This window comes from Rhinopithecus roxellana, chromosome 8 (assembly GCF_007565055.1).
Source record: "Rhinopithecus roxellana isolate Shanxi Qingling chromosome 8, ASM756505v1, whole genome shotgun sequence".
Classification (NCBI taxonomy): domain Eukaryota; kingdom Metazoa; phylum Chordata; class Mammalia; order Primates; family Cercopithecidae; genus Rhinopithecus; species Rhinopithecus roxellana.
The window spans coordinates 55,210,763-55,325,955 of NC_044556.1; the positions used below are offsets into that span (position 1 = coordinate 55,210,763).

At 43.9% G+C, this 115,193-nt stretch overlaps 3 protein-coding genes across 8 annotated transcripts; 2 read left to right on the forward strand and 1 right to left on the reverse strand.

The window, feature by feature from the left end:
• The first annotated feature begins 15,223 nt into the window (after positions 1-15,223).
• Positions 15,224-36,380, forward strand: CFAP126 (cilia and flagella associated protein 126). 3 transcript variants are annotated; one of them, XM_030936581.1, is made up of 7 exons: positions 15,224-15,325; positions 17,171-17,268; positions 31,575-32,962; positions 34,305-34,367; positions 34,528-34,608; positions 35,415-35,591; positions 35,962-36,380. In XM_030936581.1, exons 3-7 carry the CDS (start codon positions 32,936-32,938, stop codon positions 36,145-36,147), a joined length of 534 nt encoding a protein of 177 aa, XP_030792441.1. In that variant the 5' UTR covers positions 15,224-15,325; positions 17,171-17,268; positions 31,575-32,935; the 3' UTR covers positions 36,148-36,380. The 3 variants fall into 3 exon arrangements, with proteins under 3 accessions (XP_030792441.1, XP_030792442.1, XP_030792443.1); XM_030936582.1 differs by having other exon boundaries at positions 32,788-32,962; XM_030936583.1 differs by lacking the exons at positions 15,224-15,325; positions 17,171-17,268 and having other exon boundaries at positions 30,659-32,962.
• SDHC (succinate dehydrogenase complex subunit C) lies at positions 36,365-88,318 on the reverse strand. 4 transcript variants are annotated; one of them, XM_010367140.2, is made up of 6 exons: positions 88,208-88,267; positions 79,975-80,031; positions 74,737-74,838; positions 62,401-62,462; positions 44,962-45,125; positions 36,365-38,761 (listed from the first exon to the last, which is right to left on the reverse strand). In XM_010367140.2, exons 1-6 carry the CDS (start codon positions 88,225-88,227, stop codon positions 38,657-38,659), a joined length of 510 nt encoding a protein of 169 aa, XP_010365442.1. In that variant the 5' UTR covers positions 88,228-88,267; the 3' UTR covers positions 36,365-38,656. The 4 variants fall into 4 exon arrangements, with proteins under 4 accessions (XP_010365442.1, XP_010365444.2, XP_010365445.2 ...); XM_010367142.2 differs by lacking the exon at positions 44,962-45,125 and having other exon boundaries at positions 37,911-38,761; XM_010367141.2 differs by lacking the exon at positions 74,737-74,838 and having other exon boundaries at positions 38,485-38,761; positions 88,208-88,258.
• A 5,016-nt stretch (positions 88,319-93,334) lies between these two features.
• Positions 93,335-98,537, forward strand: MPZ (myelin protein zero). The gene is made up of 6 exons (XM_030937118.1): positions 93,335-93,462; positions 95,873-96,039; positions 96,366-96,579; positions 96,823-96,958; positions 97,119-97,179; positions 97,310-98,537. Exons 1-6 carry the CDS (start codon positions 93,366-93,368, stop codon positions 97,409-97,411), a joined length of 777 nt encoding a protein of 258 aa, XP_030792978.1. The 5' UTR covers positions 93,335-93,365; the 3' UTR covers positions 97,412-98,537.
• Positions 98,538-115,193: the final 16,656 nt, after the last annotated feature.

Below are 115,193 nucleotides of genomic sequence, written 5' to 3' on the forward strand. Positions count from 1 at the left end.
CCATCTCAAAAAAAAAAAAAAAAAAAAAAAAAAAAGCCGCTCCCGGCGGGCGCGCGGTGCGAACTTCCTCGGCCCCTCCTCGTGCACGGGACCCAGGAACCTCGCCCGAGAACGCCGGAGTGACTTCGTCGGCCTCCACCACCGGAGACCGGTGAATCTCGCCCCTCCCTCACATTGGCTTGTAAATAAAGTTTTTTTTTGCCTTGCCTACTTGCCTTTTCTCTGGCATTTGCTCTGGGGTCGCATTAAAGCAAATCAGCTGGTGCCAAAATCCGGGAGGAGACCCCTCCTCAGGGCCCCCCAAGGTCCGAGGAGCCTCCTCCTTTCACGCCCCAGACGGACCAGGACCTGGACATCGCTTTCCCCACCTCCAAGTCTCCTAGGGGTGAGTACCTTCTGCCTCCCTCTCATATCCCTTGGCCAGAAGTCCTGCGCAGGCCCAAGGCTTTTTTTTTCCGGTCACCAGGTGACGCAGGGAAGTTCCCAAAGGCAGAGACGTCTGCCCAAAGGAACTCCATTCCGTTCCGTGGGAGACCCGTCCAGGACGGAGACGTCCGCCTGGAGGTAATCTCCATTCCGTTCCGTGGGAGACCCGTCCAGGATGGAGATGTCCGCCTGGAGGTAATCTCCATTCCGTTCCGTGGGAGACCCGTCCAGGACGGAGACGTCCGCCTGGAGGTAATCTCCATTCCAGCTCCAGGAGCCTCTCACCGGTCTCTGGTGGCTCCAAAGGACGCTTTGTAGCCAGGTAGAGTTCGGTTTCCGTTTCTGCCTATTGGCGAGAGGAAGGCAATGGGAAACCCCCAATCCAAAATACCTAGAGACTCCCCTTCAGGGTGTCTTCTAAAAAAACCTCAAAACTTTGCAATTAGAACAGGATCTCAGGCGAAAGCGACTGGTGTTCCTCTCCACTGTGGCGTGGCCACAATATAAATTAGACAATCAGTCTCAATGGCCACCTGAGGGCACTCTAGACCATAACATTTTGACCGACCTCAGTAGTTTTTGTCAACGCTTAGGCAAGTGGTCCGAAATTAATTATATACAAGGATTTTGGGCCTTGCGTTCTCGTCCAGACCTGTGTGGCCGGTGTTCCTTGGCTCAAGTCATGTTGGCTAGGGACGCAAGCCTAACAAAGTCCGAAAAAGAGGAGTCATCTTTCCTGTCTGAGTTGTCCGGGGACCTTACTTCCCCTCCCTCCCTTCCACTCCTGCCGTATACCGCACCTCCCCCTCCCGCTTCAGCCCCACCTCCTCTTTCGGCTCCACCTCCCCCTCCCGCTCTCGCGGTTGTCCCGCCTCCCTCCTCAGCCCCTCCCACCATTGTTGAGGCTACACTTCCCTCCGACCCCTCGGCACTTCCGCCTGGTCATCTTAGTTCGCCTATCTCTGCCCATACCCACTCTAAAGATTGCCTAACTGCCCCCGCTCCTACTCCCACCCTATCCAACCCCCCTGCGGTCTTAGCACCCTTGCGTGAGGTGGCTGGAGCAGAGGGCGTAGTTAGAGTTCACGTTCCCTTTTCATTAGCAGATCTTTCAAAGATTGAGGGGCGCCTAGGAGATTTTTCTGCCAACCCTACAATTTATACCAAAGAATTTAGATACCTTTGCCAGGCCTACGATTTAGCCTGGCATGATCTCCAGGTTATTCTTACCTCTACTCTAAACCCTGAGGAGCAAGACCGCATCCTAGTGGCCGCCAGGCAGCATGCCAACCAATTACACTTAACAGACCCTGCGTTCCCACTAGGGGAACAAGCAGTCCCCTCTATAGACCCAGACTGGAACTATCAAGTAGGCCAGCCAGGCCGCCGAAGACGAGATATGATGACTCATTGTCTTCTGGCTGGTATGCAGGCGGCCTCAAATAAGGTAGTAAATTTTAATAAACTAAAAGAAATTATTCAAGGTCCAGATGAGAACCCGGCCACATTTTTAAACAGGCTAACTGAGGCTTTAATTCAATACACTCGGTTAGACATGGCTTCCCCAGCCGGGGCCACTATTCTAGCATCATATTTTATTTCACAATCGGCCTCGGATATTCGGAAAAAACTCCAAAAGGCAGAGGATGGACCTCAAACTCCTATTCAAGACCTAGTCAAGTCGGCCTTCAAGGTCTATAATTCAAGGGAGGAAACGGCTGAGGCCCAACGACAGGCTCGCCTAAAGCAGAAGGTACAGCTCCAGGCTCAAGCCTTAGTTGCTGCTTTGCAGCCTAGCCGTAACCCAAAACTGGAGAGCAAAACCCCCGGAGGCTCAAAGACAATAAAAGGGGCTTGCTATAAATGCGGTAACCCAGGGCATTGGGCTAATAGATGTCCCCAGAGTTCCCAACTGCCTGAGCCAGTGCGGCCGTGCTACAAGTGCGGAGTAGCTGGACACTGGGCTAAAAAGTGTCCTAACCCTCGTCTGCCAACAACTCCTTGTCCAGCATGCCATGAAGAAGGGCACTGGAAGTCTGACTGCCCCACCCTGAAAACGGGCATGGCGCCTCAACGTGATGTCCCTTCTCAGGACCCTGGGAGCTCCTTCCAGCTCTTACATCTGGATGACGACTGAAGGTGCCGGGACTCGGGGACCCCCATCACCCTCGCCGAGCCGCGGGTAACTCTCCTGGTAGCGGGTAAGACAATTAATTTTTTAATTGACAGCGGGGCTACTACTCTGTTTTGCCATCTTTCGAAGGGCCTAGCCTTCCCTCCAATATTTCTGTTGTAGGAGTCAATGGCTCCCCGTCCAGCCCTCAAAAAACCCCACCCCTTAATTGCTGCCTGGCCAACAACTATTTTGCACACTCGTTCCTCATCATCCCCTCATGCCCCACTCCCCTACTGGGCCGAGATGTTTTAAGTCAACTGAAAGCCTGTATCTCCATCCCTACTAGCGCCCCCCACCCTACCCGCCATCTGCTTCTAGTATTGACTAACTCAAATGACTCCAACAATCCTACTAACCCTTTCCCCGATTTCCCCAATCCTATCGACCCCCAAGTGTGGGACACCTCCACTCCTGTCATGGCGGACCATCATCCACCAATACTTATAAAACTTAAGAAACCATCTCAGTTTCCAACCCGCCCACAGTTCTCTCTCTCTCCACAGCACTTACGAGGACTAAAACCAATCATTACTAGGTTACTCAGCCAACACATCCTCATCCCCATTCATTCTCCCTGTAACACCCCAATCCTACCTGTAAAGAAGGCAGATGGAACTTTTCGGTTAGTGCAGGATCTTCGTCTTATCAACGAAGCTGTTTGTCCCACCCATCTGGTAGTTCCCAACCCCTATACTCTTCTTTCTCTCATTCCACCTAATACAACACACTTTACTGTACTGGATCTAAAAGATGCATTTTTCACTATTCCCCTGCACCCAGATTGTCAGTTTCTTTTTGCTTTTACATGGGAAGACCCAGACACCCATACCTCCACCCAACTGACATGGACAGTGCTTCCGCAAGGGTTCCGAGACAGCCCCCATTTCTTTGGGCAGGCCCTGGCAAAAGACTTAGCCTCCTGTCCTCTTACCAAGAGTAAAATTCTCCAATATGTAGATGACCTTTTACTCTGTATTCCCACGGGACAGGACTCTCTTTTAGACACTGCGATCCTCCTTAATCATCTAGGATCCAAAGGTTACCGAATATCCAAACACAAAGCTCAACTCGCACAACAATGTGTCATATATTTAGGTATTGAGATCACTCCTACGACGCGCTCATTTACTACATACCGCTTAACTCTAATACAAAATCTTTCTCCTCCTCAAGACGCTAAGGAAATTCAATCCTTCCTAGGCCTAGTAGGATTTTTCAGACACTGGATTCCTAATTTCGGAATCTTGGCTAAGCCTCTATATGCAGCTGTCAAGGAGACTCCCCAAGGACCTTTGTCTAACCCAAAGTTAATCTATAAACATTTCACTCACCTGAAAAACTGACTTCTCTCACATCCTACTCTCTCACTCCCAGACTTCCAACGCCCCTTCCAGCTTTTCACAGATGAAAGACAAAAAGTTGCAGTGGGTCTTTTAGCCCAATCTATAGGCGCCACCTACCGCCCCATGGCATATCTATCTAAACAATTAGACCCCACCGTACAAGGGTGGCAGCCCTATCTTCGGGCCCTAGCAGCAGCAGCCTGTCTAACCCAAGAACCAAAGAAACTCATTAGGGGTGGTAACCTAACAGTCTTCTCTACTCACCGCCTTCAAGATCTTATTGCCCACAGAAGTATTAGCCATCTAACCCCATCCAGACTCCAACTCTTTCACCTCTTATTCATAGAAGACTCCACCATTGCCCTAGGAGTCTGTTCCTCTCTGAATCCAGCAACCCTACTTCCTGACCCTCTCAAGCAACCTAGTACTGAACACTCCTGTCCAGAACTTTTAGAGGCCCAACCACCTAGTCACTTACATTTACATGACCACCGATTGGAAGGCTCACAGTTAACCCTATTTGTAGATGGCAGTTCTTTTATAAATTCTCTAGGAAACAGACAGGCAGGATACGCAGTAGTTACATCTTCTGCTGTCCTAGAAGCTAAGCCTTTACCACAAGGAACAACATCACAGCAGGCAGAACTTATCGCACTAACTAGGGCTCTCCTCCTATCCAGAGGAAAAACGGTAAACATATACACAGACTCCAAGTATGCCTTCTTGATTGCACACACCCACTCTGTCATCTGGAAAGAGAGAGGGTTCCTAACCACCAGTGGTATCCCTGTAGTCAACACAAAACAGATACTCAAACTGCTAGACGCTTTATCAGCGCCTTCCAGAGCAGCCTTCATACACTGTAAAGGTCATCAGACTCCATCTAACTCGGTGGCGGCTGGCAATAACTTTGCCGACACCACTGCCAAGTCGGCAGCCGGATTCTCCACTCCCACGCTTCCCTCTATTTGTTTTCTCTCTCCTCAATATACCCCTACTTATACCCAAGAGGAAAAGACCAAACTATTACAAGATTCAACAGCCAAACTAGCCGCAGACAATTGGATTTACCTCAATAATAAATTAGTTATTCCTGAAACTCAACTCCACACCATTCTAAAAGACATACATAATTCCCTACACATAGGACCCAAAGCTTTATATAACCTCCTAAGCCCCCTCATTCACTGCCCCACACTCATGAAACACCTAATTATAATCAACTGACAGTGTTCCACATGTCTCAAGTCAAACCCTCAAGGTGCATTGCGCAACCCCCATCCGAGCCATCAGCTCAGAGGGCACCAACCAGGCGAAGATTGGCAAATTGACTTTACCCACATTCCAAGGCATAAAAAATTCAAATATCTCTTAACCCTCGTTGATACTTTTTCAGGATGGATAGAAGCCTATCCTACTACAGGAGAAACTGCCAATATAGTTGCCTCCATACTCACTGAACACATTATTCCTAGGTTTGGCCTCCCGCTCACTCTTCAGTCTGACAACGGCCCAGCATTCATCTCCAAGGTAGTCCAACAGGTGGCAGCCCTCCTACACATCACCTGGAAACTCCACATCCCTTATAGACCTCAGTCTTCTGGTAAAGTAGAGAAGGCCAACGGGCTCATTAAGCAGCAACTCACCAAACTCTCCCTCGAGACTCGACAATCGTGGGTAACTCTCCTTCCCCTGGCCCTAACCCGGCTGCGAGCAGCCCCATGGAGTCCAACAGGCCTCAGTCTGTTTGAATTAGTTTACGGCTGGCCCCTCACCCTCCAGCAGTTACCCACCCTTTCTTCCCCGCTGGCAATTTATCTCCCATACCTCACCCTCTTGAGACAACTCCTGAGACAACATGCAGAACTAGCACACCCCTCTCCAACAGACACCTATAGCCCACATCTCTCTCTCAGCCCAGGAGACCAAGTATACTTAAAAGATATCCAAGCCAAAGATCTTCAGCCTAGGTGGAAAGGCCCCTATACTGTCCTCCTATCCACATACACAGCTTCCTTTCCCTAGTCATCGGAGTCTCCCTGGCCGCCTCCTTAGTGGCGTCAGGGCTTGGAACTGGGGCACTTGCCCACTCAGTACAGTCTACCCAATCTCTAGCAGCTCAAATCCGAGAGGCCATAGAGGCTTCAGCTGAAAGCCTGGCCTCTCTGCAGTATCAAATTACCTCAGTGGCCCAGGTAGCAGCACAAAATAGGCGAGCATTAGATTTACTTACTGCTGAAAAAGGAGGAACATGTCTCTTCTTAGGAGAAGAATGCTGCTATTACATAAACGAGTCAGGCCTAGTAGACACTAACATCCAAACCCTAAACAGGATTAAAGCAGAATTAAAAACCTACAATACCCCCTTCACCCCCGGACCACCAGTATGGCTGCTGCCCATAATACAGCAGATGTTCCCGTTCCTAATTCCCATACTAATCCTCTGTTTTGTCCTATGTCTCGCTCCTGTTTTAATCAAATTTCTCCGAGCCAAAGTTCAAGAGATCACGCGCGTCACCTTCAACCAGATGCTTCTTCATCCGTACGTCCAAATACCAACCATAGACCCCAACCTTAACGACGTCCCTTAACAGCAGGAAGTAGCCAGACAGACCACGCCGCCCCTTATCACTATTATCAATAAAAGGTTGGACTGTTTGGACAAACGGAGGCAAGATGGCACAGTTCCGGGTTCTTCACCGTCAACTTTCCCGCGCCCAGGAAAGACACGGGTCGACTGCAAAGGCGCAACCCGACCTCTGACCGAGAAGAACCAGAACCCGCCTAGCCACGCCTATCGCCCCCGCTCCCCGACCCGCCTATGTCCCGCCCACTGCCTTCCCACTCCCGGGCCCAGGACATAAAAGCCGCTCCCGGTGGGCGCGCGGTGCGAACTTCCTCGGCCCCTCCTCGTGCGCGGGACCCAGGAACCTCATTGGAGAACCCCAGAGCAAACTTCCTCGGCCCCTCCTCGTGCGCGGGACCCAGGAACCTCGCCCGAGAACGCCAGAGCGACTTCGTCGGCCTCCACCGCCGGAGACTGGTGAACCTCGCCCCTCCCTCAAATTGGCTTGTAAATAAAGTCTTTTTTGCCTTGCCTACTTGCCTTTTCTCTGGCATTTGCTCTGGGGTCGCATTAAAGCAAATCACACACACGTTCATAGCAGCTCTATTTGTAATAGCCCCAAACTGTAGACAATCCGAATGTCAATTAACAAGTTAAAGACCAATTCATACAATGGAATGTTAGCCAAAAAACAGACGGAACTACTCATATATACAAAAACATGAATCTCAAGTATGCTGAGTAAAAAAAGCCACTGTACCCAGCCTCCATTACAGCATTTTGAATTTAAAACATTTTTTGGCCAGGCAAGGTGTTTCACGCCTTTAATCCCAGCAGTTTGGGAGGCTGAGGTGAGCGGATCACTTGAGCCCAGGAATTTGAGACCAGCCTGGCCAACATGGCGAAACTAAAGATATAACTATTAGCCTGTAATCCCAGCTACTCCGGAGGCTGAGGCTTCAGACTCGCTTGAGCCTCAGAGGCAAAGGTTGTAGTGAGCGGAGATCCAGACTGGGCAACAGAGATAATTTATCTCAAAAAAAAAGTAGGCCCTATGAACTGTGCCTAACGTGTACATCAGACCTGAATTGTGGTGATAATTTCCCAGGTGTATACACATGTCAAAACTTGTACATTTCAAATATGTTCAGTTTATTGTATGTCAGTTAAGCCTTAACATAGCTATTATTGTAGCAGGAGGAGCTGCAGACAAGAACCCTTCAGACACCGAGTTGCAGAAGGAAAGGGCTTTATTCAGCTGGGAGCATCGGTGGACTCACGTCTCCAAAATCCGAGCTCCCTGAGTAGCAATTCCTATCCTTTTTAAGGGCTTACAACTCTAAGGGGGTCCATGTGAGAGGGTCATGATTGAGCAAGCAGGGGGTACATGACTGGGGGCTGCATGCACCGGTAATCAGAACGGAACAGAACAGGACAGGGATTTTCATGATGCTTTTCCATACAGTGTCTGAAATCTATAGATAAAACAAGCAGTGAGGTCAGGGGCTGATTTTTTAACTACCAGGCCCAGGGCGCAGAGTTGGGCTATCTGCCTGTAGATTCCATTTCTGCTTTTAGTTTTTATGGCTTCTTTCTGTAGAGGCAGAAATTGGGCATAAGACAATATAAGGGGTGGTCTCCTCCCTTATTATAATTTTTTAGTATTTCCCAGAAAAAAATAAAAAAGCCCACATATTTGAAGGCTGTTTGGAATATTCATATAAAATACATGTTGAACATCCCAAATCTGAAAATCTGAAATTCAAAACATTCCAAAATCCTAAATGTTTTGGGTGCTGACAGGATGATCAAAGGAAATGCTCACTGGAGCATTTTGGATTACAGATTTTCAGATTTGAGATACTCAACTAGGGTGGGTATAATGCAAATATTCCAAAATCTGAAAAAAATCAAAATTTGAAACAATTCTGGTCCCAAGTATTTTAGATAAAGGATACTCAACCTGTACTTTTTTTTTTTTTGAGACAGAGTTTTGCTCTTGTCATCCAGGCTAGAATGCAAGGTGCGATCTCAGCTCACTGCAACCTCTGCCTCCCAAGTTCAAGCGATTCTCCTGCCTCAGCGTCCCAAGTAGCTGGGATTACAGGTGCCCATCACCACACCTGGCTAATTTTTGTATTTTTAGTAGAGACAGGGTTTTGCCATATTGGCCAGGCTAGTCTTGAACTCCTGACCTCACCTGCGGAGGAGATCCACCTGCCTCCACCTCCCAAAGTGCTGGGGATTACAGGCGTGAGGCTTTTTGTTTTTTGTTTGTTTGTTTGTTTGTTTTTACAGGGTCTTGCTCTGTCACCCAGGCTGGAGTGCCTAAATAATTTCTTTCTACCTCCTGTATCAGGACTACAGGCATGCATCACCAGAGCCTACTATATATACATACATATATACACACACACATATATATATACACACACTCATATATATACACATATATACACACACACACACACACACACATATATATATATATATATTTTTTTTTTTTTGATACAGAGTCTTGCTCTGTCACCCAGGCTGGAGTGCCATTGATCTCGGCTCACTGCAACCTCTGCCTCCTAGGATTACAGTGCCTGCCACCTCGCCTGGCTATTTTTTGCATTTTTAGTAGAGATAAGATTTTGCCATGTTGGCCAGGCTAGTCTCAAACTCCTGACCTCAGGTGATCAACCCACCTTGGCCTCCCAAAGTGCTAGGATTATAGGTGTGGGCCACCACATCTGGCCAGGCCTGCTAATTTTTAATTTCTAAAAATTAAAAATTAATTTAAACTGCTAAAGTTTAATTTTTAAACTTTTTTTGGTAGAAAGTGAGTCTCACTAAATTGCCTAGCTGGCTTTGAACTCCTGACCTCAAGAGATCCTCGGGCTTTGACCTCCCAAAGTGTTGAGATTATAAATATGAACCACCACACCCAGCCTTAAATTTTTCTTTAATCAAAAATTTTATATGGCCAGGCGCTGTGGCTCATGCCTGTAATCCCAGCTACTCAGCAGGCTAAGGCAGGAGAATCGCTTGAACCTGGGAGGCAGAGGTTGCAGTGAGCTGCGATCGTGCCACTGCACTGCAGCCTAGGCAACAGACCAAGACTACATCTCAAAAAAAAAAAAAAAAGTTTTTTTGTATGGACAGGTGTGGTGGCTTATTCCTGTCATTCTAGCACTTTGAGAGGCTGAGGCAGGAGGATGGCTTGAGCCCAGGCAGTCTGATCACTTGAGCCTAGGAGTTCAAGACTATCCTGGGCAACATGGCAAAACCCAGGCTCTACCTAAACACAAAAATTATCCAGACATAGTGGTTCATACCTGTGGTCCTAGCTACTTGGGAGGCTGAGATGGGAGGATCGCTTGAGCCTGGGGGCAGAAGTTGCAGTGAGCCATGATTGTGCTGATACAGGAGACAGAAATTATTTAGGCAGATAGTGAGTGCAGAAAAGTCCTCAGTAGAATTTCTTTGCTAACAAAAAAGCAGCCCCCAAAATCATTTCTAAGAAAGAGCAGCCTGAAAAATTGAACTGCAAACATGGGTAAGCAAGCTGGAAGCTTGCACAGGGGAATGCTGGCAGCTATGCCAATAGAAAAGGGGTACCCGGGGGGTCAGGCATGTCCACCATGGAGGCTCCATCTTCCCTTTTTTTTGTTACCATATGTATAGTAATAAAGAAATGGGCAACACAGTGCAGCTCAGGTAGTGAACCTGCCTGCATAATCAAAGATTGGGGTGGAGGAAGCCAGAGATTCCCATCCTATGCAAATAGCACACCTGGTCAGACCAGTTTTTTGCACGCTATGTAGATCAGACTCTGCCTCCTCACCAGCTCATCTACAAAACCCCCTGCATTTCACTGCAGATCTGGCAACCCATTTTTCCAGGACCTCTCTCTGCAGCAGAGAGCTATTCTCTTTCTTTCGTCTATTAAAATTCCACTCTCAACCTCACTCTTTGTGTGTCTGCATCCTTATTCTTGGTGGTTGTGAGACAACGAACCTCAGATGTTACTCCAGGTAACGAGGCCATTTCAGTGCCAGTGCACTCCAGCCTGGGCAACAGAGTGAGACCCTGTCTCAAACAAAAAAAAAATCCCTGTCCTCATGGAGTTTACATCCTAGTTTGTGAGGCAGATAATAAAATATGTGGTTTGTGTGATATTGTGAAGAAGTATACTTTTGGTCTTTGTCCTTAGTTCCTAACACAGATCTAAAACACTTGTAATTTCCTAATAGGGGTGAGAGGAGTGTCTTTTGTTATTCATAATAAGCCCCTTCCAAGCATACCTGAGTTTATACTAATGAGGTGATTCCTGGAAGAAGGGGTCCAGTTTCTAGAGAAACCAACCAAATGATCAGAGGGTTGGAACTTTCAGCTCCATCGCCAACCTCTGGGGAGGAGAAAAGGGCTGGAGATTGACTCCAATGGTCAATTATTTCATCCATTCTGTCTAAGTAATAGAATCTACATCCAAACTCTAAACAACAGGGTTCCAAGAGTTTCTGGCTTAGTGAACACATCACGGTGCTACGAAGGTGGCAAGCCTAAATAGAGCATGGATGCTCGAAGCCCTCACCTATACTTGCCCTCGGTGCATCTTCCATTTGGCTGTCCATCTGTAAACTTTGTCATATTCTTTATTTTGTTATTATTATTATTATTATTGCAGACAGAGTCTCACTCTGTTTTCTAGGCTGGAGTGCAGTGGTGCGATCTCAGCTCACTGCAACCTCTGTCTCCTGAATTCAAGCGATTCTCTCAGCCTCCTGAGTAGCTGGGATTACAGGCGCCCACCACTACACCCAGCCAATTTTTGTATTTTTAATAGAGATGGAGTTTCATCATGTTGGCCAGGCTGGTCTTGAACTCCTGACCTCTCAGGTGATCTGCCCACCTCAGCCTCCCAAAGTGCTGGGATTACAAGCATACGCCACCACACCCAGACTTGTCATATTCTTTATAATAAACTGGTAAATGTAAGTAAATGTCTCCCTGAGTTTTGTGAGCAATTATGGTAAATTATCAAAGAGGAGGAGGGTGTTTGGAAAGCCCCAGTTGATAGCCAATTGGTGAGAAGTACAGATGACAATCTGGAACTTGTGATTGGCATCTGAAGTGAGGAGCAGTCTTGTGAGCCTGAGTCCTTAACTTGTGGGAACTTCATTAATTCCAGGTAGTGTCTGACTTGAGTTAGACACTCAACCCACACATTTGGTGTCAAAAGTGTGTGGGCCGAGGAAACAGTTTTTATTTAGTATGTCAGATGTGATAAGTGCTAAAGAGAAATAAAGAGGGAAACAGGATATGAAATATCTGGGTGTGTTCGTACGTGAAATTTTAGATAGTGTGGCTAAGGCAGGCCCCCTGAGAAGTGACTTTTGTGTTAAGACCTGAAGGAAGTGAGGGAAGTAGCCATGTAGAATATCTAGAGGACAAGCTTCCAGGCTGAGGGGCCACAAAGTGCAAAGGTTCTATGGTAGCAGCAAACTGTTGTGTCCCAGAAATAGCAAAAACCAGTGTAGCCAGATCAGAGTGAGCTAGGAGGAGGTGAAGGGTCTTGTGGAACACAGCAAGGATTTTGGCTTTCACTTTGCATGATGAGATCCTGGGGAAATGCATTTCCCTGCAAGTACAACAGGGAGAGTTAGGGCAGAGAATGGATCTCAGAGCAAAAAATATAAATGTGGTACATGTGGTTTCACTGGGGCTTCTTGATAGTATGGGAGAGGGAAACTACAGCCAAACAGCAGCAAGAAAGGAGTAACTACAGTTGCCCTGGTGGCTCTGCTTTCTTCTCTGTTCTGATCCCAAAGTGGTTGATTCCTTCCCCTCACCCTTGTCTCAGACCAACCACTCTAGTACTCCTAGTTTACCCATTCCATTAGCTCCTTTCTAAGCAGATACCAGCAACGTGAGGCAGGGGGGGAAGAAGAGGATAGGACAAATTCCTCAGAGCTCTATGGATCTTGAAAAGAGTCCATCCCTGTTGGTCAGAATATTTCAGGACTTTACAGAGAGTACAGTGAAATAGTAGAGTGATGGGCCTGTGCCATCCAGTCGGGCCAGAATCTTCTAAAGTCTGATCCTAGTCAGGTGCACTGGCACATACCTGTAGTCCCAAAGACTTGGGAGAATGAAATGGGAGGATCGCTTGACCCCAGGAGTTTGAAGCTGCTGTGAGCTATGATAGCAGCACTGCATTCATCCATGGGTGACAGAGTGAGACTCCATATCAAAAAATATACACAAAAAACAAAGTCTGATCTTTGCTAGGATACAAGAGGGAAATCCAGGGGCAGACAGACAGGCCTTGTTTATGAAAAGAAACAAGACTGTGGCTTCCCGTGGAATTTCTAAGGTACATTTTATAACCAGGCCCCTTGAGATTTTACCACACCAGCATTTTTAGTGACTGAAAGGATGAAAATTCCGATCAGGCCCTTGCTTGCTTGCACTTGTGTTTTGCCCAATATTCCTTCTACAATATAATTATAAACTGCTGATGTACTGTTTTCTTTGCCAAGCAGAAGAATATAACTTCAGGGTCTTGAAAAAAAAAAATTGCAGAAGGACCAGGCATGGTGGCTCACACCTGTAATCCCAGCACTTTGGGAGGCGGAGGCGGGCAGATCACTTGAGGTCAGGAGTTTGAGACCACCTTGGTTAACATAGTGAAACTTCATCTCTACCAGAAAAAAAACAAAAAACAAAAATTAGCTGGGTGATATGTGCCTGTAGTCCCAGTTATTCAGGAGGCTGAGGTGGGAGAATCGCTTGAACCCGGGAGACGGAGGTTACAGTGAGCCGAGATTGTGTCACTGCAGTCCAGCCTGGGTGACAGAGTGAGATCCTGTCTCAAAAAAAAAAAAAAAAAAAAAAAAAAAAAGCAGAAGATTCGAGGGAATGCCTTTAAGGATGTTATGCTCAACTGCTGATGCCCAGAAGTCTGGTTGTTCAAGACATTATCTGAGACTGAAGAAACACAGACTTTTCCCCTCGAGTCTCTGAAACTCCCCCTCTTTACTCTCCAGCTGCATAAAAACTCCTCACTTTGGGCCAGGCACAGTGGCTCAAGCCTGTAATCCCAGCACTTTGGGAGACCGAGGCGGGCAGATCACCTGAGGTCAGGAGTCTGAGAAGAGCCTGGTCAACATGGTGAAACCCTGTCTGTACTAAATATACAAAAATTAGCCAGGCGTGGTGGTGCACGCTGCAATCCCAGCTCCTAGGGAGGCTGAGGCAGGAGAATCACTTGAAATTGCAGCCTCGACTTTCCAGGCTCAAGCGATTCTCCCACCTCAGCCTCCTGAGTAGCTGCAACCACAGGAGGCTGCCACCACACCCAGCTAATTTTATTTTATTTTGAAGAGACAAGTCTTATTATATGCCCAGGCTAGAAATGCATCTTTTAATTCCCATAGGTGAGCCCTCTGCCAAAATAGTAGTAAAAAGCTGGAAGTACTTTAAATCCCAGCTGTAGAAAGAGTTTTAAATCACTCATTTTGCATGTCATCCTGCTCTTGGACAGGTTCAAGACTTACTGCTAACTGAAAAGACTCGGGTGAAGAGTAGTGTGTATAGTGTGGGGGTTTTTGAGTAAGGGGAAAATGGAAGAAATATATTTACACATATTAATATAGATACATGTATAGATCTAGTTGGCCTCCCACATCAGCGGATTCCCAAAATATTAGGGAAAATAACAATAAAAATAATGCAAATACAAACAATACAGTATAACTACATTGTATTAGGTATTACAAGTAATCCATAGCTGATTTAAAGTGTGTGGGAGGATGTGCGTAGTTGTATGTAAATACTATGCCATTTTATAGGAGGGACTTGAGCATTGCAGATTTTAGTACGGGGTGCTGTCCTGGAGCTAATCTGCCTGCGGATACCAAGGGACGACTGGAGATCATCTAGGAAGGTCACGCAAAAACTGTAACAGTGGTTGCTTCCGGGAAAGAGAATGGGGAACTCAGGGTAGGGATGGTAGAAGAGACCTGGCGCCGCGAATCACGCCGAGGTGCCCCGCATCCAGCCCTGTGCTCCGGCGCCCGCTCAGGCGCGCTACCAGGCAGAGTCCCTTGCCCAGCCCCACGGAAGGCAGCCCATCTCCGGGGCACCGATCCTGAAAGTCGGCCAACCTCGCAGGCCTAGCGAAGACCCCAAATTCGACGCGGCAGGCCTGAGGCCTGGGGAAAAAGTGACCCGAATTTCCCGCAAGCTCAAGGACACCCAGGGGCGCTCCAGCCCCTCCCGGCCCTCCTCCCTCAGTCACTCTCACGCCTCGCCTCGCCTCCGGCTCGGGTCTCTGGGAACCCAGTCACTCCCACGCCCCGTCACTCCCACACCCGTCACTCCCACGCCCCGCCCCTCCTCTCACCCGCGTAGTGCTCAGTCGCTCTTGCGCCCCGCCCTTCTGCCTAGGTCACTCGTACGCCCCTCCTCTCGTCCCGTCCCTCCTTTAGTCCCGCCCCTCCTCTCTTCCGTCGCTTCCGCTGGTCCCTCCCCTCCTCACGTCCCGCCCCGCCCTTCTGCTTCCGTCACTGTGAGCCCCGCCCCTCCTCCCGTCGCACACCTCCTCTCGCCCCGCCCCTACCCGCCCTTCTGTCCTCCATCATCGTGAGCCCCGCCCCTACTCTCGCCGCGCCCCGCCCCTACTCTCGCCGCGCCCCGCCCCGCTTCTCTCCCCGCGTCTCGCAAGAGTGTCCGGAGCTTTCCCGTCATTAGTGAGTCGAAACCGGAAGTCTGGGAAAGGCTGTTCTCAGTTCCCGACAGCGGGAGCTGGACAAGATGGAGACGGTACTGGCAATACGCAGGTCGAAGGGAAGCGGAGCGGAGCACGCGCGGGCTGTGACGAGGGAGCGGAGAAACAGCTGTCCCATTAGCCTCGTGTAGACGTCCCGGGTTCAGCCCCAGGAGGACGAAAAGACTGCCGTGTCCTCCCGAGGGGAGTGGCGTTCCCATTGACCTGAACACCTCACCTCATACTCGTGCGTGGACGTGTTCCAGCCGAGTCCTGTTCACTCCAGCTCCTCCGTCTCCACCCTAATCCTAATTATTGGTGTTTCATTTGAAAGGGTTCTGTGAATTTATCAAGCAGGAAAATTTGGAATACGGCAGAATTAAGCAATTCCCTTTGATTAAATAGCTTTTGGAGTCTTTAATTTGCTGATATGCATTTTCTAATCGTAACTAACTTTTGCTTTACTTTTACTTTTTTTTTTTTGAGACGGAGTTTGGCTCTTGTTGCCCAGCCTGGAGTGCAATGGCGCGATCTCGGCTCACTGCAACTTCCGCCTTCCAGGTTCAAGCGATTCTCCTGGCTCAGCCTCCCGAGTAGCTAGGATTACAGGCATGTGCCACCACACCCAGCTAATTTTGTATTTTTAGTAGAGACGGGGGCGGGGTTGCTCCATGTTGGTCAGGCTGATCTCGAACTCCCAACCTTAGGTGATCCACCCGCCTCTGCCTCCCAAAGTGCTGGGATTAAGGCGTGAGCCACCGTGCCTGGACTGCTTTACATTTACTTTCTAATCTTTTTAATAATCTTATGAAGTAGCCATTATCAAGGTATTACAGAAGAAGAAATAAAATTGTAGAGACATGCCTGAGATCCCCTTATATTAAGTGACAGAGCTAGATCCAAACCCAAATAATTTATACTGATTGCCCGCAAATCCCTTTTTACACTGATGCATCACTTGAAACCAGTCCTACATAGAATGTGCTTCCCGGCCAGGAATGGATTTTAAAACCCTGAGGAGGCCGGGAGCGGTGGCTCACACCTGTAATCCCAGCACTTTGGGAGACTGAGGCGGGCAGATCACGAGGTCAGGAAATCGAGACCATCCTGGCTAACACAGTGAAACCCCATCTCTACTAAAAATATAAAAAATTAGCCAGGCATGGTGGCGGGCGCCTGTAGTCCCAGCTGTTCGGGAGGCTGAGGCAGGAGAATGGTGTGAACCCAGGAGGCACAGCTGGCAGTGAGCTGAGATCACACCACTGTACTCAAACGTGGGTGCGAGACTCTGTCTCAAAAAAAATAAAAATATAAAAATAAATAAAACCCTTAGGAGTAGGTGGTGAGAACTTCACCCAGCCCTATCAGGAGTTGGGGGTGTGGAGAGAGGAATGGATTTTGAACAGATTTGACTCCCATCTCCTTCCAAGGGAAGATACCTAGACAAGAATAAATGTCTTTTGTAGAAGTCTGGGAATAAGACAAGGAAGCCCACTGGGCAGGGACTAGAGGCAAATAGAATGGTATGAGACCATGAACTTGAGAGGTTCATGTTAGGCTGATACTCCAAAAGGCCCAGCAGAAAAAAGCTGCACCTTGCTCAGCACAAAGTACCCAGGGACAAGGCCAGCCCAACACATCTGAGAGCGTTAGGGTGCCAGAGTCCAGCCACAGAGACCTGAAGTTGCCTCCTTTTTCTGCTACCTCTAGGTCATTGGTTGCTCCACCTTCACCAAGATGCTACCTTGGGGAAGATAAGGGAGTGTTCCAATTGCCTGTTGCTGTGTAACAAACCACTCCAAACTTACTGGTATAAAACAGCAACCAGTTTATTATGTCATGGATTCTGTGGGTCAAAAATTTGGAAAGGGTATAGTGGGGATGACTTGTTTCTGCTTCAGAATCACTGACACTTCAGCTGAGAAGACTTGGAAGCGTGAGATGACTTGAAAGCTTGGGGCTGGAATCATTTGGAATTGCTCATTCACCTATGTAAAAGGTAAACTAAGGCACAAAAAAAGTTTTAAGAGTTTATTCGAGTAGGAAGCAATTAATGAATCGGGAAATACCAAACCGAAAGAAGTTTAATTTTTCTCATGACAAATCATCAGGGGCAAGTATTTATGGAGTAAATGTGGAAGCAAAATAAATAATTTGATTGATTGCAATTATATAGTTGCCTTATTCATTCATTCACCTTGTTGGAAAGTCCCTAGTTATCTAAGTTTTTGGCTGTTTCCAACTGGTTGAGCTTAAGTTTTATTTTTCTTTAATACAGGCATTTACAAGAAATGGCTCAACATAAGTTTCCCTTGTGTTTGTAAATCAAGGTTGAGGTCAATTATGAGGCCTAACTGGTTTTGTCTGCTCAGAGATTCTTCAGGCCTGGTCTCCATTTTATTTTACTTCAACATATGTCTGAAGTTATGCTGGCTGTTGACTGGGATCTCAGCTAGGATTGTCAGTAGGAACACCTATGCGGTTTCTCCATGAGGTTGCTCTGCTTCCTTATATCCAAGGTGGCTGGATTCTGAGTCACTCCTAAGACAATCAAGTGGAAGATGTATAACCTTTTTTGAACTTGCCTCACTTCCACCTTACAGGCCCACCCAAATTCAAGAGGAGGGAATATAGACTCCACCTCTTAATGGGAGGAGTGTCACATTTAAGAAGAGCATGTGGTATGGAATATCTTGTTACAACCCTCTTGAAAAGTACAACCTGGCTGGGCGCCGTGGCTCACGCCTATAATCCCAGCACTTTGGGAGGTTGAGGCGAGCGGATCACCTGAGGTTGGGAGGTCGAGACCAGCCTGACCAGCATGGTAAAACCCCATCTCTCCTAAAAATACAAAATTAGCTGGGTGTGGTGGTGCAGCTAACGTGGCTCCTAGCTACTTGGGAGGCTGAGGCAGGAGAATCGCTTGAACCCAGGAGGTGGAGGTTGCAGTGAGCCAAGATTGCGCCATTGCACTTCAGCCTGGGCAACAAGAGGGAAACTCCCTCTCAAAAAAAAAAAAAAAAAGAAAGAAAGAAAGAAGGAAAGAAAAATACAACCTGCCACAGCCATTAAATTTTGAAGTGGTTATAGAGAAATAGATAACAAAGACTTACTGTCATGGGGTTTACTTAATTCACCTAGGTAACTGCTTGGTATTGTGTGATTTGCTAGAATGAAATCTGCTAGTATTCCTTCTATAATTAAAAAAATAACTTCAGGCTGGGAGTGGTGGCTCATGCCTGTAATCCCAGCACTTTGGGAGGCTGAGTCAAGCAGATCACTTGAGCCCAGAGTTCGAGACAAGTCTGGGCAACATGGTGAAACCCTGTCTTTATAAAAAATACAAAAATTAACCAGGCATGGTGGTGTGAGCCTGTAGGCCTAGCTGCTCGGGAGGCTGAGATTGGAGGAGCACCTGAGCCTGGGGAGGTCAAGGCTATAGTGAGCTTCGATCGTGCCACTGCACTCCACCCTGGGTGACAGAGTGAGATCCTGTATCAAAAAAAAAAAAAAAAAGTTTAAAAATAAATAACTTTAAAAGAAGACACCTGAAATTGTGGCCAGACCTAGATTCTAATTCTGACTCCAGTATTAACTGATTATGATCTTGGGCAAATCAAGTTCTCAATATCTTAATTTAAAAATTTTTCTAAATGAGATAAAATAAAAATTCTCTTAAAGTAGCTGGAAAAGGTGAACAAAAGCAACATTGTATATTACATGCAGTTTTGCAAAATTTGGGCTCAAGTTCCTTGAGATGCTTACAAAAAATAAATTCAGTGGCTAAATAAACTGAGGAATGCTGTATATTGTATCCCTCTCCCACTCGAAGAGTCTCAGTAAACATTAGGAAATTAAATAGGCTGGGCGTGGTGGCTCACGCCTGTAATCCCAGCACTTTGGGAGGCTGAGGTAGGTGGATCACCTGAGGTCAGGAGTTCGAGACCAGCCTGACCAACATGGAGAACATCTCTACCAACATCTCTACTAAAAATACAAAATTAGCTGGGTGTCGTGGTACATGCCTGTAATCCCAGCTACTAGGGAGGCTGAGGCAGGAGAATCGCTTAAACCTGGAAGGCGGAGGTTGCAGTGAGCCAAGATGGCGCCATTGCACTCCAGCCTGGGTAACAAGAGCAAAATTCCATCTCAAAAAAAAAAAAAAAAAAAAAAAGGAAATTAAACATCTGAGCATTCCCATAGGAAATAAATTTATTCAATTTGTTTAAGCAATCAAATTAGATGAAGGCTAGAGATTTCAGATTTTAGGGTCTGGGCTTTTGGGAACAGGCTGGTGTGGGGGTTTGCCAGACTACCTGAGTTTAGTAACTGGTTCTACAACTTACTGTGTGTTCTTGGAGAAATTGTTTAACTTTCCTAAGCTTCAATTTTTTCATATGCAAAATGTGCTATTATTATTCTAATTTTACATTTGGTTGTTGCAAAAATAAGTTAAAACATTTTTGGTTACATTTTAATTTAATCACATATGCTGATGATGCGACTAATAACACTGATCTAGATAGGCTGTAGTCTAGCTTCTTTTTTTAGTTTTTTAATTTGATCTAGACTTTTTAGGAAATTAGTCTGGGCAAAATTTCTGACAAAAGACAAGGGAGAGGGTAAAATTTAGGAGTAGTTTGGGAGGTCGAGGAGGGCAGATCACTTGAGGTCAGGAGTTCGAGAGCAGCCTGGCCAATGTGGTGAAACCCCATCTCTACTAAATTACAGAAATTAGCTGGGCATGGTGGTGCACACCTGTAATCTCAGCTACTCGGCAGGTTGAGGCATGAGAATTGCTTGAACCCAGGAGGCAGAGGTTGCAGTGACCTGAGATTGTGGCACTGCACTCCAGCCTGGGCAACAGAGCAAAACTCTGTCTCAAAAAAAAAAAAAAAAGGAGACACAAGATCTCATCCTGGCATCAGTCACTGGTATCTCCTTTCATTACTCCTTGGCAGTCCTCAGTAAGTGTCATATTGCTTTTTTTCCCCAATTTATTTTATTGTGGTAACATTACATAACATACAATTTATCTTCCTAACCATTTGTGAGTGTACAGCTCAATGGTATTAAATACATTTATATTGTTTTGCAACCATCACCATTATCCATTTCCAGAACTCTTTTGTAATTCTGTACTCATTAAGCAATAACTCCTGATCACCCCTCCCCTCAGCTCCTGGCAGCCACTCTTCTAATTTCTGTTCTATGATTTTGGCTACTCAAAGTACCTCATATCAGTGGAATCATACAGCATTTGTCCTTTCATGACTAGCGTATTTCACTGAGCATAATGTCCTCAAGTTTCATCCATGTTCTGCCATGTATCAGAATTTTCTGCCTTTTCAAGGCTGAATAACATTCCATTATATAAGGTTCACATTACCTTTTGTTACTTTAGGAATTATGGTCTGGGGGCTGGCCTTTAGCAACCAATATGTTTGGGGACAGAGATATCTTCCTCAATGGCCTATCTTCTTTGTTGATGGATTCATAGAGAATTATGCTACATTTAGCATCCAGGAAGGGTCACCACACCTAATTAGCCCACTTTTTTCCTCCAGAATTTTAATGTGTCTGGAAATTCACCTCTTAAAGAAGGAAGTGAAGGCAAGAGAAAGAAAGATGTGAGAATTGGCAGAAATAATTCTTCAAATGAGTCCCTTCCTGGACAGCATTCTCAAGCTAGATATGCAAAAGAGCAGGACCACAGAGCTGCATTAAGGAATTAGATTTTATAGGACCAGAAAACGATCTTAGGAAACTGGGCCATTTTTAGTCTTCATTTCTTTTTGTGTTCTAATCAAAAATTGTAAAGGTGGTGGAAGATATATGCTGAGGTGGCAACCAACAAACATTCTCTGCAGAGGGTAAGACCACAGTGCTACAGAGAGTGGAGAAGAATGGCATATACTTCCACAAACCGGAGTCAATATTAGGAAAGATTTCACTCTAACGGCTTCCCTGCTAAGGGAGTTCTCCCATGAGTAGCTTTCACTATGCAAGATCAGATGAGACCTAGGGTAGCCCAGGACACAAGGATCCACCCATCATCCCCCAAGGGGCCACTTTCAATGTGGGCTAGTCTCTGCTCCTCCGTGCCAGGAGCTGAAGAGGCTGTGCCAGTACCTTTTCCCCTGATCAGTCTCTGGGAAGGCAAAGCTTTTATGCATCTGGCCTCAGTGGTCAGTGAGACTGTGGGATCGTCCTGAGGGACAGGAGGTCCTGGAGTTCACCTTCAGGACATCATATCTGGCTTAGGACAATCACTCTTCATGCCCTGCTCATCACTGTTCCTCACCATAGTTTCTCCCTAATGCAATGCCTTGTAGGGAGCTATTTCCCTGAGTACACAGTGATATCAGGATGTGAATCACCCTTTTCTGGGCAGAGGTGGTGGAATTTTTTACCATCATGAAGCTGAGGTTCCTTCCCCATTCTGAGTTGAATAACCCAAATCTTGGCTCCTAGAGCTTCTCATATCTCTAATTCCTCATAAAACTTAACTCTGTCCCCAACTCTTTACTATCCCATTGCTCAGTATCTTCTACCACGTCCTTCTTCTCAAGACTCTGATACCTAAAATATATAATTTTACAGCAGCAGGAGGAAATAGGCAAAGGATTTTTTCCCTTGAAGTGCTGGATGTTGGGGACTAGTTGTAAAACTAATTTCCACTAGAGGGAGACTTAATCTCAAGAAAGAAAACAATATGCTCTGTGTCAAGTTGAGAGGAAGTACAGGTATTGTTTATATAGCTTTTCTAGCTTTTCTACTATAGCCAAGGATCTCTTCTTTTTTTTTTTTTTTTTTTTTTTTGGATACGGAGTCTCGCTCTGTCGCCCGGGCTGGAGTGCAGTGGCCGGATCTCAGCTCACTGCAAGCTCCGCCTCCCGGGTTTACGCCATTCTCCTGCCTCAGCCTCCCGAGTAGCTGGGACTACAGGCGCCCGCCACCTCGCCCGGCTAGTTTTTTGTATTTTTTAGTAGAGACGGGGTTTCACGGTGTTAGCCAGGATGGTCTCGATCTCCTGACCTTGTGATCCGCCCGTCTCGGCCTCCCAAAGTGCTGGGATTACAGGCTTGAGCCACCGCGCCCGGCCAGGATCTCTTCTTTAAAAAACTTTTTGTTGTAAAAATGAAGAGAATTTATGTATTTATTTATTTTAGAATTTTTTTAAAATTTAATTTTGTTTTATAACTATGTAAAATACATGGGTTTCAAAATAAAAGCTATAAAACCAGGCATATTTAAATAAGTTTATCATCTACCCCCACACCTTCCATATTACCCCTTTTCTCTCCCTAAAGGTAATCACTTGATTTTTAGTAGTGATGAGGTCTCATTTATGTTGCCCAGCTGGCCTAGAAGTTCTGGCCTCAAGTGATCCCCCCGAAGTGCTGGGATTACAGGCATGAGCACCACAGCTGGCTGTTGGTATTTCCTTCTCTGTGAAATGTTTGTTTAATCTGTAGCTCAGCTTCCTTTTTCTTTTTTTTTTTTTTTTTGTTTTTTTTTGTTTTTTTGTTTTTTGTTTTTTGTTTTTTTTTTTGAGACAGAGTCTCGCTCTGTCGCCCAGGCTGGAGCGCAGTGGCCAGATCTCAGCTCACTGCAAGCTCCGCCTCCTGGGTTTACACCATTCTCCTGCCTCAGCCTCCCGAGTAGCTGGGACTACAGGCGCCTGCCACCTCGCCCGGCTAGTTTTTTTGTATTTTTTAGTAGAGACGGGGTTTCACTGTATTAGCCAGGATGGTCTCGATCTCCTGACCTCATGATCCGCCCGTCTCGGCCTCCCAAAGTGCTGGGATTACAGGCTTGAGCCACCGCGCCCGGCCCCTTTTTCTTTTATTTTATATATATATATTTTTTTGAGATGGTCACTGCTCTGGAGCGCAGTGGCTCGATCTCGGCTCACTGCAACTTCCGCCTCCCGGGTTCAAGTGATTCTCCTGCCTCAGCCTCCCCAGTAGCTGGGATTACAGGCGTGCGCCACTATGCCCAGCTAGTTTTTTGTAGTTTTAGTAGAGACGAGGTTTCTCCATGTTGGTCAGGCTGGTCTCAAACTCCTGACTTCAGGTGATCCATTCGCCTTGGCTTCCCACAGTGCTGGGATTACAGGTGTGAGCCACCATGCCTGGCCCCTTTTTCTTTTTGTAATGAAAAACAAACAAAAAAGCACACTAGGCCAGGCCCAGCATTTTGGGAGGCCGAGGCAGGCGGATCAGGAGGTTAAGAGATGGAGACCATCCTGGCCTACCTGGTGAAACCCCGTCTCTACTAAAAATACAAAAATTAGCTGGGCGTGGTGGTGTGCATCTATAGTCCCAGCTGCTTGCATTGTCAGAAAAACAAAACAAAACAAAAAAACCCTGCAATTTATTTTGCATTTCCCCAGGAGTGGTTTAACACGTTCTGAAATTTCCTTTAGGGGAAATGTATGGGAGAGTGAGTGTGAGTGTGTGCAAATATAATTCCCTTTGGAAGAGGCCTTTTGGTTTTATTGTTTGATTTGTCTAATTGTATTAGGTTTTGGCCAGAGAATACTATTTGAATTATTGTTTCTTCACTTTGGATATATTGAGATTTTCTTTGTAGCTTAGGATGTGAATGTGCCACATTTTTGTGAATGCTTTATGCATTTTTTTTTTTTCTTTTTGGATACGGAGTCTCACTCTGTCGCCCAGGTTGGAGTCCAGTGGCACGATTTCGGCTCACTGCAACCTTTGCCTCCTGGGTTCAAGCAATTCTGCCTCAGCCCCCTGAGCAGCTGGGATTACAGGCGTCTACCACCATCCTCAGCTAATTTTGTGTATTTTTAGTAGAAACGGAGTTTCACCATGTTGGCCAGGCTGGTCTCGAACTCCTGACCTCATGATCCGCCTGCCTCGGCCTCCCAAAGTGCTGAGATTACAGGCGTGAGCCACCGCACCCAGCCCTTTATGCATTTTTTTTTAAAAGATGTATTCTCTATTGTTAAGGTTCAGAGTTCAATATTATTAAATCTACTTAAATAATCTATTTATTATGTTGTTTAGGTCTTCTGTATCCTAATTTATTGTTCACTTGATCTTTCTAGATCTGAGGGATTTGTTAGTCCTCCCATTACAGTGTGCTTCTATTTCTCCTTGTATAAAATGTCATTATCTTTTTTATAAAAATTGTGGCTAAAATTTCTTTCTCTTTTAATGCTTTTTAGTCAGAATTCTACTTTGATGGATAATTACAACTGCAACCCCTGCTTACATTTAGGAATAAATTCTAGTACATCTCTTAGTCATTTATTTAGGCTTCCTGAAACTCTTCTTAGATGTAGTTCTTTTATACAGCACAGTGTTGGATTTTGCTTTGTTAACGTGAAAACTATTTTCTTTCAATAGGTAGGTAAACCCATTCTTTCTTTCTTTCTTTAAACCCTTTCTTTCTTTCTTTTTGATACGGAGTCTCGCCCTGTTGCCCAGGCTGGAGTAAAGTGGCATGATCTCGGCTCACTGCAACCTCCGCCTCCCGGGTTCAAGTGATTCTCCTGCCTCAGCCGCCTGAGTAGCTGGGACTACAGGCACCTACCACCACGCCCGGCTAATTTTTGTATTTTTAGTAGAGACGAGGTTTCACCATATTAGCCAGGCTGGTCACAAACTCCTGACCTTGTGATCCGCCAGCCTCAGCCTCCCAAAGTGCTGGGATTACAGGAGTGAGCCACTGCGCCCGGCCCCATATCTATTGATATTATCAGTATGTGTGGCCGCAGATATGCCTTACAAATTTTGTTTTATATATGTAAGTCTTTCACCATGTTTCACTTGCTTCCTCCTCCCCTGTTTCACCTGTTTCACTTGCTTCCTCCTCCCCTGTCCCGCCATCCCTCCCAGTCTGAAACATGTCTTTGGTGTTTGTTTAGGAAGAGTTTGTATTTTTGTTCTCATGGATACCTTTATCCTAATAGTTCTGTACAATACATAAGTTCTCTCTTTTTGGCTATTGTTTATATGAGCAACATTGAAATTATCTAGTAATCTGTTATTCTCCTTAGCACCTACCTTGAGGAAAAATCGTTTTACTCCTGGTTAATGTCTGTGTCTGACAGACAGCTTATTCTATTTCTCACGTACTGTCCCTAATCTACTTTTTTTTTTTTTTTTTTTGAGATGGAGTCTTGCTCTGTCGCCCAGGCTGGAGTGCAGTGGTGAGGTCTCGGCTCACTGCAACCTCTGCCTCTGGGGTTCAAGCGATTCTCGTGCCTCAGCCTCCCGAGCAGCTGGGACTACAGGCATGTACCACCACACCTGGCTAATTTTTGTATTTTTAGTAGAGATGGGGTTTCACCATGCAGGCTGGTCTTGAACTCCTAAGCTCAAGTGATCCGCCGCCTCAGCCTCCCAAAGTGCTGGGATTACAGGTGTGAGCCTCCTTGCCCAGCCCCCTAATCTCTCTTCATTGATAGTTGTACTATATTTACAAGATTGCAAAGAAATGTGGAAAAGTTAATGAATACATATGAATGGTTTATTGATATATTTAAAATCCATGATAAAATAATAGTATCTATTTCCAGACTTCATGGTCAACCTGTATATTGTCAAAACACACAGCCATGATATCCTATACTGGTGCCATTATAACCACCATTTATTCTTAGTTATGCAAGTAAACAAATTTAATTCACACCACTAGTGAGAGATATTGATGTCTCTTCAGTCATTTTGGTTGTTTAAAGCTTGTTCTTTGGTCTTTTTGCTTTAAGAAATAGTGTTAAAGGCTGGGCACAGTGGCTTCCACCTGTAATCCCAGGACTTTGGGAGGCCAAGGCAGGTGGATCACCCGACGTCAGGAGTTCGAGACCAGCCTGGCCAATATGGCAAAACCCTGTCTCTACTAAAAATACTAAAATTAGCAGGGCACGCTGGTGTGTGCCTGTAATCCCAGCTATGAGGGGGGCTGAAGGAGGAGGAACACTTGAACCTGGGAGGCGGAGATTGCAGTGAGCTGAGATCGTGCCACTGCACTCTAGCCTGGGCAACAGAGCAAGACTCTATCTCAAAAAAAAAAAACAAAAACAAAAGAAAAGAAAAGAAAAGAAAAAGAAATAGTGTTACAGGTCTATGAATGCTGCAGAGAGGGCTACCCCATAGGCAGTATGTGGGGAGTATACAAAGCTTCTTCTTTGGCTCCTCAGGAAGGTGATCTTATCAAGATTATTCTTTTGTGGTATTGTTGGTGGAAAGGAGAGATGTAACAGCAGTCTCCAACAGAGGGAGCCTTAGTCTCAGGAAAGAAAACTGGATCAGCTATTTTAACTCTATAGAGAAGTTTTGAAACTATAGCTTTTACATTTGTAGCCATGCATCTTTTCAGCGATTAGAACTAGGCCTTCATTTCCTATAAGGAAATCTACAAAAGCCAGGGTGTTTGAATAGTTCAAAATTTGGCCAGTAGCTTGGTTGGATGAAATCCTGTTAGCCCAGGAAATGGGGCAAAAGCCAAGTCTCCTATCCAAGACCCATTAACACCTGACCTAGTGAGGTGACATGCAGGGGACCTTGGAACTACTTAGAAGAAACCTTAGAGAGCTGATGGTATAACTAGAGAGAGTGATGCAGGTGGTTAAATTGTGTAATAGATGAGATAAATGCCCCATTTTTACTATGAAGGGGTTACTAATAATTTTTTCTGGTTTTAAAAATTGCCATGGGAGGCCAGGCGCAGTGGCTCATGCCTGTAATCCCAGCACTTTGGGAGGCCGAGGTGGGCGGATCAACTGAGGTCAGGCATTCGAGACCAGCCTGACCAACATAGAGAAACCCTGTCTCTAGCTGGGCGTGGTGGTGCGTGCCTAAAATCTTAGCTACTCAGGGGGCTGAGGCAAGAGAATCGCTCGCTTGAACCCGGCAGGCGGAGGTTGTGGTGAGCTGAGATCGTGCATTGCACTCCAGCCTGGGCAACAAGAGCGAAACTCCATCTCAAAAAAAAAAAAAAAAAAAGAATAAAGGCAGTGAGAAACAGATGATAAAGAAGAAACAGAAAATCTTTCTGATCATGTTCTATCTTCCAGATTCTAGTATCCTTTGAGGCCCAAACTATATTTCCTGCCTTTGGAATCTGTTAAATACTCCTATTAATTATAATTTCCCCATTTCCCCTTTTTTGTTTAAGGTAACCTGAATATATACTTCTTGGCAGTCTTAGGCCAATAATAATGCTAAAATAATTGAGCATTCATTATGCATCTGGCACCCTATTAGCATGTTACATAAATTTAATGCTCAAAACTAAGATTATCCCCATTTTACAGATAAGGGTACTAAGACCCAGAAAGATTAACTTGTGTAAGGCCATACATTTAGGCAGAGCCAGAATTTAACCCAGGCAATCCGACTCTAGTACTCATGCTGGTGGTTACCTTCACTTAGGTCCAATGTATGCATCACCTATAGATTACAGGTTAAACTTGTACTTCAATAGCAGATAATCTCCATCCAAATAAAAGATTTCTTAATGGTTTAGTTTCAGTCATCAAAGAACTTAAGTGAACGGAAAAAAATATCTTAAGGCATATATAAAGGCCTTTAAAGAGCCCTTCCAACTTTGGAAGAAGTAAATCTGGTCCTAGTAAAAGACCATCTGCTGTACCTGAAGTCAACCAGTTCATCTGAAGAAAGGCTAAAATTCAATACACTTTTATTAGAAGCTTAAAATTGCCTGTTACTACTGATATTACAATTTCCTAGTGAAATCTTCTGTTTTTTTTTTTTTTTTTTTTTTTTTTTTTTTTTTTTTTGAGAGGGAGTCTCGCTCTGTCGCCCAGGCTGGAGTGCAGTGATGCGATCTCGGCTCACTGCCAGCTCCACCTGCCGGGTTCACGCCATTCTCCTGCCTCAGTCTCCCGAGTAGCTAGGACTACAGGCGCCCCACCACCACCACGCCCGGCTAATTTTTTGTATTTTTAGTAGAGATGGGGTTTCACCGTGTTAGCCAGGATGGTCTCAATCTCCTAACCTTGTGATTCGCCCGCCTCCGCCTCCCAAAGCGCTGGGATTACAGGCGTGAGCCACTGCACCCGGCCTGAAATCTTAAATGGAAGAATTCACATAGGATCAAGCCAGGATTGTACCTTGGATTTTTTTTTTTTTTTTTTTTTTTGAAACCGAGTCTCACTCTGTCACCAGGCTGGAGCACAGTGGCGCAGTCTTGGTTCACTGCAACCTCCGCCTCGCGGGTTCAAGCGATTCTCCTGCCTCAGCCTGTCAAGTAGCTGGAACTACAGGCGCGCGCCACTACGCCCGGTTAATTTTTGTATTTTTAGTAGAGACGGGGGTTTCATCATGTTGGCCAGGATTGTCTCGATCTCTTGACCTCGTGATCCTCCTGTCTCGGCCTCCCAAAGTGCTGGAATTACAGGCGCGAGTTACCGCGCACGGCCCTTTTTTTTTTTTTTTTTTTTTTTTTTTTTTTTGAGATGGAGTCTCACTGTCGCCTGGAATGGGTTGCAGTGGCGGGATCTCGGCTCACTGCAACCTCCACCTCCCGGGTTCAAGCGATTCTCTTGCCTCAGCCTCCCCAGTAGCTGGGAGTACAGGCAAGTGTCACCATGCCCCGCTAATTTTTGTATTTTTAGTAGAAATGGGGTTTCGCCGTGTTGGTTAGGCTGGTCTCGAACTTCTTACCTCAACTGATCTGCCTGCCTCAGCCTCCGAAAGTGCTAGGATTACACGCGTGAGCCACTGTGCCCAGCGTGTACCTTGGATTTTAGGTATCAGAGAGACAAATAATCTAAAACAATCACCTTTCTCTCTAGAACAATGGGTTACAGGATCCAGAAACAGACACAAATATGTTAGGGAATACATTAAAAGTGGCATTTCAAATCAGTAGGGGAAAAGAAAACTTATTAATAAATGATGCCAAGGCAACTAGTTAAGGCAACTGAAGCATAACCTTGTCCACATTCACTAAAATTCCAGAAGGAACAAAAATTTAAATGTAAAAACTGAAGCGAGGGGTCAATTATTTTTAAACTATTGGAATTTACAAAAAGCCATTCAAAGCATAAGATCCAGAGCATAGAAAAAATGAGTAATACATCTGACTACTACGTAAGTACTAAAATCATGTCCATGGCAAAAAAAAAAAAAAAAACACAACCCCCAGAAAAACAAAAACAAAAACAAAACAGAAAAACCACCAACAAAACGAAATTAAGTGACAAACTGGAGGGAATGTTTGCAACATATTTGACAAAGGACTAATTTCCTTAATATATGGAGTTCAAACAGATTAATGAACATGGTCAACAGGCTGAGTGCAGTGGCTCAAGCCTGTAATCCCAGCATTTTGGGAAGCTGAGGTGGGCAGATGGCTTGAGCCCAGGAGTTCAAGACCAGCCTGGGCAACATGGCAAAATCCCTTCTCTACAAAAAAATTTAAAAATCAGCTGGGTGTGGTGGTGCGTCCCTGTAGTTCCAGTTATTTGGGAGGCTGAGGTGGGAGGATTGCTTGGACATGAGAGGCAGAAGTTACAGTGAACCAAGATGATGCCACTGCACTCTAGCCTGGGTGACAGAGGGAGGCCTGGTTTCAAAAAAAAAGAAAAAAAAGTCAACAGCCCAATAGTAAGTGGCAAAAAACATTAAAGGCCATTATCAGGGGGAAAAAAATTAAAAAGGGTTTATACACACATAAAAACACCCTAATTAAAGAAATGCAAATTTAAAACAATGATATACCATGTTGAGTGGGCGTGGTGGTTGGTGCCTGTAATCTCAACACTTTGGGAGGTCAAAGGGGAAGAATCACTTGAGGCCATGAGTTCAAGAGAAGACGAACTTAATTTTTTTTTTTTTTTTTTTTATAATTAGCTGGGCATGGTAGCTCATGCCTATACTCCCAACTACTTGGGAGGCTGAGGTGGGAGGATTGCTTGAGCTCAGGATATTGATGGCACCACTGCACTCCAGAGCTTAGGCGACAGGGAGACCCTGTCTCAAAACAAAAACAAAAAATAAAATTATACACCTTGTTCAACCTACAGCTTAACAAGCAATATTAATGGTTAAAACTGCTGGCTCTAGAGTCAGAATACTTGGGATTAAATCCTGGCTCTACTCCTCACTGTGTATTCTCCAGTTTCCTTGGTTGGGTTGAGAACTAAATGAGAAAATGTAATAAAGCAATTAGAACTGTTCCTGGCATGTACATAGTAACTGCTCAGTTAACTAGTTCTACTAGTTCAATCAATTAGTTCTATTAGTTCAATTCTATTAGTTCAATTAAAATTAGTTTAGACTAAAAAAAAAAACAGAAAAAACGATAATGATGTTGAAAAGAAAGGAGAGAACTAGGCACTCACACGCCATCATACACCATTGGTAGAAGTACAAACTGGTGCAATGTATTTCAATGGTAATTTGACATTATCTACTTATTTTAAACGCACAAACCCATTTGACTTTGCAATGTACTTTTAAAAATTTATCCTACAGATCACATATGTACATAAAAATTCATACATAAATGTTCATAAAGATACACAGGGATTTTTCATTACAGCAATGTCCTTAATAGCAAAAGACTATAAATAACCTAAATGGTCATCCATATGGGTCTGAATAAACTATGGTGCATCCCAAAATGGAATACTATATTATGATAAAAATATAATCCCCAAGATAGTCAAAAAAGCAAATCAAAAAGCAATGTGGACAGCTCTCTCATTAGTGTTTGTATGCATAGGATATTTCTGGAAGGAGATACAAGAAATGAATAACAGTAGCTGCCCTGAGGAGCAAGACTGAGAGTTGAAATCAAATGGAGATTTACTTTTCACTGACCATCCTGTAAACATGAAACTTTTTTCCATGTATGTTACTTTTGCAATTGAACAAAAACTAGTTAACTTTTAAAAATGAGTATAGTCATCATTTATCATTACATCCCTATCAGAAAAGCAGGAGGAGGCATACCAACTGAAAATTCTAAGAGAAATAATGCTAGCCTATCACTGCAGCTTAAAGGGCCAAAATGGATATCCTAGAGCAAAGATAGTCCTTGGTCCTTAAAGAACTCTTCTCTCTTCCACCACGCTAGACAGAGATAAGAACCACAGGGACTAAGCACATGAGTTATCTTTCGAGATCTCACATTATCCAGGTATTAACTCCAGAGCCTCTAAAACAAGAGCTGTTCTTCCCTCCATCTGCAGAAGCATAAGAGTGCACTTATACTTGGTGTGTTGGTTTAAGATGAAGATTTTGGGTGAAGAATGAAGAGAAGGGACTGATGGACATACTTTTTTTTTTTTTTTTTGAGACGGAGTCTCGCACTGTCACCCAGGCTGGAGTGCAGTGGTGTGATCTCTGCTCATTGCCACATCCGCCTCCCGAGTTCAAGCAATTCTCCTGCCTCAGCCTCCCAAGTAGCTGGGATTAGAGGTATGTGCCACCGTACCTGCCTGATTTTTGTATTTTTAGTAGAGACAGGGTTTCTCCATGTTGGCCAGGCTGGTCTCGAACTCCTGATCTCGTGATCCACCTGCCTTGGCCTCCCAAAGTGCTGGGATTGTAGGCATGAGCCACTATGTCCGGCCTGGATCTACTGTATAATGCTCTCCTGGTCCTAATGATATCTTTGGGCAACTTATTTCTTTGTTTTTCCCTTTCATCTTGACACCTTATATATAAATTCACTTTACAATTCACAAAGCACAGTTCTGCTTACTCATTAATTCTCCTAGCCACGTCGTAGATTGGTATTACAATACCATTTCAGATGAGTTTCAGAGGGGTTTCCTCGTCCCACAAATATTAGGCTCATGTCCTGGCACCCCCCGTTGAAGTCTCCAAACCTGATACTTTCCACTCTGTGACTTTCTCTCTTCATTCCTGCTCAATCTCCCTGCACCAGTACCCGATTCCATTTTATTCCAGTCAACACTAAACACCTGTGTTCTTAGGTGCTGTGATTCTAAGACAGTGACAGAGGAAATTATTTAAGGACCAAGGACAGGATATGTTTTTCCTTCTGGGGACAGATTTGAGCTAGTTGCTTTTTAAATATTGTTCCTTTGTTATTCTGCCTGATAAAGTAGTGAGCCTTATAAACAGGATCTCACTAGTATTGAATACCTACTATGCTATGATATTGTCAAGACACTTTATTCATTTTATCTCACTTACCCTGTAAAAGCAGGCTCTATAATCTCCACAATACAAACAAGTTGATAGAAATTTAGTGAAGACAAGTCAGTTGTTTACTGTCATATAGCTCCTATGTTCCCATGTTGAATAAGGATTCAAACCCCAGTATCTGGCTCTGCATCCTGTGGTACGTTACACCATGTTGTCCAACAAACATAGCTCTCAGGGTTATATCGTTTGTTAAAGTGGTTAAAAACCCCAATCAAAGGCCACGTGGAAGTTCTTAAGCAGGGGTAAGTTATGCCAGAAAAAGAGTAGCTACTATTCAGCTAATTTTCTCACATTTACCCAGTCTTTCCCGTCTCTAAAATAAAAATGAATCTAAGTTCCAGAGAAAACAAATGGGGGCAGTGTGAGCCAAGGAAATGAATAATAATAACCAGAAGGGAAAGGCAGCCTCTGCTGATTGGGAGGTAGTCCCAGGAGGTCGGCCCTCTGCAGTTGCCAAGCAACGAGTGTAAACAGCACAAGATCATGGCCACTAACTACAGTGCCAACCAGGTAAGTTCCCATTCTCCATTTCTTTAAAGTTTACTTTTGTTTTTCAGATTCTATCTTTGGACTGTCTCCTCTCATAGGATTCTGATCTTTGAACAGATAGCTGAGAGTGGAGTGAGATAATATTTTACCTCCTCAGGGATAGAGCCCAGGGGCGAACCAAAGGTATCTCTGGGTTAAATTTGTAGGGTGTAAACCAGAAGTTGGCATTTTTTTTTCTTCTGTAAAAGGGTGGAGCGTAAAAATTTTAGGCTTAGGCCAAGTGGCAAAGTCAAAAATATTCTATAGCTACTTACATAACTAAAGAAAAACATTTTTCCATAAAATTTTTGACAAATTCAAAATATAACTGAGTACAATTTTTTTGTACCACTAATGAAAATAATGGAATTTTGGGAGTTGAGAAAACATTTCACTTAACTGGGATTCAAAGTTAGTGTTCCATTTTACTGAATCAATTGTAAATGTTCATCTATAAAAATCGTCCTTACTCTCTGGCCATCCCCAAACAGGCAGCAATACGGATATGGCCCATAGGCCATAGTTTACCAACTCCTGATCTAGACCAGTGCTGCCCAACAAAAAGAGTGTGAGCCACAAATGTAATTTTAAATTTTCTAGTAGCTACATGAAAAACTTAAAACATAAAATTTAAATATATTGAATTTAACCTGATAAATCTAAATATTATTTCAACATTTAATCAATATTTTAAAAATTATAATCAGACATTCTTTTTTTGTACTAAATCTTCAAAACCTGCTGGATGTTGTAGCTCGCGTCTGTAATCCCAACACTTTGGGAGACTGAGGCAGAAGGATCACTTGAGGCCAGAAGTTTGAGACCACCCTGGGCAATATGGTGAAACCTCATCTCTACAAGTAAATTAAAAAATTAGCTGGGCATGGTGACATGCATCTGTAGTCCCAGCTACTTGTGAGTCTGAGGGAGGAGGATCACTTGAACTCAGGTGTCCAAGGCTGCAGTGAGCTAGGATCGTGCCACTGACGCCAACCCAGGTGGCAGACCAAGATCCTGTCTCAAAAAAAAAAAAAAGAAAAGAAAGAAAAAGACAAAACCTCAAAATTCAGCACATTTCATACTTATAAAACACCTCAATTTGAACTAGTCATATTTCAGGTGTTCAACAGCTCCATGTGGCTACTGGCTCCATGCTGGACAGCACACATCTAGACCAAACAAATTACACCCTTGTCATAGTGACTTAAAGCCTACATGGTTGGTCAGGCCTTTGGTCTTCAAATCTAAAGAATTGTGCCTAGTCATCATTTCCTGGATTTGGGGCCTTGAAGTCTCACAGGGATACTTATCTTTCTCTCCACAGTATGAAAAGGCTTTCTCATCCAACTATCTGCAGAACTGGTCTCCGGCTAAGCCAACAAAAGAGGTATTCCATGTTCAGTGCACCTACAAGACAGCCTCATGCTCTCCCTGTCAATTAACTCCTTTTAGCCTTCTCTAAACTCCCATATCCTTCTCTGACCAAGCTCCCCAAATACTCCTTTTTTCCCACTCAGAAACATTTCTCTCTCCCACTTGTACCCCAGAGCATCTCTTCTCATGAAGGCTACACTCAAATTATTGCCAATGATCGTGGTCATCTACTGCCTTCTGTGCCCCGTTCCAAGGTGAGATACTATCTTCATTCCTATCAAGAAAGGCAAATAATTGAGGCATAGAACTGGGAGATGTGCAGTCTCTCACAGCCATTATCAGGAAAATTAAAGTTTAATCTAATTCATGTTGTAATGTAAGAGCCCTTGAACTTCCGGCCAGCTTACCCAACAGGATAGAGTTGTGTTTAGCACCCTTCAGTTCTTAAATTGATCAATGATCTGTATAAAAGAAAGCCTTCAGGTGATGACATTTGTGCAGTGGGTACTCCTTTGCCACACTCAGCCTAAGGATGCAGAATTTAAGTTGGCAGAGTAAAGGGGATGAAAAAATAAGGCCTGCGGCCGGGCGCGGTGGCTCAAGCCTGTAATCCCAGCACTTTGGGAGGCCGAGATGGGCGGATCACGAGGTCAGGAGATCGAGACCATCCTGGCTAACACGGTGAAACCCCGTCTCTACTAAAAACTACAAAAAACTAGCCGGGCGACGTGGCGGCGCCTGTAGTCCCAGCTACTCGGGAGGCTGAGGCAGGAGAATGGCGTGAACCTGGGAGGCGGAGCTTGCAGTGAGCTGAGATCTGGCCACAGCACTCCAGCCTGGGTGACAGAGCGAGACTCCGTCTCAAAAAAAAAAAAAAAAAAAAAAAAATAAGGCCTGCAAAGCCGAAATGAGGGAGGGGGATAAGGAAGGGTGGGAAGATTATGCTTTCAGTCTTCTTTCATAACCATGCATTCCTAAAGAATGGAAATAAGACTAACAGAGGTCTAAGTCAGTTACCAGGAGTGAGAAGGCCTATTGAGGAATCCCTTTTCATTTTCAGGCAAATCCTTGGGGTTCCTTCATGGGCACCTGGCAAATGCCTCTGAAGATACCCCCTGCTCGGGTGACCCTGACCTCCCGTACAACTGCTGGTGCTGCCTCCCTCACCAAATGGATACAGAAAAATTCTGATCTACTCAAGGCCTCCAATGGGCTGCGTCCTGAAATCTTAGGCAAGGTATCTATTCTTCCCATCTAATCCAAAACCCTGTTGTCTCAATTTCTTTTCAACTTCAAAAAATGTCTGCTGTTATGCCACCACTAACCCAGCAGGGGGAACCTCTAACCAATTCGTCTTATCCTGACTAGTCCTAATCACCTGAGGCCTGAAGGGATGGGCTAAGGACATCTCACCCCCAACAGTAGAAAATTATCTAATCTCAAGGTGGGGGAGGGTGGTTAGAGAAATCAAATTTAACTTTCCTTATTTGAAGCTTGATCTACTGCCCATGGTATGGGCAGAAAGGGAGTTAGAATCCTGAGGTGCACTGGGAATGATCTGGGCCCGACCAGAGACATGACTGTCTCTTCCACTCTATCACTGACAGCCCCATGATCCAGACAGTCAGAAGAAACTCAGGAAGAAGTCTATCACAAAGACTGTACAACAAGCACTAAGTCCAACCATAATTCCAAGCTCCCCAGCTGCCAACCTCAATTCCCCAGATGAACTCCGAAGCTCACACCCCTCTGCAGGTCATACTCCAGGTCCCCAAAGCCCAGCCAGATCCTAAGAGCCCACCTGGAAGTCCACGTATGCTAGAACTCTGGGCAGGGCCTAATCTAGCTGAGGTCCAGAAATACAAACCTGGAATTTCATATGGACCAAGTGGCCACACATGGAAAAACCTGTATAGCGACCGAGTGAAATAAACAAGAGCTCCCAGTCAGAACTGTGAAACAGGGAAATTTTGGGGTTGGAGTAAAAACAAATTTGGAAAATAAACTTTGTTTGTTGAATCTTTTACTGATCTGGATTTTCCACTCTTGCTATGGCTGCCTCTTGTAACCCAATTAGGAGAAGGAAGGTGGGGGAAAATAAAGTAGGAAAAGAACATACAGTGGTTTGGGTGGAACACATTTTTACAAGAATTGAGTCAGTTATACTCCAGAAATTACCAAGAGAAAGTTGGTCTGATTCATGGAAAAAGGGTAGAACCTCAAAGAACCAGTCCCTCAACCCTACCCACTTGTTTTTTATCCTGAGCATGCACAACTAACAACTACAAAATCAGAAGTAGAATTGTTGAGTAGAGTATGTATATGTGTGTTTGGAGAAGGTGGGGAAGAAAACGTAGGGAAAACCAAAGTAGAAGATACTATGCTTTTGTAAGACTTCCTATCTAAGCCCAAGTACAAATATAGTTTGAAAATTGAAGATATTAAAGTGATTAGAAGACAGAGAAGACAAACAAAGATGGTAAGTAGAAATTTAAGGCAGAATAACAAACATGATGCTCTGTCACACCACCCACCCACCCACTACCATGCTTCAATCACCCAAATGGTAGGAAACCACCAAAAAATTCAACTGCCCTACCCATTTTCCAGCCTCCAACATCTGTTCATCATTGACCCCATTTTACATTTTCCTGGTACTGGCTGTTAAATTCAATGCCCTTGCCAAACCTTTCCCCATCCCAATGACAAAGTGTTCTCTCATGATCACTTGTCCCTCATTCCAAGGATAAAGTAGAGAACAGCTGGTTTAAAATGGAGGAAAGGCACAAGGACTTCCCAGGACCCCTCTAGTAAAAAGGGAAAATCAATCATTACTTAAAGCCAAATACTATTTGGGACCCTGAATGAAGACTGTTAAAAGAGCAGGTCCCCACCTTAACTATGGTCTTCCTATCCAATTGACACCAGACAGTTACCATTTCCCCTCTTCGACCCATGGCTTTAACTGGCTGGCCAGCAACTCAAAAGTGACACACGAGATAGGTCTCTTATTCCAGAGTTCCCAAAAACTATCAAAACAGTATGCCTGGTAAAGCCTGGCCTATCTGCATTTTTAAAAGCATCAAGTTTTCTCATTAAATTATACACTTTTGCCAGGTTTTCAACAATCCCTTCTTTTTTAAAAAATCTCTATTCTTCATCCACCCTAAGCCTATAACTTCAGGTCACCATCCCTTAGCTGTCACCAACACTGGTCCTCTGTGCCCCTCACTGAATCATAATTTGCTGAACTGTCCCATGAAGCTTATAATCAGTCCTTAATGGGATTTTGGTGCCTATAACCCAAAAGCACTTTACATGCATCACTTCTTTTCTTTCCCTCCTTCCTTCTCTGAGGCTTCTGTGTGATATTTAAATATCTGGCTAAGTTTTATCTGATTCCCTGAAAACTTCTCCAATGATGAGATGTAGGAAAACTGTTTCCCTCCTGGGAAAGGTCAGATTGCAGGGAGAGGGAGGATGTAAATGCCTGAGACCCGAGGGAAGAGGAGGAAATTGGTTCCCTCCCAACAGCCATTTTCTTGGTTTCTCTAGATTTCAAGGAGAGTCAAAGATAAAATGAGTATTTTAATTCGGTTTCAGAAAAAAAGGGTACATGACTTCGATGAGAAAGCATAAAATTAAGAGGCTTTTCTGGAAATCCAAGAAAAAGAAATAACCATTAATATGTTCAATAATTTTCTGGATCTTCTTCTTGTGTCAAAAGCTATATATTTTCTCCTCAAAAGCAGCTGCTCCAAGAACTAACTAGCCCTCTTTATCTCCCTCTAACTGGGACAGACTAATTCCCCTCCACCCCCACCTCTCTTCTTTCAATAACACTGCGTAGGTGTTAATGGCCTGGGCTCTCACCAATGAACAGAATTGTCCTTTAAGCCAGCAACCCACAGGCAGTGGCACCCAAAGCCTCACCCCCAGTCCCCAGGGCAGAAGCCACAGAGCTGGCATTGTTTCCACTGTCTCAGGAAGGAGCCAAAAGCTGACCCTCAGCACAAATCAAAGCCCAATATGGAGACAGAATAACTGCTTCCAGAGTTGGCAAGCTGTGGGCAAAAAAGGGGAGTTTTTGCAGCCACCCCATCTTTAGAAACAAGGGGAAAATTAGACCCTTTTCCACTATTATGGTCTACAAGGTATTCTACTGCTCCAAGGGGATCTGAAAATACAAAAGGATCTAAACAAATAAGGAGAACTTTTCCCAGGCTGGAGATAAGAATGAAAAACAGAAAGATGGATAAATGTAATAAGGTGTAGGAAGATGATGCTGGGAACCTCCGTTCTTCACATGGCTGCCAGCCCCATAGAAGACAACACAGTAAGAACCAGGACAACCACTCCAGACTGGTAGAGCTGGGGAATCTTCAGGCCTTTTCCTAGATCCCACATCTGTGGACAAAGCAAAAAAAAAAAAAAAAAAGGAATTTCAGTAAACAGGACATTAACAGTTCCTGTGTCAGAAAGTAATTCCACCTAAAGGAATGGACACCTCCTCTCAGCATGATTCTAGAGAAAAGCGCTTCTACCCTTATGCCCCATCTTTACCCTTCTCAAAACCCACAGTATGGAACCTGTTTTCCAATTATTCCAGTGACAGAAAATCAGATTCTATTGTGTGGTGATGGTAGGAGTAATGTTCAATGTTCTCTAGAATGCCACAGGCCCCATACCGTATACAAAAGCTTCCAGAATGAATAGATACAACTTTTCCTCAGGACCACACATCTAGATTAATGTTTCTCAAAGAGTATTCTTCCAAACACTTGTTCCTCAGAATGTTGAAAGCCATTATATGGGCCAAAAAAAAGTTCTGTGGTCATACAAAGTTCGTAAACATTTAACTGCAAGGCTTTCTAAACAGTTGTTTTTTTGTTTGAGACGGACTCTCGCTCTGTCGCCCAGGCTGGAGTGCAGTGGCGCTGCCACCAGCGCAATCTCGGCTCATTGCAAGCTCCACCTCCCAGGTTCACGCCATTCTCCCGCCTCAGCCTCCCGAGTAGCTGGGACTAGAGGCGCCTGCCACCACGCCCAGCTCATTTTTTTTTTTTTTTTTTTGTATTTTATTTATTTACTTATCTATTTAAGACGGAGTCTTGCTCTGTCGCCCAGGCTGGAGTGCAGTGGCAGGATCTCGGCTCACTGCAAGCTCCACCTCCCGGGTTCACGCCATTCTCCTGCCTCAGCCTCCCGAGTAGCTGGGACTACAGGCGCCCGCCACCACGCCTGGCTAATTTTTTGTATTTTTAGTAGAGACGGGGTTTCACCGTGTTAGCCAGGATGGTCTAAATCTCCTGACTTCGTGATCCCCCGTTTCGGCCTCCCAAAGTGCTGGGATTACAGGCGTGAGCCACCGCGCCCAGCCTCTTTTTGTATTTTAAGTAGAGATGGGGTTTCACCGTGTTAGCCAGGATGGTCTGGATCTCCTGACCTCGTGATCCACCCGCCTCGGCCTCCCAGAATGCTGCGATTACAGGCATGAGCCACTGCGCCTGGCCTCTAAACAGTTCACTAATGTACACTGTGAATCTCCAAAAGAGAGATATAATATGTATTATTTCCTAGATGTAGTCAATCTCAGAATCTTTTTATAGAGGGAAACTCTGTTTATCAGAGGACTAGTATTCTAAAGGATACTCTGAGATCTAGAACACTATTTCTCAATTTTGTTTTGACTGTGACCCCACTAAGAAATACCTTTAGGGCCGGGCACGGTGGCTCAAGCCTGTAATCCCAGCACTTTGGGAGGCCGAGACGGGTGGATCACGAGGTCAGGAGATCGAGACCATCCTGGCTAACACAGTGAAACCCCATCTCTACTAAAAAATACAAAAAACTAGCCGGGCGAGGTGGCGGGCGCCTGTAGTCCCAGCTACTCGGGAGGCTGAGGCAGGAGAATGGCTTAAACCCGGGAGGCGGAGCTTGCAGTGAGCTGAGATCCAGCCACTGCACTCCAGCCTGGGTGACAGAGCGAGACTCCGTCTCAAAAAAAAAAAAAAAAAAAAAAAAAAGAAATACCTTTAAAATTGGAGCCCAGTAGATATGTATATATAATATAGCAAAAGTTGATAAAACAATATTTACCATTACTGAGTGGTACCACATATATACAAATACATATATATTTATATATAAACAAATTTCATTTAAAAAATACATTTTTTTTCCTTTTTGTGGAGACAGGAGTCTCATTTTATTGTTCAGGCAGGTCTTGAACTCCTGGGCTCAAGCTATTCTCCTGCCTCTGCTTCCCTAAGAGCTGGCATTACGGGCGTGAACTTCTGCACCCAGCTTCTCCAGTGGCACCATCTTGACTCACAGCAACGTCAGCCTCCTAGGTTCACTGCCTCAGTCCCGCCAGTGGCTGGGACTACAGGCACATGCCACCATGCCCAGCTAATTTTTGTATTTTTAGTAGAGACGGGGTTTCACCACATTGGCCAGGCTGGTCTCGAACTCTTGACCTCAAGTGATAACACCCTCCTCAGCCTATCAAAGTGCTGGGATTATAGGTGTGAGCCACCATGCCCAGCCCCTGCCTATATTTTCTATTGTATTTAAATTTCTTTTTTTGTTGGTAGCATGCCACTAAATTAGTTTTCTACCAATTGAGTTAAAACCCACATTTCTTTTTAATATTAAAAAATAGAGACAGAGTCTCGTTATGTCTCGCCCAGGCTGGTATTGAACTCCTGGGCTCAAGCAATCCTCCCGCCTCAGCCTCCCAAAGTGCTGGGATTACAGGTGTGAGCTATCTCACCCAGCCTCCACTGCACAACCCCCCACTTTTTAAAAAAGTTTTGAGACAGGGTCTCACTTTGTCACATAGGCTGGAGTACAGTGGCACAATTTCAGCTCACTAAGGCCTTGACCTCCCAGGTTCAAGCAATCCTCCTGCCTCAGCCCCCCAAGTAGGCTGGGACTACAGGCACCTGTCACCATGCCTGGCTAATTTTTTGTATTTTTGGTAGAGATGGAGTTTTGCCATGTTGCCCAGGCTAGTTTCGAACTCCTGAGCTCAAGCAATCCACCCACCTCGGCCTCCCAAAGTGCTAGGATTACATGCGTGAGCTACCACGCCCCCGGCCCCACATTTAACAAAACACTAATTTTGACTCTCTTGTGTCTTAGGGATATTAACATATTAATATTATATTATAAGTCACTAAATGAGCCCCTGGGGCAAATGTAGTCTTCATTTTCCACACTTCCCACATACATGGCACCTTAACACACACATACACACATACGCCTACAGTCTGAATGTACAACTGCCTAAATTAGGAGTCAGTTTGGAGAAAAGATGGAGAGAGTCCAAGAAAAAAAAAAAAAAAATCAAGATGAGAAGATGCCTTCACCTCAACCCTCAAATAGCTTCTAACTAGGAGATCAGGAGTCAAGCAGATTCCACAAAAGAGTTGTTTTGCTTAAATAAGGACAGTGTTTCTATTATAGAGAGTTGAGTCCTACTGGGTAGTGGTAGTAGGCAGGGATATTCCGTAGAATGCCACAGACCCTACAACCTCCTACTCTTTCACTCCTCACTCCCCCATTAGATCTTCTGGCAAGTCAACGATCAAGTTCAGAGACCAAAAACTACAGAGTGTCACAGAAAACACAAAATCCTGTCCCACACTCACAGCCAGTACTTGCTAGAAGAAAAAATAAAAGCAGACTTAAGGACCTTTAAGTTCTTCACTTCCCTCAACAAAAAGATTACCATCACAGGCAAGAACCAGGGCAGAAAAGCTCTAAGTTCTGCGATTTTATAAAACCTCCCCTCTCTTCCCCCCATATTGAGACAAAGACAAATATAGGGCAAGTCTCTGCCTGAGCCAAAATATGAACAGAGGAAGCTGATCAGCTGATTTTCTTTACAGAGCTTTGTTCTGTGGAATAGGAAGTCATTAATGGAAATGTCCTCCCTCTCTACCGCCTCCCCCTCAGGGAAGTGAAAAGTCATTTTAAATCAAACTGAACACTGCCCCAGGGAACAGTTGATACAGACACTTAATTTAATAAGTCATTTAGTCTCTCATCTTTTTTATTCCATTAAACTTGCTATTGGACCAGACTGAAATCCAGAAAGTGCTTGTCTCTAAGGCTATGATTTGAAAGTAATAAAAAGTCAAATTAAGGCAAAAGCATCCATCTGACAGTTGGTTCAGGTTCAGAAGTAATGAAAATACAGAAAGAACTGAATTTTAATTGTCTTTTTGGAAGCAAAACTAGGGAGACTACAAAATATAAAATACCTCTTTTTTTGTTTTGTTTTGAGACGGAGTTTTACTTTGGTCACCCAGGCTGGAGTGCATGGCATGATCTTGGCTCACAGAAACCTCTGCTGCCTAGATTCTCCTGCCTCAGCCTCCCAAGTAGCTGGGATTACAGGCACACACTACCACCTCTGGCTAATTTTTGTATATTTTATATTTTATTTATTTATTTTATTTTATTTTATTTTATTTATTTATTTTATTTATTTTATTTTATTTATTTATATATATATATATATATATATATATTTTTTTTTTTTTTTTTTTTTGAGACAGAATTTTGCTCTTGCTGCCCAGTCTGGATGGAGTGCAATGGCGTGATCTCGGCTCACTGCAACCTCTGCCTCCCAGGTTCAAGCGATTCTCCTGCCTCAGCCTCCCGAGTAGCTGGGATTACAGGCATGCACCACTATGCCCAGCTAATTTTGTTTTTTTAGTAGAGACGGGGTTTCTCCATGTTGGTCAGGCTGGTCTCTAGCTCCCGACCTCAGATGATCCGCCCACCTCGGCCTCTCAAAGTGCTGGGATTACAGGCATGAACCACCACGCCCGCCTATGTTTTTTTTTTCTTAGATGGGGTCACTCTGTCACCCAGACTGAAGTGCAGTGGCACAATCTCAGCTCACTGCAACCTCCGCCTCCCGGGCTCAATCGATCCTCCTACCTCAGCCTTAAGGGTAGCTGGGACCACAAGTGCACACCACCATTTCTAATTGTAGAAACCAGTTTTGAGCAGACCATGAGGTCACACAGGAGGCAACACAGACAGTTTTCACTCTATTAAATGATTCCTGCCGTGGGCGGTGGCTCGTGCCTGTAATCCCAGCACTTTGGGAAGCCAAGAGTTCAAGACCAGGCTGGCCAACATGGCGAAACCCCATCTCTACTAAAAATACAAAAAAAAAAAATTAGCTGGGTGTGGTGGCGGGCACCTATAAGGCTGGCCAACACGGCAAAATAAGGTCTCTACTGAGATTGCACCATTGCACTGCAGCCTGGGCAACGGAGCAAGACTTTGTCTCAAAAAAAAAAAAGAAGATTCCTAAACTCAATGTTAAAACCTGGGATTCTTGGCACCCAGTTTCTATTAAAGTTGGACCCATTCTGTCCAACAGCTCAAAACAAAAATGCAATATAATGTGTAGATAAGAAAAGGTAAATCTATTTGTGTCCCATCAGAAGCATTACTCTGGGTCAACAGGAACATAAGAATGAAAGCAGCAACAATGTTTATCTAGCTCATAACTGAATCCCCAGTGTCTACAACAGTACCTGACACATAAATAGGTACCAATTAATATTTATCTCATAAACATGTATTCTATGCCTTCAGGGATCTCTTTTAATAATATACCTCTCAAAAATGAAGACTTCAGCAGGACACAGTGGCTCACGTCTATAATCCCAGCACTTTGGGAAGCTGAGAGGGGTGGATCACAAGGTCAGAAGTTTGAGACCAGCCTGGCTAACATGGGGAACTCCGTCTCTACTAAAAATACAAAAAATTAGCCAGGGGTGGTGGCACGTGCCTGTAGTCCCAGCTGCTCGGGAGGTCGAGGCAGGAGAATCTCTTGAACCCAAGAGGTGGAGTTTACAGTGACCCGAGATCGCACCAACTGCACTCCTGGGAGTGCAGAGCCTGGGAGACAGAGCAAGACTTTGTCTCAAAAAATAACATAACATAACATAACATAACATAACATAACATAACATAACATAACATAACATAACATAACATAAGGAAGAGTTCACAATGAGACCCTGCAAGTATCTGTGAGGCCTATACCATTGCTCAGCTACACCACCAGCAGGACTGCCAGAAAATACACAGGGGAACTTGTTTGGCTTTCCCCAAGAGGGCTTTGAGTCACAATTAACCTTAAGAACAGCACTAGTTGGGCGTGGTGGCTCACGCCTGTAATCCTAGCACTTCAAGAAGCTGAGGCAGGTGGATCACCTGAGGCTGAGGCAGGAGGATCACCTAAGGCCAGGAGTTCGAAACCAGCCTGGCCAACATGGTGAAACCCCATCTCTACTAAAAATACAAAAATTAACCAGGAGTGGTGGCACATGTCTATAACGCCAACTACTTAAGAGGCTGAGGCACGGGAATCTCTTGAACCCAGGAGGCAGAAGTTGTAGTGAACTGAGATCGCACCACTGCATTCCAGCCTGGGCAACAGAGCGAGACTCCAATCTTGGGAACAACAACAACAACAAAAAAGAACAGCACTAAACCCAGTAATGAAGGAGAGAATCCTCCCAGTCTCCCCACTCCCTTCACAGAGAAAATGTGCAAATCCCCAATTAACTTACCAAGTGTCGGATCCCATTCCAGGTATGATACATGAGAGGGAAGACGAGTGCAAACTTAGCTGTGTGAATCAGTGCTGGCCCCAGACACAGGGACTTCACGAGTTCCAAATAAGACTCAAAGTTCCCAGGGAGTAACAGGGCCGACATGCCAAAAAGAGAGACCCCTGAGGAGAAAACCAAGTAGCTCGTCACGGCTGCTCACAAGTTACAACTAATATGACACAAAAAACTGGGACCCCTGGCACCTCATACAATTCTAAACCATTTTGAAATGGAGAAGATTTTTGTTTTGTTTTTTTCTTGAGACAGAGTCTCATTCTGTCACCCAGGCTGGAGTGCAGTAATGCAATTTTGGCTCACTGCAACCTCCACCTCCCAAGTTCAAGCGATTCTCCTGCTTCGGCCTCCTGAGTAGCAAGGATGACAGGCGCCCACCAAAACACCCAGCTAATTTTTGTATTTTTATATACGGGGTTTCACCAAGTTGGCCAGGCTGGTCTCGAACTCCTGACCTCAAGTGATCTGCCCACCTTTGCCTCCCAAAGTGCTGAGATTACAGGTATGAGCCACTGCGCCTGGCCTTGAAAAGGAGAAGATTTAAACTCATGTTCAAGTTTATAGTGGGAGACAGACTACTTGGGATCTGATCATAAACTAAATGTGCCATATGTTTTAGTACATTATTCCTCCTTTCAACATCCCTCTCATTAAAAACTTCACCTGTGGCCGGGCGTGGTGGCTCAAGCCTATAATCCCAGCACTTTGGGAGGCCAAGACGGGCGGATCACGAGGTCAGGAGATCCAGACCATCCTGGCTAACACGGTGAAACCCCATCACTACTAAAAAATACAAAAAATTAGCCGGGCGAGGTGGCGGGCGCCTGTAGTCCCAGCTACTCAGGAGGCTGAGGCAGGAGAATGGCATGAACCCGGGAGGCGGAGCTTGCAGTGAGCTGAGATCTGGCCACAGCACTCCAGCCTGTGCGGCAGAGCGAGACTCCGTCTCAAAAAAAAAAAAAAAAAAAACTTCACCTGCCAGTTCAGAAGTCATGCCTTGCTATATCATCTAGTTCATCATCTAAGTAAGAAAAGGTAAAAACAGTGTACTCAGTTCAGAGAAGAGTGAGAAAAAAAATTAAGTTCTCTTTTTTTTTTTTTTGAGACAGAGTCTTGCTCTGTTGCCCAGGCTAGAGTACCGTGGTGTGATCTCGGCTCACTGCAACCTCTGCCTCCTGGGTTCAAGCGATTCTTGTGCCTCAGCCTCCCAAGTAGCTGGCCTTAGAGATGCATGCCACCACACCTCGCTAATTTTTGTATTTTTAGTAGACACAGGGTTTTGCCATGTTGTCTAGGCTGGTTCGAACTCCTGGCCTCAAGTGATTTACTCACCTTGGCCTCCCAAAGTGCTGGGATTAGCAGCATGAGCCACTGCGTCTGGCCCATTTTTTATCTTTATTTTCTAGTGTTGCTACCTCTGAAGAGAGAAAAAATTTAAAATCATTCAAATCTCTATTACACAAAAATTTAAATTAAAATGAATTAGAGACCTAAATGCTAGAGCTAAAACTATAAAACTCTCAGTAGAAAGCACAGAAACAAATCTTCATGATCTTGGATTAGGCAGTGGTTTCACAGATGACACCAAAGTCATAAATGACAAAAGAAAAAACAGATGAATTGGATTTCATCAAAATTACTAACTTCTGTGCTGCAAATAATACCATCAAGAAAGTAAAAGGACAACCCAAAGGAATGGGAGAAAATATTTGCAAATCACGGAGGACTTTTATACAGAATACATAAAGAACTCTTACAACTCAATTAATAAAATGACAAATGGATCTGAATAGACATCTTTCCAAGGAAGATAAATAAACGGCCAATCAGTGCATGAACAGATGCTTAACATCATTAGCCATTAGACAAATGCAAATCAAAACCATAGTGATATAATATAAATACTATGTGTATATATTTGGAAGATTATTTCCCTATGTGAAAGAAAAAGTATGAATACTTTAATGTCTGACAGGGCTACATTATTTGTTGGAGCTCAGTGACTATCAACCACCAATGACTGACAAATCAAGTATAACAAATATGAAACTCAAATTAGAAATAATATGTTATCTCGGCTGGTGCGGTAGCTCATGCCTGTAATCCCAACACTTTGGGAGGCCGAGGTGGGCAGATTATTTGAGGTGAGGAGTTCAAGCAGCCTGGGCAACATGGTGAAACCCCATCTCTACTAAAAATACAAAAATTAGCCAGTTGTGGTGGCACATGCCTGTAGTCCCAGCTACTCGGGAGGCTGAGGCAGGAGAAACCCTTGAACCCAGGAGGCGGAGGTTGCAGTGAGCTGAGATCGCACCACTGCACTCCAGCCTGGGCAATAGAGTGAGGCTCCATCTCAAAAAAACACAAACACACACACACACACACACACACACAAAGAAATAAGACGTCATCTGTAAAATGGGAATAAAATTTAAAAAAAAAAGAAAAAGAAAAAAATAAGAGGCCAGTTGTTTCCTATAATCACCAAAAAATATTTTGGGGAAGCAAAAAAGAGTAACCACACCACAACTCCCAGAGACCCTGATTTGACAGTTTAGGATCATTGCTAGAACTGTGGTTTCCAAACTGTACACCAAGCTGCCCTGGGGTACCACAGCAAACTCACAGGTCCTACAGGATACTTTACATATTCAAATGAACCACAGTGATACTTAACATCTGTTGGTCATCATGTGAACCACTACGAGCTCAAGGTAGTTCAGGTTTCAACATTAGATGTTAGATTTCTTACAATGATCACATCTTTGCAAAGCTGGGTTTTCAACAAAAATGAAGCACTGTGTGAAAATCAGTATGGAACAAGAAATGAGGCTAGTAGTGTCCAATCTGATTTCTAAGGTTGGAGGAGTTGTATAATATCCAACAGCATATATATCCCATTAGTAAGTAATTATAATTGGCTGGGTATGGTGGTTCTAACTATCTTTTGAATTTCAGTGCCAACACAAAGCTCTGAAACTTCAATAGCCAAACATATGCCTTAGATATCTGGGCAAACTCATCCCTGATCTAGGCACCAAATGGGACAGCAGGCTCATAGCTGAGTCCTAGGGATGGCCACATACCAACATTAACCAACAGAAGACCAGACCCTGATATGGTGTTACCCTAGGATAACACCACCTACTCTCAAACGACCTACGAGAGTTAAAACTCATGGAAATGCTAGGATGTGAGTAACAGTGTCTTCAGCTTTTGTCTTCCTATGAATAATACAGAATTATGTCAATTAGTTTAATCAATTCAAAAAAAGAAGACTGCCTCTAAATAAGTCAAATGTTTCCAAAATCATTCTACTACTACATACCCCCACACCAATTTTTTCTTTTCTTTTCTTTTTTTTTTCTTTGAGATGGAGTCTCGCTCTGTCGCCCAGACTGGAGTGCAGTGGCACAAACTCAGCTCACAGCAACCTCCGCCTCTCAGGTTCAAGCAATTCTACTGCCTTAGCCTCCAGAGTAGCTGGGACTACAGGCGTGTGCCACCACGCCCAGCTAATGTTTTTGTATTTTTAGTAGAGACAAGGTTTCACTACGTTAGCCAGGCTGGTCTAAAACTCCTGACCTCAGGTGATCCACTCACCTTGGCCTCCCACCCGCCTCAGCCACTTCAGTTTCTTAAGCTCTTAAATGAAGATTCTCCTGTTTCTCAAATTATTATGAGGGTTAAATAATTATGTAAATGTTCAATAAATAATGGCTACAGCAATAGTCGTATTTGAATTAGGTGGTGTTTTTCTGATGGGTTGAGTCCTTAAACAAAAAACATAAAATGATACAGTGTCTGGATATACACAGAATAATGGTTATTTCTGACTGGTGGGATTATGGGTAACTTTTCTAAGTACACATTTCTATAATATTTTCCTTCTTGGCAATATGTTCTTATAATCAGGAAAAAAAATTTTTTTATACAAATCTCTGGGAGGTCAAGGAGATCTGGAATTATTACCAGATTCCAACCCAGATATAATTAGGAGAGAGATCATGTTGGCTGGCTGCCTCACTAATTTTTCAAAAAAGGCTCCACCTCTTCAAACAGGAATATTAATCAGTTAATTCAATTGAAAGCTACTTTAGCCAAAGCTTTAACCATTACAAATGAAAAACATATGAGAATTAAATATGAGATTTTCTGAATTCTCCTCTGATGTTCGGTATACTGGGAATCAGGAAACTGACCCCACGCCTAGAACCTGAGTGCCTCAGGAGAGTCCTCTAACAGCTAAACAATTTCAATTGGGAAAATAAAGCCACTGAAGCTGTCCCATCTAATCACTAAGAAAAATTAAATGGTGCTTTTTCTTGACTGCCAAGACCAGTTCCTGCTGGCCCCACCCCAGTTAAGTCCTATATATGTAACTGTGCAGACTGTCAGCAAGTCCTATTGTTACTTCCAGAAGTCATCATAAGCTCTTTCAGACACTTCTTCCTAGCAAGCCCCTGCAGATGTCACAGCAAATGAAAAGAAAACATCTAAAAGAGCCTTCATGAAGCTGTCCAACTGATGATTAAAACTTAGTGTGACAGCATGTAACTGTTCTTTTATTTACAGTGTTGTTACACTAATCTCATCATGATGTATTCTACCCATCTGCTTCCCCACAGATTCTCTCTCAAGGTCAAGAGTATTCATGCAGTGAGGTAAAATAAAGCATTTCTGAGAAGCATTTTCTCTTCTGGTGGGAGTTTTGCCAGGTCATCCCAACTTGGTAATGCAAGGACTAGATGTAGCAGTCAGCAGTTGTGAAATAGGAAGGGCTGAGAAGGACTTTATAAACTACAAATAATCACACATTTTCTGAGAGGTATAAGATTAACTATTCTGATTATTAATGTAAATAATAATCACCACCAAGCCTGTATTGGGAATTTCATATACAGTATTTAATTTTTATAATCCTTAACAGGCATTATTTTAAGTAGAAAAAGAAATGATAATGTAGCAGACTGAAAAGTAACTACAAGATCTCTCAAGAGATCTCAAAGATGACAAGAACTCTTGTTGCATTTTCTACAGCCCAAGGCCTACCTTCAGGCTTGTCAAAATTACAAGAGACTAAAGTATAGAAGATAGATGGCAAAACCTCTTCTAATAACCAAAATCCAAAACCTAGAAAGCCAAATTAAAAACTAGCAGATTACAGCAAATGGAGGAAATAATTTTGACAGAAATGTCATTTAGGCCAAGCTGAGGCTAGATAAACCAGAATCACACGTGCACCACACACACTTCTCCACTGACTAGATAATTTGTGCCTTCCAGGTTCAATGTCTCTCTCCTTTGACTCTAGAGAATAAACACTGAATATTTGGTTCCTTGGCCTTCTCTTGTTTCCTTTTTTGTTTCTGATTACCCATTTCCCTCTTACTGTCGCCACCACTCATCTCATTCTTTGTCCGTCCCAAGAGGCAGGTCAAACCCAGATGCCTACAGGAGCCGAACAGATGTGTGAATCAAGCAGAGTATAAGGCAATTAAGGCCATATAGACTAGTGGTGCTCATAGAAAACTGCTGGACAGGGGAAGTATGTATGTTCCACCTAAACGCACTCAAATTCCATTTCTTTTCATCACAGTACAAAGAAACAAAGTATATCTGTTGACCAAGCATGGCCCACAGGCTGCCAGTTTGTATCCTGAGAAAGAATATAATACTACCAACTGAATTATTGCCTTACTTAATTTCAATCACATTCTGATCTTATGTCTCTAACACATTTGGGTTATCTTGATTTTTTTTAAAAAATACCTTTATTTGGTATAATTGAAACATGAAAAAATTGTACATATTTAATGCATATGTTTTTATGAGTCTGGAACTTTCATTGATGTTTTCAGCTACACTACATTACTCAGTGGCATGTATAAACTTTTCTTTTTCTCAAATGGAGAGCAAATCATATCCACTGTGAAAGAATCTATACTAGTTTCAAGCTCTCTAAATTCTAACTGTTGCCCCATACACGGCAAAAAGGTATTATCAAGGCTGGGCATGGTGGCTCATGCCTGTAATCCCAGCACTTTGGGAGGCCAAGGTAAGCGGATCGCTTGAGCTCAGGAGTTGAGACCAGCCTGGGCAACACTGTGAAACTTCATCTCTATTTTTTAAAAATTGTTTAAAAACTAGGCCGGGCACATGGCACACTCCTGTAAACCTAGTACTTTGGGAGGCCGAGGCAGGTGGATCACCTGCAGTAAGGAGTTCAAGACCAGCCTGGCCAACATGGTGAAACCCTGTCTCTACTAAAAACACAAAATTAGCTGGGCATGGTGATGTGTGCCTGTAAGCCTAGCTACTGGGGAAGCTGAGGCAGGAGAATCACTTGAACCAGGGAGGCGGAGGTTGCAGTGAGCCGAGATTATGCCACTGCACTCCAGCCTGGGAGACAAGAGCGAAACTTGGTCTCAAAAAAATTTTTTAAACTAAAGAGAAAAAAAAGGTATTATCCAAATTTGTGGACAAAAAAACTGAGGCTTGGTGGCAGGTGTAGTGACAAATAACTTTTTCAAGGTAAAGTCTCACAGTTAGTGACAGAGTTAGAACTGAATTCAGATCGGCCTCATTCCAAAGTCTGCAATTTTTCACTTTTTCAGAGATGGAGTCTCACTCCGTTGCCCAGGCTGGAGTGCAGTGGTCGGATCTCAGCTCACTGCAAGCTCCGCCTCCTGAGTTTAGGCCATTCTCCTGCCTCAGCCTCCCGAGTAATTTTTTGTATTTTTTTAGTAGAGATGGGGTTTCACCGGGTTAGCCAGGATGGTCTCGATCTCCTGACCTACTGATCTGCCCGTCTTGGCCTCCCAAAGTACTGGGATTACAGGCTTGAGCCACCGTACCTGGCCAATTTTTCACTTTTTCTATACTCAGTCTGAATAACCAGGATTTCTAAAATATAACAGATGATATGTAAGAATCAATAACTAATATCCCATCTCATGACAGGCCCAGAGGAAAAACACAGTCATTTTCAAAGCCCATCAGTTACTTTATGAATCTAAATCTTTTGGCTTTTCTAGAGAATAGGCTACCTGCCTGAGCAGCAGGTTTGCCTACAAATTCAGGCAATCTCTCATGAAAGTTCTGATTCTTCCATCTGACCCCGTTTTTACTTTATTTTTTATTTTTATTTTTGAGATAAAGTCTTGCTTTGTCACCCACGCTAGAGTGCAGTGGCATGATCTCGGCTCACTGCAACCTCTGCCTCCTAGGTTTAAGCGATTCTCATGCTTCAGTCTCCCAAGTAGCCCAGATTACAGGAATGTGCCACCTACACCCAGCTAATTTTTTGTATTTTTAGTAGAGATGGGATTTAGCCATGTTAGCCAGGTTGTACTCAAACTCCTGGCCTTAAGCAATCCACCTGCCTTGGCCTCCAAAGTGCGGTGTTTACAAGCGTGAGCCACGGCACCTGGCCTGACTCTGTTTTTAAAGACTACCCAAGGCCGGGCGCGGTGGCTCAAGCCTGTAATCCCAGCACTTTGGGAGGCCGAGACGGGCGGATCACGAGGTCAGGAGATCGAGACCATCCTGGCTAACAGGGTGAAACCCCATCTCTACTAAAAAATACAAAAAACTAGCCGGGCGAGGTGGCGGGCGCCTGTAGTCCCAGCTACTCGGGAGGCTGAGGCAGGAGAATGGCGTAAACCCGGGAGGCGGAGCTTGCAGTGAGCTGAGATCCGGCCACTGCACTCCAGCCTGGGCGACAGAGCAAGACTCCGTCTCAAAAAAAAAAAAAAAAAAGACTACCCAAAACATTCAAGACCATTCTTATATCCATCCAAGCTAATTATACAATTCATATACAGATATATGAATATCTGTATATATTGGTTCAAAGCTTAAAATATCTGTTGTTTAGCATCTTTATTCTCTCTTCCTAATCTCATGCTTTATGTTATATGTTTTATCTGTTATTTACGCTTTCCTAGACTCATTCATTATTGCAGCTTCAGCTATCTGCCATTCTCAAAGCATGTACCTAATTTCAACTAGACTTTTTCTGTCACTATGAAAAATCCTGAGTATTTTTTTTTTTTTCTTATTTATTTTTGAGACAGTCTCGCTCTGTCACCCAGGCTGGAGTGCACTGGTGCAATCCTAGCTCACTGCAACCTCTGCCTTCCAGGTTCAATCAATTCTCCTGGCTTAGCCTCCCAAGTAACTGGGATTATAGCCACGTGCCACCACAACTGGTTAATTTTTTTTTTTTTTTTTGTATTTTTAATAGAGATAGGGTTTCACCATGTTGGCCAGGCTGGTCTCAAACTCCTGATCTCAGGTGATCCACCCGCCTTGGCCTCCCAAAGTGCTGGGATTACAGCCGTGAGCCACCGCACCCAGCCCTAAGTATTTTAATCCTTATGAAACCTAAGCAATGGAAGAGTGCTATTAGTCTCCTCTTTCAACCTTTTAAAACATTGTAGGCCAGGTAGAGTAGCTCATGCCTGGAATCCCAGTACTTTGGGAGGCAGAGGCAGGCGGATCACTTGAGGTCAGGAGTTCAAGACCAGCCTGGCCAACATGGTGAAACCCTGTCACTATTAAAAATACAAAAATTAGCCAGGCATGGTGGCACACACCTGTAGTCCCAACTGCTCGGGAAGTTGAAGCAGGAGAATTGCTTGAACCTGGGAGGAGACAGAGGCACAGCGGGCCACGATGGCGCTATTGCACTCCAGCCTGGGCAACAGGGCAAGACTCCATCTCAAAAAAACAAGCAAAAATTTTAAAGTTCCATTTCAATAAATTCTATTTTAAAGTCAAACTAGTGTTAACATGTTTTTTAAAATTTATATATTAGCCATAAAATCTCTATAGTTAAAATAAATAATTTATTTTGTATTTATCCAGGCCAGCTTGTCCTGTTACTGGAACTAAAGAGAACATGAACTTTTAATGACTTATCATGGTCTACAGCATGGCAATCAGAGTCCTTCACCATCTGGCCCACTTTCTAGCCTTATCTTCCATCACTTCTCCCATAAACATAATTTTTTTTTTTTGAGTCTCACTCTGTCATCAGGCTGGAGTGCAGTGGCGTGATCTTGGCTCACTGCAACCTCCGCCTCCTGGGTTCAAGCGATTCTCTGCCTCAGCCTCCCGAGTAGCTGGGACTACAGTCGCACACCACCACGCCCGGCTAATTTTTGTATTTTTAGTAGAGATGGGGTTTCACCATGTTGGCCAGGATGGTCTCAATCTCTTGACCTTGTGATCCACTTGTCTTGGCCTCCCAAAGTGCTGGGATTACAGGTGTGAGCCATCGCACCCGACCCCATAAACACCATTCTTAAGAAACAGACCTCAGCTAGGTGTGGTGGCTTGGAATGGTGGTAGGTGCCTGTAATCCCAGCTACTTGGGAGGCTGAGGAAGAGAACTGCTTGAACCCGGGAGGCGGAGGTTGCAGTGAGCCGAGATTGCACCACTGCACTCCAGCCTGGGTGACAGAGCAAGACTCCATCTCCATCTCAAAAAAAAAAAAAAAAAAAAAAAAAGAAACAGACCTCATCATAATTATCCAATGATCCGGGTGATTTCCAATCCCTATACCTTTCCATAAAAGAATTTTTCTGTTGGAATGCCCTCCTCTACCTCCTCTTCACAAACTCTCCTGTTCACGCTTCTTTCAAGCGTTCTAACTCCCTTAGATCACAGTCAACTCCGTGTCCTGAGTTCTGCAACCATGGATTCTGCATCTGTGGATATACAACTAACTGTGGATTGAAAATACTGGGTTGGGGAAATGAATGGTTTTATCTGTACTGAACATGTACAGACTTTTTTTTCCTTGTCATTATTCCATAAACAATATAACCATTTACATAGCATTTACATTGTATTAGGTATTATAAGTAATCTAGAGATGATTTTAAGTGTATAACATACATAGGATATATCCAAATACCACATCCTTTTATATAAGGGACTTGGGTATCTGTAGATTTTGGTATCTGAAGAGGAATCCTGGAACCAATCTCCAACAGATAATAAGGGACGACTGTACTTGTTGGTTTCTCCTCTGGGGTCTCATATATCTTATTAAAAAGTTATCATGGCCAGGCAAGGTGGCTCACGCCTGTAATCCCAGCACTTTGGGAGGCCAAGGTGAACAGAACACCTGAGGTCGGGAGTTCGAGACCAGCCTGACCAACATGGAGAAATCCTGTCTCTACTAAAAAATACAAAATTAACCGGGCATGGTGGTGCGTGACTGTAATCCCAGCTACTTGGGAGGTTGAGGCAGGAGAATCACTTGAACCTGGGAGGCAGAGTTGCGGTGAGCTGAGATCGCACTATAGCACTCCAGTCTGGGCAACAAGAGCAAAACTCCGTCTCAAAAAAAAAAAAGCTATCACAGAGAATTATAAATATTTGTCTTACTCCTTAGATTCCTCTATCTTTGAGAGCAGAGACTATGTATTATCCCTATCTAATTTCTAATGCTTAATAGGAGGTTAATTAGAAGGTAGGAAAAATGAACACTTCTAAGTGACCACTATGAGCAAAGTGATTTACATGGGTATGCTCATTTAGTAAATAAAGATTTTCTAAGCACCTATTGAGTGCTAGAGGGTATGAATGGTAAATAAGATAGAGTACCCACTCTTTTAAGACTTTACAGTCTAAAAAAAGACACAGATTTGGCTGGGCGGGGTGGCTCACGCCTGCAATCCCAGCACTTTGGGAGGCCCAGGTGGGCAGATTGCTTGAGGTCAGGAGTTCGAGATCAGCCTGGCCAAATAGTGAGACCCTGTCTCTACTAAAAAACATTAGCTGTGCATGGTGATGGGTGCCTGTAATCCCAGCTACCTGGGAGGCTGAGGCAGAAGAATTGCTTGAACCTTGGAGGCAGAGGTTGCAGTGAGCCGAGATCACGCCACTGCACTCCAGCCTGGGCAACAGGGCAAGGCTCTGTCTCAAAAAAAAAAAAAAAAAAAGAAAGGCAAAAAAACACAGATTTATAAAACGTTAGCAAATAAAATAATTACAACTGCCAGGCGCAGTGGCTCACACCTGTAATCCCAGCACTTTGGGAGGCCGAGGTGGGCAGATCACAAGGTCAGGAGATTGAGACCATCCCGGCTAACACGGTGAAACCCCGTCTCTACTAAAAACACAAAAAATTAGCCAGGCGTGGTGGCGGGCGCCTGTAGTCCCAGCTGCTGGGGAGGCTAAGGCAGGAGAATGGCGTGAATCCGGGAGGCGGAGCTTGCAGTGAGCCAAGATCACGCCACTGCACTCCAGCCTGGGCAGCAGAGCGAGACTCCGTCTCATAACATAACATAACATAGCATAACATAACATAACATAAAATAACATAAGATAAAAAAATAAAAAATAAAAAAAAAAATTTAAAAATTAAAAAAATTAAATAAAATAAAAATAAAATAAAATAATAAAAAATAAAATAAATAAAAAATAAAAATAAAAAATAAAATTAAATTAAATTAAATTAAAAAAATAAAATAAAAAATAAAATTAAAAAATAAAATAAAAATAAATAAAATAAAATAAAAATAAATAAATAAATAACATAAAAAATAAAATAAAATAAAATGAAGTAAAAAATAAAATAAAATAAATAAAATATAAAATAAAATAAAATAAAATAAAATAATTACAACTTATGTAATAAAAGCTTTGTAAGAAACAACACAGCACAATAAGAACTATAAAGGAGGCCGGGCGCGGTGGCTCAAGCCTGTAATCCCAGCACTTTGGGAGGCCGAGACGGGCGGATCACAAGGTCAAGATATCGAGACCATCCTGGCTAACACGGTGAAACCCCGTCTCTACTAAAAAATACAAAAATCTAGCCGGGCGAGGTGGCGGGCGCCTGTAGTCCCAGCTACTCGGGAGGCTGATGCAGGAGAATGGCGTAAACCCGGGAGGCGGAGCTTGCAGTGAGCTGAGATCCGGCCACTGCACTCCAGCCTGGGCGAAAGAGCTAGACTCCGTCTCAAAAAAAAAAAAAAAAGAACTATGAAGGAATAGAGCACTGTAAAACAGAAATAAGGAAGCTTCTACTTTAAACATGGTGGTAAGCAAAGTGCTCGTTGAGTTAACATTTTGCTAAGATGTAAAGGATACGAAAGAACTAACCAAGCACAGTGCAGCAAGAGATCAGAGTGGGCATTTCAGACTAAAGAAACAAAACATGCAATGGCTCTCAGGTGGGAAATAATTTTGCCTGTTCCAATGAGTTCAAACACCAGTGTGGCTGGAGCATAGTAAGCAAAGGGAGGAATGGCAGGAATGCGTTAGGCAAGAGCCAGAGCTGGCAGGGCAAAGGCCATGGTGGATATTTGAATTTTAATCTAAGTGCTAAAGTGAACACAGTCATTGGGAGAGTCTAAGAAAGGAAGTGACATGATTCCATTTATTTTCAAAAGATTTTTCTTTTTGTTGTGTGAAAAATGGATGGGACGAGGGCCACAAGAATGCAAAGATCACAGTTGCCGGAACTGACTTCATTTCAGACCAAATGATCCAATTTCTCTTGCCATTCGGTCCAGGGCACACTATCTTCTAAGAGACAGTTGCTATTAAATGTATCATGTTTCTCATCCTTGTTTCCATAAAGCAACACCAAGAGCATAAAGTTTCTTGAAATCCCAAGAATTCTGAGATAGGCATTATTAATATGCCTATTTTATAAGGAATAAGCTGAGGTTTAGAGAATTAGGTAATTTGCTTAAGTCATGTACCTGGCAAAAACCTGTTCCTTTGTGATTTTGATGAAGGGAACTTCAGCATTTGAAGAAAACAGTATAACTACTACTCTATAGAAAACAGCTACTATATTCTATCATGGAATTAGGAGAGAAAGTTTGGGAAAAACAGGACATATGCTGATGAATGCAAGGCCACCATTCAAAGGGGTAAAGACAGAAAAAATACAACATTTTTCTTTTTTTTTCTGAGATAGGGTCTTGCTGTCATCAGGCTGGAGTGCAGTGGCACAGTTATAGCTCACTGCAGCATTGAATTCCTGGGCAATCCTCCCTACATCAGCCTCCCTAGTAGCTGAGACTATAGATGCATGCCACCACTCCGGGCCAATGTTTTAATTTTTTTTTTAATTTTTTTTTTGAGATGGAGTCTCACTCTGTCACCCAGGCTGGAGTGCAGTGGCACAATCTCAGCTCACTGCAAGCTCCGCCTCCCGGGTTCACCCCATTCTCCTGCCTCAGCCTCCCAAGTAGTTGGGACTACAGGTGCCCACCGCCAGGTCCAGCTAATTTTTTGTGTGTTTTTTTAGTACAGACGGGGTTTCACTGTGTTAGCCAGGATGGTCTCGATCTCCTGACCTCATGATCCGCCCACCTCGGCCTCCCGAAGTTCTGGGTCTTGATAGGTTGCCCAGGATGGTCTCGAACTCCTGGGCTCAAGCAATCCTCCTGCCTCAGCCTCCCAAAGTGCTCGGATTACAGGTGTGAACCACTGCACCCTGCCCAAATAATTCTTCAGTTATGAAAAATATTCAATTCTAGCCAATACAAATGTATATATATTTTTTTTTTCTTTTTTTTTTTTTGAGACGGAGTCTCACTCGTCGCCCAGGCTGGAATGCAGTGGCACGATCTCGGCTCACTGCAAGCTCCACCTCCCGGGTTCACGTCATTCTCCTGCCTCAGCCTCCCGAGTAGCTGGGACTACAGGCGCCCGCCACCATGCCTGGCTAATTTTTTTTTTTTTTTTTTTTTTTTTTTTTTTGAGACAGAGTCTCGCTCTGTTGCCCAGGCTGGAGTGCGGTGGCCGGATCTTGGCTCACTACAAGCTCCGCCTCCCGGGTTTACGCCATTCTCCGGCCTCAGCCTCCTGAGTAGCTGGGACTACAGGCGCCCGCCACCTCGCCCCGCTAGTTTTTTTGCATTTTTTAGTAGAGACGGGGTTTCACCGTGTTAGCCAGGATGGTCTCAATCTCCTGACCTCGTGATCCGCCCGCCTCAGCCTCCCAAAGTGCTGGGATTACAGGCTTGAACCACCGTGCCCGGCCAATTTTTTGTATTTTTATAGAGACGGGGTTTCACCATGTTAATCAGGATAGTCTCGATCTCCTGACCTGGTGATCTGCCCGCCTCGGCCTCCCAAAGTGCTGGGATTACAGGCGTAAGCCACCGTGCCCGGCCCAAATGAATATATTTTTTATCATTATAGTGAATAAAAAAGTCAATATCTTTTTTTCATTTAGTGGTGACACATATATTGAGATAATAAGGGAAACTACAGCCTAATAAATAAACTGCTCTTGTTCTTTCAGTGATTTTTAGGATTAAATCTGTTCATCAATATCACCAAACTGAGTAGAAAGCATCCATCTAGAAATTCCTTAATCAATCTAAAAATTTCTTATTCTAAGTAAGTAGAAATAAAAGTAATTATGAATCTACAGTTAGAATAGCCTAATCTTGAGATTTACCCTATTATCCCCACCAGTTCAGTGCCAGCAGGTTAAAAACCAGGAGCTACATATGGATTCCTAACAACACAAATCATCCTTATACCTCAATTCCATCATCCCTTTACCAACCAAAAGAATGAAAAAGAACAGAAATGATGCCATCAGATCTTAGATAGGAGTCTCTATCCTTATCAACAAAACTACATATATATGTCTATATATATGTATGTATAGACATATATAAATATACACACACACACACACACACACATGTGAGATTGCAAATAGCAGAGGCTTAGATTCAGATAATTCCTGCCAATGTCTCATCAGCAGCTCCTTAAATACAGGATCCCTACACTAGAGCCACTAGCCCTACTGATGACCACGTCAGTTAAAAACATAGTCTACAGAAGCCTAGGAGAGATCCTGCAGGGTCTCAGAAGACAGAAACAAGAGCACTTTTCCAATGCCACCATTGCTTTGACAAAGCAAAAGTCAAGAGAAACTCCCTTTCCTACCTCAACAGCTCTATTTGGCACCAAATTTCTGGAGCAAGAGCACACTTACACGCTGGGACCTGAAGGCTGCCATCTGCTCTACTCTGTACAAACGGGCCATCTCCTGGCAAGATTGTAATGATGCCTCATGTGATGAATAAAACTTAGGCATTGCTCCCAGGCTAAAGTACCAAAAGAGATGAGATGGAGGGGCTCAGACAGAGCTTTACATAAGGTAAAACAGTGGGGCTTCTGTCTCTCAGGTATATAATTTCATACCGATTCTAGGCAAGATATTGCCTCTTATTCCCTAGGATGAGGTTAAAGACATACTAACGGGCCAGGCACAGTGGCTCACGCCTGTAATCCCAGCACTGTGGGAGGCCGAGGTGGGCGGATTACCTGAGGTCAGGAGTTCAGAAACCCCATCTCTACCAAAAATACAAAAATTAGCCGGGCATGGTGGTGGGTGCCTGTAATCCCAGCTACTTGAGAGGTTGAGGCAGAAGAATAGCTTGAACCCGGGAGGCTGGTCTCATGAGGCTGCAGTGAGCCAAGACTGTGCCATTGCACTCCAGCCTGGGCAACAAGAGCGAAACTCCATCTCAAAAAAAACAAAAAAACAAAAAAACAGACATACAGGGAACTATCCACAGGAGAGAAGAGTTTGTACACACAGCAGGGATTTACACACTGTTCTAAGTCATAAGCTCATTTTCCTTTGCCAGCAAAGGTCCTAGGACTATCAACTTGGAACAGAAGTCTTGTTGAATATGTGCTAACAGTTCATTGGAGTATTTCTTTTAGAAAGCACTCCACTATTCCTAGTTTGCATCTGTTCTCCCTGTGGATATATACGGGCTAGATCACCTTTGCTGGGAGAGAACACAAGTTCCCCCAAGGTCTCAAGGAGACTAATAGAGAACAAACTCAGATTTACCTATGCAGCACTCTAATGTCCGATAACCTCTTCTTGCTCCCACTGAACTGAATAGCATCGCACAGAAATGCCAGTTGAAATACAATACTAGTTAGGTAGTTATTATAGTCAGTATGCAGAGGACCAAAATAAGATACTTCTACAGCCAAAAAGTATGATTATAAACGGAATAGAAATTTAGGACACAAATATATAAAACACATTAACAAAAAAGAGAGTGGTATTCATTTTGTAGTCACCAAATATTTACTAAATTATCTACTGCATTCTAGGTACCATACTAGATGATTAAAAATACAAACAGATGCAGTCTAAGCTCTTAGGGAACAGACAATCCAGTAAGGAAAGACAACAATGAACAAGTAAATGACAATCATGATTATGAAAGAAAAACTAGAATGCTTTGAGAGTGTGTATCTAGGGAACATAATCTAGTTTTTGTTTCTGTTTTTGGTGGGGGTAGAAGAGCAAAGTATGCTATAAGGCTAAATAAAGGAAAGCTAAGAAAGTAAAAATATGTTACATGCATATTCTTGTGATAAAATAAATACATAAAAATAAAAAAGCAAAAATGTCTATTTCTCCAGCACCAGCCAGACATAATTTTTAAATCTAGCTGACCCTACTGTGAAAAGATACACCAGATCCCAGAAAACTGATTATAATTGGCACTCCACATAATAAACCTTCCTACCTAAAAAGGATGTACTAATTATCTAAGATCAGTAAACAATTCACTCTGTAGCTGCAGTTCATATTATATAAATGAATGAATAGACATTCTGATCTGTAAATCAAGATTTTGTGAGACTGGCTAGTGAGCTAGTCTTTGGGGGACTGAGCAAGTCTAGGTGATAAGAATGGGTGCTAAAACTGACCTTCTGGAAAAATAAGGTTGATGATTTATCTTGGACTGTGTTCCATCAATGATCAGTCAGCCAGCCCATCTCTATTACATTTCTCTGCTCTATAATTTCAATAAATACAGTATCAGGAAGTGCTAGGGAATGGTTTAAAAATTTGCTAAGAACTAATCTGGGCCAGGCCCAGTGGCTCATGTCTGTAATCCCAGCACTTTGGAAGGCTGAGGTGGGCGGATCACGAGGTCAGATCAAGACCATCCTGGCTAACACGGTGAAACCCCGTCTCCACTAAAAATACAAAAAATTAGCCAGGCGTGGTAGCACGCGCCTGTAATCTCAGCTACTCGGGAGGCTGAGGCAGGAGAACTGCTTGAACCCAGGAGGTGGAGGTTGCAGTGAGCTGAGATCGTGCCACTGCACTCTAGCCTGGGCAACAGAGCGAGACTGTCTCAAAAACAAAAAAAAGAAAAGACTCTGAGTACAGTGTAAACTCATAATTAATTGTTAAAGGGATGAAGGAACAATAAACTTAGAAGAGATGTATTGTTTCCTCTAAATCAAGTGCTGAGTTTCAAAGGAGGCAGAGACTAGGGCCAGTGAAACAGCCAAGTTTTTCAAAGAAGCACATGTATGTGTGTAAAAACATATATACATACCTGCACTCAAAGCAATACCAGTGCCACGGTGGCAGATGGACATCGCCATGGGAAGAGACCAACTGTAAAGAAACACACAACGACAATTTTAAAAAGGAAAAGATAGCACCATAGTAGAGAGTCTATCTTGGCAAAAATATAAACTAATTCTGAAACAGGCACTTTTTTTTTTTTTTTCTGGAGACAGATTCTCACTCTGTTGCCCAGGCTGGCAGCGAGCGGCATGATCTCAGCTCACTGCAACCTCCGCCTCCCAGGTTCAAGTGATTCTCCTGAATAGGTAATATTTTCTTTAAAAAAAAAAAAACCACTTTTGCATTCCTGTCATGTTTTTTTACCCTGGGAACGAAGTCTTGCTCTGTCGCCCAGGCTGGAGAGCCGTGCCACGATCTCAGCTCACTGCAACCTCTGCCTCCCGGGTTCAAGAGATTCTCCTGCCTCTGTCTCCTGAGTAGCTGGGATTATAGGCACCTGCCACCAGGTCCACCTAATTTTTGTATTTTTAGTAAAGAGGTTTCACCATCTTAGCCAGGCTGGTCTTGAACTCCGGACCTTGTGATCTGCCTGCCTCAGCCTCCCAAAGTACTGGAATTACAGGTGTGAGCCACTGTGCCCAGCCATGTTTCCACTTTTTACTTTAAAAATACAAATCTGGGCCGGGCGCGGTGGCTCAAGCCTGTAATCCCAGCACTTTGGGAGGCCGAGACGGGCGGATCATGAGGTCAGGAGATCGAGACCATCCTGGCTAATACGGTGAAACCCCGTCTCTACTAAAAAATACAAAAAAAAAAACTAGCCGGGCGACGAGGCGGGCGCCTGTAGTCCCAGCTACTCGGGAGGCTGAGACAGGAGAATGGCGTAAACCCGGGAGGCGGAGCTTGCAGTGAGCTGAGAGCCGGCCACTGCACTCCAGCCTGGGCGGCAGAGCAAGACTCCGTCTCAAAAAAAAAATAAAAATAAAAATAAAAATAAAATAAAAATAAAATAAAAAAAAAAAATACAAATACAAATCTGGGCCAGGCACGGTGGCTTACGCCTATAATCCCAGCGCTTTGGGAGGCTGAGGCGAGTGGATCACCTGAGGTCTGGAGTTCGCAATTAGCCTGACGAACATGGAGAAACCCCATCTCTACTGAAAATACAAAATTAGCTGGGTGTGGTGATGCATGCCTGTAATCTCAGCTACTGGAGAGGCTGAGGCAGGAAAATCGCTTGAACCCAGGAGGCAGAGGTTGCGGTGAGCCGAGATCGTGCCATTGCACTCCAGCCTGGGCAACAAGAGTGAAACTCCGTCTCAAAAAAAAAAAAAAAAAAAAAAAAAACAAAACCCTGTCTCAGGATTAGGTTCAAAAAAAAAAATTAAAGAAAGAAGAAAACAGATTTACGGAGAAGGATCCCTACCTTTACCAGACTGCATCACTGATAGGGCTAAGAAAAAAAAATGATTATAACTCAAAATTCCTTTCCCAAGGAGAAACATGAGTCAAAGACACTCATTAAAGTTGGAGGTAGCGTGGTGGCTCATACCTGTAATCCTAGTACTTTGGGAGGCCAAGGCGGGGGGGGCATTGAGTTTAGGAGTTTAAGACCAACCTAGGCAACATAATGAGACCCCATCTTTACCAAAAAAAAAAAAAAAAAAAAAAAAAATTAGCTGGGTGTGGTGGCAGAGGCCTGTGGTCCCAGCTACTTGTGAGACTGAAGTGAGAGGGTCACTTGAGGCCAGGAGCTCCAGGCTGCAGTGAGCTATGACTGTGCCACTGTACTCCAGCCTGGTGTGGGGAGAGAGAGACAGAGACCTTGCCTGCAAATAAATAAATACAGTTGGTACAATTAGAAAGTAATCACTATAGGCCGGGCGTGGTGGCTCACACCTGTAATCCCAGCACTTTGAGAGGCCAAGGTGGGCAGTTCATGAGGTCAGGTGTTCGAGACCAGCCTGGCCAACACGGTGAACCCCCGTCTCTACTAAAAATACAAAAATTAGCCAGGCGTGGTGGTGCATCCTTGTAATCCCAGCTACTCGGGAGGCTGAGGCAGAGAATTGCTTGAATCCAGGAGGCGGAGTTTGGCATAAACGGAGATCATGCCACTGCCCCCCAGTCTGGGCGACAGAGCACGACTCCATCTCAAAAAAAAAAAAAAAAGAAAGAAAGAAAAAAAAAGAAAGTAATCACTGTAATACCAACTGGGTCCTGTTTCTCCAGGTATAACACTGATGGAAGAAAACCTGAGTTTCATTTATCCCCAGTTTCATATAATACATGGTCATCCTTGAATCTTCCCTTATTATATGCCCCAAAATATCCAAACTGAACATACCACTTATTTCCTAATACATTACCTATCCCAAATTTTTATATCCAATCTTCTAGATTTAGTATATAGTTCTTAATCCACAGTAGTTCTGAAATACTTTTTGTCATCAAACCCCTTTTTAAATTATGAATCATCAACTTTCCATTGAATGACAACCAACATTGTTATTCTAGACCTAGTTCTCATGCTCAAGAGAGAACTGGTGGGTAAAATGGAAAGAACAAGAATCTCTGAAGAAAGCTAACACTCACTTTGGAATGTTAGCTTAGACAAAGAATACTAAGCATAATCAAACCATATCTTCAACACTTTAAAGAGAAGTAACGAGGTTAAAAAGATCTCAAAAGAAAATTCTGACTACATAATGAAAATGGTCACAGTAAGAAAGGAGTATTTCCAAATAAATTAAAAATATTAATACTAGCTAGATACCACTCTGATCAACTCAGATTTAACAACAGAAATATAAAAGGTGGAAGAATAGCCACATACCCAAGGACAGAGAACGATGGCATAATTTGGTAAGAAGAATCAGGAGACCGAAACCCAGAGTGAGCTGAGGCTTGCAAAAATTTCAAGGACAACAAAAAAAAAGCTTTTAAAATTGTGTTCTGACACAGAGAGCCTCCTAACTGGGATGAACAATTTTATGCTAATTGATGACAGAGTGTGAACAGATTGCACAACTATTTTATTTGTCAAAGAGAATGATTATCAGCATGAAAAAGACAGAACAAATATTAATTTGAAAGACTTGAAACCCTAAAGAGGTGAGGAAATTGGAAGATTCCAAACACACCTGGGGCTCTGGTACCAGATGAATCAAATCTCATGACTGAAAGAGCTAATAGAAGAAACATACGCACTGTTCTGGAAATTTGCATATGCACTGTTCTGGAAATGTTTCAGAAATACTGATATAGAAAATGGGAGTCATATAATATGAAACTGCTGAATTCAAATGTTACCCTAATTTTCAAAAACGGTTAAAATCATAGCCTGGCTAGCCCAGTAATGACAAGCTAAAATATTTTGTTTTCTAAAAATAACCACAACATTATTTCCAGTCCTCCATGATCTTCCAGAATCTTGTCATTTCTCATCAAGCAAGTATTTAGCCTCTACCCTTGAACCTGGGCAGGACTTGATGACCGACTGCCTCAAAAGTAGAATGCGGCAGAAGTGATGCTGCATGACTTACAAATTCTCCTTCCTTCCTCATGCTATGTGGAAATCCAAAGCAGCCTACACAGATATGTGAAAAGACCTATGTGGAGAGAAAATAAGGGCCCCATCCAACAGCCAGAATCAACCCAAGACATTTGAGTGACTGGATCTTCAGATTAATTCAGGCCCTAGCCTTTGTGTTTTCCAGCTGAGGCCTCAGGCATCATGGAGCAAAGACAAGTCTTCTTCACTAGTCCCTGTTTGAACATTAGGTAAGAGTCTAGTATAGAAAATCAAGATGTGGCCAGGCACAGTGGCTCATGCCTGTAATCCTAGCACTTTGGGGGGCTGAGCTCAGGAGTTTGAGACCTGGGCAAGATGGCAAAAACAAAACAAAAAAACCATTTCTACAAAAAATACAAACATTAGCCGGGCGTGGTGGCATGCATCTATAGTCTCAGCCACTTGCGGGGCTGAGGAGGGAGGACTGTCTGAGCTTGGGAGGTCGAGGCTGCAGCGAGCCGTGATCACACCACTGCACTCCAGCCTGAGTAACAGAGGGAGACTCTGTCTCAAAAGCAAAAATAAAAAATAAAAAATACCTCCAGAAAGTAAAAACATTTCTCCAACAGCCAAGACTGCCAATGGCCAATAAGTACATGAAAAGATGTTTAACATCACTGTTTACTTCCAGGCCTCTTTCAAAAAACCCAAAAAATGGGTAATAGAAAATATGACTTCAAGTATCTCAGGTATCTTTCCCTGACATGCCAATCTGGATATAGCCCTGTGTTCCCTGCTGCTATTTTTCCCCCAAGTATGTCTGGAGTTACATAACCAGAAAAGCAAATAAGGTAGTGAAAGACTCACCTCACCAACCTACAACCATTCTTTATATGACCTGTGAAAAAAGGCCAGGGCTTTAAATACAGATTCAGAATAATTTGTGATGCTCTTTTGTCTTTTTCGTTATAATTCTTCCCCAAAACTTTTTTTTTTTTTTTTTGAAACAGAGCCTTGCTCTGTCGCCAGACTAGAGTGTAGTGGCGCGATCTCAGCTCACTGCAAACTCCACCTCCCGGGTTCAAGCAATTCTCCTGCCTCAGCCTCCCGAGAAGCTGAGAATACAAGCATGAGCCACCACTGCCAGCTAATTTTTGTATTTTTAGTAGAGACAGGGTTTCACCTGAGATCAGAATGGCCTTGATCTCTTGACTTTGTGATCCACCCACCTTGGCCTCTCAAAGTGCTGGGATTACAGGCATTGAGCCACTGCGTCAGGCCTTCCTAAAACTTTTATCTCTTAAAAAAGAAAGTTTCACAATTGAGCAGCAAGAAATGAGATCACTTATTAGCCTCCTTCTGTTTTAGTGGCAAGTCCAGTTTCTACAAACAGGATTATTCCTGGAATCTGGCTTGGAAAAAAACTGAAGGGTTATGGTATTTGTGGAGGTGGTTAAAAAATGGCCAGACTCACTGGCAGGAACCCAAGAGAGTAGCAGAGCTCAAGATGCTTTGCTGGGTTAGCCTAAAAAAACAAAAAGCAGATTTACAGGGACTTATCTTCAAAGACATCAGCAAAAACTGCTATCAATGCCACTTTTGAAGATGAGATAAACAGAGATGTATGTATATATGTATATATGTATGTATGATGTATGTATCTACTTATACATACACACATGTGGTATGTGTGTGACAGAGACTGCATACACATATATGCTATCTCTATCCACAGAAAGGGCCTAGAAGCAATGACATCCTAGTAGCAATGAGCACACCTAGCACCCAGACACTGATTTCCCAGCAGTCATTTTGAAGAACTCCTATTGGCCAGGTCTGGGACAATTTGAACACCAAAATAAACAATAACGAAGTATAATCCTTTGGAGAAATTAATGCTTGATCCATGTTATCCTTGAGTCCATACTGATAAAGAAAGCTTTACCCTATCGTAACAAATAAATCTAGAAAATATTATTATAATATATAAAATCAGTAACATTACATTTGGCAACTATCACAGTAATAAATGATTTAGGCAAGTACCTCCAACAGATACTGGTGAGTAAGTATCTCATGAGAAAGAATATTTAGGTTTCAAAGTATCTCCCACCAAAATATGTATTAATAAATAAAACATCCTTATTCAGTAACTTTACAGGAGAAATCTAGCAGACACATCTTAAACAGTGACAAAAGTTAACATCACCAGTAATGGGTTAAATCAGCAGCAGCACATGCCTCCTGATACAGTGTACTGACAGAAGTATAGTATTACTGCAAGGGTATTCTTGCCAAAAATGTATAAATCGTGAAACACCAAACAAACCCAAATTAAGGAACATTCTAAAAATGTCCAGGTCATAACAAATAAGGAAAGACTAAAAATCTCTCCCATACTGTAGGAAAAAGAAACATGACAACTAAATGTAATATATAATTCTAGGTTCAATCTCAGGCCTATAAAGGACATTAATGGGACAAGTGCAAAATCTGAATGGGAACTAAAGTTTAGATAGTAACACTGTGATGGTTGTACTTTGGAGACTGTCTTGCAATGCATACCCAAGTATTAAGAAGCTGTAATAGGCAGAATAATTGCCTCTTTAAAGATGTCCACGCTCTAATCTCTAGAACTTATGAATATGTTACCTTTTATGGCAAAGGGGAATTAAGGTTGTAGATGAAACTAAGGTCCTAATAAGACAACCTTAAGATAAGCAGACTAGGCTGTGTGTGGTGGCTCACACCTGTAATCCCAGAACTTTGGGAGACCAAAGTGGGAGGACAGCTTGAGCCCAGGAGTTCAAAGCCAGCCTGAGCAACATGGCCAAACTCCATTTCTAGAAAATATTTTAAAATTAGTCAGGCATGGTGGTGCATGGCTATAATCCCAGGTACTTGGGAGGCTGAGCTGGGAGGATCACTTAAGCCTGGGAGGTCAAGGCTGCAGTGAGCCATGATCATGCTCCACAAGTTTTATTAAAACCTTGTAGAAAACTTGTGCATTTCAGCCTGGGCAACACAGCGAGACCCTGTCTCAAAAACAAAACAACATAGACTATCCTAGATTATTAGGACAGGCCCAGTGTAATCATAAACGTCTTTAACAGCAGAGGAGAGAAAAGAGAAAATAGAAAAGCAGAAGAGGCTCACAGAAGAAAGGCATCAAAGAAGAAATGAGATAACGGAAGCAGGGTCAACATGATGTGACTGGAGAACTCAATGCAGCATTGCTGGTTCTGAACACTGAGGAAGGAAGGCAGAAGCCAAGGAATTCAGAAAGCCTCTAGAAGCTAGCAAAGGCAAGGCCATGGATTCTTCCCTACAGGCCCCAGAAGGAAACAGAACCCTGCCAACACCTTGATTTTAGCCCAGGGAGATCTTGTCAGACGTCTGACCCACAGAACTATAAGGTAATAAATTTGTGTTGTTTTAAGTCACTAAATTTGCAGTAATTTGTTATGGCAGCAAATAGAAAATCAGTATAGATTGTGGTGACTAGAAGAGGAGTGCAGCTGTAACGAATACCCAAAAATGTGGAAGTGCCTTTGAAACTGGGCAGTGGGAAGGGACTAAAAGAATTTTTAGGACCATGATTTTTAAAAAGCCCAGACTGCCCTGAAGAGATTTTAGCAGAAATATGGATTTTACCAGTTGTGCTGGTGAGGATGTGGAGAAACTGGAACCCTTATACACTGCTAGTGCAGCCAATTTGGAAGACAGTCTGGCAGTTCCTCAAAATGTTAAATATAGGCTGGACGCCATGGCTCACGCCTGTAATCCCAGCACTTTGGGAGGCTGAGGCAGGTGAATCACAAGGTCAAGAGATGGAGACCATCCTGACCAACATGGTGAAACCCTGTCTCTACTAAAAATACAAAAATTAGTTGGGCATGGTGGTGCATGCCTGTAGTCCCAGCTACTCAGGGGCTGAGGCAGGAAGATCACTTGAACCTGGGAGGTGAAGGTTGCAATGAGCCGAGATTACGCCACCGCACTCCAGCCTCATGACAGAGCAAGACTCTGTCTTAAAAAAAAAAAAAAAAAAAAAAAAAAAAAGTTAAACATAGAGTTACCATATGATGCAATAATTCTACTCTTAGGTATATACTCAAGAGAAATGAAACATATGTGCACACAAAAACTTGTACACAAATAAATGGTCATAGCAGCATTATTTGTAATAGCCAAAAAGTGGAAACAGCTCAAATGTCATTCAGTTTATAAATGGGTAAATAAAACATTGTATGTACATACAATGAAATATTATTCGGCCATAAAAAGGAAGTACTGATACATGCTAAAATACGGATGAACTCTGAAAACATTATGCTAAGTAAAAAATGCCAGTCACAAAGGACCATATATTGTATGACTACATTTAAATGAAACGTTCAGAATAGGTAAGTTTATAAGATGGAAAGTAAATAACTGATTGTCTAAAGCTGAGACGAACAAAGGATTGGTGGTGATGGCTAAGAAATGTAGTGTTGGCCGGGTGCGGTGGCTCAAGCCTGTAATCCCAGCACTTTGGGAGGCCGAGACGGGCGGATCACGAGGTCAGGAGATCAAGACCATCCTGGCTAACATGGTGAAACCCTGTCTCTACTAAAAACTACAAAAAACTAGCCGGGCGAGGTGACAGGCGCCTGTAGTCCCAGCTACTCGGGAGGCTGAGGCAGGAGAATGGCATGAGCCCGAGAGGCGGAGCTTGCAGTGAGCTGAGATCCGGCCACTGCACTCCAGCCTGGGCGACAGAGCGAGACTCCGTCTCAAAAAAAAAAAAAAAAAAGAAATGTAGTGTTTCTTTCTGAAGTGATGAAAATATTCTAAAATTGGCTGGGCAGGGTGGCTCATGCCTATAATCCCAGCACTTTGAGAGGCCAAGGCAGGCGGATCACCTGAGGTCAGGAGTTCGAGACCAGCCTGGCCAACACAGTGAAACTCCCATCTCTACTAAAAACACAAAAATTAGTCAGGCGTGATGGTGCACATCTCTAATCCCAGCTACTTGGGAGGCTGAGGCAGGAGAATCACTTGAATACAGAAGGCAGATGTTACAGTGAGCCAAGATCATGCCACTGTACTCCAGCCTGGGTGACAGAGCGAGACTCCATCTCGAAAAAAAGAAAAAGAAAAAAAAAAATTCTAAAATTGTGGTGATGGCTGAACAATTCTGCATTTAACAAAAGCCACTAAACTGTATGCTTTCAATGTGTGAACCGTATGGTATACAAATGTATTTCAAAAAGGAAAATATGAATGTCAATTCAGCTAGTAAAGGCTCAGAAGGAAATTAGGAATATGTTATTAAAAACTTGTGGAAAGGGGATCCTTGTTACATAGGGGCAGAAAGTTTAGCAGAATTATGTCCCACAATAATGTGGAAAGCAGAATTTACTAAAGTGGCAACCTGATTTCCTTTTTGCTCTTTACAGTAAAATGTGAAAGGAAAGAAACAGACTGAGGGAATTGCTGTTAAATAAAAAGCAAGCTGAGCATGGTGGCTTGCAGCTGTTAACCCCAGCACTTTGGGAGAAAAAGGTAAGAGGATCGCTTGAGCTCATGAGTTCAAGATCAGCCTGGCTAATATGTTGAGACCCCGTCTTTACAAAAAATTTAAAACTAGCCATGTGTGGTGGCATGCACCTGTAGTCCCAGCTACTGAGGAGGCTGAGTCAGGAAGATCACTTGAGCTCCTGGGAGTTCAAGGTTTCAATGAGCTATGATCACACCACTACTACACTCTAGCCTGGGTGACAGAGTGAAAGCCTGTCTCTTAAATAAAACAAACAAACAAACAAACAAAAACAGGACTTATTGATTTGGGAAATTCTCAGCCTTCCCAACAAACATGCCTGTAATCCCAGCACTTTGGGAGGCCGAGGTGGGCAGATCACGAGGTCAGGAGCTCGAGACCAGACTAACCAACACAGTGAAACCCCATCTCTACGAAAAATACAAAAAATTAGCCAGGTGTGGTGGTGTGTGCCTGCAATCCCAGCTACTTGGTAGGCTGAGGCAGGAGAATAGCGTAAACCAGGGAGGTGGGGGTTACAGGGAGGCGGGGGTTACAGTGAGCCGAAATTGCGCCATTGCACTGCAGCCCTGGCGATAGTGCGAGACTCTGTCTCAGAAAAAAAAAAAAAAAAGATATTCACTGTCAAGGCCTGGCACAATGGCTCACACCTATAATCCCAGCATTATGGGAGGCCAAGGCAGGCAGATCACTTGAGCCCAGGAACTGGAGACCAGCCTGGGCAACATGGTTTTATAGAGATGGTGAAACCCCGCAAGATTCTTTTTTTTTTTTTTCCTGGAAACAGAGCCCAGGCTGGAGTGCAGCAGCACCACAATCTCACAATCTCAGCTCACTGCAACCTCCACCTTCCAGGTTCAAGAGATTCTTGTGCCTCAGCCTCTCAAGTAGCTGGGACTATAGGTGCACCACCACACCTGGCTAATTTTTTGTATCTTAGTAGAGACAGGGTTTTACCATGTTGCCCAGTCTGGTCTCAAACCCCCGAGCTCAGGCAATTCACCTGCTTTGGCCTCCCAAAGTGCTAGGATTACAGATGTGAGCCATCACGCCGGGCCCCCACAATGTTCTCAAGAATGTTATACCAACAGAAATACTGCCAGCATAGACTAAAAGTGACAGAGAGAAGATGAAAAGAAGACTGTCATACCTCAAAAATTCTACAGACAAAAAAGAGGCTGTTAAAATCACTCAGCTGCAAAAGCATGTGTCACCTTTCACAAAGGATAGCGGATGGAGCTATAAGCCCAGAGGGCAAAGCCAATAGCCGCAAAGAATTATTCTCAGGCCTTGAAATCAAATGGTGTTTACCTGGCTGAATTTCAAACTGGTTAGAACCAGAGACTCCTTTTTTCCTTCCATTTTCTCACTTTTTTTTTTCTCTTGACCTGCCACTTCAGGACACATTTTCTCACTTTTTGAGCAGGAATGTCTACAGTTGTTATACTATGTCTGTCCCACCACTGTATTTTGGGAGTATGTAACTTGTTGCTTTAGATTCACAGATGAAGAAAAAGTGTTCCTGAAAAGGGATTATACCCAGAGCCTCACCCATACCTAGTTCAGATGGGGAGATTTAGATGAAATTTTAAGACTTTAAGATGAGGCTATAATAGGTTGAAACTTCTGGGGCCACTGGGATGTGGTGAATGTATTCTGTCATGGGACAGCCATAAACTTTGAGGGCTAGAGAGTAGACTGCGGTAGGTAAAATAATGCACCCTCCCCTCTGGAGATGTCAATGTATTAATCCCCAGAACCTGTGAATATATTATCTTATATCACAAAAAGAACTTTGCAGATATTATTAAATTAAAGACCTTGAGACGGAGACATTGTCCTGAAATATTTGGGGAGGTCTAAATGTAATGACAAGGGTCCTTGAAAGGAGAAAAGGGAGGAAGAACAAGTCAGAGTGATACAAAGTGAGAAGGACTCTGCTATGGCTTGCTTTGAAAATAGAGAAAGAATGCCATAAGCCAAGGAATGTGGATGACCTATAAAAGCTGGAAAAGGCAAGGAGCCTCTGGAAAAGAATGCAGCCCCTGCAAACAACTTAATTTTAGCCTAATGAGACCTATGTCATACTTCTAACCTAAAGAATGGTAAGACAGTACATCTGTGTTATTTTAAGTCACTATGTTTGTGAAACTTGTTATAGTAGCAATAGAAAACAAATACAGGGACCGAGCATGGTGGCTCATGCCTATAATCCCAGCACTTTTGGAGGCTGAGATGGGTGGATCACTTGTGGCCAGGAGTTTGAGACCAGCCTGGACAACATGGCAAAACCTCATCTCTACTAAAAGACAAAAATTAGCCGGGCATGGAGGCTCATGTCTGTAATCTCACCTATTCAGGAGGCTGAGGCACGAGAATTGCGTAAACTCAGGAGGCAGGGGTTGCAGTGGGCCTAGATCGCACCACTGCACTCCAACCTAGGTGACCAAGCAAGACTCTGTCTCAAAAAAATAAAAAAAGAAGAAACGAATACAGGAATAATACTTGGATATCATCATCATTGCAACTTCTTATATCATTCAGACATGTTAATGAGCTGGGAATCTGCTTGTTAGCATGTCTTAATAATTTAAGAAGTTGTGGCCGGGCATGGTGGCTCTCACCTGTAATCCCAGCACTTTGGGAGGCCGAGGCAGGTGGATCACTAGGTCAAGAGTTCGATACCATCCTGGCCAACCTGGTGAAACCCCATCTCTACTAAAAACACAAAAATTAGCTGTCCGTAATGGTACGCGCCCGTTGCCCCAGCTACTCGGGAGGCTGAGACAGGAGAATCGCTTGAACCCAGGAGGCAGAGGATGCAGTGAGCCGAGATCGCGCCACTACACTCCAGCCAGGCAACAGAGCAAGATTCTGTCTCAGAAAAAAAAGAAGAAGAAGAATTTGCAAAGTTGCAACTTCTATATAACTTAGCATATATACTATATACCTTAAATATAAAAGTATATGGGAACTCTATGTTATTTCTGCAACGTTTATGTAAATGTGAAATTGTTTCAAAAATTTTTTAATTAATGGGAATTATATTTTGACTTACCAGAATTTTCTAAATGGTAGTTTTGAAAAATAGATTACCCTTGCAATGATAGTAGAATTTAGTCATCTCCGTATTAAAAAGGCGTAAGATAATTCTTATGTTATCTCCCTCTACCCTGAAGAGTTCACCTCATCTACATAGCAGTATTTCAGTTGAGTAAAAGTGAGGGAAGTATCAGGTAGGCCAAAGATCAACCTTCAGAACTTTCACCCACAACCTCTAGATTCTCTGGCTCCAGAGTCCTTACCTATAGATAGTGATGTGGGGAGATACAGGACGGTTTGAACCTATATTCTTATTCCAGAACCGCTCCATCTCTTCTTTGGCCGTGGTTCCCAAAGGAACAGCACTAAAATAAAACCAGAAAGTTTGAAAAGAACTGAAAGTAAGCTTGGTTTAGTATTTTGCATAATGTTCTGTTAAGTCAATATTTTGCAACACTGGCCAGAGGCATGGTGGCTCACGCCAGTAATCTCAGCACTTTGGGAGGCCGAGGCGGGTGGATCACCTGAGGTCGCGAGTTTGAGATCAGCCTGACCAACATGGAGAAATCTCATCTCTACTAAAAATACAAAATTAGCCGGGTGTGGTGGTGGGCGCCTATAATCACAGCTACTCGGGAGACTGAGGCAGGATAATCGCTTGAACCCAGGAGGCAGAGGTTGCGGTGAGCCAAGATTGCGTCACTGCAGCCCAGCCTGGGCAACAACAGCCAAACTCCATCTCTCAAAAAAAAAAAAAAAAAATTTTTGCAATATATTTTTGGAAAAGGTTTTGTTAGGGAAGCAGGAGCCTAGAAGAGCCAGAGTGACACTATTTTAAAATCCACTCCATCTTGTTATAGCAACACAAAACAGAAAATAATAATAAAAATAAAATAAAATAATAGGCCAGGCACAGTGGCTCAAGCCTGTAATCCCAGCACTTTGGGAAGCCGAGGTGTGTGGATCATGAGGTCAGGAGTTCAAGACCAGCTTGGCCAACATGGTGAAACTCCAGCTCTACTAAAAATAGAAAAAAATTAGCAAGGTGTGTTGGCGCACGCCTGTAATCCCAGCTACCTAGGAGGGTGAGGCAGGAAAATCGCTTGAACCGGGGAGGCAGAGGTTGTAGTGAGACGAGATCACACCATTGCACTCCAGCTTGGGAGACAGAGCAAGACTCTGTCTCAAAAAAATAAATAAAATAAAATAAAAATAAAATAAAATAAATAAAATAAACTCCATCTTAAAACTAGCAAAGCACATTCCTTGCCAGTGACAACCCACGGTTCTAAGATGTTTACAGCTAAGGAAACAGCTTGGTAATACCTGCAAGGACAAACTGCAACAACATAAAGTTCAGATGTCCCAATACCTGTAACAACATATGCTTTCAAAATAATTACAGTCACACTTTGATGTACTTACACACTAAAATGTCAAGGATTTTTCTTTAAATCAATAGAATAATAAATTTTGTCATGCTCTCTGGTCCCCTGCATGTAGGCACAGCTTAGTTTAGTCCTTACATAGACAAGATCTCTATATAAGGAAAACTTAGGCCAGACATGGTGGCTCATGCCTATAATCCCAGCACTTTGGGAGGCGAAGGTGGGCAGATGACTTGAGCCCAGAAGTTTGAGATCAGCCTGGGCAACATGGCAAAACCCTGTTTCCACAAAAAAATGCAAAGAAAATTTAGCCAAGCATGATGGTCTGAGCCTGTAGTCCCAGTTACTCAGGAGGCTGAGGTGGGAGGATCTCCTGAGCCCAGGGAGGTAGAGGCTGCAGTGAGCTGTGATTGCATCATGGCGCTCCACCCTAGGCAACAGAGCAAGACTCTACCTCAAAATATTTTTAACAATTGGCCAGGTGCGGTGACTCATGGCTGTAATCCCAGCACTTTGGGAGGCTGAGGCAGGCAGATCACAAGGTCAGGAGTTTGAGATTAGCCTGACCAACATGGTAAAACTCCATCTCTATTAAAAATATAAAAATTAGCTGGGCATGGTGGTGTGCACCTGTAATCCCAGCTACTCAGGAGGCTGAGGCAGGAGAATCACTTGAACCCAGGACGTGGAGGTTGCGGTGAGCCCAGATCACACCACTGCACTCCAGCCTGGTCGACAGAACAAGACTCTGTCTCACCAAAAAAAAAAAAAAAAAAAGATTAAAAATTTAAAAATTAAAAAAAAAAAACCTTAAAGACCTAAAAAAATTATAAATATATACATATATATGTGTGTGTATATATATATATTTAAAAAAAAGAGAGAGGCCGGGCGGTGGCTCAAGCCTGTAATCCCAGCACTTTGGGAGGCCGAGACGGGCGGATCACAAGGTCAGGAGATCGAGACCATCCTGGCTAACACGGTGAAACCCCGTCTCTACTAAAAATACAAAAACTAGCCGGGCGAGGTGGCGGGCTCCTGTAGTCCCAGCTACTCGGGAGGCTGAGGCAGGAGAATGGCGTAAACCCGAGAGGCGGAGCTTGCAGTGAGCTGAGATCCGGCCACTGCACTCCAGTCCGGGCGACAGAGCGAGACTCCGCCTCAAAAAAAAAACAAAAAAAACAAAAAAAAAATTTAAAAATTAAAAAAAAAAAAACCTTAAAGACCTAAAAAAATTATAAATATATACATATATATGTGTGTGTATATATATATATATTTAAAAAAAAGAGAGAGGCCGGGCGGTGGCTCAAGCCTGTAATCCCAGCACTTTGGGAGGCCGAGACGGGCGGATCACGAGGTCAGGAGATCGAGACCATCCTGGCTAACACGGTGAAACCCCGTCTCTACTAAAAATACAAAAAAAAACTAGCCGGGCGAGGTGGCGGGTGCCTGTAGTCCCAGCTACTCGGGAGGCTGAGGCAGGAGAATGGCGTAAACCCAGGAGGCGGAGCTTGCAGTGAGCTGAGATCCGGCCACTGCACTCCAGCCCGGGTGACAGAGTGAGAGACTCCGTCTCAAAAAAAAAAAAAAAAAAAAAAAGAGAGAGAGAGAGAAGAAAAAAAGAAACTAGGGCACCCTACTATATAATTGAGTAGTTTCTAATAAACTTGCTTCTTTCATTGCACTTTGCTACTCACCTTGAATTCCTTCCTACATGAGATCCAAGAGCCCTCTCTTGGGGTCTGGGTCAAGACCCCTTTTCCAATAACAGTATGGGGGGGCTGGATAAACCCACAGTATTAGGAAAACATGTTCCTCCACTTACCTTATTTTTATTCCAACTTTAATTCCATTAACCGGAATCATCTGATGAGGTCATATCAGACGATAATTCTGTTTTTTTTTTTTTTTTTATTTTGAAATGAGGTCTCGCTCTGTGGCCAGACTGGAGTGCAGTGGCGCGATCTTGGCGCACTGCAACCTCCACCTCCTGGATTCAAGCGATCCTCCTGCATCAGCCTCCTGAGTAGCTGGGACTACAGGCACGTGCCACCGCACCCAGCTGATTTTTGTATTTTCAGTCGAGATGGGGTTTTACCATGTTGGCCAGGATGGTCTCGATCTCTTGACCTCGTGATCTGCCTGTCTTGGCCTCCTAAAGTGCTGGGTTTACAGGCGTGGGCCACCGTGCCAGGCCGATAACTCTGCTTTCTAATCCCACCCAATACACAGGTCTGGCAATGAAAGCACAACTTCTTGTTGGGTGGCAGGGCAAGCATATTTTAAAAATATTCACATAAATGGATTATGCTTTTCCAAGGCCACAGTTTTATCTCATACCTTACCATCTGCTCTCATCTGGCTTTTCAAGATTCCCTTTCAGGTTCTCAAAAATCAAGAACTAGATTCAGCTCGGTACCTTAATAGTTTCTTGGTTTTGTCACTGGGCTAGGTTGAACCCAACTATTAAACAGTTCTCCTCAAGCTATGCACAATTCTGCATTGCCCCATCCAGGTGATCCTCTTACCTCAGTCTCCCAAGTAGCTGGAACTAGAGGCGCACACCACCACACCCAGCTGGTTTTTGTATTTTTTGTAGAGAAGCGGTTTCACCGTGTTGCCCAGGCTGGTCTCAAACTCCTGGGCTCAAGCGGTCTGCCCACCTCAGCCTCCGAAAGTGCTAGGATTACAGGCATGAGCCACCATGCCCAGCCTACTAAATGGCTGAGGATAGCTGTTTCTTATTGATTGATTGATTGAGACACGGTATCCCTATGTTGCCTAGGTTGGTCTTGAACTCCTGGGCTCAAGGGATCCTCCTGCCTCAGCCTCCCAAAGTGCTGGAATTACAAGTGTGAGCCACCACATCCAGTCTTTTTTTTTTTTTAAATAGAGATGGGGGTCTTACTCTGTTGCCCAGGCTGGAGTGCAGTGGCATGATCATAGCTCACTGCAGCCTTGAGCTGCTGGACTCAAGCCATCTTCCTGCCTCAGCCTCCCCATAGCTGAGACTATAGGCACACACCACCACACTCAGCTAATTTTTTATTTTTTAATTATTTGTGGAGACTAGGTCTCTCTCTGTTGCCCAGGCTGGTCTTGAACTCCTGGCCTCAAGCAATCCTTCTGCATAGGCCTCCTAAAGTGTTGGGATTACAGGCATGAGCCACCGTGCCCAGCTGATTGTATTTCTCTAAAATATATTATTTGGGACAAATGAAAAATCTGAAAATCAACTGTATATCAGATAAGAGTTCATCAATGTTAAATTTCCTGAATTTGATAATTATGCTTATATAATTATACTGCATTATGTAAGACAATTTCTTTGTTCTTAGGAGAAATATTTAGAGGTAAATGGTCATGATATTCACAACTTAGCCTTAAAGCATTCAACGAAAATACTAATAATTAAATATATATTAGGCTGAACTACACTAAATCATTAATATTTCACCAGCTTTGACCTAAAAAAATAAAAGTTTCATATGGCATAATCTAAAATACAAAAAAGCGTGATAAGCAAACACAATAAAATGTTAACAATTGGCAAATGTGGGTGAAAGGTATATAGAACTTCATCCTACTATTCGTATAACTTTTCTGAAAGTATAAAATATTTCCAAAATAAAAAGTTTTGTAAAAATAACACAAAGGCAATTGTTGACATAACAGGCTGAGAATAAATATATAGCATGAAAGTCCAGGTGCGTGGCTCATGCCTATAATCCCAGCTGAGGCAGGGGGATCGCTTGAGCCCAGGAGTTCAAGACCAGCTTGGGCAAAATGTGAAACCTCGTCTCTACAAAAAATACAAAACATTAGCCAGGCATGGTGGCACACCACACACCTATAGTCCCAGCTACAGGAAGCTGAGGCTACGGCAAGCCCTGATGGTACCACTGCACTCTAGCCTGGGCAATAGAGTGAGAGCTTGTCTCAAAAACAAACAACACACATACACACAAATGATAAATAGTGACCACAATCACTTAAGTTTCAGTCAACTGTCTATGACTGCCCACTGTTGTACATATCCATCGAATCTAAGTCAACAATCTATTGCTCTTCCCTAAGGAAAAAAAATAATTTCCAGACTTAGAAACTTACTTTCTGATACACAGTTGAGGGCTAAAGTGGGTTCGGAGGCAATGACGACCAACATGTCTGCAAGATAAGAGAATCAAAAATCAATACACATTTAGAGATCAACTTTAGTATATCAACTTCTCTATTTTTAGGGGTGAAGGGATAGATTAAAAATAAGATAAAAACAATGACAGTATCAGTGTCCTTGATACCATTTTCTAGTTGAAAAGCTACAACTCTAACTTGAAAATAATAAGAAATATTACCTAAAAATGCAAAATAAAGTTTTAATCAAACACAAATAATGCAAGATAAAAGAATAAGAATAATCAGAGTTGGTAATGATCAACAGAGAAATAGAGAAAGTGATTTTTTAAAAGCTAGGTCTTACAGGAGGTGATGTCTAAGAGACAGGGTTAACAAAACAAACAAACAAAAAAAACACAATAAGCCCACTGGTAACTGCAACCATATAGCTTAGCTTTAGCAGAGACCTACTACAATGGATGAATTTAAAAGGTCAGGCCAGGTGCAGTGGCTCACGCCTGTAATTCCAACACTTTGGGAGGCTGAGGCCAGTGAACTACTTGAGCCTAGGTGTTCAATACCACCTGGACAACATGGTAAAACCCCATCTCCACAAAAAACATGGAAATTAGTTGGGTGTCATAGTGCACACCTATAATACCAGCTACTCTGGAGGCTGAGGTGGGAGTATCACTTGAGCCTGGGAGGCAGAAGTTGCAATGAGCCAAGATCGCACCACTGCACTCCAGACTAGGTGACAGGGCTAGACACTGTCTCAAAAAAAAAAAAAAAAAAAAAAGGTTGAAGAGTGCAAGGGGTTTGTGAAGAGAGCATCCTAAATATTAAGCTAGGTCATTTCAGGAACTAACATCAATTAAACTCCATATATCCTGAATGAATTTCAAGTCAAAAAGTCTTTCATGTAATTATAATCATGTGCAAAAAAATGGGAATAAAAAAATTTTTACTGACCCCATGAAAGTTTTCTACTTAAAAATTGCTATTTTTGAAATGTATACATCAGTGCCAGAACTGCTTTTCAAGTCAGAAACTAAGATGTGCCTAAGCATTCTATCTAAGGAGAATTTAACTGATCCAAAGTTTACATGGTACAGGTTGAGCACCCCTACTGTGGAAAATGCAAAATCTGAAACCCTCCATAACCCAAAATGTTTTAAGTGCTGACATGATGCTCAAAAGAAATGTTCATTGGAGCATTTTGGATTTCAGCTTAGTGATACGCAACCAGTAAGTATAATGCAAATACTCCAAAATCTGAGAAAATTCGGAAATCCTAAATACTTCTGGTCCAAAGCTTTTCAGAAAAGGGATGCTCACCATGTATTATGAAAAACACACAACCATTACACCCTTCAGTCACATCATTATATCAAATCTTTCCAAAAGCATTTAAGAAGGTAAATAGAGTGAATTTCTGAAACTAAAACTTAAAAATACATTGATTCTACAAAAGTTTATTGCATATCCACTACTTGCAAGGCACTAGGATACAAGATCTCATAAAGATCTAATGATCTTCTTAAAAAGCTCATGATGTCCCTCACACCATTGATATTAGATGTACAAACTTTTCAAAAGCTGTATGCTTCACATTATACACTAGAAGGGCCCACTACTTGAAGGAAAAAATCTAACCAACACTTCCTTCTTCAGCTCTTCCCTCTTTCCAGCTTTGAAGGCAAGAGGTGAATACAGACATTGTATACCCAAGGCTCCCAGAAAGAAGTGGGAACAAATCTCTTTTAATCAATTGAATTGTGACTCTGAAGTTGCAGGGCACGCATTCCTCACACCAGGCTAGGCCTGTCACTCAGCTACCCAGCAAGAGTTTGCAGATGTGGGTTGGAATCTATGGCGTGCCCTCTCTGTCTAGCGCTATTGTTTCCCAGACAAATATCAATGTAAACTTTCTACAAGGCCCTCACAGAAACTAGCTGCACAAATGCCATAACCTTATTTGAAATCTGACAAAAGTAATTATCTATCCTTCCCTTTCATGTGAAAACAGGAATTCTGTATTTTTAATTGACAAGCCAGAACTTATAATTTCTAGTTATTGCTGCCCCTTCTAAATGCGTTAACATGTCTCCCCAGAATGTAATCATTGCTCAAATCATTTCTGAAACTCTTCTCTGGATTGAGGCAGCAATGGTAATGTAAAAATAACATTGGAAAGTAAAAAATCAAGCCTGAAATCTTAGAATAAGTTGTATAACTTGAGTGAGTCATTGAGCTTCAGCGTTTTCAATTACAAAATGGCACTGATAATACCTTATTGGTTGCTGAGGGGACTGCACAAGAAAACATACAGGAAAGCATTGTCTAAACTACAATACACCACATATATATGTAAGATATTATCACTGGTCTCCCCAACGTCTTTTTTTTTTTGTTTTTTGTTTTTTTTTTTTTGAGACGGAGTCTCGCTCTGTCGCCCAGGCTGGAGTGCAGTGGCCGGATCTCAGCTCACTGCAAGCTCCGCCTCCCGGGCTCACGCCATTCTCCTGCCTCGGCCTCCCGAGTAGCTGGGACTACAGGCGCCCGCCACCTCGCCCGGCTAGTTTTTTGTATTTTTTAGTGGAGACGGGGTTTCACCGGGTTAGGCAGGGTGGTCTCGATCTCCTGACCTCGTGATCCGCCCGTCTCGGCCTCCCAAAGTGCTGGGATTACAGGCTTGAGCCACCGCGCCCAGCCCCCAACATCTTTAGAATTTGCATTGCATGGCCGGGCGCGGTGGCTCAAGCCTGTAATCCCAGCACTTTGGGAGGCCGAGACGGGCGGATCACAAGGTCAGAAGATCGAGACCATCCTGGCTAACATGGTGAAACCCCGTCTCCACTAAAAAATACAAAAAACTAGCCGGGCGAGGTGGCAGGCACCTGTAGTCCCAGCTACTCGGGAGGCTGAGGCAGGAGAATGGCGTGAACCCGGGAGGCGGAGCTTGCAGTGAGCTGAGATCCGGCCACTGCACTCCAGCCTGGGCGACAGAGCTGAGACTCCCTCTCAAAAAAAAAAAAAGAATTTGCATTGCATTCTTTCTAAAACCCTCAGTGGTGACAAAAATACTCATCTACTGAAAATAAATTTGATTTCTGGAAAAAAAAGTTATTCAAAGCCAAGTCTATGTGATCAAATTGATATCATTTTTAGTCCAAAACAAGATGTGACTATAATTTATCTTATTATAGTCATATATTATATGACTGTAATATAATGAGTTTCTAAACTTGATCTGATGGTATACCAAAAAGTTTCAAAAATGTCTAGGTAACAGCAACAATAAAATAGATATATAACTTTGAATGACATGATGAATAATAATTTGTATACAGAAGTTGTGGTTAATGATTATTACCACACAACTACCAAACTATAAGCTAAGTCATCCTTGATTTATTTTCTTTCACCACCCCTCCATATGTATGCATGGCATCACCCAATCCTATCATTAATAGCTAGGAAAATTCATTCCAATCCATTGCTATAGTCTATATCCTCTTCATTTCTCACTAGGACTGTAACAAGAGCTCCTGAACTGATCTCCCTCGCACCGATCTCTTATATATCATTCAATACCTAATTTACTGAATTAATTTACTGAAAAATAAATAAAATAACATGGTTTCATCATTCTTCTGCCTAAAAGTCTTTTAACAATTTCCCACTGCTTACAATGTAAGATCCAAACTGTGGGCAAACAACGCACTTCACAATGTGGCCAACTCTCTGTACCTAACCTCCCACAAATTTCTTTCAATCCACTGTAATTCTGCCACACTGAACATTACATTACGTCCAGATACAGCAAACCCTCTTTCGACCACATGCTCATGCTGTTCTCTGACTAGAGCCTCCCTCAGATCCTGTTAAATTCATCCTTCAAAACTCAATTCCTAAGGGCCAGCGTGGTAGCTCATGCCTGTAATCCCAGCACTCTAAGAGGCCAAAGTGGGTGGGTCACTTGAGGTCAGGAGGTCGAGACAAGCCTGGCCAACAGGGTGAAACCCCATCTCTACCAAAAATACAAAAATTAGCCAGGCATACTGGCACACCCCTGTAATCCCAGCTACCTGCGTGGTTGAGGTAGGAGAATCACTTGAACCCAGAAGGCAGAGGTTGCAGTGAGCCAAGATCACACCACTGCACTCCACCCTGGGTGACAGAGCGAGACTCAGTCTCAAAAAAAAAAAAAGCCAATTCCTGGATAGCAAGATCACCACTTCTCTAACCTTACTTGCTATGTCTGCCATGCTCTCACACTTGTTTATATCTATCAATATTTCTTATGTGGTTTAATAATTAATCTATTTATCTCCCTGCTAGACTTTGAGCTCAAGGATAGGACTCAAATATTTTGGATCCATAGTACCATAGTACTTTTCTTATTTTTTTTTACTTTTTTGAGACAGAGCTTTGCTCTTGTTGCCCAGCCTGGAGTGCAATGGCGCAATCTCAGCTCACGGCAACCTCCACCTCCCGAGTTCAAGCGATTCTCCTGCCTCAGCCTCCCGGGTAGCTGGGATTACAGGCATGTGCCAGCAAACCTGGCTAATTTTGTTTCTTTTTTGAAATGGAGTTTTACTCTTGTAGCCCAGGCTGGAGCACAATGGCACAATCTTGGCTCACTGCAACCTCCACCTCCCAGGTTCAAGCAATTCTCCTGCCTCAGCCTCCCAAGTAGCTGGGATTACTGGCACCCACAGGCACCCACAACCATGCCAGGCAAATTGTTGTATATTTAGTAGAGATGAGGTTTCTCCATGTTGGTCAGGCTGGTCTCGAACTCCTGACCTCAGGTGATCCTCCTGCCTTGGCCTCCCAAAGTGCTGGGATTACAGGCATGAGCCACTGTACCCGGCCTTGGATCCACAGTACCTATAATAATGTCTGACACATAGAAGCAGCTTAAAAAAAAAAAAAAAAAAAGGGTTTGTGAATGAATATGCTTATTTTAAAAAGCAGTTTCATAAATTGAGAGTTAAACCTTAATATTTAGAGGCATTTCACATACAGCATTAAATACAATGAGTACTGGCCAGATAGTTAGTAACTCTTGGGGCCTTTGTGCTTAAGGAGCATGAACATTATTAGACAGAAGCCTAGCTGTCCTTAGCTTAGTTCTCTAACTCCTTGGCCTTGGCAAGTCATTCCTTGACTAACTGCCAATGGTTTGTGTTACTTGGCTGGTTGTTCATCTCTAGCTGGTCCCTGAACTGTTTAGAGAATATACAAAATAGAGAGCATATATTCAAAAGCCATGACAATACAACACTCTGATAACTAATAATTCTTAATTAGCCAAGCATTAAACATATTTACATGTCAGGGAGGGGGAAGGGGAAGGGGAAGAAGTTGGTCAAAGGATACAAAATTTCAATTAGATGGGAGGAGTAAGTTCAAGAGATCTATTGTACAACACAGTACATTGTATTTTTTTTTTTTTTTTTTTTTTTTGAGACTGAGTCTTGCTCTGTCACCCAGGCTGGAGTACAGTGGCACAATCTCAGCTCACTGCAACCTCCATTTCCCAGGTTCAAGCGATTCTCCTACCTCAGCCTCCCGAGTAGCTAGGACTACAGGTGCGCACCACCACACCTGGCTAATTTTTGTATTTTTAGTAGAGACGGGGTTTCACCCTGTTGGCCAGGATGGTCTTGATCTCCTGACCTCATGATCTGCCTGCCTTGGCCTCCCAAAGTGCTGGGATTATAGGCATGAGCCACCATGCCCGGCCACAATTGTTATTATTATGTTATTATGTTGTTATTATTATGTTAACTATAGTTAATAAGGCATTGGTCAGGCCTTGTGGCTAACGCCTGGCTCAGGTAGATCACCTGAGGCCAGGAGTTTAAGACCAGCCTGACCAACATGGTGAAACCCTGTCTCTACTAAAAATACAAAATTAGCCAGGCATGGGTGGTGCATGCCTGTAGTCCTAGCTACTTGGGAGGCTGAGGCAGGAGAATCGCTTGAACCCAGGAGGCGGAGGTTACAGTGACCCAAGATAGCGCCACTGCACTTCAGCCTGGGCAACAGAGCAAGACTCCATCTCAAACACACACACAAAACCAAGGCATTGTATACTTGAAAATCACTAAGAATAGACTTCAAGAGTTCTCCCCACAAAGATGTAATGCGTATGTTAACAGCTCCACAATGTATACATATCTCAAAACACCGTATTGTACACCATATATACAATTTTTATTTGCCAATTAAAATAAGTAAATATAATTTTTTTAAAGTTTAACCAAAAATAAAAATAAAGGCCAGGCGTGGTTGCTCATGCCTGTAATCCCAGCACTTTGGGAGGCCGAGGCAGGTGAATCATGAGGTCAGGAATTCAAGACCAGCCTGGCCAAGATAGTGAAACCCTGTCTCTACTAAAAATACAAAAATTAGCCAGGCATGGTGGTGTGGTGGCAGATGCCTGTAATCCCACGTGAGCAGAGATCGCGCCACTGCACTCCAGCCTGGGTGACAGACCCAGACTCCGTCTCAAAAAAAGAAATAAATAAAAAGAACAAAAAAAAGAACAAAAAAAGTGTAACCAATATTTCTCTTAAGTGGGCCCAAGTTATTGCCATTTGCAACACAAATGAGGAAACCACAGCCATGGAATCAATGACTTTGACTTGTCCAAAATAAATGTAGAACCAGAAATCAGTTCCTAAGATTTCTCAGAAGGTATTTTCCTTTGAGGTTAAATCAGCACATTATAAACAGTTCCAAATCCCTCTAGCGAAATGGAATTAGACTGGGAACTTCTATCAAGAAAAAAAAATTTTTTTTAATTCTTCATTTCTCCTCCTAAAAAAAGCCCTTATGAGAAAAAGAGGTGTCCTTTCGATGAGAGCTTCAGATTACCACTAATGAAAAATATACCTTTCTTGGCATTGAATCCTAGTGTGGACGGCGCTGCACAACTCAAAATGATACCGTATGGATACACTTAATGAGTATAAAGATCCTCAGCTTCTAAATACTAATCCCAAAACTCCTAAAATGAACTGTTTGGAACCAATATGATCATTTCAAACTAAATGTTAATTCTACCAAAACCCCCTAACATCAATACCAAAATATATCAGAGAATTCAAAAGCATTCAATTATGGTCAAACCATCTGGAATAAAGAAGGCAGCACTGGCAAGACAAGCCTTGGCATACCTTAGAAAGAAGATACATATGGAGATGAAAAACAGGGAGAAAATGAAGGATTAAGATATCCCTGATTTCAACTCCAAGAGGAATCATTTTCTCGCAGAAAAACTAAACAAAGTCCCTCTATTTTCAAACTGGGTGACTGAAGTGGAAAGAGAAATGAGAACACATTTGGGGAAATCAGGGATTGAAATCTCAACGGCATTGAAGCTAACTTTCCATAACAAACAATTTCCAAAAATAAGGCTGGCACAAAACTATGCTGGGATTTGTACCAGGCGTGTCTAAAGGCGCTAGTCGCTGTGACTAGAAAGGCTGAGTTGAGAATGAGACCTAGATAGCGGAAAGTTGAGAATGAAAGAAAATCTAGGGTATTTCTCTGGACAACTAATTCACATTTTAGAGAAAAACTGGGACACTCACTCTCCCTCCCAAATAAAAAGATGAACTAAAAATGAATTCCCCGGGCTGCTTTGGGGCTGCAGAGGTCTGCCCTGGGTGCTAATGCTAATCACCACCCCAGTAGGGGTCCAGGCCTTCTGCACCTTTCGCCAGCAGCCCACTGGGAACCCAGACAGCGCCCACTCACGGCGGGAGCAGCTGCTGTTTGAAGGCATTCGAAGCAAAGGCAAAATACACCAAGATCTCTCTCTCCGAAGCTAAATGTCTAAACACGCTCTGGAAATCGTAGGACCCATGAGTGGCTGACCTTGAAGTTATTTTCTCAGAGCTCCGCTCTGGATGCAAGCCCGAGAGCAATTTGCGTTAGAAGTACTAGACGAGGTGGGGAAAACAGAAGGGGCGAGAGCCGAGCGCCCCTCGATACGAAGCCAGCGACCCCGAAGCCCTATGGAACGCACCGGAGCGGCTGGGGGAGAGGGGAAAAGGGGTCTCTAGGATCCCCGAGCGCTTGGCCTCCACACCCATGGGTCCTTTCCCTGCCCAGGCACAAGATAAAGAGTTATCAGCAAAACGTGAGGGGCCAGTTCAGGTCTCCGGAGGGCCGCGGACACCAACCCCTAGTCCCACACTAAAGTCACCTCAGCAAGAGCGCAGCCATCTTGGGTTCCGGTCTGGACGGAAGTGACGCCCGGCGGCCCCGCCACCTGAGGGCGGAGGCGCGCGGGCGGGGATCGGGGTTGGGGTGTCATGTGGCCAGAGTCTCTTTAAAAGGCTCTGGAGCTTCTCCGCTCGGCTCTGCGCAGCTGGTTTGCTGGTTGTTTTCTGGGGTTTTTTGTTTGTTTGTTTCTTGGTTTTTTGAGACGGAGTCTCGCTGGTCGCCCAGGCTCGAGTGCAGTGGTGCGATCTCGGCTCACTGAAAGCTCCGCCTCCCGGGTTCACGCCATTCTCCTGCCTCAGCCTCCCAAGTAGCCGGGACTACAGGCGCCCGCCACCTCGCCTGGCTAATTTTTTGTATTTTTGGTAGAGACGGGGTTTCACCATGTTAGCCAGGGTGGTCTGGCTCTCCTGACCTGGTGATCCGCCCGCCTCGGCCTCCCAAAGTGCTGAGATTACAGGTGTGAGCCACCGCGCCCGGCCGTTTGCTGATTTTTTAGTCTCCTCTCCCGCCTCCTGCCACTGACTTCTACTGGAATTTGCCAGGATTTGGGCAGAAACGCCACTGGCTCAAAATCTGCAGTCTACGTTCCACCTGCGTACATATTCATTTTGCATCGCACTCCCAAACAGCGAACGGCGGACTTGTTTAGATTCTTTCTTAAGGACTTCGCAGTCTGTTGCGTTCCCCATGCCTCCAGGTCGGCCTAAAAACGTGATTGGCCGGTTGAGACACCCAAGAAAAAAGATACTTTGGGCTCCCTCCCGTTCTAATACGAAGCTTTAACCAGACAGATACATAAATTGTGACGTAAGTTGAGGAGTGTGTAGAGGGGCCTCGAGAGGCCCTTACGGACCACCATTCCCGAAAACGAGGAGCCTCATCTAACCACCTCGGTTAGACAGCACAATTCCTGGGTTTGAGCTGCCACATGAACCAGGCGCCCACTAGCCGAGGACAATGCTCCCTTGTTCCTTGTTTCAGCGCTATGTGGGTGACACCCCCAGCTAGAAGAAGCCGGAGTGAGGGGGAGAACATGCTTTGATTTATATATATACAGTTTTAAGGAACCCAAGCACAGGAATCAACTGCCGAGCACTCAAGACTGAAGAATGAAGAAGAGCAAATGATAAAGGAAGGAAACAGAGCGCAAAAGTTCTTGACTGTTGTGGGGAGTATAGTGGAGAGGAGTAAAAGGGACAGCCTAGAGCAACTCCTATTTTTACAAAAAAAAATAATTATACGCCGGGCGCGGTGGCTCAAGCCTGTAATCCCAGCACTTTGGGAGGCCGAGACGGGCGGATCACGAGGTCAGGAGATCGAGACCATCCTGGCTAACACGGTGAAACCCCGTCTCTACTAAAAATACAAAAACTAGCCGGGCGAGGTGGCGGGCGCCTGTAGTCCCAGCTACTCAGGAGGCTGAGGCAGGAGCATGGCGTAAACCCGGGAGGCGGAGCTTGCAGTGAGCTGAGATCTGGCCACTGCACTCCAGTCCGGGCGACAGAGCGAGACTCCGCCTCAAAAAAAAAAAAAAAATAATAATAATAATAATAATAATTATATTACTATTGAGATCTCATGTATATTTAGCATCCCTGCACTTCAGCATTTAAATAGCACAAATTCACTTATTTCTGCATCAGATAAATAATACTACTTTGTGTTTCTGTAATGCTTGACAAAGAAAGCACATTCATACACTTTAGGATTGGAAGAGGCTCTCTAATCCAATCTTCTATCCATGCAGGGATCTCCTCTGCAACATCCGTGACAGCTGATCTTCAAGACTCTATCCCCCCACATTCAATGATGGGTACCTCAAACAACCAGTTTTATTTAATGAACAACGTATTCGTTAGAAAGTTATATTTAAATAACAGTTTTGTGCTATCGAACCTCCAGTCATTGACTTGGCTCTCTGGAGCTTCACGTTAACAAACCCAAGGAATGCCTCTTTCACTCAGATCTTTTTTGGCTTTTTTCTCTTTCTTTCTTTCTTTCTTTTTTTTTTTTTTTTTTTTTTTTTTTTTTGAGACAGAGTTTCACTCTCTCTCCCAGGCTGGAGTGCAGTGCCGCTGTCTCAGCTCACTGCAGCCTCTGCCTCCCAGGTTCAAGCGATTCTCCTGCCTCAGCCTCCTGAGTAGCTGGGATTACAGGCGTGCACCAGCATGCCCTGCTAATTTTCTGTACTTTTAGTAGAGACGGGATTTCACCATGTTGGCTAGGCTGGGCTCGAACTCCTGACCTCAAGTGATCCACTGTCCTCGGCCTCCCAAAGTGCTGGGATTATAGGTGCGAGCTGCTGCTCCCAGCCCACTCAGCTCTTTAAATATTAATAATTTCATTTAGCATGTAGTTATGGACTTTTTGTCAGTCCATGAAAAGTTCTATAGGGGGTTCAAAGATACAGATGTTTGTATTATCCCCAAGAAGGTTATAGTCTTAGCAGGATCAATAAAGAAATGCAACAAAGAAAGTAGCAACAACCCCTTGAAAAGGGTATAGATAAAAGGAGTGGTTAAGTAAGGAGAAAATGATGACTTACAGTTGGGAGGTGGAGTTAGGTGGAAATTTTGGAGGGGAGAGTTTTGGGTTTTTGGTTTTTTTTCTTTTTTTGTACTTTGAATTGCTGTTTTATAGAAATGTTGACTACAACACCCTGTAAACATTTGTCAATGATGATGATTTTGCCTATGGACTTCATAAGCAATCCCATATTTAGAACTCCATAACCCAAATCTAATACTATTGACCAAACCCACCAGGACTGTAGTCTAATGAGATGCCAGGAAGGTACCAGGACACTGGCCTTCACTGGGTGAGCCTGCAGTGGTCTCATAGCAGGAATAACAATGACCACCCCACTTAAATTAACCTCTAGAGGTCAGGCACGGTGATTCACACCTGTAATCCCAGTACTTAGGGAAGCCAAGGCAGGAGGATCACTTGAGTATAGGAGTTCAAGACCAACCTGAGCAACATAGTGAGATCCCCATCTCTACAAAAAATTGAAAAATTAGCTGGCTGTGGTGGTGCCTGCCTGTCGCTCAGCTAATCTGGAGGGTGAAGCAGGAGGATCGCTTGAACCTGAGAGGTTGAGGCTGCCGTGAGCTATGACCACACCATTGCACTACAGCCTGAGCCACAGAGCAAGACCTTGCCTCTGGGGAAAAAAAAAAAAAAAAATGTTTTTTTTTAAACTAGCCCAGCATGCTGGCATGTGCCTGTAATTCCCAGTTACTTGGAAAGCTGAGGTAGGACAATTGCTTGAGCCTCAGAGGTCAAGGCTGCGGTGAGCCATGATCATGCCACTGCATTCCAGCCTAGGCAACAGAGGGAGACTGCCTCAACAAACAAAAAAACCTCAGCTCTGGTTATGTAGACATCCCCATTGCTAACTCCATCCCAACACCTTTAGATTCTCATGATGTGCCAAATTGAATTCACCTTCTTTCAGCTGTCATTTAAGGCCTTTCCCAAATTGACTTCCACTTTCCTGTCTGGTCTCATTTCCGACTATGCCACTTCAAGTTTCCCCAAATCAAGTCAAAGTGGATGGCACAAGATCTGCCCTGAATGTATCCAACACTTCAGAAACCTAAATCTTGTATACACACGCATACACAAACACACACACACACACACACATTCTCTCTCTTTCTGTCTCTCTCACCTCTTTGTCCTTGCTTTTGCTGTTCTATCTTCTGGTAACCTCCCCATCTCCCTTTCCAAAATGATAGTCATCCTTCAAGACTGGTTCATATCTAACATTGTCTCCTAGACGCAACTATTCTTCCCTCTGAACTATTTATTTGTTTGACTACTTACTTATTTATTTATTTTTGAGACAGAGTTTCATTCTGTAGCCCAGGGTGGAAAGCAGTGGCGCAGTCATAGCTTGCTGCAGCTTTGATTTCCCAGGTTCAAGCGATCTTCCTGCCTCAGCCTCCCAAGTAGCTGGGACTACAAGCATGTGACAACATGCCCAGCTGATTTTTTAAAAAATTTTAGTAGAGGCGAGGTCTCGCTATGTCACCCAGACAGGTCTCAAACTCCTAAACTCAAGTGATCCTCCTGCATAAGCGTACCAATACGCAAGTGCTGAGATTACAGGTGTCAGTCACTGTGCCTGACATAAACTTCATTTATTAAATAAAGTTTATTTTGTCTTTAATATCTCATATAACTTACTCAGTCTTCCTGATGTTGCAGTTGTGTGCACTCCTCTTTTGTATTCCCAGCATTTTGTTCATTACTAATGGAAGTATCATGGCTTATTATAGTTGACTGTTGATGGGTTTGTCCTCTGATCCTCCCACCTCCACCTCCCCAAACCAAATTTTCAACTCCTTGCGGGAAGGACTTAATTTTTATTCCTCTGTCTATTACCTGCATTATCATACTTTACATATTGCTGGCACTCAACACAATTTTGTAGCCTTGAAATAAACTGAAATGGACTTCAACAGCAGCATGAAGCACTGAAGGACTTCTTGACAAAGAGGGAAAGGTCAGGGGCTTCTTGGTTGGAAATAGTCCAGTGGAGAAAAACGTCTATCTGGGAAGAATCGCACAGGATGCAGGGAGGTGCGAGGAATAAAACTCCCATAGGACTTGGTCATCTCAAGAAGTCTATAATGCAGCCCACATTAGTGGAGATAACAAAGGATCCTATTTTCAGAGTTCTCTCAGGAAAACCTAGTTCCTAGGGCTCTGAGTTTCAGCACCTCTCAGGCAAGGAGACTGAGGAGGAATCCCTTTTAATGGCCTTTAAATTGAGGCTCCCTATCTATCCCTCAGAGAAGTGTGTCTGTGTCCCTGTTTTTGTCCCTCTCCCTCACCACCCCCCCCCCCGCCCCCCGCAACATTCCAGCCTGAGGCAGGGGGAGGCCAGTGGACACAAAGCCCTCTGTGTATGGGGTGGTATGTGTACCCCCACCCCTCCACCCATACTATACAATGCCCCTTCTGCTCCCTGCACTCTGTCCCCCTCCCCACCACCTCTCAACTGCACATGCCAGGCTGCAATTGGTTACTCGCTGAGGACAGCCCCCTCATCCTGGGGCTCCAGGGGATTTTAAGCAGGTTCCAGGAACCCCTCGTTCAGTTTCTGGTCCCCCACTTTCTCAACCCCACAGATGCTCCGGGCCCCTGTCCCTGCCCCAGCTATGGCTCCTGGGGCTCCCTCATCCAGCCCCAGCCCTATCCTGGCTGTGCTGCTCTTCTCTTCTTTGGGTAAGTGGAGCCACCCTACTCTGGGAGCCTTGGGACTCAGGTGTCTCTCAGCAATCCCCACTGCCTTTGCTGCACTCCCCACTGCAACCAAAGAAAGAGCAAGCAGGAGCAGGAAGGTGACATTATATTCAGAAAGAAAAAATATGCGGCCGGCCGGGCACGGTGGCTCATGCCTGTAATCCCAGCACTTTGGGAGGCCGAGGTGGGAGAATTATTTGAGCCCCAGGAGTTGGAGACCAGCCTGGACAACATAGCCAGACTTCATCTGTAAAATTTATATATATATATGAAAAACAAGATAAAAGAAAAAAATATGCATTTAGAGGGAGGCAGTAGAGGTTTTATTTGAAGAGAAAGGGTAAAAGAGAGTGTAGCAAGCTTCCCTGAGTGGTGGGCATGGCTGGACCCAGGTTGGGAATAGTAGCATGCCCCCAGAGTCATGCTAAGAGCCTGTTGGAAAGCAGTGTTAGATTGCGTAAAGGAACAGGCTCAAACATCACCTGGGTTTGATTCCCACTCGTGCCCTAGCAGTACAAGAGGTGCCTTAACCTTAGTTTCCCAGAAGAAAAAAGAGAGTGTGATCTAAGTAAGGAGCCCAGGTTTGCGATCTCAGCTCCTCAGACTTTTTGTCTCTTTGTGGCTCCTCACCTGTTGTATGAGTGAATGGAGCGAGGTTCTGTGAGATTCTGGGATCTTATCCCTCTAAAGCTGTCTTCCTTCATAAGTTGACCAGCCCTTTCCTTGCCCCTGGCAGATGTTGGGTGAGCAAGATGTCAAAGCAGGATTATTGGAATGGCCCCTTCCCTTCTCTGAACTGACCTGAATCCTAGTGCAATGAGTGAGCCATAGGCAAGTGGGGGGTGGTGGGGAGGACATCAAGGGAAAGGGGGCTGGCCAGGATGCCCACAGTTCTCTGCTGTCAGCTGCTTGAGCCCTAGACTTTTCTGGGTTGTACTGGGCTATTTGGGGGTACCCTGAGAAAATGTTAAAGATAGAGAGTTGGAGAAGGGCATAGTGAGGGAAATAGGGGGAAGGAATATTGGTGTATAAGGAAGAAGGAGAGTTCTGTCTCAACACTTGTTCCACTCATAGAACCATTGAGCAGAGCTGAGAAGGGCAATGGGTGATATTGTAACAGGAGGAATAGAAGTTATAGCCAGTGAATTATCTCCCTTGTTACACAAGGGGGATTCCCAAGAAGGTTCTAAGGTGGAAGTTCCAGGAAGTAAGTACATGGTATTGCATGCTGAGGTGAGAGATTCTGGACAATTGGGCTGGAAGTGGGGGTGGCATGGGCCCCCCAATGTCAGACAATGGGACTTTGTTTGGTTGCCACCTCCCCCTCCTGTAGAACAAAAAGGTCTACAGTTGCCCCTCCCTGGGGCCAGCCCACACACATAGTCTCTCTGGAATGACCTTCCTTGTGTGGGTAAGTCTTGGGGGTGGCACTGGGCCAGAATGGACAAGAGGAAGGTGAGGACGGTTGAACCACAGAGGGCTCACATGTAGAGTCATCTGAGCTGTAGGCTTGGGGTCTTGCTGTGCACCCAGCTGATAGGGTGTGAGGTTCTTCCCTTCCTGATTTCCCAGTCAAGAGCAAGCTGTATGGCAACCAGGGATTCAGCAATGAGGACTGTTGTACCAAGGAAGAGGACTTATATTTTCTAGTTATCTTCATTTTTTTCTGCAAGAAATTTGAGTTTACTGTATTGCAAAATCCAATGCAGTTGTTAAAATAAGATTGATATCTATGAAACAGGGAAAGCTCCTCCAGATACATAAGTTCTTAAGCAAAAAAACGCTAGAATACAATGCAATATGTACGTAAAAAAAAAAATCCACAAAACAAAACTATTTGTTGTAAGTACATGTATATCTTGAGTTTATTGAGTTTATACTGAGTTTGTTTCATATTAAATGGATAACTTGTTACATCTTGGAAGGGAATACAGGAAAAGAATTTATTGGGCTGAGTGTCAAAGGAGACGTTTGTTTTTATTTCTATTGCTTGAATAGTTTATAAGAAGAACACAATATGTATTACCTGTATAATTTATAATAAATTTTAAAAATTTAGAACACTGTATGTAAAGGATAGCTTAAGAGTTAGATACTGACCCAAAGAAGAAGTGAGACTTAGAGACAGAACCCAATCTCTGGAAGTCCTCAAGAGAATTCTGTTACTGCTGATTTCATCTCCTCTACAGACATGCTGAAGAGAGCTTGACAGATACAGCATTTATGATCATCTGTTCAGTTAGTCCCCAGAGACTTGGGGCTCAGAATTTGTTGTTTCTTTTCCAAATTGGCCTCTGACCTGTGACTCGGCCCTTGATTTCCTACTGATTTCACTTCCTCTGTATCCCTTACTGGGCCCAGAAGTGCCTGATTCCCCACTTTGTGCTTGCAGTGCTGTACCCGGCCCAGGCCATCGTGGTTTACACCGACAGGGAGGTCCATGGTGCTGTGGGCTCCCGGGTGACCCTGCACTGCTCCTTCTGGTCCAGCGAGTGGGTCTCAGATGACATCTCCTTCACCTGGCGCTACCAGCCTGAAGGGGGTAGAGATGCCATTTCGGTGAGTGCCTGGGGGAATCCTGGGGTTGGAAAACAAAGTGCTTCAAAGAACAACAAAAAAGATAACTTGGGCTAAGGAGGGGGAAATCCTTTTTGAGCCATAACCCCAAATTTGGCAAGGTAAATAGCAATCTTTGTCACCCTGACTACATTGTCCTCCCTTCCCCAGCACTACCCTTTCCAGCCCAAGATCCCTTACCCTGAGGCTGAAGCGAAGCTTTTTTTTTTTTTTTTTCTTCCCCCTTTCTGTAACAAATTATGGAGCTAAGCTTTGACAGCTGTGTTCTCATTAGGGTCCTCTCACATGCTTCCCCTCATTCCTCATAGATCTTCCACTATGCCAAGGGACAACCCTACATTGACGAGGTGGGGACCTTCAAAGAGCGCATCCAGTGGGTAGGGGACCCTCGCTGGAAGGATGGCTCCATTGTCATACACAACTTAGACTACAGTGACAATGGCACGTTCACTTGTGACGTCAAAAACCCTCCAGACATAGTGGGCAAGACCTCTCAGGTCACGCTGTATGTCTTTGAAAAAGGTGTGAGAGGGGATGGGGACAAGGGTATGGGAAGCAGTTTGGGAGGGGATCAGGGAGGACTGACAGGTTGGGGGAAGAGGCAAAAAGCCCGCCCTAAGGACCTTCATTCAGGCTCTGGGAGCGTGGGCAGAAGGCAGTTTTGGCTGGGAGTCCTACATCCTCAATGCAGGGCATAGACACGGACTAGGAACCACAGATACAGGGCCCTGCTCATTCTCCCATTTCTTTTCTCACCCCTCCTAGTGCCAACTAGGTACGGGGTGGTTCTGGGAGCTGTGATCGGGGGTGTCCTCGGGGTGGTGCTGTTGCTGCTGCTGGTTTTCTACGTGGTTCGGTACTGCTGGCTACGCAGGCAGGCGGCCCTGCAGAGGAGGCTCAGGTAAGGGGCGGAGCCTAGCTCCGCTTCCACTCTCCCGACTCTCCCCGCTCTGGGCTGAGACTACTCCAGCGAGTGGGAGGGCCAAGGGGAAGAGGAAGCTGTGTCCGCGGTGCAAGGGATTCCGGCGAAGCCAAACGTATAGCAGTCTGTCTTCTTGCAGTGCCATGGAGAAGGGGAAATTGCACAAGCCAGCAAAGGACTCGTCGAAGCGCGGGCGGCAGGTTAGTGGGACTTGGGGCCTCGACAAGATGAAAAGGAGAAACCTGGGAGCCGCCGGGCAGCAGTGAGGGGTGGGATGGTAACAGTCAAGCCCCAATCGCTCGGTGACTGATGTGTGCGCCCCTCCCCCAGACGCCAGTGCTGTATGCCATGCTGGACCACAGCAGAAGCACCAAAGCTGCCAGTGAGAAGAAGGCCAAGGGGCTGGGGGAGTCTCGCAAGGATAAGAAATAGCGGTTAGCGGGCCGGGCGGGGGATCGGGGGTTAGGGGTGGAGTCCGCCAAAGGCTCAAAGGTGGTGGTCATCGAGATGGAGCTACGAAAGGATGAGCAGAGCTCGGAGCTCCGGCCTGCTGTCAAGTCCCCCAGCAGAACCAGCCTCAAAAACGCCCTCAAAAACATGATGGGCCTGGACTCGGACAAGTGATCGCCACCCCCCACCCCAGGCCCTGCCAGAGCAGGGGGACCTAGGCTCCTCTTACCCCGGTCTAGGTGCTTTCCCTCCTTGCTCCCCCGCCCTGCCCTGCCCTCACCTCCCTTTGAGATGTAAGTTTCATTCCAGAATTCATTCCCCAGGCAATTGTATTCTCCCCCACCTTCACCCCTGGCTTTCTGGGAGCCCAGGAGCTAATCCTACCCCTCACCTGCCCCTGGAGCTGTGTGTTTGGTGCTTGTCCGCCTGGGCACCGAGAAGAAAGGCACCTTGATACCCTCTGCCTCAAGTCCAAGCCACCTGGCATTCCCATCTCCTGCATCCCCCAGCCTGTCCCCCTGGCTGTTTCCCGTCCCTCCCTTCCCTCTACCAGGTGACCCAGCTCCATACTCTGTCCCCCCCAGCTAATACCCAGAGCACTCAGATCAGACTCTCCTTCAGGGTTTATTTAGGTTATTATTTTTTATTTTTTAATCCATTCTTTGTTTACCTGTGCTCATCCTCTGCCCTTACACCCATGACTGAGGACAAATGACGTCATGTGGCTTTTGCAATTTGTCACCCCCCCTTAAGTCCTTAATGAAGAGTCAGCCCAAGCAGAGGGGCCCCTCATCCTCACACTTCGGTATAGCATTGGTGCCCCCTGACCACTTTGGAGCACTGTTCTGGGACTCCAGGTCTTGAGGAAAGAGAGAGAGAGAGAGAGAAAATGGATCCTCATAGATCAAGGAGTGCAGGAGGGAGAAAATGAGCCTTAAGAAATGTTTTCTAAACCACCAAACAAAAAGCAGGAAAAACAAATGGCTGGGGGGGAGGAAGAGGCTGCACTCCAGCCACAGGGGATTCTTAGGATTTTTCTACACTCTGTATATTTCTCTCAAACCTCCAAATGTCCTTAAATGTTTAATAAACACTGACATTTCCAGAAGCTGCTGCCTCGTCTACAATTTCCTAGTTCTCCTGGGAATAATTCCTGCCCCTTATCCCATCCCCAACCTTCCATACTTGGCTTCGGTTGTTGAGTTTGTTTTTTTGGGGTGGGCTTATATGGTATACTAGAAAGAACTCTGAAATAGCCTCACAAGACACATTCATACCTTCAATATCAGTGAGATTATACTACGTTGTAAACTCTGTCAGTCTCTGCTTTTACATGAGTTAGAACGCAGAAGCTGTCTTCACCAAGATCTGAATTTTAAAACATCCCAGCCACTCTCTAGCTGTGTGATCCCCAGGACAGTTACCTGACTTTGGTAAGCTTATTTATGTACTTGTAAACAACTGAGATAATGATATCTGCCCTGCTTAATTCCTAGGGATTTTGTAATAATCAAATGAGATCCTGTGTATGGAAAACTTTGTAAACTGTAAGTTGATATACAACTAAATATTAAGGTGTTTAATATTTGTTTCTAGTGCTTGCCTAAGGTAGTACACTTTACAAATTAGCACAAATCCCATTCACCTCTCTGAACAAACACTACTTTGTTTTGTTGGTACATGATTTTACCTCTTTTTACCTATTAATAGGTATACTGTTAATACCTCATTAGCTAGTTTGTTGGTATGTCAATTTAGGTATACCATTAATATCCTGGTATCCTGAACTGATTGTGGAAAAACATATATGTATCATTTTCCCCTGGGAATTACCGATGGCACAAGAAAACCCAAAATGCCCACAAGTAATTTCTTCCCCTTGTTAAGAAGCTAAATATATGATTAACACCAGCTCTACCAAAACCCAGAGTGCTTCCATTTGTTTGAGGGGTGTCTTCAATGTCTTTAAAAAAATCAATTTTCCTTCATTTAAATATAAAAGCTAATAGATTATATATAGCCTTTTGTTGGGGGGAAGTGGGAGAGGAAACTTAGTCACAACCTAGTAATAAAGTTGGGAATATCTTAAGCCCAAGATTCCTTATTAGTTAAGATGCTAAACTGTCCATTATTCATTAGATAGTTGCAGCTGGGTTCCTTGCTTAAACTTCCCAGGCTGTCAGGAGAGTCAAATGAGGTTGGATGCGGTGGCTCACGCCTGTAATCCCAGCACTTTGGGAGGCTGAGGCCGGCAGATGACTTCAGGCCAGGAGGTTGAGGCCAGCCTGACCAACTTGGCTAAACACCTCTCTAAACATCTCCACTAAAAATACAAAAATTAGCCGGGCATGGTGGTGCACACCTTCTAATCCCATCTACTTGGGCAGCTAGGGCACGAGAATTGCTTGAACCAGGGAGGCAGAGGTTGCAGTGAGCCGAGATCATGCCACTGCACTCTAGCCTGGACAACACAGCGAGACTATGTCTCATTAAAAAAAAAAAAGAGAGAGAGAGAGAGAGTCAAATGAAACATTATGCTACTTATGAACTAGAGTATAGCTCAAAGCTTCTCATTTAATTACACTTTCGTTCTAAAATTTATCAGCCACCTGCATTTTGCTAGCTCAGTTTACCCAATTATTTTAATATTTATTATTCCATCAAGAATCCTGGTACCCTGGGACAACATTTTGCAACCTTTGCATTAGGCGTTTTCACAAGCATTGCACACTTAATGTGGATTTTTCCAGGACTCTGCCCATTTTTCACAATCCTCAACAAAGTAAGCCACATCCCCCCTTTCTTTCCTCTGCAGTAAAGCATTAACTAAAGTCTAGACTTTAGGTAAAGGGAAATCACATTGTTATATGGGAAACTTTGAATCCCATCTGATTATTACTTTGAAATAAATCATTCACAATCCTCAGTGTATTGTTAATAATAGCAATAATGTTGCCCAAGCATGTGAGCACTTTAAGAATAATTTACAGCCTTTTTCAGTGTTAACCATGAAAAAAACCCCAAGATTATAACCCAATTTATGAATATACATATAAAAAGTCTAAACAAAATATTTGCAAAAAAGAATTCCACAATGAGTTAATAAAACAATGAATTATGACCATGAAGAATTTATTCTGGGAATGAAAGAATAGTTCAGTGTTAGGAAATCTACTAACAGAATGTTATATTAACATGGGGATTACGCCATTCTCCTGCCTCAGCCTCCCGAGTAGCTGGGACTACAGGCGCCCGCCACCTCGCCCGGCTAGATTTTTGTATTTTTTAGTACAGACGGGGTTTCACCGTGTTAGCCAGGATGGTCTTGATCTCCTGACCTCGTGATCCGCCCGTCTCGGCCTCCCAAAGTGCTGGGATTACAGGCTCGTAAACCCGGGAGGTGGAGCTTGCAGTGAGCTGAGATCCGGCCACTGCACTCCAGCCTGGGCGACAGAGCGAGACTCCGTCTCAAAAAAAAAAAAAAAAAACCATGGGGAAAAAACGTAATTCTATCAAGAGGAGATGTAAAAAAAAAAAAAGCAATTGTGTTTTAGTAGCTATTCCTACAAAATATTCTAAGTAAAATAGGAATAGAAATAAACAATTTTTTTCAAAAATCATTTAAAAAGCATATTAAATATGAAACATTGCAGCCATTGTCATTAAAACAGAAAAAAGACAGTATGTACATTATCACTAATAATATTCAATATTATATTTGAAGAATTTAGCTAGTGTAATAAACCAAGAACGAGGAACAACCTGTATACATAGATGAGAAACTTATCTTTATTTGCAGATAATGTAATTGTGTTTCTAGGAAATCCATAAGATGCAACTAGACAAGTATTGAACTAAGAAGTCAATCTGGTTGTGTGATTACAAATTAAATTAATTTCAGTCTATAGCTAGAAATGAAAATAAGGGGGAAGCCCACTGATGACAGTAAAAAGAACAGAAACAAAAATTAACAAGAAAGGTACATAACCTGTATGAAAAAAATTATAATTTTTATTAAGTAACAATATGTGAAAGTTGTCAGAATCAAAATGGAGACACTCGAGTTAAAAAAGAAAAACAGGCCGGGCGCGGTGGCTCAAGCCTGTAATCCCAGCGCTTTGGGAGGCCGAGACGGGCGGATCACGAGGTCAGAAGATCGAGACCATCCTGGCTAACATGGTGAAACCCCATCTCTACTAAAAAATACAAAAAAAAACTAGCCGGGTGAGGTGGCGGGCGCCTGTAGTCCCAGCTACTCGGGAGGCTGAGGCAGGAGAATGGCGTAAACCCGGGAGGCGGAGCTTGCAGTGAGCTGAGATCCGGCCACTGCACTCCAGCCCGGGCGACAGAGCGAGACTCCGTCTCAAAAAAAAAAAAAAAGAAAGAAAAACAGGGCCAAGCGCAGTGGCTCATGCCTGTAATCCCAGCACTTTGGGAGCCAAGGTGGTTGGATCACTTGAGGTCAAGAGTTCAAGACCAGCCTGGCCAACAGGGTGAAACTCCATTCTACTAAAAATACAAAACATTAGCCAGGCATAGTGGTGCTCGCCTGTAATCCCAGCTACTCAGGACGCTGAAGCAGGAGAATCGCTTGAACCTGGGAGGTGGAGGCTGCAGTGAGCCGAAGTCATGCCACTGCACTCTAGCCTGGGCAACAGAGCGAGACTCCATCTAAAATAAAAAACAAAAAACCAACAAACAAAAAAACAAAACAAAACAAAAGAGAACCCTGACAAACAGAGCCAGAAAGAGCTATGAAGAAACAGGTTCTTATGTATAAATACTTGATAACAAAAGCTATGACAAAAGAATGCAAAATGGGGACTCAGGGGAAAGAGTGTGTGGGGGTGATGAGGGATAGAAAAACTACAAATTAGGTTCAGTGTATACTGCTCAGGTGATGGGTGCACCAAAATCTCACAAATAACCACTAAAGAACTTACTCATGTAACCAAACACTACCTGTACTCCAAAAACCTATGGAAATATTTTTTTTTTTTTTGAGACTGAATTTTGGTCTTATTGCCCAGGCTGAAGTGTGATGATGCGACTTCAGCTCACTGCAACCTCCACCTCCCGGGTTCAAGTGATTCTCCTGCCTTAGCCTCCCGAGTATCTGGGATTACAGGCATCCACCAAGCCTAACTAACTTTTGTATTTTTAGTAGAAATGGGGTTTCGCTATGTTGGCCAGGCTAGTCTCAAACCCCTGGCCTCAGGTGATCCATCTGTCTTGGCCTCCCAAAGTGCTGGGATTACAGGCGTGAGCCACCACGCCTGGCCGGAAATAATTTTTTTTTTTAATTCTATGAGAAATAAACATTAAACGTTTTTGAAATATTCCCTTTCCCCCATTTAATTATTAAATTAAATGATAAATCTATTTGGATTAGGCTATAATCAAATGGCTTTCTGATCTCCTTGCAAATGAATTTTGCCTACTATATTGCAGCCAAATTTTTTTCTTTATCTTTGCGTGTTCTCACAAGTGAGAGCTAAGGATCAGGTACATATGGACATGGGAACAATAGACACTGGGGCCTATTTGAGGGGAAAGAAAGAGGAGGGAAGGGCTGAAAAACTACTTATTGGGTACTGTGTTCACTACGTGGTGATGGCATAATTTGTATCCCAAACCTCAGCATCACACAGTATACCAATGTAACAAACCTGTTCATGTACCCCCTGAATCTAAAATAAAAGTTGAAATTAAACGAAAAACAACAACAACAAAAATGGAAAAACTGCAACCTTGCCCCAAAGGCTGTTCACAACCTTACACAACAATTACATCTACAAGGACATCTGCCTAACAACTGTCTGTCAACTCTCCAACTGGCATTGTCTTTATTGATTATTGTAGCAAAGGATAATTATTAATATTTCAAAACAAGTATGTGAGCCTCCTCATTTTGCCTTTAAAAACCTTTGTCAGCTGGGTACATTGGCTTACGCCTGTAATCCCAGCACTTTGGGAGGCCAAGGCAGGTGAATTGCTTGAGTCCAGGAGTTCGAGACCAGTCTGGGCAAAATGGTGAAACTGCCATCTCTACAAAAAATACAAAAATTAGCCAGGCGTGGCCGGGTACGGTGGCTCAGCCCTGTAATCCCAGCACTTTGAGAGGCCCAGGCGGGCGGATCACGAGGTCAGGAGATTGAGAACATCCTGGCTAACACGGTGAAACTCCGTCTCTACTAAAAAATACGAAAAGAATTAGCCAGGCGTGGTGGCGGTCGCCTGTAGTCCCAGCTACTCTGGAGGCTGAGCTAGGAGGAGAATGGCGTGAACCTGGGAGGCGGAGCTTGCAGTGAGTCGAGATCGCGCCACTGCACTCCAGCCTGGGCGACAGAGCAAAACTCCGTTTCAAAAAAAAAAAAAAAAATTAGCCAGCCGTGGTGGTGCGTGCCTGTAGTCTCAGCTACTCGGGACGCTGAGGCAGGAGGCTTGCTTGAGCCTAGGAGGTGGAGGTTGCAGCGAGCCGAAATCGCACCACTGTACTTCAGCCGGGGTGATAGAGCAAGATCTTGTCTCAAAAAACAAACAAACAAACAAACAAAAGCATTTCAGTTTAGTGGTAAATGAATGGATTATTTAATATATATATATTGGCATTGGCACAATTGACTTACATGCCTGGAAGAAAACAAAGTAACATTTTTTTTTCCCTCACATCCTATACAAAAATAAAATAAAATTTTTAAAAAGACAAATATTAGAAGGAAATAAAAATATTTGTTTAATCTCCAAATGGGGAAGGTCTTTACGCAACACAGGAAATCCAGAAATCATAAAAGAAAGTGATAAAAAGTTCAACCTCCTGAGGCTGCGGGCCCTGAAGATGTGGCACTGTATAGTAGCCGCCGCCTCATAATTCCTGGGCGCTGTGGCCTGCGCCCAGTGCCCTCCTAGAAGAGCAGGCGGCTCCCCCTGCTCTTCAGGGTGGGGGCCCTGCCAGCTCCAGCACCACCCTTGCCGGAGTCTTTTAACCTGGGGGTTAGCATTTTAAAGAGACCCTGCAGGAGTTCTGGCCTCTGACTAACTGCCCCACCCCAGCAGAGGCCTGCGCGAGACTGTAACTAGTGATGCTTGTACAAGCAAAGACTCTGTTTTGTGGGTTAAGGAGAACAAAGTTGACTACATTTAAAAAAAAAAATTCAATCTCTCTCTTTTTGTTTTTTTTTTGTTTGTTTGTTTATTTTTTTGAGATGGAATCTCGCTCTGTCACCCAGGCTGGAGTGCAATGGCACAATCTTGGCTCACTGCAACCTTTGTCTCCTGGTTTCAAGTGATTCTCCTGCCTCAGCCTCCCGTGTTGTTGGGATTACAGGTGTCCACCGTCACGCTCAGCTAATTTTTGTATTTTTAGTGCAGATGGGGTTTTGTCATGTTGGGCAGGCTGGTCTCAAACTCCTGACTTCAAATGATCCTCCCGCCTCGGCCTCCCAAAATGCTGGGATTACAGGCATGAGCCACCACACCCAACCTAGTTTAACCTCTTTAATGGCAAAATACATTACAAACAAAGGCAAAAGGCAACTGGTGATGATGTATAAAACATAAGACATATGAAATGTCTTTCTACACATTTCTTTTTCTTTTTTTTTTTTGAGATGGAGTCTTGCTCTGTCACCAGGCTGAAGTACAGTGGTGAGATCTTGGCTCACTGCAACCTCCATCTCCCAGGTTCAAGCAATTCTCCTGCCTCAGCCTCCTGAGTAACTGGGATTACAGGCGCGTGCCATCACGCCCAGCTAATTTTTTTGTATTTTTAGTAGAGACAGGGTTTAACCACGTTGGCCAGGATAGTCTCGATCTCTTGACCTCATGATCCGCCTGCCTCGGCCTCCCAAAGTGCTGGGATTACAGGCGTAAGCCACTGCGCCTGGCCTCTACACACTTCTTAATATCTCCGAAATTTCTACCTCCAGATACTGCCCCATTTCTCTGCTTCCCTGTATAGCAGCAAAACTCCTTGAACAAGTCTAGGATACTATCTTTAATACCTCCCATTCTCTCTTCAACCCACTTCAATCATGTCTGTATCCTCATCACTCCATTAAAACTGCTTGTTTCAAACGGCATTCATGATGCTTATTTTGAAAATTCAGTGGTCACTGTTGTCTTCCTCATCCTCTCAGCGGTATTCAACATTACCAGCCACTTCCTCTTCCTGTTAACACTTTCTCTCATTTTTTTTTTTTTGAGACGGAGTCTCACCCTGTCACCAAGCTGGAGTGCAGTGGCGCGATCTTGGCTTACTGCAACCTCTGCCTACAGGGTTCAAGCGACTCTCCTGCCTCAGCTTCCTGAGTAGCTGGGATTACAGGCACCCACCACCACACTAGGCTGATTTTTGTATTTTTAGTGGAGATGGGGTTCGCCATGTTGTCCAGGCTGGTCTCGAACTCCTGCCCTCATGATCCGGCCACCTCAGCCTCCCAAAGTGCTGGGATTACAGGCGTGAGCCACTGTACCCGGCCAACATTTTATCTCTTGACTTCCCTGAAACACACTATCCTGATTTTTCTCCTACCTCTTTGAGAAATATATGTTAACTTTCTTTTCTTTTTTTTCTTTCTTTTTTCTTTTGAGATAGTCTCACTGTGTCGCCCAGGCTGGAGTGCAGTAGCACGATCTCAGCTCACTGCAAACTCCACCTCTGGGGTTCAAGTGATTCTCTTGCCTCAGCCTCCCGAATAGCTGGGACTACAGGCATGCACCACCACACTCGGTTAATTTTTGTATTTTTAGTAGAGATGGGGTTTCACTATGTTGGCAAGGCTGGTCTCAAATTCCTGGGTTTAAGTGATCTGCCCACCTCGGCCTCCCAAAGTGCTGAGATTACAGGCGTGAACCACTGCACCTGGCCGACAAATTAACTTTAAATCAGAGAGTGCAACAAATGGAAAACATCTTTTGTTTGTCCTATATGTTTGTTTATTCAAATAATGCTACAATTGATTGTCACCAGACAACAATAACTTTGAACTGAATATTGTTTTTCCCCTTTAGATGGGGTCTAAATCCTCACTTCTCTCATTTCCTTACCTCCCTTATGAGTTTGCTACCCTGCCTTAAAACATCTGAGAAATTGTTGGACAAATATTCATGTGTAGAAGTAAGGTTGGAGAAGGAAAGGCATGGGGCAGACTACACACACAGAGCTTTTCACGGTTCTTCAAATAGGCCAACAGTGATTGTATTCATCCCTGATTATGTTAATTCAGTCATAGTCCCACCAAATATTCTATGATGTAGACTATATTGTAAAGTTCACTTCCAGTAACTCATCTAATAATATAAAAAGAAGAGAAGAGAAATGAATAAATGGCTAACATAAACACATATCTATTATAATAAGCAAATAGAAAATAGGCCAACTTCCTACAGTTCAGTCCTCATTTTCATAATTGGATCAAAAGCCATATTCCACTTCTTCTACTCATTCTATATTTCCCTACTCTCACTCAGAACCTCAGATGGTCAGAGTTCTTCACCATGCAGGGACCCAAACTTCCATTTCTCACTCAAGGTCTGAGTTCTCAATTATCTTGCTTTTTTTTTTTTCGGTTGCTGTATTTGTCCATTAACCTTTACTATTGGACTGGGAAGTACTAAGTGGTACTCCCAGAGAATCCTCTGGGTTCTGGAAATAACTTTCCTTGTCCCCACTGTGCAGCAATTCAATTTCCCCTATGTAATCAGGATCAGTCACATCAGCCAGCGGAATATAGTAGCCCTCCTTTATCTGTGGGGGATGCATTCCGAGAACTTCCTGGATGCCTGAAACCAGGGATGGTACTGAACCCTATATATGCTATGTTTTTTCCTATACATAAATATCTATGATAAAGTTTTTTTGTTGTTTTTGTTTTTGTTTTTTTGAGTTGGAGTCTAGCTCTGTTGCCCAGGCTGGAATGCAGTGGCACAATCTTGGTTCACCGAAAACTCTGCCTTCCTGGTTCAAGCGATTCTCCTGCCTTAGCCTCCCAAGTAGCTGGGATTACAGGTGTGTGCCACCACACCTGACTAATTTTTTGTATTTTTGGTAGAGACAGGGTTTCACCATGTTGTCCAGGCTGATCTCAAACTCCTTACCTCAGGTGATCCTCCCACCTCGGCCTCCCAAAGTGCTGAGATTACAGGCATGGGCCACCGCATCTGGCCTGTGATAAAGTTTAATTTACCAGTTAGGCGCACTAAGAGATTAACATCGATAACTACTAATAATAGAAAACAATTATAACAGTATGCCAACATCACTACTCCTGCACTTTGGGGCCATTCTTGAGTAAAATGAGGGTTACTTGAACACAAGCACTTGGACAATTGATTTGATAACTGAGATAGATACTAAATGACTAAAGGGCAGGTAATGTATACAGCATGGATATGCTGAACAAAGGATAATTACATCTTTGGCAGCGTGAGATTTCATCACGCTACTCAGAACAGTATGCAATTTAAAATTCATGAATTGTTTATTTCTGGGATTTTCCATTTAATATTTTCAGACCACAGTTGGCTGTGGGAAACTGAAACTTTGAGAAGTGAAGCCATAAATAAGTGGATGGGGGAACTATTATAATCCGTTTGTTTGGCTTTTTTGTTCAGTGTCATATAAAGCCCCAAATGGCCAGGTGGCATTCTTGTCTTCCAAGTCAATGAAACCATTGCTGTGTTCACTGGTGGACAAAATCTTCCTTTGGAGACAAAGTCCTCCAAACCAGCAGAGTTCAAAGCTGCTGGGAAACAAAAGTTCAATGAGTGGGTTATTAGTGTAACAGTGGAAGAGCCATTCCCACATCTACTTGCTGACTCCTGAACCCATACATTCTGGCTATGGGGGAAACACAACCATATAACAGCCTCTCATTCAAAGCACATACTGCACCTTGTAAGATAGATCCCCATTGTTTCAGGATATTGTCTCCCAAGTGTTGCTGTGAGTCTTTAGTAAGTCAGTCCACGTTTTAAATAGGCATCTGCTTCCAGGTGATGAGAAATGTGGTAAGATCACTTAATTCCCTGAGCATTGAGCCCGTTACTGTACTTCCTTTGCTGTGAAATAAGTTCCTTGATTAGATACAATGCTATGGGGAATGTCATGACTATGGATAAGGCATGTTTTGAGCCCACAAATGGTGGTCCTGGTAAATGCATTGTGGACAAAGAAAGCAAATCCATATTCAGAATGTATATTTTGGCAGGACGTGGTGGTTCATGCCTGTAATCTCAGCTACTTGGGAGGCTGAGGTGGGAGGATTGCTTCAGCCCAGTAGACAGAGGTTGCAGTGAGCTGTAATTTTGTGATTGTGCCACTGCACTCCAGCCTGAGTGACAGAGCAAGACCCTGTCTCAAACAAAACGAAACAAAACAAAACAAAACACCCTCTGCCCCCTCCATGATGGAGGAAGGCCAGTGTAATTAACCTGCCATTAAGCATCAAGTGGGAAGGTGGTCCCCTCAGAGAATAGTGTGTATCAGGGACTCAATGTTCGTTTCTGCTCTTGACATATTAGGCACTCAGCAGTAGCATTAATTAGATCAGCCTTGGTAAGGGAAACTCTATGTTGTTGAGCCCATGCATAGGCTCCATGCCTGCCAAAATGGCCACTTTATCCAAGGGTTTATTGAGCAGCAACTGGGGATGCCAGGAAAAGAGGCTTTTGGTGGACAGTCACCTGGAACATAAATTTTTTCACAGTCTGTATCCATTCTGTGTTCCATTCATATATCTCTTCATCTATAATATAAACCAATATAGACATAGATATATGTTTATTATAAGAAATTGGCTCACATGATTTTGGAGGCTGGGAATTCTCAAGATCTGCAGAGAAGTTCCAAAACCTGCAGTCTGCAGGCCTGACTACCAGCAAGCTAATGGCATAAGTTCCAAATCAAGTCCAAAGGCAGGAGAAGACCAATGTCTCAGTTTGCATACCATCAGGCAGAGAGAATGAATTTTCTCTCATTCAGCCTTTTGTTCTATTTACACCTTCCATAGATTGGATGAGGCTCACCCATAATGGGGAGAATAATCTGCTTCAGATTACTGATTCTAATGTTAGTCTCATCCAGAAACACCCTCACAGACACACCCAGAATAATGTTGAACCAAAATTTGGGCACCTTGTGGCCCAGTCAAGTTGACATTTAAAATTAACCATCACATATAACCATTTCCATTTAATGATAAATTGCTGCTTTGTGGCTGGGCACAGTGCCTCATGCCTGTAATCCCAGCCCTTTGGGAGGCAAAGGCATGTGGGTGACTTGAGCCCAGGAGTTTGAGACCAGCTTGGGCAATGTGGCAAAACCCTATCTCTACAAAAAATTCAAAAATTAGCCAGGTGTGGTGGTGCACACCTGTAGTCCCCGCTACTCATGAGGCTGAGGTTGGAGGATCAGTTGAGCCTGGGAGGCAGAGGTTGCAGTGAGCTGAGACCTCACCACTGCACTCTAGCCTGGTCCACAGAGTGAGACCCTGTTTCAGAAAAAAAAAAAAAAAAAAAAAAAATGCTGCAGCTGGGCGTGGTGGCTCACACCTATAATCCCAGCACCTTAGGAGGCCAAGGCAGGTGGATCACCTGAGGTCAGGAGTTCGAGATCAGCCTGGCCAACATGGAGAAACCCCATCTCTAATAAAAATACAAAGATTAGCCGGGTGTGGTGGCAGGCACCAGTAATCTCAGCTACTTGGGAGACTGAGGCAGGAGAATAACTTGAACTCAGGCAGCGGAGGTTGCAGTGAGCCAAGATTGCACCACTGCACTCCAGCCTGGGTGACAGAGTCAGACTCTGTCAAAAAAAAAATGCTGCTGTGTACACCCAATATTATGGTTAGGTGAGTTAAACAACATCCAGTTCATGAGGAGAAGCTACGGCCCCATAGTTACCTGACGTCTTCTAATCTTCTTTTCCTGCTGAGTTCGTTTAAGGGAGCTGAGTGTGCCACCCTGGTCTACAAGTCAGGGTCATATATATATATATGTGTGTGTGTGTGTGTGTGTATAGTTTGTTTGTTTTTGAGACAGAGTCTCGCTCTGTTACCCAGGCTAGACTGCAGTGCAGATCTCGGCTCACTGCAACTTCCACCTCTTGGGTTCAAGCGATTCTCCTGCCTCAGCTTCCCAGGTAGCTGGGATTACAGGTGTGTGCCACCACAGCCAGCTGATTTTTGTATTTTTAGTAGGGATGGGGTTTCACCATGTTGGCCAGGCTGGTCTTGAACTCCTGACTGCAGGTGATCCACCCAACTTGGCCTCCCAAAGTACTGGGATTACAGGCATGATAAACTGTGCCCGGCCCAGGGTCACATATTGAGCAGAGTAAATTTCTTCCTTTTTTCTTAATCTTATTTATTTATTTTACTTTATTTTTATTTTTGAGATGGAGTCTCACTTCATTGACCAGGCTGGAGTACAGTGGCGCCATCTCAGCTCACTGCAACCTCCACCTCCCAGATTCAAGAGATTTTTAGCCTCCTGAGTAGCTGGGACTACAGTTGTGCGCCACCATGCCTGGCTAATTTTCTTGTATTTTTAGTAGAGACAGGATTTCACCATATAGGTCAGGCTGGTCTCCTGGCCTCAGGTGATCCGCCCGCCTTGGCCTCCCAAAGTGCTGGGATTAGACACATGAGCCACCATGCCCGGCCCAATTTCTTCCTTTTAAAAATTATTTTTTAGTTTTAATTTTTTGTATAGATGAGGTCTCACTATGTTGTCCAGGCTGGTTTCAAACTCCTGGCCTCATGCAATCTTCCAGCCACAGCCTCCCAAAGTGTTGAGATTATAGGCATCAACCACCACACCCAGCTACGCAGTTTATTTCTGAATTCAGGAGACCAACAGAGGAGCATTAGGGGTCTAAAATAAAATATGAGTTGTGAAGTCAGAAAGGCCTAAAGTTTTAAGGAAGTTATTTAGTCTCTCCCTATGAATCCTTATTAATCTATAAAATAGGAGTAATAATATATAACTATTAGAGAATCAAGGCAAACGTTGAATGTCAAATTATGGTGTTAGAGAAAAAAGTTATTTACCATAAATACACCTGATTCAGAATCTTCATTAATACCTTGTTTCCTTCAAAAGTGTTCTGGAGTCATGTAGGATATTTTAAGTCAGATTGATTGACTGATTGATTAATGGATTGACTGATTGATTTGAGGCGTGGTTTCACTCTGTTGCCCAGGCTGGATTGCAGTGGCACGATCTTGGCTCACTGCAACCTTGGTCTCCTGGGCTCTAGCGATCCTTCTGCCGCAGCCTCATGAGTAGCTGGGACTACAGGCAAGCGCCACTATGCCCGGATAATTTTTATTAGGCAGATCACTTGAGCCCAGGAGTTCAAGACCAGCCTGGGCAATATGGCAATACCCCCTTCTCTACAAAACATACAAAAACTAGCTGGGTGTGGTGGCACAGGCCTGTAGTCCCAGCTACTCATGAGGCCGAGGCGGGAGGATCAACTGAGCCCAGGAGATGGAGGCTGTAGTGAGCCAAGATGCTGCCGCGGCACTCCAGCCTGGGAGGCAGAGCAAGACAGTCTCAAAAACAAACAAACAAAAAAACAAAAAACTGCTGTGAATGCAACAGTAACACATACAAACTGATAGGTAGGTATTAGAGACTCAGATACCACCAATAGCATTGTTTTGATGACATGGATTCCTGAAATGGCAAACAACTCTTGGTAAAGTTCTGAACAAAACAAATTATGATGTCCCTTCAATCTACACATAACTTGTATTTCTTGGAAATTCAGGATCTAAAACAATGATAAAAATACTTTGCATTTATATGTAAAATGGAGTTGTGTTCTAGGATCCTTCCAATTATAATGGGCTTTATTTACCTACATTAATATCCAATGGGACTTTTTTTTTTTTTGAGATAGAGTCTCATTCTGTCACCCAGGCTGGAGTGCAGTGGTGCGATCTCAGCTCACTGCAACCTCCGCCTCCCTGGTTCAAGCGATTCTCCTGCCTCAATGTCCAGAGAATCTGGGACTACAGGTGCACACAAGCACGGCCAGCTAATTTTTGGATTTTTTATTTATTATTATTTTTAAAGACAAAGTCTTGCTCTGTTGCCCAGGCTGGAGTGCAGTGGCACGATCTTGGCTCACTGCAGCCTCCGCCTCCCAGGTTCAAGCAATTCTCCTGTCTCAGCCTCCCGAGTAGCTGGAATTACATGCACCCACAACCACGCCCGGTTAATTTTTGTATTTTTAGTAGAGACGGGGTTTCACTATGTTGGCCAGGCTGGTCTCGAACTCCTGACCTCAGGTGATCCGCCCGCCTCGGCTTCCCAAAGTGTTGGGCTTACAGGTGTAAGCCACCGCGCCTGGCCTCCAATGGGACTTTTAAAAGTCACATGACGGCCGGGCGCGGTGGCTCAAGCCTGTAATCCCAGCACTTTGGGAAGCCGAGACGGGCGGATCACGAGGTCAGGAGATCGAGACCATCCTGGCTAACCTGGCCGGGCGAGGTGGCGGGCGCCTGTAGTCCCAGCTACTCGGGAGGCTGAGGCAGGAGAATGGTGTGAACCCGGGAGGCGGAGCTTGCAGTGAGCTGAGATCCGGCCACTGCACTCCAGCCTGGGTGACAGAGCGAGACTCCGTCTCAAAAAAAAAAACAAAAAAACAAAAAAACAAAAAAAAAAACAAAAAAGTCACGTGAGATGTGGGACAATTCTTTTTTGTGCAGCACTGTCCTGGTCGTTGCAGTATTGTCTAGCATCCTTGGCTCCTAAATACCAGGAACCTTCACCACCACCATCACCACCCCACCCCCCAGCCCAACACATACACACACACACACACACACACACAGTGACAACTAAAAAAATACCCCCACAGATTCCCAAAATATCCCCTAGAGGGCAGTGCACCCCCTTGTTGAGAACTGATTTAGAAGAATAAATGAGGCCTAGGACCTTCCAACGAGTTAAGTGGAGAGTTTACCTTAGCTTCAGGATATCCACACCTACTCACTGTCATACACCAATGGGAGCCCGTTGACCCTTCTTTCCTTCTAGGCCTGCATTTCAGCCCTACTTTGCAAGTTCTGAGCCCCATTTCTCTATTTCACTTGAAACCACTTTTAATTCCATAGAGCCTGATCACATGTTCCCTAGAGTACCAGGAGAGGCAGCTAGAGGAGGAGATCAAGGCACTGATAAATTCTGGAAGGAATCTGCTAGGACAGTCAGGTAAAGCCAGGATCTGGTTCTTCCCTGGAAGGATGAGGAACCAGAGAAGGTACAGATCTTACCTGTCTAGGTTATGAGGGACCAAGTGGATATGCCTGAGCTCAGCTAAGGGAAACTCTGCCCTATAAGCTAGGCTGGACAACATTCTTGACAACCAATCTACTGCCCTTCACTTATCTAGCTCCTTATCAGGGTAAAACAAAGGGCCCAGATTCTGGAGCCAGACTGCCTGAGTTCTGTTCCTAGTTCAAAGATTTACTTGTTTTGGGCAGATTATTTAATATTTATGTGCCTCAGTTTATTCATTTATAATATGGGGATAATAATAGTATCTATGTCATCAAGCAGCAAGAATTAAATGAGTTAATATATGTAAATGTGCTTAGAATGGGATCTGACACACAACAACTTATAAATCTTAGATATTACTATTATCATCACCATTCATGTTCTGTAGGTAACATAAGGCTGAGGAATCACCCCAACTTGGGGGTGAGCATCCCTGAAGACCCTAATTCTGATGTAACCTGAGCCAACAAAGAGTTACGTGCAGGTAAGGATACTCTCAAGTGATCAAGTGGGGGTGGCTCCCCTTGCTTCATGCGGATTGGTGAGTAAGGAAAGCCTATGATAATGATGACCATGATGATGATGATCATGATGATGATCGAAGCATGATGCTGGAAGGAAGGGTTCACCCTAACCTGATGACTGCAGGAGAGAAAGAGCCATCAAAGGAATGAGGGAGCTCTTCCTGCACCCTAGTGAACAGGCTGACTTTCTACTTATCTGTGGACTGTGAATCTCTGCCTTTGTAGATCTGGAGTCAAAGCTGCCACCTAAACAACCAGAAAGAAAGGCAACATCTTACTACAAAAAGCAAACCTCCTGACCCCAGCCCTCAGTTTTCAGAGGCACAGACAGCAGAGGAACTACATTTGGAGAGAAGATGATGAAGGAAGACAGCAGCTCACTGGAGAGTGCTTCCTGTGAGGGTGAGTTTTCAGGGACTGAGCACAGCAGGGACAAGGGAGCTACCAGGAGCCACTCACACTACAAACAGTTCCAAAAATAAGGGAAACTCAGCAAGGGCAAGAGGGTGGAGAGAATGGCAAATAAGTGGGCACAGAGGGCAGCTCCCAAAAAAGGACATTAGGGCAGGGATTTGTTGCAAGAGGAGGAGATGGAAGAGATGAAAGTGGAAAGAGCTGGCTCTAGATTGGGGCAAGATCAAGGGGACATCAAGGGTCCTACCCAGCAGCAACACCAAGTCTCTGAAACTAGAATTGCAGGATCATCCAGGGAGCAGAATCCTTCTACCTTTAGCTGCCTGAAACTTTACCAAGACATACATATTTGGACTTCAGGAACATAATTACAAGTATATCGCCTGCTTGGATTGCCAGACCTCTCCCACATATAGATGGGACTATTATCCCAGCTCTGCCACCCCTACGCAGTTGAAAAAAATACCAAAACAGATATCAGTGATATGGATGTGATATTGCGATATAATAAGAAATATATATTTGGTTTTCCT

What these genes read in the sequence shown, in the direction of transcription:
- CFAP126 (XM_030936581.1), top strand. Translation starts at nt 32,936, where the DNA reads ATGGCCACTAACTACAGTGCCAACCAG. An exon ending in CTAACTACAGTGCCAACCAG is followed by an intron (nt 32,963 to 34,304) that starts GTAAGTTCCCAT and finishes TTCTCTCCACAG; the next exon opens with TATGAAAAGGCTTTCTCATC. An exon ending in GTCCTGAAATCTTAGGCAAG is followed by an intron (nt 35,592 to 35,961) that starts GTATCTATTCTT and finishes TATCACTGACAG; the next exon opens with CCCCATGATCCAGACAGTCA.
- SDHC (XM_010367140.2), bottom strand. Translation starts at nt 88,227, where the DNA reads ATGGCTGCGCTCTTGCTGAG. An exon ending in CCTCAACTGTGTATCAGAAA is followed by an intron (nt 74,839 to 79,974) that starts GTAAGTTTCTAA and finishes GTTTTATTTTAG; the next exon opens with TGCTGTTCCTTTGGGAACCA. An exon ending in GGAATGGGATCCGACACTTG is followed by an intron (nt 38,762 to 44,961) that starts GTAAGTTAATTG and finishes CTTTGTCCACAG; the next exon opens with ATGTGGGATCTAGGAAAAGG.
- MPZ (XM_030937118.1), top strand. Translation starts at nt 93,366, where the DNA reads ATGCTCCGGGCCCCTGTCCCTGCCCCAGCTATGGCTCCTGGGGCTCCC. An exon ending in GCTGCTCTTCTCTTCTTTGG is followed by an intron (nt 93,463 to 95,872) that starts GTAAGTGGAGCC and finishes TTGTGCTTGCAG; the next exon opens with TGCTGTACCCGGCCCAGGCC. An exon ending in GCCCTGCAGAGGAGGCTCAG is followed by an intron (nt 96,959 to 97,118) that starts GTAAGGGGCGGA and finishes GTCTTCTTGCAG; the next exon opens with TGCCATGGAGAAGGGGAAAT.